Source organism: Lepisma saccharinum, chromosome 5, assembly GCF_977018435.1.
Source record: "Lepisma saccharinum chromosome 5, izLepSacc3.1, whole genome shotgun sequence".
Lineage (NCBI taxonomy): Eukaryota > Metazoa > Arthropoda > Insecta > Zygentoma > Lepismatidae > Lepisma > Lepisma saccharinum.
In genome coordinates, this window is record NC_139233.1 from 29,103,647 (window position 1) to 29,225,542 (window position 121,896).

Consider the following 121,896-nt stretch of genomic DNA (forward strand, 5'->3'; position numbering starts at 1 on the left):
GCCTTATTTCCACACCACATCCAAATCAATCCATGGTATATAGTATACCGAGCTTCAGATATCTACAAACAGATCAACTGAAAGCTGTGCAACAATTGGATCCAGCTTACGTAATTTTTCACAAGCATAGCCAGCTGGTTAAAAGATTTTTTGGTGGAGGCCCTTCACACCTTCCTTTTCATGGGGGGGGCCCTGGGACAATTGTCCCATTGCCCATAGGTTAATCTGGCCCTGTATGCATAACTATACACTAAACTATCAAACTATACTTAACCCTCAAACTAAAACCTACAGTCTAGCTGGACCCAAGTACGCTGTACTCAAGGAAGCATAGCTAGATTAGGCAAAGTGAGTGAGCCTTACCTCCAGAGTCACATCAATAAATACAATGTGGACAGAGTATCGGTCATTGTAATTTACTGTTTGCATTTGATATTTGTATGTTAAGTAAGAGTGGGTAAAACTACCTATCTATAATTTATATTTTGGTTAGGGTCCCACTTTTATCATCCTTTTGGACAGCTTTCGAAAAACTATTTAAAAGACTAATATAGTTGTTGAATTGTTTTCGTTCATAATTTAACTTTTGAAAATTTTAACTTGATACGTTACATTTTTCTGTGAGCTGGTGGTATGTCTTCGACATGATGTGAAAAATGTTCAATTGATGGTATTGAGTCCAAGACTGGTCTTGATCTTGTCTTGCTTTTGAAGATTGAGGCAAGCATTTTTGAGGTGAGATGAGAATGAGATGCCATCAACAGAGAGAAGTCTGAGATTGAGACTTCAGCCCAGGATGCTAAATATATGCAATTAGGTTTGATTCAAATATACTTTACTAAGGATAATATCGACAACACACACTCTCTTTCAAGAGATCAATAACACATCTACACCAATAGCAATATTTGCTTAATAAAAGTAAAGGAAGAATGCAAGGCATCTAATCTAATCTAATTGATGTATATTAATAAATAGCAATAACTAAACAAACTATTTCAACTATTACATAAAACTATTTCAACTATTTTGTAATTTAATGACATCTTTAACAAGTTAGTAAAGGAATTAGTTTGCTCTTTTATAAACATCTGCTATAAAGGAATTAATTTGTTACTTTTATAGACAGTATATTTCCCATTGCAGATAAGGTTTAGCATAGTGTGGGGGCAAAAGTGGCAAAAAGTGAAGGGGGGAAACCACCCCTCACCTTCCTAATCGCCACCACTGCACGTATTACAAATTATCAGAAGTGACATACACGAGGCATGTTAAAATTATGACAATAATAATTTTAAAGCAAATATGATATAATATAAAGAAACATTAAAAACAAAATTGTTGATGCTCAACAAAGAAAAAAATAATGTTTTATCGAAACTTGTTTCATCTTTTATTCGTAGATTAAGTTGAAGTTTTTTTTTCACCCCCATAGAGCTGAGTATTCTTGTAATGCAAAAGTCCTCAATGCAATAATGGCATACAGATGGCTGAGCTTTTCATGATGTACACTAGATTTGTAGAAGTTGTTAATGTGTCAATACCCGAACTGTTCCAAACTCCCTTCTCAGGAACAAACCAGGACAACAATAATTTGCCACTGGAAGAATATCCAGATTAATCATTTTATCAGAGTTGTAGTAACTCGTTTGAAAATTCCTTGTGAATGTCATTTAGATGTAATAATTAAAAGTTTGACTGTTGCAACATACACTGGTTATTAAAATCAAAATTTACTTTGTTTGATGTTACTTGGAAATGTTTCTTTGTTATTATGTTTTATAATAATTTATATTATATGGTGTAACAGTAAAATATAGTTTATTAGCCAAATATGCTACCATGCAGACACCCATGCTCTCTTGTCTATTTCTGGATTGAACATTTCTTCTTGTACTGCGTAGGGGTCAAGTAAGACAAATTTTCACAATTTGAAATTATCACATTCCTGCAGCAATCTGTGACAGTCCTCAATCCTTTATAATATTTACTGCAAAATACTTTGACTAAAATTAAATGTATTTGTGAAAGACACGACACGTATGTCATAGCTAGACCTCGGATTTTTAGGTTCTAGAAAGTGCGCTTTCAGGTTCCTAAAATAGGTTCGAAAAACCCTAAAATAGGATCTAAAAATCCTAAAATAGGTCTTAAAAATCTTGTTAGGCTCAAGAAATCTTGAAGTAGGTTAAAAAAACTTAAAATAGTTCAAAATTCCTCAAAAATGCTGATTAGATATAGTCGCAGGCAATGATAATGGGACACCTATATCCTGAAATATGCACTATCTTGCATAACACTATGTGTGTTGCCTAACCCTATGGCAATGGCAGAACTTACCATTCTTCGCCGTAAATCTCTTTTCATGTTATCCACAGTCATACTCTGCAATTTTGTCTGTAAGAATCATCTTGTATGCTGAAAATATTATTTCAACAAAAACATAGTCAGTGGTGCAAACATCAATGCTGAAATGTTAGTTTGCAAGGCGTGCGTGCCACAATATACCAAAGTGACGCAAAAGTGAGCAAGACCACGCAGATTAGACTACTTTGGGCTATACAGGTAACAGTGACACCAGACATTTTGCTTTGTGTAGAGCTTTGAAAAATCCCCATGGACTTGGAGGAAGGGAAATCAACAGAGAAAATGTTTCAAACATGTTTGTCATTGAATTTTTTCATAACCAAGCAAAGCAAATTCCTCTGTGTGACATAAAATCCTTGTAAAACCTTTAAAAATATATAAAAACCTAAAAAAAAGGGCTTCATTTAGGTGCATAAACCTAAAATAGGTTGTAAAAGCAAAATAGTTTTTTTTAGGCACTATAAAACTTCCGTCAGTCGTTGCGTTTGTTAACGGAACGCTGACATTACTTATTATTTCTTACATAGCTGCAAAGGAAAAAATAGGTAAAATACCTAAGATCCGAGGTCTAGTCATAGCAGTGCACATTTGCATAAAAAAATATAATACTAAATATCATGCCAGTTGTAATTTTGGGTATTCTAAATGGCCCTCCACTTCTAAATTTGTAATTAACTTGATACTGGACCAGTTAAATTATAGCTATGTAATACTGTTTCGTACTTTAATGTGTTTATAAATTAATAATAAACACAATTATCTAGTAGGCTATTTATTGGACACTCCGCAAGAAACTACTCTACATGTCGGTCACGATGATGTCACTAATGTTGCCAGGACACATTTCTGTTTCATCATTATAAACCCCCATATTTTATCTCCCCCCTTTTACAAACATGATAATTAATTATACATCAGTTACATAGTCTTTCAAGAATTTTGGTTCCTTTATAAGTCTACCTGAACTAGTGTATACACTTCCATTACTTCCAGACCGTACATCAGAAGTAATGTTAGGTACATTTGGATTAGTTACATTGACAGTTTCATCATTTACATTCTCCGTGCTACAATGATTTAACTTTGAGCTTTGATCAAGTTTACCATTGACATAATTTCATTTTTTCTCATTACTTGTTTTCTGTTCTAACAATTGTTCATTTGTTTTATTTTCCTGAAGGTGAACACGATTTCTACGAACTACCTTACCATTCTGTTTCTGTACAATATATGATCTTGGGCTGTAATCTACAGATAATATTTTTCCTAACTCCCAAATATTTCTATCAAGATTACTGATCATTATATTATCACCTTGGTTAAGAGGTTTTAATGATTATGAGTCACTAATGTTGCCAGAACATATTTCTGTTTCATCATTATAAAGCCCATATGTTACAAATATAGTACTGGAGAAATAGCAAGTAATTGGCCATAGACACTATGCATAATTAATTCAACTGTTGAATTGAAAGTAGTTTATTATAAAGGTTGTCTAATCAAAGAATTATGCATCTGAAAAGTAAAAACAGAGGCCAATTTAAAGCCTGGATTGGCATCTTATAAAGATTCATTTCTGTACAATATCCTTTCCAAGTTCTGTAACTCCGTAAATACACATTTCTTTGTTCCTAAGAGAAAAACTTAAGTTCACAGTAATTAATTTCATTTTTAAAATAGCAAGACAAATTTAAGCAAGTACATTGGTTTCATGCCACAAATCGTAAACATTTTTGAGATTATGAAAGTCACGAGTTACATATTTCAACATCAAATAGTATGCTATTAATGCATTAATAAATTTATTGAACTTTCAGCTGCAACAATTCCTAACAAATGTTCTTTGTATGTTCGAGAAACACATATGTGGTTTGGGGGACCAATTTTTAAGTTTCTTAATTTGATCATACAAGTACATTCCAGGGCTTCCATTAATATCCTGATCTGGAAGCTGGCATTGAGCAATCAGTGTGTAGTTAAGACCTATCTTGGTCTTTTGGACTCCTCCTTCCACCAACATTTTAAACACTTTGAGTTGAGCTGGATTTGGATTGGTTGTTAGGAAGTTTCCAGTAAATGCAACTCCGATGCTCACATTGTTATAGCGAAATGAGTGAGTGCCAATTCTGTTCCATCCTGTTCCCTCATACACTCGACCGTCTCCTCCGATCATGAAATTATATGCAATGTCACTATATTGCAGACTCATGTGGTCCCTTTGGATGTATTTGAATAATTCTGTGCACTTTTTTAAACTACAACATTCCTCAGATGCTGTGTGGTGCATGATCACATAAGGTACAGGGTGCGACAGATTGTAGCTTTCCGTGGGGTCATCAGCCAACCATAGTTTCCGTGTCACGAACCAGTCTTCAGGTACTTCTGTTGCTGGAAAGAAAGTGGAACAAATTTTTATTATTATTTATCATTACACTGCAAACATTTGGTAAAATTAGAAAACACATGTCCTGAGAGAAATAACATATTTCTTCAAACCCAAGATGCTTTTTTTTTATGTTGAAAATTTAGATTCACTCGGATCCAAATGAATCGTTGTTTTAAGTCCAATTTATGCCTAGAAAAGGCTAGTTGGGACTGGACCTATATTTTAAAGTGGGATCCAAACCACTGTGTCATGTGCCTCCACCAGGTATCAAACCCGGGACACCTTGATTACAAGACGACAACGTTTTATCACCATATCATCATGGAGGCCTCATACTTGGCTTTGAGTATATGTCAATTTCAATATACAAGTTTTTTTCCTCTATGTTTTAGTGAAATACCGATATTGGTAAAAATCACCCTTAACAAAATGTTTTTCCCCTAAATTTGTTGTCAAAAGAATAAACATTTCACAACAAGGAGTCAGTCCATTTTTAGCAGTGAAGTATGCACGGAAAACAAACAAATAGTTTATTCTTGTGCTCTTTGCAGTAAGTTAGTTGAGCCGGCTTTTGTAAAGTGCACAGTAAACAAGCATTAAAAATGGACAAACAGAAGCGTCACTCATATGATGCAGTATTTAAACATAAATTTATTTTGTGTGCTGATGAATTTGGCAACTGTCAAGCTGGTCAAAGATTTACTGTAAGTGAAGTGTCGTTGGGGAAGTAAACAACAGTGGTTCTTTACTACAGTATTCTCTGAAAAAGTACCATATGTACATATACCTGTGCACCTTAAATTGGAAGTTCTTTTTTTCTCAAAAGATGAAGCAATAAATAAGGTGCATGTTATATTAAATGGTGTCTTGGATTCCAAGAAATATGGTAACTTTCTTTAGGAAATGCAAATAAAAATATAAACTCTGTAACATGGTCATATTTAAAGGAAGAGTTCTTCAATTTTATTCATATTCTCAAGAAAGAAAATGCACAGATATATTTTGATATGTAATTTTAAAAAATTGAAACAAAAAAATACTTGTAATTAATGTAAAATTGTATTTTAGGAGTTACCATAATCAGTACACATAATAATGTAACTAAACCAGTTTACCATTAGAAAGAAGAAATACATACAGTAATTATTATTAATATTACGTGTATGTAAATTGTACTACCTTCAGACTACTGAAAGCTAACTCCTTGTATTATTTCTCAATACAGGGTGTCCACAAATGAAGTATACAAATTTTGATTGTAATAGAAATAAAACTACAAGAAAGAATCAAGAAGTTATATTTCTACAGTGTATACCAACTGTAGAAGTTATATATAACATGGTCTGTAGACCTCCATATGCCCTCTGTTGGATGCAGGGACGATAGTTAGTCAATAATCTAGTTCTACCTATGTATGCTGCAAGATGTCTTGTGTTACCTGTTGAAATGCTTCAGCAATGCATGTTCAAGTGTCCATTGTTGACACCACCTTTGTCTTGTATATGGTGTCCTTGATGAAGCCTTACAGAAAGAACTCATATGGAGTAATATCAGGGGAACTGGGTGCCCATTCAATCAGAATGCCACATCCAATCCAACATCCCGGGAAATGTTGGTTTAAACATGCTCTGACCTGCCGAGACCAGTGGTTGACACATTGTCCTGTTCTTAAATGATGATGGAAACATTCTGAATTTGTGGAATTAAAAATTTGTTGCAACACTTATATACCTGTACCCTATATACACTTCAAATCAATTCCTGTATCTTTAAACATCGTAACTCACTGACCAATGCTCTTTCACGTCAGTGGCTGTCTATTGTACAATATTTTGAAATTTTCTGCACTGTATATAGCCATTTTATTTTTATTATGCTAGCCATCCTAAGCTTTTAGCATGGTAGGGGTTGCCTTGCGGAGGTTCAGCGCAGACTTTGCACGAAACGGAACTAGAGGGGAGCTGAGTGGCTCTGGCCCGTGGTTTCTTCTTCTCACTAAGAGAATTTGCCACTCTACGCTTATGAACATCTCAGTTATTGTTTATTTTGTATATTACAGGGGGTTCACTGCACATTTGCGCTATACAGCCAACCGCGCCTGGGGATTATTCTTCCCAAACTAACATTATATCATCGGTGAACACAAGAATAATTGGCAATTTACCAGCCCCGGACACTAAAACTAACAGTAAAGCTGTAATGTAAAACCAATCTTGTCTTTCTTTTGCTCTTTATCAAAGAGAATAAAAATTAGTAAACGAAATTTGAGCAGAGAATGAAAACTTACCAGTCTCTTGCTTCTATATCAGGCAATTGACTTCAGTATAGTGATATTCTGATGTGACTTTGCTTTTGATATATATATATACTTTCGGCAAATTATTTCTAATAATAAATTATTATTATTTATTTGTTCAGGACAGGATATATTTCCCAATTATATTGAACACAATACACTGTGAATAAATAAGAGAGAAGAGAAAAAAAGAATACATGAAAGTAGGGATGTGACGAAGCTGAAAATTTACCAATGCCGATGTACTCACCGATAATTTTTGGAACCGATACTGATGCCGATATTTAACCGATTCCGATACATAAGATTATTAAACAGAAATAGGATGTTATTTTCTGCATGACAAAATAAATTTGCTATGTACATTTCTATTGCATAGCATATGTATATACATATATATATTCTCAAGAGATGTGAATGTACATTTGCATCTACAAAACGTTATGTGAACCTAGAGATTTAACATTAGTACACAAGCAGTTCTTTGAAATGCAAAATGAATTCCATGTTCTGCTAGATTCAACTTCAGAAATATGAGATTTGGAAGCACTTCAGGAAGTAACCTACTTCTTCTCTTATCGCAAATCTGTTCAGCAACACTGAACACTCAATCACTGAATACTGATGCAGCAGGTATGCTCGCAATAATTTTATTACAAAAGCTCTACAATAATGACGAATCATAAACAAATTTTCAATAAATCTTAGAAAACTAGAATATAAAACTTATTAGAAGGTAAAACTCTAGTATAATCTGTACCGGTTTAAATATCGGATTTTTGCCGATTCCGATGCCGATATGTCAATTTTGGCCGATTTTCATACATCTGTAATTGGCTTCGGCACATCCCTACATGAAAGTATGAGCATCTATGTACACAATATTTACATCAATTTATGAACTTATTGTTGTGGATTATCTATCCCTTGGCATGGAGGAAAATCCAAACCCATCACTTCACTTTCCAGAAAGAAACTGCCATCAACTGTTGTTCTAAGAAATTTATTCCCTTGTCGCATTCCTTGTGCCGAAACACGCCTGTTGAAACCCAATTATCCAAGTCGGGACAAACAAAAGTCCAAGGTTGGAAAGAAGAAGGGGGATTAGCCCAGGTATTTGAATTTCCTGGAATATGTTTTGTACTATGTCTGAGACACGTCCATCACTTTCATGGGCGATGACCTTTTTGACTGCGGGAGGTCTGTAAAGAGAGAGATGTCCACAAACACAAACGAAAGTGGAAGGATTACTCACAGCTGCATCGTTGGCTTTCGGGATCTCATTGGGGTTATTGTTACATGAGACCGCATCTGTACAAACAAAGCCTGGTAGACTTCGAAGAGAACTAAACAGATGCAGTGAACTCCTGTGGAGATAATTTTACGTTACGCTTGATTTTGCAAGTTACTTGACCGTGAGTCTTATCTGCATACAGATCTTTGTATTATGCACTTGCTGTTCATGGAAATTTGAGTACAGGTTCATTTAGCAAATGCACAACTATATATATATATATTTTTTTCAACACTAAAGGTAAGTTGGAAAAGGTGAACGAACCTTTGAAAGAGAACAAATTTTGGTTTTGGCCGTGCTTCTAGCGAATCAAAAACAACGGCATCGGCTAGTATTGGTGCAAAAATATATCAACCAATACTTACCGATACCCCTGGTATCAGTTCAGTCCTAAAAATAATGTGGATTTCTTTTTTGAAAATGCATGGGAAAGGCAGGTAAATAATAAATGAAATTGTTCACACTAGGGGTAGCTGAAAACTAGGAGAAAATCCTCCATAAGAAGAAAACTGGCTTTGTCAAGAATTTGAAGAATGTTCTTGGGAACATACAATGCAATCTTTTAAAATATCTGTGTCAAAGTCTATGTACGTGCTTCTATGTATAGCTGGTGTCAAATTAGCTAACAGGTAAATTGTTCATCACTAAGAACATTCACAATTTTGATGCAATGAAAGTAAAGCATTAACAAAGCAAAGGATAATGTCTGCTGTACCATCAATATGAATCATTACTTTAGAAACATGCTGTACATAATGCAGTTCCTGTAAGTCCCTCTAATGGTGAAGGTGAGGCCATCAAACTTGTGACTCTATAGCTAAATGAACCATGCAGAAATTAAGAGTTCACCCTGGCCGTTCTAAACATACCACTAACAGTTGTTGGCCATGGATTTTGCTTCTGCAAGTCTTACAAGCTGTAAAAATTCCTCTGCAATGAATACATACTTAAGTTAACAGCAGAGTTCAAGTGCTTCCAGCAATGAAAAGTTCTTTTAAATAAGGGCTATTGGATTCATTTTTAGGTAATAGTTTTACAGAGTGAATCTATCGCTACAAGCTCAGTATTCCTCACAACTACTGTGTTATTGTTGTTATTATTATTTATCTTAATAGTGCATATGGAACTGACTGTTCAAGGAATGTGGGAAAAGAGAAAGAGCACTAGGACTGAAGATTACAATTAAGCCATACAATGTTTCATTTACAACAATATTAATACGAATAATATGATGCCCTATATAGTAAAGAAAACTATATAAAATCTACATAAAAGGAAAACTAAATGATTTGAAAAAAACACATGAGTACATAGAATGTTCTATAGTGGCAAGGTAATATAAAGAAAATTAGGATGTTACATCATTCAAAACAAGATGCAAGTGCAAGAATTCTAGGTGTGGATGTGAGTGCATGTGAAAAATGACTGTTCAAGAAATGTGGAGAGGGAGCACCGAAAACTGTATTAACTGTGAATTAGAATTCATATAAGTTTGAATGTAGAAGCGAGCAGAAGTCTCCATAGCTTTCCATGAAAATTTATACATGTGTATCTTTATCTTAGAAAATTTTGATGACCCTCTCCACCCCCTGCAGAATCTAAGCACTTTTATACGCAACTCGGTGATCTGACATCAGTAATGTCCACTCTGTCTTTGAGGGTGCTCACAGCGTCAAAATGATTTAAGATTGAAAAATAAGGGTATCCTTCCTAAAAAATGGCAACATGAAACCAACTCTGATTACAAGATAGATCATTTCCATGAATAGAAAAAATAATAATCTTCCATGATTACACAATATTACTTCTAATTATGATTACAACCTTAGTGGGGGTTATTTATTAACAACACTGTTCAGTAATAAATTTACAAATCAAATGTTACTAGAACAAACACGAAACAACGTTAACAATTATACCAGCAATTACTTTATTTTTTATTGCCCTGCTGAATTTTCATGACTTCAGTAAACCACAAATGAAGAAGTAAAGTAGCATTATTTCTGGTGACCTAGATAGCTGAAGATATCTAGAGCAGTATTGTCAATGGTCTAGGAATTTTAAATAAATTCAATTCCAGTCCAGGAGAGAAAATCAGCAAGCGTAAATGGGTTCTGAATCGTAAAGAACGTTTTCATCTGTAAAGTATTTCAATTCGGTCCATGAACCTTTTTTCGGACTGAATTTCAATACTGTTCAGGAACCTTTTTTCAGTGAAACAATATGCAATTTTGACCAAATTTAAATTGTGCGAGAAAAAAGATTTCGGTCCTGCAATGGAACCCAATAGAACTCATTAGAATTTATGGGTTCTTATACCTTTAACAACCCTGATCTAGAGATTACTCTTGTCATCAACAGAATCTGTACCATGTTGCTCAATCTCCAACTGTTGGAGATGTGGATAAAGCATTTTCCCTACTTACCATCTCATCACAGATGGCTCCAAGTTTGAGTCCCGGTGTGGGCAAGTGATTTTGTTTGAGTGTGCCTTCATCAATTTAATACAATCATCATTCACCCTCAAAGTTTTTATTTTCCTGAACAGGCAGAGCAGCAAAATAAAATAATAAAAATACAAATATATTAATATTTAAATACTCTGGTCTGTCAAGGAAATGTAGGTAAGTAGATAATTATTCATAAGCAAAATAGAAAATTCAAGTAAATTTGTCTATTAACTGACAGTTGAACTCTATGTATGACTGTGATGTTTTCTTCTTGTTGATATTGTAACAGTGTGCATAGATGAATTCATTAATTCATGGTGATGAAATGTCTCAATTGAAGAAGAATCACAGTAAGTACACAACTATTAGCTGAATTATCATGGCTGTGATTACATGGATTTGTAGAATGTTATGCATAGTTATTCCAAAGTACCATCACCAAGTTGATTCACACTGTTTTAAACAATGAAAACTTCAAGAATTGCAAAAAAAATTCCAAAAATGCTGCTCTCAACTCTGCATTCAGCATCCAGAAAAGCTAGTTCTTAAATCATGTAGGATGCAAGAGAAAATGAATAAAAATAGTCATGGATACTTTGCCAAGCAATACTTGTGCATTCCACTGTACAAAGAGTACCTTCGTAGACAGGTGAGCTGTAGCAAACATTATTTTTCCAGTACAGTAGGCCTACAATTGGGTTTCAGCACATTTCAGTTCACAGTATAAGATTGCTGAAAATAGTAGAATTTGTACAGTAGTTATGAAATTTCCAATTGATTTTATAATTGAAAACAATTGGTTCCAATAAATACAAACAATTCAATACAATTCATGATTTGGAAATTGGCTTGCATTTCCATTTGATTTAGTAGAGATTCAGATTGGATACAATTCATTCTGATACCTTTAACGAGCATCCAATTGAATCCAATTCATTCCAGTTGAAACATATTCAAACAAATTGAAATTTCAATTGGAACCAATAGACATTTCCAGCTGGGTGGGGGAGGCAGAATATCCAAAGGACCAAAAATCAGTGAAAAGAACCTAAACATTCGTTCTAGCTAAGTGTTGACCACTTCTGGTTTAAATATGAGAATGCATCAACACCCTGCAAACCACATATTGTACCACACTCAGTTAAAAGAAATTACCGTATTTACTAAAAAAATTGTAATAAACACTGACCATTACAAAGAATCTTTAATACAACAAAAGAATACATAAGAGACCTTGTTCCCTTTAGAGTTTGAGTTTGCTTTTAAGTCCACTTTATCCACAGAAAGGATAATCAGAACTGGACCCGCAGTTTAAAGTGGGATCTGAACCAATATCTGCCTCCACAATGTATCGAACCTGAGACTCCTCAAATTAAAAGGTGACAACGTTGCCACTGCACTATAAGGGAGGCCCCTTGTCCTCTTTACATAGAGCAATTATCTCTAGCCTACATCATCTTAATTTTGTCCTCAAAGTATATATTTTCAGCATTGAAATGGCTTAACATCCTGTTCGTGTTGAAATTTTTTGTTGACACTGTAAACACAATAAATCATATTTTTTTCTGAGGACTTTTATTTAATTATTTAGACCAAAATTACATTTGTAAATGCAAAATACTATTAATTATAATGTCCATTATAATCAAAATGTTTTTAATACATTGAAATGTTTCTATTTTTAAAACCGTCAAGTGCAGCTTTTTTTAACAGTGATTTCGTTCCTTTGAGAAAGAGTTATATTTTGAAAACATGTCCGAGGTTCAGGAAGCCATTGATCCATTTTGCTAATGCTATTATATAAATACAACCCTGGACTTCCATATGGATCATTATTATTTACTTGGCAATGGCCAAGTATAGTGTAGTTGACATCAAGTTTTCCTTTGCGAACACCATCATCAATCAACTTATTGAAGACCAACATTTGTGCCCTGTTAGGGGAGATCATTAAGTAATTGCCAGCAAAGCCAATCCCAATACTTTTTAAATTCCAGCTTCTTGTGTGCGCTCCTATGTTGTCCCAACCTCGTCCTTCATACACCCGTGCATCACCTCCAATCATGAAATTGTATCCGATGTCACTCCAATTCCGTTGATTTCCCATGTGCAGGTTCTGGATGTAGACGAAGAGTTTGATGCAGTCTTGTACATTGCAGCATTCTTCAGTCGCCGTGTGGTGTACCATCACGTACGGTATGGGGAGCTTCAATTTATTTGTCTCCGTAGCATTTTTTGCTAGCCACAATTTTCGTGTCATGAACCAGTCTTTTGGTACGGTTGTTACTGCAATGAACAAATTAAAGTATGAAATTTGGAGAAAATATTGGAATGACTAAAGTGCATGCAGTTCTTTTCATATGTAACCACAGCTATGACAATAATATTTACAATGCACCTTGCTCTGTTTTGACCATGGGTACAGATTTAAATCAGTGTTCCCAAACTATTATATATACAGGGCAATAACTGCTTGAGTGATAGGGTGCAGTACATTATACTTACACTAAAAATTTACCTTGAAACAAAATCAGGCCCTTATAAGTACTAAAAATCATGATGGGACATATTTGGCCTTCTTGCCATAGCTTGAGTCATCCTCATGTGTTTTATTTATCTATCTGTACCTTTGTTATTTAGCAAAGGTAAAGATATTCATATTTCTGCCATTTTTGTTTGCTCATTCCGAGGATGAGAATGAATGGTAATGAGATTGGTGTTGATATTTTAAGTCCTTTATGCACAGTAAGGCTAATCGGGACTGGACATAAACCACTAGGTGCCTCCAATGGGTATCGAACCTGGGATGCCTTGTGCCATCTGGGAGGCTTGAATGGTAATGAGATGAAATGCCACTGGATGTGGTGTGAAAAATGACCATATTTAATTCCAAATGCAGTTTTACCCTCTAGCTTCATTGAAGGATTATTATTGCTGTTGAACCATCATCTAGAAAAGGGGTTCCCAAACCTTTTTCGTTTCACGGCACCCTTATAGTGTTTCAATATTTTTCCACGGTGCCCAAATCAGAATGTAGCCCTATCTAACACTTGCAATGCTCTGATAGTGTGGTAAGGTTGCTTGCCTTAAGTTAAAAAAATTAACACATTTTTCAAATTCAGTAAAATTTTATATGTAAGAAGTACTAAATAAGCATATATGTGAATTGTGATCGGATAGTAACATGGGTTTTAACAGTTTTTATATGAGTTTTAAGGGATTTTAATATGTGGGAATGGTCCTGTTTTAGTCATTTGTTTTCCTAGCATTCAACCTGTCCATGTAAAAACATATCTTTTCCAAATGACGAAGCTTTGTGGATTTCCATAAAGCTGACTTCTTGACCTGAAGATGGGGGCAGTTGCCACCGCAACATTGTCTTTGACAAGTATATACTCACTGTACATAAGTAAATAACAAATTTTCATTTTATGCTTTTATATGCCTTTGATTTGAGTCTGATTGAAAAAGTGGCGATCTTTTTGTTCTGCCACCAGAATACAATACTCTGCACATCAACAATATTGAGAAATGTTTTGGTGTGAGTGAAATACTGAAATAAAGTATAGTTTAAATATGCTTACGATTGCCTTAGCTTTGTCTCTGACAACAAAGGAAAATTTAGCATACTATGATTTTGTTAGTAAATATACACATGGGACAGGTTATTATAAAACAGTAGAAAATAAGATTTGAAAATTTTTAATTCAACAATATTTCTGTTAGACATCCATTTTGGCTCTTATATAAAATGAATAGGTGCGGCAAACTGCGAGTGTAACAGCAGATGATTGCGGTAGTCGGTGGTAATGAATCAGCTGACGCAGAGTGATACATCAAATCGATGAGACGGTTTGTTTCCAGAAGGTCTCAGGGTTGGTGATTTACACTTTAGTCTCTCCCACACATACACAGTATGCCAGAACCCTGGGTTTGAATCCTGGTCAAACCTGCAATGTTCACTTAAATTTCTACGTAATGTGTATGTATACATTTAATCTCAAATGTGTCACCTTAGAATTATAAAATCAGCTGAAAAAAATTAAAGGATCACATGACACATGTTCAAAAATAAAATATTTTCCTTTTCTGTTGATTTGTTACAGTGCTACAAGCTCACAAAGAAAGACACTATCAGATAAAAAAAAAATATGTGCAAGGAAAATTATGCAATTTTAGGAACCAAAAATGGTAGAAACTATGGCTTCCTTTATTTGCAAGCTTCTTCAAAGTACGTTGTTTGATTTTCAATTTTTAAAATTCTAAATTTTATTTCGAAAAGGTGAAGAACCACAGGACATGAATTATGCTGGAATAATAGAATATGCAAGCTCAACTAGCTATCAATAATGCCATTTCTGCACTAACATTATGTAGATAGTGAAAAAAATATTAAAAATCCATTTTAACCTTTTTTTTTTAGAAATCATGTTCTGAGAAACTAGGATGACCAGACACACACATTCAAAAAAGAGGACAGAGCAGGCGAAAAAGGAGGACAAAGTCATAAAAAAGAGGACACCGCAAAAAATGGCTACACATTTGCCATTACTCATAATTTAATGAATATACAAAAATCTGACCAACATTTCGCTCACAGATGCTTTTCAGAAGATCTCTTTCAATAACTTCATCTTACCTTTAAGCAAAGAAAGCAATCTCCTAATCTGTTATTTAACAAATGACAAAGAATATCTACAATATGAAGCACAGAATTTTACTCCTTTTCTAATTATTGGATATTAGACTGAAATATCTCCACAAGTGAATGCAAATGTAACAAGTAAGATTCGCTTAACTTATTTCGCAAAGCCAAATTAAAATTTTAGGTAGTTTAGATTGGGTAGAGAAATATGATTTCAATGCCACGAACATTTCTAGCACTCTTTCAACAGCAGGGAAAAGTGGCAACCACCTTACACTTTACCCCATATTAGTTTCTTCCATCCTTTAAAACTGAATATTTTCTTGCAAGATCATTGTCGAATTTTCACTTTCGCTTCGTTAATTCATGAAAGTAAATATTACTTAATAATCAAAATTCTCCCTACGCATTTCTGTATCGCATATGTATTACTCGAAAAGGAACTGGCCGACCTCTGTGGTGGAGTGGTTAGCACAACGCCATAAGCCTCGGTTTCGAACCCCGGCCTGGGCATGGGTGTCCTTCATCAAAATCATCATATCATCGCTCATACACATCTTCGCGATTAGCCAAAAGTGGCAGAAAAGCTAAGTAAAATAAACCAAATCAATCAATCGAAAAGGAACTGCACTGACTACATGCGTTCCAGCAGTCTCAGCGCTTAATAAAATGTGCGGCAATTTGCCGATTTGCCTTTTTTATTCCTTTGTAGTAAACCATAGGCTTTCATGTTTAAACTTTAAAGTTCGTTTCATGGAGGTTCTATTCCGAAAACACATTTTTATAGTGCCTATTTTGCTTAATCGTGCCAAAAAATGGATATTCTGCAATTTTTGCATACTTCAGCTTTTTCTTACGTGCATTTGGCTTTCCCTATATTGAAAGATGTAAGGATTTGTTGATGTTGTACTGACTGAAATCTGGAATTCGCCAGATGGTCTGAATTGTAACATTGTTTTAAATATTTTTTTTTGTTACAATGGTGCAAATTGTTTTTTCATCATTTGTTCAAATTCGCAGCATCGAATAGTTAGGGCACAAGCTGTTTTTGTGAGAATTACTTTAACAGACGATTCCCCGCTAATGTGAATTTCGATCAAAAGAGTATTATAATATGTTAATCGCTAGCTCACTTTTATGTATTAACTGAAGTGTTAATGCAGTATAACTGTGCATTGTAAGAAGAAAATTTAAAGAAGTTCACATCCATTGCCTATTTTAATGTCTTTTTTTAATTTTAGGGTGCCTTTTAAGTGCCTATTTTCGTGCCTTTTCTTAGTTTATGGGGCTTTTTAAGTGCCTATTTTCATCATTTTGGTGCCTACTTGACTGCCTATTTCAGAGGTTTTCAGTGCCTTAAATACGCGCCCTAATAATGACTCAGTCGGGAAAGTGATCTTATTGAGCTCCCAGATGCTAGGTGAGCATTGCTCGAATATTTAATGTGCCCCAAATGAAGCATTCTGTATGCAGCACATTTACTATGGTCAGTGCTATACTCTTCCCAAAAAAGGAGGACATTTACCGATTTCTAAAAAATCCGCCCGGACGCCGGACAGATACCTAAAAAGGAGGACATGTCCGGATAAAAGAGGACGTCTGGTCACCCTATGAGAAACGCCCATCCCAAAATTTCTGAAAATTGTACAATATATATAGTCTTTGGTTACTGTACTCGCAGGAGATACAATCAGACAGGGCAAAAAAAATTGTGTTTAACTGGGGAGAAATCTTTTAATAATGTCCTCCATATTCCAAAATATTCCAGGGCATAATCTCTGATGCTCAACAGGTTTCCTGATAAGCAGCAGTTAAAAACAGTGTTATGGAATATAGAGGACGTTAAAAGATTTCTTGCGGGTTACACACAAAAATATTACACAGTCTGATTGCACCTTCTGCAAGTACAGTAACCAATAGCTATATTGTACAATTTTCAGAAATTTTGAGATGGTTGCTTTTGAAAAAACAATTTCTAAAAAAAAGGTCAAAATGGATTTTTAATTTTTTTACAAAGAATTTTCTACATTACGTTAGAAGTTAGTGCAGAAATGGAATTCATTGCTAATAGTTAGTCCAGCTTCCATATTCTATTATCAAATCAAAACTCATGTCCTGTTGTTTTTACCTTTTTTAATATATATAAAAAGTAAAAGAGGAGAGAGGAAACACTCACCGGACACAGGAAAAAAATCAAATTTTCGTGATGGTATGTCACATCTTCAGGAGTAGAGAGACGTTGTAGTACTTGGTGAGAAGAAGTGTCCTGCAGTGTCACCCAATATCACCCCCACCTCAACAAAATCAGACACACTCTACGTTCCCTCCTTCCCATCCTGCACAGTGATCCTGACACCAGAAATATCTTCCCCGACAAGCCCAGAGTTGTTTTCAAACACCCTCTCAATCTCCAAAACATTCTGGTCCACCACAATCCACCTACTCACAATCAACTCGCACCTGCCCACAAATGCAACCACCCAAGTGCAAAACCTGCCCCATATTTGTCACTTCCCGCACCTTCCAGATCCACACTGCCACCGGCAAATTCACCCTCTACCCCAAAGGAACCTGCTACAGCTCTAACCTAATTTATATCCTCACGTGCAACATCTGTGGGAGCTTCTACCTGGGGGAAACATCCACAGCCCTGAACCTCCGCATCAACAACCACCGCTCCTCTACCCAAAAGCTGGACTTTGCTGTTGCCATTCACACCAATCACCACAATATTCCTTTTAATGACTGCTTCCAGGTAGTGATCGCCACTCCTTGCCCCAATCCACCAACACCTCAATACGTAGCAGATGGGAGAGGGCCTACATATCGACCATGAATACAACCACACCCCGAGGCCTGAACAAGGCCACCCAGTAATGCCCCTCATCCCCTATCCTCACCCCCACCACTCACAGTTTTCGACAAGCCTGGCGAAAGAACCATCTATATAATTTTTTTTTGTGGCACTGTCAACACTTTTTTTTCGGGACCTGGCAACACTGCAGGTCATGCTTACTCTTCCTTCTTCTCACCAAGTACTACAATGTCTCTCTACTCCTGAAGATGTGACATACCATCACGAAAATTTGAATTTTTTTCTGTGTCTGGTGAGTGTTTCCTCTCTCCTCTTTCACTTTTTATTTAGCCCTTGTGGCCCTCCTTCCTTTTATTCTATATACAGGGTGTTTGAAAAAGAACTCCCTAGTTTTAAGTATAAATTTAATAGGGAAAGTAATGAAAACTTACATCAATGAGTACATATCAAGAAAGAGGATTCCTTCAAGTTTTGTTCAATGTTAGGACACCTCAACGTGGGATCCATTTGTTGCCCTGCACACGTCGAGACGATATTCCACTTCTAGCCACGTATTCACCAACATTTCAGGTGTAACTGTCCCAACTGCAGCGACGATTCTTTCCCGTAAATGATTGATGTCTCTGATCCTAGCACTGTACACAACATTTTTTATGTGGCCTAAAAAGAAAAAGTCCAGTGGGGTCCCAAGGTATTGGGCCAGCCCTGCCTATCCACCTTCCTGGAAAGCGAGTGTTAAGAACCGCACACACCTGTTTAATGTAATGAGGTGGGGCGCCATCTTGTTGGAAAAACATAAGCCCCTTTTCCGCCTCAATATCGTCCATTTGGGGAAAGACGTACTCTGTCAACATGTCATGGTAAACATCCCCGTTTATTGTTTTTTCTACAAAAATGAAAGGACCAACCACACGATCTTCCATCAAACTGCACCAGAAAAGTCAACAGCAAACTCATACCTTTGTATTTTATCAGTAGATTTCACTTCATGTAACAGTTGCAATTTGTAGGCACGCAACTTTAGTCTTTTACGAACAACATCATACACTGTACCTTTAGGCACTCCTAATTGTAGACTACATCTGGCCAATGACTTCTTCGGGCTCCGAACACACGAAACACGGATCTGTTCAACAACATCTTCGGAAGTTCTTGGTCTACCTGGTGACTTACCTTTTAAAACACTACCGGTTTTCTTGAAAGACTTTAGCCAATGACGGATAGTTTTTGCTGTAGGTGGTTCACCACCACACTGACGTCTAAAATTACGTTGCACTGTTATAACTGACTCAGTTTTCACAAACCAAATAACACACTGCACTTTCTGTTGCGGAGTACACATTGTTGCTGAGTTGCTCTGCACTACACGAACGCCGGAACTGAACTGAGGGAACAAAGGAAAAAACACAGCACTGGTGCCGTCTCAAGGTCAAGCAGACCTACCAACTGCAAGGGTGCCAAACTTGGAGAGTTTATGAATCAAACACCACAAACTAGAATACTGTATGTCACTTTGTACAGATTCTAGGACACATTAAAACTAGGGAGTTCTTTTTCAAACACGCTGTATATATATTAAAACCAATTCTGCCTGATTTTTGACATACACACTTTTGCTCGCAACCTCCAATGGAAACATTTCTGGGCCAAAAACCCCTCACTCCAAACTGCTACAAATGAAACCCACCCAAACCTCCTTCAATTTAGCCCCCTCTCCTCCCAAGTTCCTCCCCCCTGTCCACCAACCACCCCTTGGAAAGGTACATTACTGCCATCATTTCCACCACCTCTGACAGCTCATATATCCTCCAGAACCAACCTAACCTCAACCCTTCCCAACAAAAAGCTCTCTGAGATCTCCGCAACAACCACAACATCAAAATCCTCCCAGCTGACAAGGGGTTCACCACAGTGGTCTTGAACTCTCAAGATTACCTGGCGGAAGTCACCCGCCACCTACAAATCCACCACAGTTGACCTATCCTCCGAACACCTCAAAAAATTCAGGTCTTCATCCACACCTGCGGCCTGCTTGAAGGCTTGACAGCTCCCACCACAGCCATGTTAATTCCTGAGAATCCCCGTACCCCCACCTTCTATCTATTGCCCAAAATCCGCATACCTGGCAACCCTAATAGACCCATTGTGTCCAGCTACAACTCGTCCACAGAAAGAATCTCAGCCTTTGTTGACTCCCATCTCCAGCCTCTTATGAAAGCTCTGCCCTCCTACCTCCATGACACCAACCACTTCCTCCATAAAATCAGCACCCTTCCACCATTGCCACCAAACACCATCCTTGCCACCATCGACGTCACTTCCCTCTACACCAACATACCCCACACCCATGGCCTCCGCTCCAGAATTCTAACTCAATAGCAGATCTAAACCTCACAACCCCAGCACTAACTTCCTGACCCACTTAGCCCACCTTGTAACATGTAACAATTTCACCTTCGAAAACCAACATTTCCTACAGATCCGAGGTACATCCATGGGCACCAGAATGGCCACATCCTATGCAAACCTCTTCATGAGCAAACGTGAGTAAGAGTTCTTGGATACCCAACCCCTCCTCTGGCTCCGCTTCATCGATGACACATTCATGGTCTGGACAAATGGAGAACCTTCCTTATCAGCTTTCCTGGACCAGCTTAATCACTTCCATTCCATAAAATTCACCTGCACGCACTCCTCCAACCAGATCACCTTCCTGGATGTGGACGTGCACATTGAGGGAGGACACCTGACTACCTCTATCCACATAAAACCCACCAACCATATGCAATACCACACCAAAAAAGCCATTCCATTCTCTCTGGCCCTCAGGGGATAGCGACTGAACACTTCACCCACCTCCCGCCACAATTATAACGTCAGTCTACACCAAGCCTTGGTCAACTGTGGATATCCCTCAGTCCTGGTCACGAAACAAATATCGCGAGCTGCCTCACACACCACTACCACCAAGAAACCTCCTGCCACCAACCCACCTGCACTCATCACCCAATATCATCCCCACCTCAACAAAATCAGGCACACACTACACTCTTTTCTCCCCATTCTCCACAGTGATCCTGAAACCAGAAACATATTTCCTGACAAGCCCAGAGTAGTTTTCAAACGCCCCCCGTCCCCAACCTCCAAAACATCCTGGTCCACAACACTCCTTCACCACACAACCAACACCCCCCTGCCCACAAATGCAACCACCCTAGGTGCAAAACCTGCCACATCCTCATTACCTCTCACACCCTCCAGGTGCACACGGCCACTGGCAAATTTACCCTCCATCCCAAAGGGACCTGCCATGCCTCAAACATGATCTACATCCTCACCTGCAACATCTGTGGTGATTTATACCTGGGGGAAACATCAATGGCTCTCAACCTCAGCATCAATAACCACCGCTCCTCCACCCACAACCTGGACTTCACTGTTGCCGTCCACACCAACCACCACAACATCCGTTTCAACGACTGCTTCCGGGTAGAGATCATCCATCTCCTACCCCAACCAGCCAACACCTCTGTTCGCAAAAGATGGGAGAGGGCCTATATATTGGCCAAGAGTGCAACCACTCCAACTGGCCTAAACAAGGACACCCAGTAATGACCGCACCTCACTCCACCTTCCCTCCCAAGCCATTCCATCCCTCCCAAACCATCCCACGCACTCACAGTTTTTGACGAAACAGTGCTTTTTTCGTTCTACGCACCGCTTCTTCTTCGATGGGGACCTGGCAACTCTGCAGGGCCCCAACTTCCGGTTCCGTCTCACACCGACGATGCTATAAGTTAGCGAAAATTTTGAATTTTTCCACTGTCCGGTGAGTGTTTCCTTTCTCCTTCTTTGATTTTTATTTAGCCCTTTTGGCCCTCCTTACTTTTATCCTATATACCTATACATATATATAATTTTGAAAAGAAATCAAATTTTTGTATTTTTATTTTTCGAGTTGAAGGATTTATAAATATGTTCCTTAATAAGGTTTTGGAAGTACTTTGAACAAGCTTTCAAATAAAGGAATCCTTAATTTTTAGTTTCTGAATTTCTGTGGTTTGAAAATTGGGTCAAATTTTTTATCAAATTGAGTCTTTCTTTGTGAGCTTTTAACACTGTAACAAATCGACAGAAAAGGAAAATATTTTATTTTTGGACATGTCATGTGGTCCAGCAAAATTTGCGATAGCACCTTCATGATCTGATATGGAATCACTCGTTCAATGTAGTCTACATTTTGCTTTCCAATTTGAAGGCAAAACATTTTGGTATAAAAGACAAATAGTTACAACTTTAGAACTGATGGTTGGTATTAACACTCACATTAATTGACCATTTTCTGTTTTTGTTATGTGTAATTCAAGTGACTTGATTGCTTAATTAGTCAATGAAACAAGGGAGAGATCGTATTTTTAGATATTTAGGTGGAGATTATTGCCCATCATCACTTACTCCTACGTAAACTGTTCATTTTCAACATTTCTGGGGTGGGATAAAGCCTATAAATTATTCCCATACAAATTTATTAAACAATTATTTATGCTTAAGTGGGTAATTTTCAAATACCGAATCTCTTCCGCAATGAGTAATTTTAAAAATTATAGTTGCTCATCACTCTCAAAGTGCAACTTGTATACTCAAACTACAGGGAGGTTATTTCAGTCGTTCACCGTCAGACCGTCGGCCGTCGAGCGCCTCCTTCATGCAACAGTTCCCGGCAAATTGACTTACAGGAAGCCCGTAACAGAAACCGCTTGCTTTGTAATGTTTCCACTTTTCACAATTACAGTTACAATTACAATTGAAATAAGCACGTACCTTGTCGCAAGGATGCTGGAAAAGGTGTCCTCCCAAATACAAATATTTCTGGCACCTTATTTCTGACATCTAAACCTAGATTAGACATCGCTACTTTATCCTCAGTTGTCGCGACAGCGCCGGCAGCTTATCGGGGGTCGGGGGAGTTGTCAGCCGCGAGAAGGCGCTTCATACTGAACAAACGCGACACCTGTCGCCAGTGATGCCAACCGTAGGGACATGTCCCTACGCATAGGGACTTTCACTATATTTCGCCCGCGTAGGGACAGATTTTACCAAATAAGGGAAAACGTAGGGACTTTTTTCAATCTTGGAAAACAACATTTTATTGTGCAAAGGTGCAAAGCTTACTCGCCAGTCAGTTGCACTTTCTTCGTGCTCGGTTTGGAATGAATGGATTAGTTTATCTGGATACTTTAGCGAGGAGGAGAAAAAAGAACTAACCAACAAATCTCCATCAGAATTTTGAAACATGTTATCGGTTACCAAGAACTTTCAAGGCAAGTTATTTTTTGAAAACATTTTCACTCTCGCGAAAATAGTGCTAACATTGCCACATTCTAACGCGGAAACGGAAAGAATATTTTCAATGTTAAGTGATACAAAAACAAAAAAAAAGATAAATAAAATGGGACCAGAATTGTTTAAGACTGAAGGAAATACAGCATCACCAACCAACATCTATCTCTTGGCAGCAGCAGCATGTATGACTTCAAATAACATAATCAACAGTAAACGACTCAACGTTATTCATTAGGGGTGTGCGGGATCCCGAAAAGTCAGGACCGGGATCGGGAAAAAAAATTCCCGTCCCGATACCGACTTCGGGAAATGACTTCCCGACTTTTCGGGATCCCAAACAGTCGGGAAATAGCTACCGAATGGTCACTTTAAGAAGTCGTTAATTTTCGACGTTTTCTGCATTGTAAGTTTCTGTAACTTATCGGAAATTGTAAGTTTTTAATCTAGAAATGCCAAAACAATCACTTAAAGTGAAAAGCAAATTTTTTCGTCCCGACCCAAAAAATTCTGTCCCGCACACTCTAATTATTCATTAAGGCAAGAATTTACAATACCGGACCATTCTGTAATTTCTATGCTACGTCTTATACTCACGAAATAATTAGTCGTGATGATTTATCTCAAGTTAACATGTTGGGGTGAGGTAAAAAAATTGGGTCATTAACGTGTATAAGTTGTAAAATAAGCTTTTTCATTCTCGCAATGATTCTCAGTATACAAGTATGGTAGCCATATTTGTTGATATGAACAATTGACGACGTTCGCAATTAGTTACGCTGTCTACAGCGTTGCCACACTGTTGATTTCATACTTGGAGAGCATGGATCGTGTAAGAATGGCGGAAGAGAACAGTAAAAATGTTGTTAATGTTGTACAGATTGTTAGGTGGAGTGTGCAGGAGGATGGCCGTGGGCTAATTAATAAACTTATGGATTTCGGTATATTGCCGAAAGAAGGTGCTTACATGTGACAGCGACAATCACGATGTAGAAGAACATGTGGAGTGTGGACTGATTTGATTACAGGTAAGTTTGGTAATAGTGCATCGATCGTAAAAGTGCAGAATACGAAAATGGCGTCTTCGATGATGAACGTTTGCCGTTAAAGTGCTACGAAAATAAGATTTTTTTTTATCGGTTCGTAATCACAATTAACCCAAAACTATTCACGTATAGCCCCACTGACCATTCTCGGTAAGTTTAGGTTAAGTTAGGTTAGGCAAGGCAAACATAGTTAAAAATTTGGGGTCGAAAAACCATGCACAGGTAGCCCCACAAACGTTTGACGAATAGCCCCACGAACCATTCAGGTAAGGTTAGGTTAGGATAGGATAGACAAACATAGTTAAAATTTGGGGTCGTAGTAATATCAGGAATGTATATTTAGTTTTTAAGTATTGGAAACACAAAATCTTCCAGTAAACAATGAGCAATCGTGCCGATCGCGGACCACTCAATTTCACTTATTTTGCAATTTCTACACGTGACCCCCAAATTTTAACTTCAAATTCGTGATTAGGAGGCCTCAATTAGTGAGTATGCGAAATATTACAAAAATCAGGGAGGGGTCCTGTATTGTAAATTCGCTCCTTCATTAATTGTGGAAGCACCGAGCAGAAAGATTTGGTAAGTAAATGTGTATATTTTATCTTCTGTTTTGCATGCTCATGAGGTGTTGTTTTTTTTAGTCGCTTTACTTGGCGTAGGGACATTTGGTCAGTTGTAGGGACATTGCCGAAAAATGGTTAGCAACACTGTCGGCTACCAGACGTAGTGAGTGTACCGTACCCTCATGCACACTTCTGTTTGCGTTTATCAGTACGCGTGTTTTTTATACTGTTTTATTCATTTATTCAGTGCTAGTGCTTTATTGTGTGTTAATTGTTATTCATTCATTAGTTATGCCGCTAAACAAATATAGTCTTGAACAAAGAGTTTTTATGTACGATAATTACGTGAAAACGAATTCTTGCAGAAAAGTGGTCAGGCAATTACGAGAGACAGGATCTCTTGAACCTAAGAAACGTGTTGTATTGCTGTTGAAACATCTCTTATAACACAGGAGGTTAGTGATCATCATTATTATTACTTTTAAATATCATTTTACGCTTTCGGTTTGCTTTATTTGCCGGGATGCTCTCTTCCATTTCTGTCATACTGAGGATAAGATAGCGATGTCTAATCCAAGATTAGATGTCAGAAATAAGGTGCCAGGAATATTTGTATTTGGGAATACACCTTTTCCAGCATCCTTGCGACAAGGTACGTGCTTATTTCAATTGTAATTGTAACTGTAATTGTGAAAAGTGGAAACATTACAAAGCAAGCGGTTTCTGTTACGGGCTTCCTGTAAGTCAATTTGCCGGGAACTGTTGCATGAAGGAGGCGCTCGACGGCCGACGGTCTGACGGTGAACGACTGAAATAACCTCCCTGTAGATAGAAGACTCCTTTTGCTGCCTTGAGCCATTGTAAAATGCAAGACTTCAAACAGCAGCAACCCTGGGTTTGAATCCCAGCTTGACATGTGTATTCTTTGCAAGTGTCCCTTGATCAATTTCATTATATCATCGTCCCTCATCCTTGCGATTAGTCAAAAGCGACATAAAGAACCTAATTCATTCACTCAATCAAGAAAAATGTTCATGCAGCTTCAAGCACAGATTATATACTATATTATATCCAAGTGAAAGATAAACACAGCTAGCAGAGTGCCAAAGTGGAAGCAGTCTCCATCTTGATGTGATTATGGCAAGTTAAATACTCTGGAGATTCTGAAGAGTGACATCTCATGGTGGAAATTTTAACTAACTCAATATAAAAAGAAGAATATTCATACACAGGAGGACCAAAGAAGATAATGTCGAGGACAGATATAAGCATTGAATCCATTGTAGATAACAAGTGGGCATGACTGATATATCCGTCATACCTAATAAATTGTTAAAATTCAGCTTGAAAACCAGGAATTGTACTTGAATGTTTATGCAAGTCATGTAGCAGCAACCCTGTGCCACTTTAAACTGCAACAATTACTACTCAGAACAGAAGAGGCTTGTACAGTGGAATGTATAAGTATTACAAAGCTAATTGGCCATCATTATGTTCATTGGATTTGTTTTACACAATACAAATGTCAAGAAATGAAACATAATGCCAAACAAGCTGCTGACAACTTTAGCATCACCATACATAAAAAGCCAATCCTTAAAAACATGAATTCATGAGAAAAATTAATGAAAATTGTTATGGACAATTTACCAAGCAATACATGTGCAGTACAACCCAGAATTGCTGATGAACAAGGACATCTTTAGGGAGTGTCCAGACCCCCCCCCCCAAAGGCTTACCAACTACTGAAATTAAATAATGAAAATATATACTTTTTAAGGTTATTCATTTCCACCAAATTTATTCGAAGGCAAGCATTATAAGGTTGTGAAGGGCAGTATTAAAGAAGATTTATGCACACTGCTACTGTACTTGTAATATAATACATAAAATATTAACCAGGAACTTTACTTTTTGTCTAATGGATCCTTTTTTGTTATTCAATAAATATTCGATTCTATATCTATTTGACATTAATTTCCTAGCCAGGACAGTTTATTTTACACAATTTTTTTGCGATATTAACTACATCTAAGGTAGATAATGAATACGTGCCATTATATCTCTCTTCTTATACAGACTTTTTACCTATTCACGTAAAAATAACAATACATTACTATTTAATTTGCATATTTAATGTAATTAATTTAATGTGATTATTTTAATTTAATCACTTATTATTATTACTTCAGAGACTTGGTTCTCCGCTCCCCAAATATATTTCTAGATATGTGCCTGCTGATGAACAATGTTCTTACTATTTTTTGCATGTACAGTCATGGATACTTCTGGGTTGTAATGATTCCATTTACTTACAATGGGTTCACAACAATCCAAAATTGTCTGTGACTGTATACAAGTGGACCAAAGCTTCGCGAATGGCCTGAGTGGGACTTGAACTCTGAGCCAGATTTGGTGCTTACCACTAGGCGGTAGACTGATGACATCACAACGAAAAGTTTCTTGTTCAGATCCTGGCATGGGCTTGAATGTGTGAATATTCCTTTTCATAATTAAATTCAAAGATATTTGATACAGATCATGCATATCACAATTTTAATATGAGTTTCTTCAAATCCTACAACAAACTTATACAGATTTCTTTTGTTCTGATGGTGTCATGAGCAGGTATCTCCTTTATTGATTATTTTATTTCATTGATTGATTGATTTGCTTTATATTACTTTGTTTTTGTGCCACTTTTAGCTGATTTGTGAAGACTGGGATGAGTAATGATATGATGAAATTGATGAACGTATACTTGCAAACATCCATGTCTAGGCTGGGATTTGAACCCGGGATCCCTTACACAGTAGCACGATGTGCTAATAACTTCACCATGGGGGCCGACGATTATTTCATTTGAATTCTTGAACTTCAAAAGTAGTAAAACAAAATGTGTGAAGGTCTTGGACTACTTGGGGGCAATATGTTTTATTTATTTTAGCATCCATTTCATTTTGTAAGAGGTTTTCAATATGTCACATAACTACACTGGACATGCAGTACAACTTAATACTGGGTGTCCCAGTTAAAAGTAGCCCAGCTCAAAGACATTTGTTTATGAGGCAAATGACTGCTATATTGCACCAGTAAAATGGAATAGTCCATTGTAACGTGAACTGTGCTACATAATGAAGGTCATCAGTGCATACACTTCATTTCTTTTCATGATCCCTGGCATGTATCTATTGATTGGAGATGGTCTACTTTTAACTGGGACACCCTGTACATATGTCAATACATTAGAACACAATGTATAAAACATAACAATCAACACATTGTTCTGTGCCCAGTCAACACTCAAGCTGGTTAAGCACAGTTAGCAGCCACTCAACCTACCCATGTGTAACATCTATAATAATACACATCTGGATATAAAATAAGCATGCTAAATTCCATATATAGATATTTATTCACATTTAGAATATTTACATTGTTACACTTTGTTTAGACATTATGTTATGTATTTACGTGATAAACAAACGAAACCCAAAGCCTGTTTTCATTAATAGTTGCTTAGCTTACTACTATGGTGTGCATACATTATATAATAATGCAAATTGTCTAAAATTACACATTAAACGCACAAAATGAACAATGATTATCTCACTGATTATATGCACACACACAGGTCCGTACCCAGGGGAGAGGGCCATGCCCCCCCCCCTTGAGCCATTTTTATGTAGATTATTTTTTTGTCATAATCTCTCTTGCTATAAAATGCTTGCCACGCGACATATTTGCAAAAAATGATTTTGGGCACCAATTTTCAAAGATGGCAGCCAAATCTGGGATAGTACTGTGGTGCAAAATTACTATGTTGTTAAGAATCATTTTAGGAAGATAATAAAATTTGTTCCAGCTTTCTCTTTTTTTCCCTTATTGGACCCCCTTGATGACTGGCCTATTAATTCATTCGTTCATCAGTCATTCATCCTTATCTAGTTGAATTGTTGTTTTAAGTCCACTTTATGCACAGAAAGGCAAATCGGGACTGAACCTACAGTTTAAAGTGAGATCTGAACCACTATGTGCCTCCACCAGATATCAAACTCGGGACTTCTTGATTACAAGGTAATGACACAACCAATGCGCCATCGGAGAGGCCCATATTGATTCTTCATTATTGTAGGGAGTAAAGTAAAGAAGCAGAAAATTAATGAAAATGAAAAAGAAGAAAATCACGAACATGAAGATGGAATATAAAAGTGTATTAATAAAAATATATCAAGTATTAATACGAAGAAAAAAAATTGCACATTTTGGGTAATGAAGATACACAAACATTTATGTACAACATTTTGTAACATAAGTCCTGTTCACATCTGGAAAACACGTACGAGGTTCTGGAACCCAGTGTTTCATGTTACGTATTTGATCATACAAATACAAGCCTGGACTTCCAGCAATATTTTGTCCAGGAATCTGACAGTGAGCGATTAGTTTGTAATCAACAGCAATCTTTCCCTGTTGCAATCCAACCTCAAGCAACTTCATAAACACCAGCACTTGTGCTCTATTTGGGGCAATTGTTAGGTAGTTTCCTGCAAAAGCTATACCAACACTTTTGTTATTCCAAGAATATGTGTGGGCACCTTGATTATTCCATCCCTGTCCTTCGTACACTCTTGCATCGCCTCCGATCATGAAATTGTACCCTATATCACCCCAGCCACGTGGGTGCTCCATGTGCAAGTCCTGAATGTACAAGAAATCTTCCGTGCAACTTTTCAAATTGCAACATTCTCCTAATGCTGTGTGTATCACGATTACGTATGGTACAGGGAGTGCCAATTTAGTTACCCCTGTTGCATTCTTAGCCAACCACACTTTTCTTGTCACAAACCAATCATCTGGCACAGTTGTTGCTGCAAAATATGAATAAGTAAAAGAAAAATAATGGAAAATGTACTTCAATACAAGAGACATTTTATAAATTTATAATGTGTGTACTTTTAAGAAGAGCTAACCGAGAGGATGTTACAATCCCCTCCCTCACTATCCAGAGAACCCCTAGAAACCAAGGTTCTCCAATTTTATGACCCTCTTGATGACATAATTCTGAAATTTGTTATGGGGAACATTCCATTAATATCATAGAATCTTCAAATTACAATTACGAAAAAGTAATTTTGCCTGTAGTATTATATGGATATGAAGCATAGTCTCATACACTAAAAGAGAAATATAAATTTAATTTTTGAAATCCACTGTATAAAATATTCATCTCCTAATGTTATTAGAGCAATGACTTTAGCATCCTTTTCACTTTTACAATAGGTCCTCCATTTGTCACATAGTTTATATACTGTACATTAGTATTGGGTACATACCTAGGTATGTATAAACAGTTTTAGAACACAATGCAAAAATCACAATGATCAGCACTCGTAATCAACAGTAGACACTGTGCTCCAAGACCGCCTGCAAGACCTTTTCACAAGATGAAGGGGGGGCAGGGGGCAGCAGTGTTTAAAGTGGGGTGCTGCTTTCTCCCAGTTAAGAGAATTCTCAGAAAAAATCTCCAACACTAGGATAATTTGCATAGGCACTTAATCTGCTGTCTTTCATGGCACCTCTCATCTGTGATTTCATGCTACAATTTCAAAATTTGAATTATATTAAGTGAATATGTAAACCATTATGCCTTGAAAATTCAAAATTACCCAATTGCCTTCATCCATACCTTCTACATCTGCTTTATCATGGATTTGGCTGGATTTTATTCTAAGGATTTAATTTTGAGATGTTAAGTATTCTTTCCAGAAATCTCAGTGGAAGGGGGGAAGTGCCCTCCTGGCTCCCTCTGTGGGCACCCTTGCTATGCTCGGTAAAAAATTACACAAGTGTAGCTAGCAAATGGTTACTCAGTTTATCCATCTGGATATTAAATTATGTATGTAAAAGACTCAGATTACTATGGAGTACTTAAGATATACTTATAATAATACAAATCTACAAACAACACATAATAAATACAAACTGAAGAATAATCTCATCTGGAACTTTTAGTTCAGTTATTACACACAATCGCGCAGTATGCCATTTCATTTGCCATTAATTTTGTAGCTTTTAAATACTTTATTCTTATTTTTCCCTTGCTTTTCTGCCACTTTTGGATAACCATGATGATTAGGCTACATGAAACTGATAGAGGAACATGAAGAAACACTCATGCCATCACCTGAACCGGGAACATTCAGTTGGCAAGGATGGTAAAGACTGAATTGATCTTGCCCAGGATAGTGATAAATGGAAGTATTGTGATGTGGTAATACAAGGGTCACTATTTATATTTTGAGCCTAACAATGAAGAAACAGGAATTTGGCATTGAAAACTGCTTTATTGTTTTTCGAAGTATTCTCCTTTATGGTCAATACACTTTTGCATTCGTTCGAACCATTTGTCAAAGCAGTTTTTCCAATCTTCTTGAGACACCTCCATAATATAGTTTTTGAACGCATCAACGGCATCTTCCGCCGACGAAAATCGTTGTCCACGCAATTTATTCTTGACATTCGGGAACAAGAAGAAGTCATTGGGTGCCAAATCAGGACTGTACGGCGGATGACCCATCAATTCGATTTTTTGACTGTTCATAAAGTCGGTTGTTAGACGAGATGTGTGACAGCTGGCATTGTCTTGATGAAGAATGATCCGACGGCGTTTGTTTGTTTTCCGTATTTGACCGAAGACCTCTGGCAAACAAATTGTTGTGTACCATTCAGAGTTGACCGTTCTACGTTCCTCTAAAGGCACAGTTACCACATGACCAGTTTTCCCAAAAGAACAGGCGACCATTTGTTTCGATGTGCTTCGAGCGCGAACAACTTTTGTTGGATTGGGTTCATCTTGAAACACCCATACAGTCGACTGCTGTTTACGTTCCGGCTCATATGCATATATCCATGATTCGTCACCTGTTACAATCTTATATACATCTTTTGAAGCACCACGATTGTATTTATTGAGCATTTGTTTGCACCAATTGACACGAGCGTCTTTTTGAGTTTTTGTCAAATTGTGTGGGATCCAACGAGAACATATCTTTCTCACAGCTAAATGATCATGTAATATTTTATATATGCTGGTAGAACTAATGCCTATGGTTGCCTCAATCTCACAGTATGTCACATGACGATCTTGCAGTAGCCTATTAGGTTTTGCACAGCATCAATGTTTTCTTGAACAACTACTGATTTTGGACGACATTCACAAATCTCGTCGGTGAGCGAATGGCGGCCACGATTAAATTCGTTATACCAGCGTTTCACAGTGGCAAAGGATGGGGCTTCATCGCCAAATGTGGAAGTAAGTTGATCGATGCACTCTTGTCTTGATAATCCACGTCGAAAATCGTAAAAAATCATCGCACGAAAATGTTCACGAGTTAATTCCATTTTATTGTTGTCGCGCAATCTCCAAGGCAACATAAACAACACAAATGAAGCTATTGACAAAACATTTGAAGTACGTTATGGTCAATAATGCCAGACGATTCCGTGCAAACGTCAAATCGCGCCTAACTTCAATCAGTGTTGCCAAGGCTCAAAATATAAATAGTGACCCTCGTATACCCATATGGGTTTAGAAATGCCACAGTTATTGAGACGATATCCATTCAGTGTCTGTGCACATATGGAACTCTGTGTGGTAGATGCTTGCTTCAACCTGGCAATTGAGGGAAATTTTTCACATTCCTTTTTTCATGGTTCTTTTTCTTCCACTTTTGGCTATTTGCGACAAAGCATGCAAATTAGCAAGTGTAGTCCACGTAGCACATATACACATTTAAACAAACATTTAATTTAGTCCTCTTTCTTGATTCCCCTTATGTTTACAGTTAGCAAGCACATGCAGAAGACAAAAACAACTGAAGCGCTGAAAGAAGAAAATTTACAAATAGCAAAAACACTGTAATCTTAACAGAATCTGCAAGTACATAAATATTACATTAGCTCCTGCACAAATAAGCAGTGTAAAATTATTTAAATATACCAAATGAATATAATTGGGTAATTGAGGGTTATGTACAACAATGACTCCTTAGGCAATGGAAGCATATACAGGGTGACCAATTTTTTTTTCATTCCAAAATTTACTTATTGATCCAGCCAGAAACATTATGATGAAGATTTATTTCCTTCAGTTAACTGGAGTTTCTGAATTTTATTGTTGCTCAGTAATCGTTTTTTCATGGTTCCAAGTGAACATAACTTTAGATCAAATTTAAAGAATTACTAATACTCCGCTGGAACTTCAACTCAGAACCTTTGGTGCAAGATCATGGGTTAAATGCTGAATTTTTGTCTGGTAGTGGAACTCCCCTATTTCCAATCTACATTGAGTGGTACGTGTATTGAAGGGGGGGGGCAGTGGGTCCAACCCCCTCCCCCCTTAGTAAAATTACCAGATTACCTGTTCTATCCTCTATGCGCAGAGACTTGTTCGTAAAAATTTCTTCAGACTTATTTGTTCTGATAAATTACAAGCGTATAGAATGGTATAGGGATGGGAAAGAAATTAATTCTACACACCAGATGGGATTGCAAAGCAAATGTCTGCAATTTCCTGAAAGTTTCAGAATTTCTCTGGAAAATACCCAGAAGCTCCTGACATTTCACAAATTCTATAATGCCACCTGTAATTTCTGCCCGAAGCAGCTGCTTGTGAACTTTAGCACGAATATTATAAATTCATTAGAAGTTCCCGATATGTTTGTTATCATTCAAGATTTAAGCATTCCTCAGGTTCTAATGTTTTGATAATTTCTAATTTCCCAACTGTTACTGTTTGATAATCCCGAAAGTTGATAAACTATTTTCCAAACTCTAGATCGAAATGGGAAACTTGTCCCTATTGGAGATTGTAATTGCATCTGGGTTAGTTTCAGCTATTATTACTTCTACTCTCTCTGGGTTGAGTGGGTGTGGATTTAGAAAAAAAAATAGTTGGTGAAGAATATGATGGTGCTGATGTAATGGGTGGAAGAATGAAGGGGGTGAGATAGATCGATAATTTCAGAGAAGTGTCCAAAAGCAATTTTTGTACATTGTTCAGTACATATTTTAACCCTGGCTATTGCCAATTTCTGTGGATTTTCTATGACACTTGGACTGTCAATTCAGTTATAATTTTTTTCCCTGGAGTCTTCTCAAAGGAGCAGCCCCCCATCGTTAGCACATCCTGGGTTCCAAGTTTGAAATCCGGAATGAGCATGGGCATTTGAGGGTGTCCATTCATCAATTTCATCATGTCATCATTCATCCCGATCTTCGGAAATTAGCAGAAAGTGACAAAGAAAGCGAATTAAAATAATGCAAATAAATCAATCAATCTTCTCAAAGTAATTTGGTTGTAAAAAATGCAGTGCAAGATGGCTAGGGAAGTTCTGTAACTTTCTCAAGTTGTTTGACACAAGATGGACAGAAAAGTATCAATATTCAGTAGAGTGACTTGTGAAGTCGTGTACCAGGTGTATAAGCTTAAATCTGCTGTCTGCTCATAGATGGCATTAGTGAGTGTATGAAGCTACCATGGGCACGCCATACCTGGTGTTTGTATGAGTTGGACATCTGCCAACACGAATCAGCTGGAGAGATGCCAAAACACATGCAAAATCTTGCTTGCCAGACAAAAAAGAAAGTCTTTCCTGCATCGGATTGTGACTGGCGATGAAAAGTGGATATATTTCGAGAATCCTAAATGCAAGAAATCATGGGTTGATCCCGGCCAACCATCAACATCTTCCTTGAGACCAAATCACTTTGGCTGGAAGACGATGCTGTGTGTTTGGTGGGATCAACAGGGTATCGTCTACTTTGAGCTGTTGAAACCTGGTGAAACTGTCACTGCCCACCGCTACCACCAACAACTGATCAAATTGCACCGTGCTCTGTGTGACAAAAGGCCGGATTATCAACAAAGACATGACAAGCTGATTTTCCTCCACGACAACACCCCATCGCACACATCAAGACTGGTCCAAAACTACTTGGAGAGACGCAACTGGGAGGTGCTACCCCATCCCACGTATTCACCAGACCTGGCCCCTTCCAACTACCACCTGTTTTCGTTGATGGGCCACGCCCTCGATGAGCAGCACTTCGATTCATATGCAGACGTTCGAAAATGGCTTGATGAGTGGTTTGCCTCGAAAGAGAACGACTTTTTTTTTGGCGTGGTATCCACAAATTGCCCGAAAGGTGGTAAAATGTGTAGCTCGCGAGGGCAAGTACTTTGAATAAATTTCTTGTTTCTTTCTATGAACAAACCATGTGTTTTTCTGACTACAAAACAGCAGATTTAAGCTTATACCCCTGGTACACTAATAGAACTTTACTGATGTCCATTCTTGGACCATTTTGTAGTAGAAATGAACCCAAGTTTCTCTGAACACAGTCAACACATTGAAAAATTGCAACAACTTATTCCAATATGAAATGCCTATTCCTCATTCATTGGAACAGTGTGTCAAAATGTTGGATGGCCTGGTTGATATTTTTTACATTTTCAAATCTGAATGAAAAATGTGGCAAACAGTAATTGAAAAGACATGTACTGCATTGTAGGCAGTAGAAAATTGTGAGAAGCTCTCGTAATGCACAAATTGTTGGTGATCTTGGCTACACTGACAGTTTCATCTTCAACACCCGAGAGGATATGTTTAACATTAAGGAGGTTGAAATAATGTCCTCTCAATTCAACGGGAGATTCTCGACTAATGGACCCTGCACTGTTAAGTGTGAATACATACGAATATTATATTATTATAACACCGATGATGTTATTTTCAATTTTGTAGCAAGGAGGAAAAGATTAATTCTAACATTGTAATTATTTTTTAAAGAGAAGCTGGGATTAGCTTTATCAAAGCATTTTCTGCTCATTTTCTGTGGAAAAGTTTGAAGTTCATAGATAGACTTAATTTAATAAATGTGTGACCTTTTATGTGGTGGCAGAGTGAATTTTGATAGCCAGATCATACCTAGAGATGCTATACGTCCCGGATTTTCAGGAACAATCCCGGAATGGTATAATTTGTCCCAGTGACCCAAATAGCTTCTTCGGGATGCACAAATTTCCTGGAATCGGGTGGGAAAGAAGAAATGAGTAAGACTAGGGAAAGAGGGGTAATAGCATGCAGCGGGCAATTGCACGCATGCATGAGCACGCAGTTTTCAAATAAAGTTCCCACATAATGTGGATGTAAATGACAATTATGTTGTACATTCATACAACTTTATCAGGTCCAGCCTCCCCCGCTGCTCCCTAACAAGCTACCAGTCAGTAGTGTCCTGGATTTTCACTTGTGAAATATACGAACCCTAATTGAACCAAAAGTTGAACACCCCCTCCCCCCATGAGCTATATATACGCCCATGAGTGGAACCCTGAATTTATGTTTTTCAGAATCAAGAACAAAAATTTTTAAAATGTGTGATTCAGGAACACAAAATTGGGATTCCACTGTATATTTCTATATGTTACATTTTAGTGGAAATTCACTGATCTGCCATTATTAATGCTCAAGGTTATTATTATTCATAGTAGGACATTGTAATAATGAAGAAATATGACACCTGAAATCATCCTTGTAGGGAGATTTCAGACTGAAGCTACAAGCAATACATGTTGCTTGGAGATGAACCCTCAAAATGACATGACAAGCTGCATGCATAACTTGTCACTTGTACATTCCTCAGACTGGCCCATTTCCATGTCACATTGGTCTGTTGTTCATCCATGAGCAGTGAATGCTTTTTTACAGACTGAAGGGTTTATTGATTTATTTTACTTCAATTTTCTGCCAGTTTGGCCTAATCGCAAAGATGGAATGAGTGATGAGGTGATGAAATTGGTGAAGCAGCACTTGCAAAGATATATATATATATATTTAAATTGGTGAAAGATCTTGTTTTACAAACCAAAACATTATCTTTCTTTACAAGGATTATGGCTGGAAGGTGTGGATGGGAACTGCAAGGCTGTCAAAAATTTGGGTGGGTCACATCTTTTAAAAAATTCACTTACGTAATCACATTGTTGTCATGTGATCGAAACAAAGATTTCTAAACCAACAAAAGGAAAGTAAAAATTAAAAATTATAAACTAATTATACTCTGTCCTGATCATCTCTGGAGCAAGTGAACAAAAACAAGTCTCTGCGTAAGAAGTGATGCAAGATGGCGCACCAATGAACACGTGAGAGGAAACGGGACTGCATGGAGGGGGAAGGGGAAGTGACTGCAGTTACACGTTTCAGATAAAATGTTGCAACTAACCTGCATCATTGAAGTGAAATTCTTTCATTTCAGACATCGAGGCCTCCAAGCTTTGGTTCTGGTGCCCAGTGCTTCCATTGTTTAATTATATTAAATAGATTATTCCCAGGACTCTCGGTACCCGTCAGTTGCCTGTGACCATAGAGCTTGTAGTGTTCCGCAACTTTCCCTCTTTCCGCAGCGATTTTGATCAAGCTCAGAGTAATGTTAAGTTGAAGCTCTGTTGCATTGATTTTGTTATAATCTCCAATAAATGCAATTCCAAGGCTTTTTGAGTCATATTTGGGTGTATGCTGACCAACAGTGTCCCATCCTCTTCCCTCGTAAAGTCTACCATCGCCTCCTACTAAGAAATTGTACGAAATATCTTCGAAATCTCTCCGATTTATTTGTAAATTCTGAATCCTGCGCACCTCATCTATGCAGGCACTCGTATCCATGCACGAAGTCATTGCTGTGTGAATTATGATCACCAAAGGAATTGGATGCTGTATCGCTTTTACTTCACGTGGTGGTTGGGCATACCATCTTGAACGAGGAACGAACCATGTCTGATTATGCAACACTGCAAAAACAGGGATTAGCCACTTAGAATTTTGATGAAAATCTAATCTATTCTAAGAATTCATTAAAGCAAGAGTTTTTAATATGTTGTTTTATTTTCTTACTCCCAGGTCTCCCTGTTCTTCTTCAGGGAATTCCAGAAATTAAAACATTGGAGCTTGATTAAAAATTCAAGTTTTCTTTTCAGTTTTTTTCTTTTTACATAACTGTTACAATTTTTATTAAATAATTTTATGTTGTTTAAAGAATATTACAAATGACAGATATACTGTAACTGAAAAAGAGCATATTTTTTAGAAACTTTGTTATTAATTATATTTTTGTGATATTCTGATCGTAAGGTGACGACAAGCTATCCTAGATTGTGCAATTTTTAAAAATATAGTAAAGAGAGGCATTGTCATAAAATGTGATTGCACTTGCAGAAATGACAATGGTAGGAATACAAGTGACTAACAAATACATTTACATTTGCAAGAAAGATTTTTTTACATTTAATATACTTCTTTGACTCTGTTCTTATTTAATTAGATTAAATATTAATTAGCTGTTGAAATATTGTTATATTTAACAAAACATTACTCCAGTCATTAACATAGATGTGTATTATTAATTTATTTTTAAAAATTAAAATGAAATTACATCATATCTACATTTAGACAGTAAACAGAGGTCGTAAGTTGACACAATAAAAATGTCAATCACACTAAGTGTGACCTCAGGTGGGTTTTTTTTTCTAACAATGTCCCTGGATAGACTGGCTCTGGGGATTAACTGGCCTTTAAGCAGTGGGTACTTAGAGGAATCCTGGAGGAAGGAAAGACAACTGGAAGATGGTGCTGGCCATATCACTGCTGCCATGGCCAAGATCAAGAGACTTTTCAGGACATGATCTCTCTCAGTCTTCAGGGAGTTGTTATTATTAGAATTAGTGTGAGAGTTTGCAAATTTATATCGATATCATGGAGCCTTGAGCACTAGTAAATAATCATCCTTTGTAAAATACTGTAGTGATCACTGTTTTGCATCTCAACCACTGTAGGTGCGTAAAAAACAGTCCAGCTTGAAGATCACCCCCACATCCCGAGATGTCTTCTGAAAGTCCGAATAAAAAACATAATGGGAGAGGATTGAATGTAAGGTACCTGAACCCAATATGGCCTAGTACCCAATATGGCTTATTTGCTGTTTCCGAGTAGTTAAAAGATTAATACATCATATGATAATATGTCATTTAGACTGTCTGAATGATACGATTGAAACTGTTGGCTGTATCTATAGTGCAGTAACTTGAGGACAAAGAAGCAAAATAGCTGGACCTCATGACTGAGTTCTACATAATCTAATATTGCATACAGAAGTTATTAATTACTACCAGTGGCGGCTGGCCAAGTGCAACAAGTGCAGATGTTTTCACCTAATTTTCAAATTAATATTGACATTTTTCATTGCTTGTTAAATTAAACTATTTCCCAGCAGAACACACACGATAATACTCAAATAATACGCCGCTCGGTGCTACGCACATGAAGAGTTCGTCGTAGCATAAACAAACCAAGAGCAGACGCCACCAGGTTGTGGAAGACTTTAGCCAGTTGTCATGGCAACGATGACGTCACCTAGCGTTGGAATTGAACGGGTGTCGCCATCTAGGTGCAGCAGTTCTCTTGTCGACAGAAAACACTGCATCCAGTGGTTGTGGCAAAATCGTTGCGTTCTCGCAAGTTCTTGTTTCGCGTTTCCTATCGTGTGTTGTGTTCATGTGTTGAGCTGTGGTTTATACAATGAACCCAGTAAATGACTTAGTGTGTAATTTGTTGCAGACACCATTTTCCAGATGGACGGAAGAAGACAAAAAATAAGTTTTAAATTGTGGGGGGGCCCCACTGACACTTACTATTTGTTTTTCATTGCCTATAAATGTACTTCTTCACCTGTTATTTTAGGCACTCTCACAAAGAAAATACAACTGCCTAGGACAAGACACAAACATGGAATCTTTAGTGGCAAGATTGAGTGTTGACCACTCACTGTATGGGGTCAGCAAAGTGGTAAAAGAATCTTCCATTGAACATGATCAAGATCAAGACTATCATGGTAGTTTAATTTTTGTTGAAGTTTCAGCATCTTTGATGACCTGCCTTCGAGTTATTAATATTAGACTTTTATTCCTATTCTTGCTGTGTATAAATTCTTGATGGGTTCCTTTTTCACACAACTGTCATGTTACTAAGTAATTTTCCCCTATGATACATGGCGAGATTATTAAGTGACACATATACGAGGGCCATACTGAAAGTAATGCAAAAGTGGTCATAACCTCTTTATTAACTGATGGAGATCATTCAAATTTCACGTGTAGTTGGAGTGACTCTTCCTCTATATGAACCAACTACTCAACATAGTTTCCATTTAAAGCGATGCATTTGCAACATCGCTGTACAGTGGATGGGAGACCACAGACCAGCCCATTTTGCCGATCACCTGATTTGTTGCCAAAGAGGTGTGTGGTCGCACATTGTCATGGTGAATGTGGATCGTTCAGATTATTGTGCAGTCTCTTCCTCCTAATGGCTTCTCTAAGCTTATGGAGTGTCTCAATGTACCCCTCGCTGTTGATGGTACAGCCGCATTCCAGGAAATCAAGGAGAATGACGTGCAATCAACTCATCCACTCGGTGACGATTCGTGTCAGTGGTTGCAGTTAATGGTCTCCCACTGCACGGTTTGTCTTCAATGCTGGTTTCCCCTTCTGTAAACTTCTTCATCCACCTCTGCACATTGCTCTTGTCAATGGGGTCATCTCCGTACACATTATGTAGCCTTCTGTGGATGTCGGACAGTGCATACCAGACTTTTTTAAAGAGGATTCTAGAGTTGGGCATTTACCTCCTGCAGACCTTCGAAAATTCATAGTTAGCAATGATCTTCAAACAATCTACAAAGAAGTAACACAACTTATCAAGTTGGTCTTGACATTTCCTGTTACAACAGCTTCCTCCGAAAGAAGTATGAGCACCCTCAAGAGAATAAAAAATTATCTCCGTAATTCAATGAAAAATGAAAGACTAAGTTCTCTTAGTACAATAGCCATTGAAAAAAATTGGTTAAAGAACTTTCTATTGATCAAGGCTTCAAGAAAAGAGTAATTGATACTTTTGTGACCAACAAGAATCAATGCATGGACCTGCTGTATAAAAAAAATATAAGGTAAGCAGATTTTTCGCCTACCCAGTATTTACGCCTTAGCTTCTCTGGCTATATAAGGAAAATACTACTTCCTGTGCATTTGTTTGAGGGGCAGTACCATAGTCAGATATATACAGGTGAGTAACTATTTTTCTAAGGGTGGGCAATTGTGTCCACTATATACACCATAAATACTGATTACATTTGCCAAAAAAAACATGTCCATTGGATTGTGCAAAGGGTTTTTTTTTGTGAATTTTCTTGAACCTGATTGACAATTTTTTGTTAAAAAAATATTTAATTCGGTGATAAGTTAGCCAAACCAAAGTTTTGTGTAATATTCAACAGTATATAACAGAAATTCTGTACAATTTTCTACAGATAATCAGTGGCAACCTATACAACAGCTGGATACAATATTTCTCTGTCAATGTTTTTTTTTCATGATAAATTCTTGTAAATTGGTTAAGTTTTTGATGGACATTTGGCTGACCTCAGAAATTACAGTTTATAAAGTGTCCATCAATTTGCAGAACCATGGTGATCATTTTTAAATTCTGAAAAATTAAACTAGTTTAGAAGTCATCTACAAGTCTCCTTGTTTTTCTCTCCCTCCCCCCTTTTTTTTAGTGCATTCACTATTATCTACATATTTGAAATAAGCTTATTTTGCACATACACAGACAACAGAATAACACTGCCTCTATTAAGGAGTGTACAATATTTCCACCAAGGGTTCCAGATTTGAATCCTTGTCTAGGCATGGGTGTAATTCATGACTTCATCAAGTAATTCATCACTCACATCTAATCATCATTCATCCTCATAGCAAAAAGTGGAAGCAAAATTACACTAACTAAAAATACAAATGTGATCCACAAAGCTTCTTTGGAATGTTCTAGTAGGAATTTGTAATTGATGTTAATTTTTCACAAACAAACACATACTCAACAAAACAAACGGCCAAAGGGCCAGAGAAACCTTAATGCATGATATTATTTTGAGAGAAGTTAATTCTACAGTCCCTTAAGTTGAGAAGAAGTTATTCTAAGTCAGCTGCGTATTAGACACAGGCGTCTCATACATGGCCATTTGCTGCAAGTTCTGGACCCTCCAATGTGTCGTGTCTGTAATGTCATTTTAAATATTCGACATATTCTTATTGAATGCTTTTGCTTTCCTCAGGCAGACTTTTAATCTTCCCAGTTGTTCATCATCCCAGTTTGGAAATGACAACAGTGTTTTAACATAACAAATGTTTTTAGATTTATGAGAAGAGAGAGTCTCTTCCACCATCTGTGAGGAAGTTTTTAGTATATTATTACCTTTTTAATGTGTTATGTTTGTCCTGTGCAGTCCCTTTAAAACCTTACACATTCACCTTTTTCCAAGGGGCTTTTTACACATCTTTTTTTTTTTTTTTTAACTCTAGGTAAGAATTTTAGACAAGGGACTATTTTCCCATATACATTGAAGGGTCCAAAATGGTCATTATGTGCCAGAGCATCGAACAATTGTAATTCGTTCACACATTCATTAACTCTACAGTGATTAATTACAGATTTTGAATTCAAAAAATTCTCTTCTCTGTTAAATTATTATTTTTACACATGTCAGAATGGACATAATAGCAGGCAATGGGGGCACTGTTCCAAGGTCCAGTGTTACACATGACCAGGGCTCGAAAAATCCCCTTCGCCAGGTTGCCATGGTAACTAAAAATTTCAGCCTGGCGACTGTCATCTTATGCTGCAATGTGTACGAAATTTTGATGTTTCTAAGTTCAAATTGCAGTACAGTGTAAGTTAGCAAATGATTATTTTTTTTAAAATCAACACTGTGAACATTTCAGAGTGTATTCTTACTCTTTGTCCCCCAACACCCAATTTCCTGTTTTCTCGAATGATTTAGCAATGTTTTGAATACCGTGATGCTCAGCTTGTTATACAGTGTTTTTCAAACATTGCACAACCCAAACTTTGAAAATGTATATCATGAAAACCATGAGATATTTACACCGGGTTTTCTGCATTATGAAGTCTCATCCATTGAGTTATTTTTCAATGTTTAAAATTATCAGTTTTCTCCATACAGAAAATTTAGATAAATTAATAATTGGTGGAAGGCTTTGTTAATTTTTTTCCAGAAATGCAGTTTTGAATGAGAAAAATGCATAAGAAATTATTGAAGGGTCATAATTAGATGATTGTTGCCATATCAATCTGTCATTTGCGACCAATATTGGTATTGTGCAACATTTGATGGATTTTTTTATTGGCGATTTTATGGGTTGAGTGAATAAGTGTCATTTTTGGGACATATATGGCAATGTTAGCAGGTCGAAATATTGTCAACAGATGCATGCCACATGTGCCTAAGTATTGGCTATACATTTACGTGAAAAATCATAAACCAAGATTTTGTGCTGAAATTGGACTCTTGAGAGAATCCTAATCTGCCTCTGGATACACTGAATTCTCTTCACTCACTTTCGACGCTACTATGCCTGTTCTTTTAATTGATTCAGCATGGCATATTCTTTGGAGCAGCTCGTGTGCATTGCTGAAGAGTATTTTACTACTCATTCTTACACTCATGTGCAAGAGGTTTTCCAAGAAAAATCCCCTGCTTCTGCTGTACCTCACAAAGCAACTGTTTTACAACTAGTCAAACACCAACAAATGATCCCACAAATTGTTAAGAGTTGGTATTATTATTGAAGATTAGGCACACACAGAAGATGTACTACGTAGAAATTTTCATCAAAAAACGCAGGCTCGACCAGGACTCGAACCTGGGTCTCTGGCATACCGTATGATTTCTCTAACCACTGAGCTGGACTGGCTTCGCCTGATTTCTCACTGTTGCTGTTTTACCTGTGTGGAATCGTCTCTGCCAGTGCTCCCGCAACGGGATCTGTTTAGTGTTACCAGACGTCCGTTTTTTCCTGGACATGTCCTACATTTTAGTCTTAGGTCCCACATCCGGGAGGAATTTGAAAAATATCACAAATGTCCTACATTTTGAGCATCACATAATATAAATTAGTAAAATATGTGCTTCAGTTGAGCAAACAGAAATCATGGAAGCTACAACCTTGGTGACAATGAAGTTCGACCAGAAAGGAATACGTGATTAAATGCACAGAGGCATAGGCAGTGGAATGGGTGACCCGCAGAAGTGACGCATGTGTGTAAGAGCAGGCGTGTGAGCAGGCAAGAATCGTGATCCCAGAATGTTGCACCCAAGGTCACGTAAAGAACAAAGACGGGGAACTATACGCGTGACATTGAACTTCGACAAGGCGCCAGACCCATACGGAGAAATTCCAGATACTGGCACATTCGACGGAAGCATGACGTCACGGACACGATAAGGGAGTCCGCCGTATATAAGCGCATGCTGTGCACCGAGGAACGGCAGTGCATCATCACCATGGCCAGGGCCAAACCTATTGACAACACTGTGAGGAGAAGAGTGGTGGAGTTGCAACGGGATGGACTCAGTGAACGGGAAATAGGGCGCCAACTGAACTTACACTAAGTCAACCGTCCACTGCATCATCAAACACCACCAAAATACGGGTACTACAGAGCCAGGTAAGGCCCCCGGTCGAAAACGCCTGCTGAGCGTGCGTGACCTACGGATATTTAGGCGCTATATCCAGACCAACAATCATGTTTCTGTGACCGAATTACGACTGTGGACTCGAGAACGCTTTCACATTGAAGTGTCAACCAGAACCATTCGCCGTTACCTACAGCGATGCGGTTACCGAGTGTACAAGGCGAAACGTAAACCCTTCCTTTCCATGTTGAACAAAGGCAATCGACTACGGTGGGCACGAATGTACCGGGGATGGACATTTCGGCATTGGAACAGAGTTTTGTGGACGGACGAATCCATTTTCAATGTTGTGTACGGGAAAATACGGAAAACAGTCATTTGTCGGAAGGAGGAACAGAATGAAGCAAAATGTTATGCACGTTGGGTACAGAAACCTGCGTCAGTGATGGTATGGGGATGCATGACGGCATCTGGGGTTGGCCCACTACACGTCTGTGAGGGCATTGTGAATGCACACGCCTATACACGCATACTGGAGCGGCATCTTCCCACAGTGCGAAGGCACCTGTTCCACAGGCGGCATCTCATCTTTCAACACGACAATGCCAGGCCTCATACAGCGTGGCTGACAAGAGAATGGTTGACTCGCCATCACGTGCAAACTCTGCCATGGCCACCATCAAGTCCCGACCTCTCGCCCATTAAGAATGTGTGGCGTGTTCTTAAGCGACGTGTGCAACAGAGGGGACCCACGACAGTGGCTGCTCTTATCGCCTGCCTGCAGGAGGAATGGCACCGCATCGATGTGGAATACCTTGAACGACTCGTCCGCAGCATGCACCGACGCATTGCCACAGTTATTCGCCGACGGGGCGGCGTCACACCATGGTAAACAGGATCCCCTCTAACAGTGGTCGAACTTCAATGTCACGTGTAGATGGACGAAAATGTTTTATTTTGTGTGGACACCATACATTGCTGCGTTGCAGCGGAAATTTATGTTTTCCTTTGTTCCATGTAGCCTGCTGAATAAAATATGTTCAGTATATGCATGTGTTCTCCTTCTTTCACAACGCACTCCTATATTTGTGACTGGTCGAACTTCATTGTCACTAAGGTTGTACAAGCCTACAGACTGCACTCCCAAACTCAATTGTGAAGTTTATTTTAATTTAGTTAGTACCCAAAATGAAAATAAAGGTTTCTGCTAGAACACTGGACCACATTCTTATGTTGTCACTGTTCAGTGCATGAGTGGAATTTCTTGCCTTGGGGTTTATACTGATGGAACAAGGTGTTTCCCAGTTTTATTCAATATTTTGATTGTAAATCAGGGGTTATAGAGAACAAAGTTATTGAACTAAAAGCTATCCTAGAAGAAATTTATGGAACCATTCCAAGTTATGGTAGTTCCTGTAAATTTTATTTGCAATTCCTGCTCAATGAGAGAGTACTTTCATTACCATCAGCACAACGGAGTCAGGAGAGAAATAACATTTTCAATAAGTCTGTAAAATGTTTGGTACTGGGGTTCAGCATAATTTGAAAGAGTTTTACTGTTCCATCTATCATAAATCAGGGTGGCTACTCAACTGGGAATTCCTTGAATTCCAGGAATTATGCGTGAATTATTGGCTTTAGGAATTATGTGTGAATTCTATGCAAATTTTTCTCCGTAGACATGAAAATTGGTAACATTTATTAATCCCAATCCCATTGAATTTATACATATTTATTAATGCCCCGAGGCAAGTTTTTCACAGTTTAGCCTTTATTTTTATCGAGGAAGGAAAAGAAAAAAGAGCTGGCTGGAAAATAAACCCAATTCTCTCAAAACGTTTGATTTGTTAGTGTCCTTTGCAGAACAATCTATCTGACAGATGCAAGATATCTTGAGGTTGATTAGGTAAATTAGTGTAAAATTCTTGTACAATTAACAATTTTCTGTAACATTTGTGATTTGTATTTCTAGGTGTATTTCTAGTCTGAGTATGTGAAATGGCAAATGTAATCTCCGCACCTTAAATTATATATATAAACTGTATAATTGAATTAAATTAGATTTTTTGGATAAATTGGAACCACACATACCCTTTATATTGCTAATATATTTGTGTGTGTCTATGGGTGGGTAGTGGGAGGCGGTAATACTTAAGGTTGAAACAGAGAAAACATCTTCTTGTACCCTTGAATTTTTCGAAAGTTAGTTTTAAAAACCGAGAATTATACTTGAATTTTATCAAGATCCCAGAGTAGCCACCCTGAAAATATATTTTGATTAAATTTTATAAAAATTGGCTCCTTTGAAAAGTGTCAGTTAAATCAAGTACGAGGGCAAATCAGTAAGTCTGTTCCACGATTTTTTTGCAGAGGATTGGATAATCACACCAAGGTCAACTTTTGGGTACTGAAAATGTCATCCGACCCGAGGTCATAATGAGTGATTTTGTAATGTTCCTTTGTCTCTTGCACAGATGGCAGCAGTGACAAACATGGCTACCCGCCTGACATCGTCGACTGTCAAGGAGCAGAGTTCCGTGGTGTGGTTCTTCTGGGCTGAAGGCAAGACACTGATGGAGATTCACGCGAGGATGAAGCTGGTGTATGGGGACGATGTCCTGTGCTGCAAAGCCATTGGGAATTGATGTCAGTGGTTCAAGGCCGGTCGCACGCGGGCTCACCTGTTCGCAAGAAATTTCGCATGAACCAGTCTGCCTGCAAGTTGATGGTTACTGTCTTCTGGGACATGTTGGGGGTACTCCTGGTGGATTTCATGCCTGCTGCTGGAACAATCAATGCAATGTCTTACACTGCCACGCTTACCAAGCTATGCCATGCCTTGTGTGACAAGCAACAGTGTGACCACGTCTGCCTCCACACGTCGCCATGGTGGTCAAGGAAAAAATCGCTCGGTACGGCTGGGAAATCATGGAACATCCACCATGCAGTCCAGATCTGGTACCCTCTGATTATTACCTCTTCGGTCCTATGAAGAAGGCATTGTCTGGCCAGCACTTCTCGTCTGATCGTGAAGTGGAACGTGCTGTGCGGCAGTGGTTGCAGCAGCAGCCGACGACTTTCTATGCCACTGGCATATCCAAATTGGTGTCACGGTAGGAAAAATGCATTGCCGTCTGTGGTGGATATGTAGAAAAATAGTAACGAACTGCTACTCCTGCACACCTATTGTCGTCTTGTTTGACAAATAAATTGCTATGAAAAAAAATCGTGGAACCGAATTATTGATTTGCCCTCGTAGTAAGAAGTGTATTGTGTAGTACTGATTGCAAGTTTGGAAATTTTGCATTTAAGAATTAATTAAGAAATATTTTTTTTAAAAAAAAAAGCTGAAAATTTTAAATTACTTTCTAATGTTCTGGAAATATGTGTTATTTATTGTGAATGTTGTGTGTCCTACATTTTGAGTTAAAAAGTCCTACATTTTGGGACATTATGCCCTACATTTCCCTCATTGCGATCTGGTAACCCTAGATCTGTTGCCTTTGAAAAACAGTAGACTTCGACATTGCCTGGATCCTCCCAGCGTACAGATGTTAATCCATTTTTCGCTGAAAATTTCTAAGTAGTACATTTCCTGTGTGTGCCTGATCTTCAATAATTAACATCTCTATGCTGGGAGGAACCAGGCAACGTCAAAGTCTACTGTGTTTCAATGGCAACAGATCCCGTTGCGGTAGCACTGGCAGAGAAGATTCCATGCAGGTAAAATAGCGACAGCAAAAAATCAGGCAAGGCCAGGCCGGCTCAGTAGCTCAGTGGTTAGAGCAATGGCACGGTATGTCAGAGACCCGTGTTCGAGTCCTGGTCGAACTTGCATTTTTCGCTGAAAATTTCTACGTTGGTATATATTGTTGAAAATCAATTCACAGATGTTTTCAGCAAATTAACAGTACTTTTTAAAATAATGTCATTGCTTTTATTTGGATACATGCTAACATAAATTTATTTACCCAGTGTACATGATTAATTTAGTGCAGAAAACCTGGTGTAAATACCGCTTACGGTTTTCATGATATACATTTTCAAAGTTTGGATTGTGCAAATTTTGAAACACTCTGTAGTATGCACAATTGCTAGTAGATAGTTTCCTGGCGCCTGATTTTCAGAGCTGGCACCTAGCTTTGAAGAAAATGTTTCGAGCACTGCACATGATCCATACAAATGTATTGCATATTAATGACCATACATTATATTTAACACATATTCCATTTTTGACAAACATAAAATGTGATTCATGTTCCTCGGAATATAAGACACTTATCTGTGAAACTGGATTTTATGATGTTCTATTAATTTTGGTAGTCAATGCCACATCATAAAAACCAATTTCAAGAATTAAGTGAGTAACTTCTTTTCAGTACATTAATAAAATATGAGGTTACACAAAAATGCTACATTATAACATACATAAATTTGACTTAATTTAAATTGCTGAGAAATATCCTAGTATGAACAGTGATAGGATTCAATAAAAGTATATGCATTGTGTCAACTTAGTTATAGAAACAAAGCTTTCTTGTGTATTATCCCATTAAAAAGATGAATTTTCTTTCTGTCACTATATTTGGGGAGAATAACCATGAACTTTTTGTTGTGGAGGACAGTGTTATTAGAAATGTAATTTTTATTTTGTGTAGTATACACGTGTAGTAATTTGAGATTTTATTTACTATCATAACACCAAATTTTTATGTATGGTTTATGAACAAAAAAAGTGCTCAATTTGTGCTAGAATATCAGCTTTTATTCATCATAAATACACATGTCAAATAATGATTATCCTATCTCTTGAATTCATCTGAACAATCTTGTTACAGGCAACATGCAGATTATACTTAAAAGTTCCGACTGATACAAATCATTCAAAAAAACTAATTTGGCAAAATCCATCGAGCAAATATATCAATAAATAAATGAACACATCACAGCTAGCCTCACAAAATAACATTAACAGGAACTAACAAAACACTTCGTTGATCAGAGAGCAATTATGGAATCACGGCTAGAATGTTTTGTTGATCAAACACCTCCACTTCGAGGTTCTGATGCCCAGTGGGGCCATGTCCTTATGATATTGTATAATTTTTGCCCTGGACTATTTGCTATTATAAGTTGCCGATGCCCATATAGTTTATATTCTACAGCAATTTTTCCTCGCTCTACTGCTAAGCGAATTAGGCTCCTAGTCGCATTAAGCTGAAGTTCACTTGGTTCAATAACATCATAATTACCTATGAATGCAATTCCCACACTTCTACTATTGTATCTGTATGTGTGCGCACCCACTCTGTCCCAGGTTGCACCTTCATAAATTCTCCCGTCGCCACCAACCAGAAAATTATATGCAATGTCGAAGAAATCTCGCTCGCGTATATGCAGATTCTGCATGTACCTCACCTCATCCACACAGCTCTCCTTATTCGAGCACGTCTCCATTGCCGTGTGGCAAATTATGACCAAAGGTATTGGGTGCATGATAGGTGTGACATCCTTGGGATCTTGGGCATGCCATTCTTCACGAGACACGAACCAACTCTGGTTGTGAAGAACTGGAAATATAGGGCAGGGGTTATGCAATCAGTTTCAGTTGATTCTGATTACATCAATTCTATGAAATTTTCACTTCATATGCCAATAAGTACATGAACACAACAGGATTTTTTTTTTGTAAGGGTCTGGTCAGTTTGTTGATTGACTATACACACACACACATGGAAAAAATAATGATAAATCGTAATATCCTTGAGGGGAATCAATATATGTCATTTCTATACACATTTCAAATTCCAGTTTATGAATCCACAAATTACATAGTAATTCTATTAGGGATGCGAAATTTTGGCTGATACTGATAAAGTACCAGTATAGAATTTACCGATATTCTACCAATTGGATATAAAATTCCAAATGGTCCTGAAAGAACCTGAATAGTTCATTCACCTCCTTATTAAATGTTTGTTTCCAGGTGACTGCAGTGCATAAGTAGTTGCATATTTAGACGTTTAGTTCCTTTAAAAAGTTATGTATGGAGATTATGTATAAAAATTATAACAAAATGGCAGAATTTTGCACTACATTATAAGATATTTATAGATATATCGGGTCGGTAAAATAATCTGTAACTTTACCGATACACTGATATGTCTTTATCAGCTGATACCAATAGTGTGCTGATTAATCTCTCCCATCCCTAAATTCTATGTTGTTGTAAATGACTCATCTCAAACAAGTAAAGTATTTGAAAGTTAAGGAGAAACATGTGTCAAAGTTTGTCACATGACATGTCATGCAAAAGCCTCAGCTTAGAATGTGGAAAATTAAAACAGCCCATTTATGTGATTTCCTGTGAAATTCAAATTCTGCATTTTACACTCTACTTGTTGAATAGGGGGGATCGAAAAAAGTAAATTTTTTATGATGCTTTTGGGGTAGAGCGGAAAAGTTGCCTCTGTACATAAGTAACTTCTGTTCAAAATTTCACCACCCTAGGATAATGTCTTCTGTTCTGGCAAGGGACGTGAAATTTCAAAAATTTAGTAAAATCGGCAATTTTTTTTTTATTTTTGAATTTTTTTTTCAAATTTCACAGCACTTTGCGGTAGTGTGCAAAAGTTGCACCTATGTATGGTTAATTACAGTGCAAAATTTGGCGCCCCACGGACAATATGTTCTGTTCTGGCAAGCAGCCTGAAATTACCCAAAAATCGACAAATACACTGTTTTTTCATTATTTAACTAACATTTATTAAACATAAACCAGAATTGTCATACACTCGCGTACTATTAGATATAAGAATTAAGAAATAAGTATTCAAAATTAAAAGTACGAAAATGTGTGTTTTGTAGGTAATAATAATGTAAAATATGTGTCTTTAGGTTTTGTACTGTCTCTTGCACCTAAATTCAGGCATGGCCTTTCTCGATTTCAGAGTGAGAGTTCGGACATTGACAATGATCATTTAACAGGTCTTTACTTCGTTGGTCGACGTGACAAAACATTGTCAACAGAAAAGGAGGATGATAAATACTATCAAAGAACAATTGTAGAGGAACACTATTCCTTGGTGAAACAACCAGGATCTAGCTACGTTGGTCATGTTACACCAGCTTCAGGATCAAGTCTGGCCATTGCTGAAGTGCCCGGAGGTTTAAACCATATTCTTGTTCTAGGGTGTGATGGAACGGTCGTAAATACTGGAGTTCACAATGGGGTACTGCGTCGTCTTGAACTGAAGATCGGGATAGCTGTGCAATGGGCTGTTTGTCAACTACATTTCAACGAATTGCCTCTCCGCCACTTGTTCGAGTCCCTCGATGATCCCACCTCCGGACCCAATTCCTACACTGGTTGCATTGGAAAATCTTTGAAGGCATGTGAGCTGCTTCCAGTGGTAACATTTGAGCCAGTTAACTGCACCTTGCCATCAGATGATATATCCACTTTGAGTAAGGACCAGAAGTATCTGAGGGATATTGCTCTCGCCGTTAGCTCAGGCATGTGTCCTCCAGGTCTTGCTAAGCGCGATCCAGGTCCCCTAAACATGTCCCGCTGGTTGACAACAGCCAACAGGATATTAAGACTGTATGTTTCCACCACGGAACCATCAGACAACTTACGTACCATAGTAAAGTTCGTTATCAGGGTGTATGTGCCATCTTGGTTCCGCATCAAAATCCATCATTCAATTAAGGATGGAGCTCGGCATCTTTACCATTTCATTCAGTCATCTAGATACTTGGATCAAGTTAACCGCAACGTCATCGACCCAGTGATTTCTCGGAATGCTTACTTCGCATCTCGAGAAAACATTCTGCTCGCGATGCTGACTGATAAGAGAACACATATCAGAGCCCTTGGCATTCGAAGAGTCATAAAAGCACGAGAATCATGTGAGACGGTTGGACACGTTGGGATTAGAAAGTTCGATATTCCAAAAATAAACTTCGAAGCAAACGACTATATCGAACTAATTGACTGGTCGTCCAGCGAAGTAACTCCATCACCAATACTCGATGATGTGACTACAGAAGATTTGAAAAGTATGCTGAAAGAACCAATACCAATTGACTGGACTTTTACAAAGTTCCCATGCCACACACAAGCTGTGGAGAGAACAGTAAAATTTGTTACGGAGGCCTCAAAGAAAGTGTGTGGTCATAAAAAGCGGGATGGATTTATTCGCTGCACTCTGAAATCGAGAAAGGCCATGCCTGAATTTAGGTGCAAGAGACAGTACAAAACCTAAAGACACATATTTTACATTATTATTACCTACAAAACACACATTTGCGTACTTTTAATTTTGAATACTTATTTCTTAATTCTTATATCTAATAGTATGCGAGTGTATGACAATTCTGGTTGATGTTTAATAAATGTTAGTTAAATGAAAAAACAGTGTATTTGTCGATTTTTGGGTAATTTCAGGCCCCTTGCCAGAACAGAACATATTGTCCGTGGGGCGCCAAATTTTGCACTGTAATTAACCATACATAGGTGCAACTTTTGCACACTACCGCAAAGTGCTGTGAAATTTGAAAAAAAAATTCAAAAATAAAAAAAAAATTGCCGATTTTACTAAATTTTTGAAATTTCACGTCCCTTGCCAGAACAGAAGACATTATCCTAGGGTGGTGAAATTTTGAACAGAAGTTACTTATGTATAGAGGCAACTTTTCCGCTCTACCGCAAAAGCATCATAAAAAATTTGCTTTTTTCGATACCCCCTATTGTTGAACCATCACATTGCAAATCAATTCTAAACAATTTTTTTCATTGTTCCACTTTATGTTTCAAAGCTGATCGATTTTGCCATTGGAAGTTGTCAGATAGGTGGCAAAATCAATCATGTTTCAAAACTTAATATACAGGGTGAGTCAAAAGTCCCTGACCAACCCTTATAAAATGAATGGGAGTATAGATTGCAGCAATTGGTCATGGTAGTAATATGTTAGGCCTAGGGGGAAACTTTTTGGTGCATGTCATGACAACCTCCGCCATCTTGGATTCAACTTCACTTCTTTAAATGGGAAGGGGGGGCATGCAGAGTATGGTTTTGGGCTAGAATTTTACCAGGAATTCGGTCGTGAAGTCAGATTTATGAAAACTTTAATGATAAGGAAGTTATGGACATATGAAAGTTACACAATGTGTTCAATATTCTTCTTGTACTATGCACATCTTGAGACGTTTCTCCCATGCTATGTGGACATGGAGCATATCTCAGGTGTGATTTGTGCACAGGCATCCAGTATCCGTTGCTCCAAGTTACGCACATCCCGAATATTTTCGGTATACACGATTGACTTCAAATGACCCCACAGGTAAAAATCGAGTGGGTCAAATCTGGTGATTGGGGAGGCCATTCCACTGGCCCACATTGACCAATCCATCGACCGGGGAACTGGAGGTCCAGATAGTGCCGAACCTGTCACCCATAATGAGGTGGTGCCCCATCCTGCTGAAAATATGAGGGGAAGCTGCCATCCTCCATACAAACTGACGGGAAAATGTGTTCTTGTAACAACTGCGAGTAGCCCTCATTTAAATTGTCATGAATGAAGAATGGGCCAATGATACGAGTCCCCCAGATCCTGGCCCACACCATAACCTTCCCAGCAATAACCATATTGCTTGGATCTCTCCACAACAGGTTCTCGGAGGAACAATACCGCATGTTCGGTTTATTCACTTCCCCATTCATATAAAAATTTGCTTCATCACAATGCAGAATATGCAGTGCAAAGTGTGGGTCCTGGCAAATTTGCTCCACAGCCCATTCACAAAACTGCATTCTCCTATCCGGGTCATCCTCAGAGAGATGGTACTGCAGCTTGTATGGGTACCACTTAACCATCTTTAACACCCTACAAATGGAACTCTCACTGACACCACATTGCACAGACATTCGATGTGTGCTGCGCTGCGGAGACTTGACAAACGATGTTAGCACTGCAGTAGCTGTTTCGCCGTCAGTGGCAGTTCTGGGCCTACCAGATCGTGTCTTGTCCTGGACCGCTCTCTTTGAACCTGGTCAGCAATTGGGACACTGTAAAGTGCGACACTGGGTTCCATTGAGGGTTCCGTTCATTGAGATCACGAGCTACAGCACGGAAACTTCCCCCCCCCCCTCAATCTTGATGATCTGGATTTGTTCATCGTTGGTCAATGACATGGTTCAGCACCTGCAAATGATATGTAATTACCACTTTCATATGTTCATAACTTCCTTATCATTAAAGTTTTCATAAATCTGACTTCGCCACTGAATTCCTGGTGAAATTCTAACCCAAAACCATACCCCACATGCCCCCCTTCCCATTTAAAGAAATGAAGTTGGATCCAAGATGGCGGATGTTGTCATGACATGCACCAAAAGGTTTTCCCCTATCAATAAAACAATCAAAATCAATTTTCATAGGGAAATAAACTAACCCCCTTCAAAACACTTAGTTTGGATAACACCTGCATACACATGTAAAAATATACATTTGAACTACAAACATGAGCATGTAATATACTGAATGCTGGCCAGCATCACATTTACAAGACAACTAAAAGGAACAAATATGGAGCCACAATGATGAAAGAATATTAATTTCTTTGTTCTATCGTGGTACAAAAACTCATATAATGCTGACAAATCTTCATAAACAGCAATTTCAGAGCCTTGTAGATGCATGTAACATACTGATTGGTAACAGCAGTAAAGAAAGCATCGACACTATACAATCAGCATCCCACAAACCTTAGACAAAGGGCAGAGAGTCATCAAAAATGACTGATTCCAAGTAAAACAAATAAGCAGTGGTCAGAAGTAGCGTGCTACTGTAGCTAACTACAAAATTTGTAGCTGTAGCAAAGCTACAAAATACCTGTAGTTGTAGCAAATATTTCGCTACAGCTACATTTCTTCTCATCATTTTGAGTTAAATTTTGAGTGTGGCAACAGCATAAAGAAAAAATCAAAAATAACGCTTACTTTTGCAGGAAGTTCATAAAGACAAAGTCTATTACATGGAAATACAGATAATCTAGATTATTAATATAAGTGCTCATGCATGACTCAACAGCACTATTGGTTGTACAAGTGGACTACTGAAATCTGGAATCGATGTTCTATCGACTGAGCTTCACTACGATACAATATAAGGAGTAGTGGCATATCCTGGATTTTCATAAAGGGCATGCTGTACACAAATTTTTTAAAACATATATATTATGGGATGGGGGATAACATTATACGTATTCAATAGTTGATGATTTGCACATTAACATTACTAAATATTGCATAATGTATAAAGTAATGAAATATGGATAATAAAGTTCAAAACTCACCAGGTTTGATGTCTGATGTGAAAGTCTTCATAAAATTATAAAATCACTTGATATTTATAAACAGTTTATATTTACATTGGAGATTCACACTTTAGGTTTGTTTGGATTATGCAAATAACATTAAAGTAGAGGCCTAAATTACAATCAGATATTCAGGAACAAAAAAACCAGACTTAATTAAAATAATTTAAATTTAAATTCTGCTCTTCTGTTTTGAGTGGTAAATTCCCTTATAACATCTTCGTAAAATGAGGGCAATGCTTTAATTTTCAGAAGCAGCTTTTTTTCAATGGATAATATACCAAGCACACTTAATCTTTCTTGTGATTGGATTGCTCTAATATAATGCTGAAAAAGATTGCTACACTGATGCAGTTGAAGCTGGTATTGACAAAATAAGTATAGCTAACTTATAAGTTTCACTCATAATGTTATGAATATTGTTCATGTTCATATATGGTACTAGTTCATGTACAGGTTTATTTTCAAACTCGGGGGAAGAATAGAGAGCAATAAACTCATTCTTTAGCTTTACAAAGTCAAATAATAATAATAATCCTGTATCACATCCTTTGTTTCATTTTCATTCATTTTTTAAAAAATATTTCGGGAAAATACTGCACTAAGCCATGTTGGATCTTTGAAAGAGGCCCATAAATAAAAATAAACCAAAATTTAAACTAAATGTGCATTGCACTGTACTTTGGGGGGGGGGGGGGCTGACAGACGTACAATAGTAGTTGCTTTGTGTTTTTGTTACGTTCTTAATCCAATGGATCATTACTCATTTTTAATTTCAGCAAAAGATTACATATTACTTTGAACCCTTGCTCTTCTTGACAACATAAAAATGTAGACATTTTAAGAATTTCGAATTTCAATTGTAATATAATTAAGCCTTGTTTCCATATTAAAAAACAAAGTTTAGTTCATCGTCTGAGGAAGACCCTGATACAGGGTTGAAACGTTACTTTTTAAGTGTTTTTATATCTTAATAAACTGCCTTGGTCAGCAACTTAGTGTTTTTTTAGAATTTCAAAAAAGTAAAGTAGCCATTGTCGAAGAACATCAAATCAAAAATTGCCTCTTGGTATAAATTATGTTACACTTCTTTAACCCACGAAAAATCTGTGACTTTGTTGATACAAAAAGCATGCGAGAAATAAATGGATATTATCCAAGTTAATATTTATGTAAGTTTTTGTAATTAAGTATAATAGTTTGATGAAGAGTGTATTGTGTATTTCTATAAAGTTGTTTTGTGTGCGTGAGTGTAAAAATAAGATACTTTTCTGCAATTACATTTGCTTGAGAGTGCAACTAATGGAAGCCATTTAAAGCATGTACAAAATTTAAAGCGTTTCTGGACTGAAAATGGAAATGCACCAAGAAAAACCTGAAAGTGTGCTTCTAGCACAAATAAAGCCAAGGCCTAAGAGGCATAAAACCCAAAACTAATACTTCATCAATTGAAAATCCTTCTTATGGTGGACTTCCAACCACTGAAACATCTCAATTGCAAAATACAGCAAAATGAAGCATTCTTGAAAGCAATTTGAGTGATTCAAACATTGATCAGGACCCTCAGTTCAAAGGTTATCATTAGAGGCATGCATATTTCGTTTTTGACGAAAAAACGAAATTTGAAAAAACACATTGTAGTATTAATTTTTCATATTTTTGAAAGGTGTGAGATGCATTTTGTGACCATGTTTTGTCACGAAATAATGCGAAATGAACTGCAAAAAGCGAAATTAACTCTTAAACACGAAATTCAGGGTTTATTCACCGATGCGACACCTTCTGAGGTCTGAATTATCCTGAGAGTTATGCAATTCCCGGAAATTTTTTTAATTCTGCTGTTAATATTGGAGAAGCAAAAATGGACCCTTTTACACAGAAATAAACTTAATACTCTTATAACTACATAAACGTGCTATTAGAAGTGAAATGTTAATTCTGTGGAATAAGTGTAGTTTTTAAATCAAATTTAGGATTATATTCACAATTTTAAAACCAAAATGTCTTTTTATATACCACTTTTCATCCAATTTTTCACCGCTATAACACCGATATTTCATTTTATTTACCGCTTTTGAACACGAAATTGACTTCGTTTTTGTTCCGAAATTTTGCTTTTTTATTTACCAAAAATATGTGCCTCTAGTTATCATCATCCCAAACATGCAAGCATGCCTAAAAACAATGAGGACAGGACAGATTGGACTATCTTCAATCCACTCTAGCTTCTGGAAACTGAAAACCTTGAGAATTCCAATGGAAATTTCAGAAATTAACCAAAAGCAGGATATAACCAAACCTGCCACAGTACAGAAGCTGCCACAAGTTTACCTTTTTGACCTCACAAGTCCGAAAATGTTGCCAACATCTAAAAGAAAAGCCAACGGTCAAACATACGCCATCTAATGTCACAATACAATGTACATGCATGGAAGACTTCAAGTATCTGCAAACTTATTGTGATGTACATAGCATTCAGATGGCTCACGGCCTATTGAAGCAAGGCAGACCACATAAGGTAGTGCCTCGAAGACTTCCTATTGACACACTGATAAACCCAATAAATGCAGAACTGTCGGATCTGAGCTACCATACAAAATGAGTTATCCAGGTGTTCAAGAAAGGCGACGAAAAAGTGAAGATCCCAGTGCCATTATTCTAATAGTCATCACGTGCACAGGGGATTGGAAATCAATAGAACATCTCACCAACCTCAAATACTATATCAAGATGGAACCCTATCATTCTGGCTCAGTCCTACAATGTTACAGATGTACAGCTAACCCACGATGTGTCAAGTGCTCTGAGGAACACTTCACAACAGAATGCCAGAAGAAAGGACCTCAACATGCACCAAAATGGCAAACTGCAAACAGGAACATCCATCAATTTACCAGGGTTGTAGAGTAATCAAAGCAATGAAAGCAGAAGGTTCCATCAATCAACATCATCACAGTGACATCGAGAAAATAAAGTAGCAAGACGACTTATCCCTGATAACCAATTGGGGAAAACACACAAGCCACCAGAATGAGCGGAATTTGAACAGCTACAACCAAGGATCATACAAGATTAAATCCAATGGATCAGGAGGGGGGAGATCAATCTACATCCACTCATCATCTGAAGGACAACCCATAAAATGAAAAAAATGCCAACACAGAGCAGCCATGATGACAAAGCACCAAAACATTATGCAGGACAACTCCAACGCCAAAAACAAACATACCAATGCAGCAACCAAATAGCAGACCCAAGTCACCAGACAGATGCTCATACTGTGGATCATGATTTGATGTCATTGATTAACTTCCTACCATCAACCATCACATGTATTCCAGAAATACCTGCAAATATTGAAGCGAGGACTATGTAAAATAGCAGCCACTACTTCTTAATTGACTGCTGCTTCATCACTCGCTATAATAGGGCAACATCAACAACCAGGTCAATCACAGCAGGAGTTCCACATGACTGGCTCTATATTGTCACCACTTCTTTATGCTTTATACACAGCTGATATGCCATTCAACAGACATACATCACTAGCAGTTTATGTCGATGACACAGCAGTATTTACATCAAGCACCAATTTTTTTTTTATTATTGTGAAACTCTTATAGAACGTTACCTCCAACTATTTGAAGAATGGACGACAAAATGGTATATTTGCATCAACACAGCGAAGAGCAAAGCGGTCCTTTTTACAAGAAGAAGGCCTTGATTTCAATCAAATTTGAGTCTGCACGGTAGATGCATACCAAATGAAAACAGAGTGCACTACCTTGGACTTCTCCTGGGCAAGAGTCGAACTTTCAGGGACCAATCATGGATATTGCTGACTGAAGAAACAGGCACATAGGATACAAATATCCAGTACTACGAGCCCAGTCAACATCTTTGGTGTACAAAATGTAAAACATCTACCTGATTCTACTCTGCATATTATTAACATATGCATGTCTTGAATGGATGAATAGTGTGCCAAGTTACCTGGCCCATCTACAAACTATGCAGAACAAGACGCTATGCATCGTAATAGCAGCTGACCACTATACTCCAGTCTAGATAGATTGCAGTCTGTTAAAAAAACAAGAAACAGGATCTAAAATGCAAATTTTTATTCAAATTATCATGCCAAATATACTGATATTTTGCGATAAAAGTTATTTTAAGTCATCCTTTGTTTATTTTTTTAGGAGTCTGAATGATTTGTGCACATATATGGATCTGCTGGAAATTGAAAGAATTTTTGCTGCTCAGCTGGTTTACAATCTTTCACATGGCAACGAGTTATTTCCACAAATCGTACAGTTGACAAACACGAAACAAATAATTGGGACATGGACAAACACAAGCAAATACAATCATGTTAGAACAAACACGATAACAAACAGACGAATAGGCAGCAATATGAAGATTTTTTCAGCACGTAAATCAGGACTTTAGTTTCGCTCCAAGCACAATGTTTGAGCATCACTAGCCACACTACAAAAGACCGTAACAAAAGCAGCTTAGACAAAGGCTCTCTTTCCGCGCACACTGCTCTAGCAATCTTCCATTCTGATGTCACCGTGGAATGCTTTCATTGTTACACTAAATGATTAATTTGTTAGGTTAGGCATGTTAGGTTTAGTTCTATTAGTAAAAATAATACATTTGCAGGGTATTTATGCTAAGAGAACCAAACCTAAATGACCGAACCTAACAATGTAGTCATGCTGCATCTGATGACAGAACATGAAGTTGGTAGTCCGTTGTGCGGTAAAAGAGGCCCTAGATCAAAAGATAGATGTGCCTCCAATGCCATCTAGGGTGCCAGTAGAGAAGCATCCTGCCAAATAACTTGTACCAACGGTTAGATGTCGCTAAGATTGCAAAACTATGAGTTTGACCCCGTCAGTCCCATGTTCGATACCTGGTGGAGGCACATGGCACAGTGGTTTGCACCCCACTTTGAACTGTAGGTCCAGTCCCAATTAGCCTTTCTGTGCATAAAATGAACTTAAAACAACAATTCAACTACTTTAACTAAACAATAATAACTGAAAACTGCTTTATAATAGTCTTCTACAACCACGTCAAGTCACATGAAACAAGTCAGAAATTGAAATTAACAAAAGAACTAGTTCACAGTTCAAAATCAAAACAGGGATCTGACAGTAGTTGTGTGATTGTCAATGTCCATAGTGTTTAATGGTTAAGAAGTAGAGTAATAAAAGACCAGAAGAGGGAATCAGGAATAAGGATATTCAATTCAAGAGGGAAAGGGGGTAGTGGTGGCATAGAGTAGATTAGGTCCCATTGAGGTGGTTTGGACATATGAAGGGAGAGTGATAGAAAGATTGCGTAAGCATAAACTGCACAGGATTGAAACACAATGGACAGGAATATTGGAAGAACATAGAAAGATAGAATGGCTTATCTTTTATACTGACCTAGCCAGAGTTTGGAAACAGTGGAGAATATTGTTGATGTTATGTACAGCATGTCCGAAAAAGAACTCCTGGGTTTCAAGTGCAAGTACAGTAGAACGTCGTTTATCCGCATTAATTGGGACCAAAGGTTATGCGGATAATGATTTTTGCAGATATCAAACATGTGTTTATTTAACAAAGAAAAGCACGTACAGTACAGGTTTATTTTAACATACAGTACACAGTACTACATATGTATACATGTATAAGAAAACAAAAGACATGAGAAAATGAGAAAACACTCGTTGAATCTTGCATTTCTTGAGTGTGTGGATAACTGACGTTGCGGATAAACGATGTTCTACTGTATATTATTTTTCTTGCAGCATATAATGGTCCTTTGAGAGTAATCGTGAAGCAGTAAGCAAGTTTTACTACACACATTCCTCACCAGATAGCAGCGTCACATAATTGTACAGACTAAGCTGTTCATAGAAGCAGTGCAACCGATTCCCAGGAACTGGATAGCCAGAGCAGCTCTCATTGGCCACCATGATGCCCCAATTTGATGGCAATATCCCCCCTCCCACTGCCCTTTGGCACTAAATAAAAGATAATGTGTATGACCCTGCACCAAAGAATAACCACAGCCATAGATGAATCTTGCTGTGTGGTTTTTAACGCACATAACTGTAAAATGGAAAATATATGTGTAAAAGTTTATATGCTTGTAAATGTTTTAAAACAAGGTTGCCTTTTGCCTAGTAGCCAGGAATTCTAACATTGTTTTCCCTCAACTGATTTCTGGTTTGAAATTTTAATGAAAGGGCCAGTGGGAGGAGCTAGGCTGGTTTTCATGGAAGTATAAATACCCAGTTCTGACTTGTTCGGGACAGAGTCAAACAGAAGCGTGATAAACTATGGGGGCAGCTTAGTGCTATGGTAAATAGTGCACTCATAGTGCAAAGTCTGGAAGAGTGCAATCTTCTGTAATGGAGCAAAAGGTAACCTGGAGCATTTTTTTACTGGAGATGTAATGAAATAATGTGTATATAGAGAAGGGAAGGTGTGTAAATAAATTGTATATAAAATATATCTCCATGAGATATCATTGAGTGAGCCCTATAGGTCGTAGGTGCATGCTAGGTACTAGGAACGTAAAGTGGTTTTGGAATCAGTTGGCTGTTAGAAACCCCTAGACTTCGAGAAGACAGCCGATTCAGGTTACATAAAGTTGTAGGAATATGTAAAACTGCCCAACAATATCATTTAGATATGTTTACCCAACATAAACTGACAAATAGAATTGGCTTGATGTATTTAGGGCTGTAAATGGTGTACACATTCAATTACACTAAAGGTAACATAACCTTGAACATTGTACTTCCATAAAATATGTTACATACACACATGGTTCAGAAGTAATAAAATAACTTCAATCCAAAACTCAGCAGTTCTTTTTTGGACACCTTGTATTATATCTTGATGTGGAGGTTGAGTAAGGTTAAGTAAAGCCAACTATCCTCTAACTAGAAAAACAGGCTTTCAGACACAAATGTGGGGAAAATATTAAAAGGGACCAGCTTTAGAATTCAATTATCAGGTACTTACGTTCTTCAGATATATCATCATAGGCTTGGTTCCTGAAGTATATGCCCAGAAATGTAGCTATAATAATGAGAATAATGGCACATCCAATGCCAATAGCTATCTTAATTGACTTTTTTCTTTTTTTGAGCAAGGCTTGATCACCTTTTAGGAATGAACCTACAAGTAAGAGAAAAAGAAGTTACGAATTTCATTAAAAGCTTTTAAGACACTATTAGTCTATAACAAATTCTAGAAGAAATTCATTCATTTAGGAAAATGCATTAAGTTTATTAAAAACAATATTAACTAATGATATGCACCGGAATGTTCATTCAAACTCTAAATTCATCACATTTCAATCATTATTTCTAGGATGCCCCAAGATATGTGTTCAGGACACAATTATCCCAGTTTTTAACTAAAGTGATCGCTGTAATATTTGGTGAGCAATTATATTTTATCACTGTCAGTAGCAGAAGAATGACAACATTATAATTGTATTGATTCAATGACCATCAATGACCTCTATCAATTGTGTTGTGAAAATACAATTGTAATGCAGTTCACATCTTGTGCTACTGACATTGACCCATAACAGAACATCTCTTGCATACAGGTATCGGTCACATATTAACAATTGTAACAATTTTAAAGTTTCTATTACTTTTTTTTATACATAATGTACATTTTTCTTTTTCAAATATTAAAGATTCATCTTACTGATTTTCTGTAGTCTTGTGTGGTTTTACAGCTGCTGCACTGAACACATTGAACAGTAAGAATAATCACAGTAGCACTAAATAATTTCAATATTTCGCTAACTGAATACTGTTTTGTCACATCTCCACCTTTCATCTGAGATGAGTTGATGACGTTATTTTGTTCCATACATGTTAATGCATCACATTCTGAAATGACATATCTGGTTGTCAGGTGGCGTGAATTATCAACGATAGCAAAATGTTTATGAAAATCTTGTAGTGTAAATAAATACATTAAATAAAAAGGGGGAGAACCCCCAAAGTAAGCCACCTGCCTCCTCCCGCATAAATTCGAGGGTATGCGCTTAGTGTCCTGGTACCTTTAACTAAACCAGGACGTCAGTTTCCTGAATTTAAACGGTTCCCCTGCTTTTTTATCCTCTTGCTTTTCGTCTTTATTTTCAATTTCCATACATAAAACACAAATAGAAATACAATAAGAACATAAAATAGATGGAGTTTCTATACATAGCTACATTTAGTAATTTGGAGTTTGTATTATGACCAGAACAAGTTTTGCAATTTTTTTTGTTTTATTTACTGAGCATTAGTATGATTGGTAATTAATTAAACTTATTAGAGTTATAGATTTATTTGAGTAAGTTTATAGGTTCGTTTTAGTTATCTTGTAGTTAGTAGGGAATGCTATGTATAGGAGGGACAACCATTCTGGTGTCCAGAATGATTTTAGGCTTGAGGGGGGAGTGTATGAGGGTGAGGGTTTATATTAGGATGACATTAAGAGTCACATTAAGAGATGGCTTGGATTAGTCTGCATGGATGCAAATTTCCAGATCAGGTTTTATTGTTATGTGTGGCGAGAATTTGCTATTTAAAAAAGAAGTTGAGTCCATACTGAGTACTGAGCTAGTTCATTAATTTAGTGTATATCGATTCCGAATAAACCCTTCCTGTAAAAGGTTTGGTAGTTTCTTACTTATCTCGCCGTTGTTGCAGTTATGTGTTGGGGGCACACGCCCAATAAGATACCAGCATCAGCATTCCATGTCAACTAGGTTTTCGACATGAAGCTGACACTGCATTCCATGCTAGCGCAGTGGCCGTGCGAGGCTGCAAGTAGGGGCTGCTACGAGATCTCAGAATGAAGTATCAGCTGAAGAATTTAACATGAATTATTAATACAGGGTACTGAGTTTTGATAGCATACTAATTGTATGGAAACTGTAATTGTTAGATATGTAATAATTACATATGACACAAAATACATAATATACGCGAATGGTGATATGCAGACTTGATTATAATAATAATAAAAACAACAACAAAAGAAGGAAAGAAAGAAAAAACCTGGATTTTTTGGAAAAATTGGATTATATTAATTAATAATAAGTGTATGTTCATGGTTGTGACCAGACTTTCATTGTAAACTATTTAATTCAATATAAGTTTGTTTATGTTTTCAAAATTTTCTTTCATATCAGGCCTCTAGGGTGCCTACTGGATTCCAGCAGATTCCAAGTTTAGTAATTTTCAAGTTAAAATTTCAGAAAGTTTATGGTCCCTCATCATTGTTTATTATTACCTTAGGAGTTTAACTTCCAAAACTTAAAGAAACTTTAGTTAATACAGGGTTTTGCTATTATTCTTTTACAATTTTTTATTGTCATTATTATTATGCTATTTTTTCCCTAGAGGCTGTTCATGATTTTTTTAGGTCAATTCTTCATCTTTGATGACTTCTCTCTGGGTAACCTTCATGGCTCTCCCCAGGCTGAATGGGCAGACATAACCCTCTCCTGGTGGCGGCTCCTAGTCTTCCAGCCCTCTGGATGGTGTGACATCCCTGTTAAGAATGTTCTACTGTATCCAGGGGTGGAAGTTATATCTTGTAGTGTATTCCAAATCCACATAAGTAAAGTCAAACTTTAATCAACTCTCCTGAGAAGTTAATGCTGGTGGACATACGACCAAATAGTATTCAGCCAGTGATGTGGTAAACTCTTACAAGCTATACTAGGTGTATTCTGAATGATATTTGTGTAATGATTGAACGTTTACTCATACTATTTCACTTTGTAAGCACATACTTGAGTAATGCCCATATTGTACACTGGTCAAAAAAATTAGGAGAGCAAGCTAGAAACTGCATAAATGTCCCAGAAAGTGGTGCAACAGTGATATATTTGCATGTGTTGGGCTTTCCAGATACAGTTATGTTACGAACAGTTACAGTTACTGTAGAGCCCAAAATGGTGTTTATGCAAGTGGCACATGACACAGCACACTACAGATGAGTATACCACGGGGGAATAAGTTCATTCAAAGAGTGATGTTCACAACAGGAACTGACCTCTAGTAATGTGTGTGGTCTCCTGAAATGCTAACACTGCTGCACACCTGTTTAGCATGGAATCAATAAGATTAGCGATAAGTTCTTGAGGAGCTTTCGCCACTCCTCCAGGACATCCATTTGCAGCTGTTGAAGAGTTGCAGGAGGTCCCCGCCTAAATGATGTGCATATTCCAGGGCTTCCCAGACATGTTCAATTGGACTAAGGTCTGGGGAACATGAGGGCTCCAACATCCTCTCGATGCCCTACTCCTGAAGCATGTCACTCACCATCCACACTTGATTGGGGCAGGCGTTATTGTCCGTTAAAATGAACGATTCACTAATTTCTGCAGCCAGAGCCAGTACCATTCCAAATGACATGGAGGTCGGTATGTTAGCCATTGGTGCTCCTGCTCGCACCATAATTCCACAGCTGCCATACTGGAATACATCATGCACATTAGGTGGACAATGAAGGATTCTACATTCTCTCCAGATCAGCATGCGTCTATTCTCTGACTGCAGACTAAAGCACAGCCTATCAGAGAAGATAACTTGACTCCACTCGACATGCCCCCAATCACTGTGTTCTGCTGCCCTATTTCTATGATTGCGATGATGATGTGCAGTCAAAGGGACACAAATAACTGCCCTTCGTGCATAGAGGGCACCTTGCCATAGTCGGTAGTGAATGATTTGGGTTGTTACCCTGGGTGCTGTTGCCGTGACATGCACATAACAGTCAGCGGCGTGCATTCAGGATACGCAAGGTACGCACTGCGTACCCACAACACAGTAAGAAAAAATAAACATTTTTTCGTCTTCCCCGAACATGAAAATTCAACAATTATCGCTCCGAAAGCAGTTCCACTGCAAGAAATTCTGATTTCCGCACGAACACGCTGCTGCCTTCCTGAAGGCAGTCCCGAATGATCCCGATTGTGACTTCGGCACCCACCCGATCCACGTTCCTGCCGATTTCCGCAGAAAGACGCTGTTTCTTCTGCTTGGTACCCTAGAAATTCAGAAGGTAACCCCATTGGCTCATATCAGCCCCGACCACGTGTTTGGGTCTGCCCGCGCCTACCCTCTCTCCCACTTCTTTCCCGGTTCTAAGCATCGAGGGTACCCAAGATTTTGACAGCGTATGCAGTGTTGACAGTAGTCAACATACTTTTTTCTGAAATGCTTAGCTTACTAGCATTTAGCAGCCACGCGTAGATAGATCACTGTTGGGTTGCAATAAAAATACATTATAAAAAGTGATACAGGAATCAGACAGGAGGGCAAGAATATGTAGTGGTGGAAGATCATATTTAATATATGCGTAAACTATCACATATAAAATATTTATGTGAGGTTAAAGTTACACTAGCAAGTTTTTTTTTTTTTCGTATAGAAAGGTGAGGACCAGAATGGACTGTCACTGTGTTAAGGGGAAAATATGTGAATAATGTGCAAGTTTCGCACAATTCTCAGAGTATGAGAGTATCTGTTTATCTCCTTTCGGGATCAACATTTCCTTTGAGTTTCATAGCATGGGTTGTTGATTGTTGACCCAACGATATGAATGAATGATAAAAGAAAAACATAATAAAACACAATGCTTACAATGGGATTAGAATGAGCCCCCCTCCCGCCAGACATTGCAAAGTGCTGTACGGTAGTTTAGCTTTTGAAGTGTTCTGGGGTGCATGCTGACGTATTTTCTACTTGTCCTTAATTATCTCCCTTCTACAAAATACTTTGTCGACTGGCAACTCCGATTCATTTGTCCACAAGAACGCGCAGTTTTCGGGCATAGCGGGACTGGACACAACGTACCGTGGGAGGTTGACTTTTGCTTTCTTCTGTCGTGTGAAATTTGCAGCGAGTGTTTCGTTCATATTATTTACATTACAGGATCTCTATTGTTTGTCGGTGCTGTGAAGTGATAAAATAGGGGGACCGGGAGTTATTGATGACATTCTGGAGAAGGGATTTTCAGAATTTACGAAAAAAGTGTAAACAATCCGAAATGGAAGGTCTGTTCCTGAGTTGGAAGAATTGTTTCAGGCAGGAGTTGTGAAGGATGGTAAGCAGTATATTGGGCATTTTGATTTTTGAGAAGAAGAAAAAATATCTCTACAGAGTGATTGACTGAGTAGAAAAACAGTGAAACTTTATTGCTGGCCTTATTCGCTGGTTTCCTCTGCAAAAGGTGCTGTGAAATAGTAGAGGATACTGAGATTTACCAAATTTATTACATGAAATGTGAAAGGACGGAAAATGATTGTGCCATTTCCTTCCCATTCAATGTTCATCGCACTGCATGAAGGAAATAATCAAAGTTGAATTGTTGGACTCTACGTAGCTACTATCAGAATATATTTGCAAATATAAAATATCATACATATATTTTACCTCATCACATTTGGATATTGATACAAGGATGAGAAATTTCCCATTATAAAATTGTAGAAAAAAGTTATTTTCTGAATAACATGATGGCCGGGGGGGGGGGGGTTCTGGCCCCCATAATTCATTTCGGTTGGCCCATGTTGTGTACCCTAGTTTAAATGTCACCGCACGCCACTGATAACAGTACATACCGGTCACCCCTTGGTGTAGTTACCCATGGATGCCCTTGTCCTGGTCTCTGTCGCACATTTCCTGAAACAAGTCCACGGGTATGTCCACGGAAATGACACTTCCAACACACCAAGCGCTCCTGTTACTTGCCTTTGCATCTGTTCTGCTTCCATCCTTCTAAAGGCTTTAAATGCAATACATTCTTGTAAATCATCCTGTGGTGGCATTGTTCATATTGAATAGTCCACTACAGAAGCCCACACACTCTCTCTTACAGTATGCACTACTGGGGTGTTCATGTGGCTGGTTCGTTCCGCGTCTAATCACCTTTTCTGAGTCATGCCTCATGAAGCTGCTGCTGCCCACACTCCAGTGTGGATTGTTACAGCAATGACCATCGAGGGCAAATAAATCATAGTTGCACAGTTTGCTTGGTTGTGTATGCAGTTTGTCTTGGTCCCCAATTTTTTTTTGACCTGTGTATTTTTTAGATCAATGAGAGTAGTAGAGTTGAAATCTTGACATGTCATATGTTACCATGTTATGGCACCATGTCCATGTACTGTTGTGAAAACATTAGTCCTTGCATGCAATTAAACTAACCTAATAAATGGAAGGTCTTGCACCATGGCCGTATGGTCTAAGGAGTCATGCTTTGGGCTCCGGCTACGGGTGCGTGCAAGTTCAAGTCTCCTGGGGAAGCATAACAACTTTTCTCCCGAGATTTCGGCCTGTGTATGGGACAGTAGGCCACCCACTACCATGACGAAATTGGGGAGCTACAAATGAGTAGTGTAATCCAGTCATGAAAACCTACAACAAGGACTGGGGGTTCATCGTGCTGACCACATGTCAACCCTTAACTGGTTGGATGGTCTTCTACCTTGGGTGAATGAGTGAGTAGCAGGAGTGAGGCTGGCAGTTGGTAGGTAGGCACGGGCCCTTAGTGGGTTGTTGTGCCATGGGTTAATAAATGGAAGTATCCTTTTTTGCCCTGGAGAACGGTCACCTGAAATAAGCCATGCAAGCCATAGATTGTAAACCTTATAAAGCTTAGCCCATTGAGATGATTCTTTAGTATATAATTTACCAGGAAACAGGCCAGGATTTATGTACATATTTGGAAGCCAGAAAAGGAACAAAAACTCGAAAAGGGCGGGGGGGGGGCATGCAGGCTTACATTGCAAACACTTGCTACTGACTTATTATGCAAGAAACAAAGACAACACTTATTTACACACACATACAAGACGTCAGGTGTTTATCCATAATTTTCCAGGGGAGGTAAGGGTAAATTTCGAGACAAAATGACCATAAATTGGGCCTTTGTGAAAAGTTTTTGAGGAGCGTTGATGAAATTTTGAGAGGTGGTGGGGATCTATTGATAAACCACTACAAGACGTGATTGCAAATTTCATTACAATCAAGGCACATTTTCCCCCTTAAAAGTGTTGTCAGTTCAAAAAACATTGCTTCAATTTGAAGTTATCATGTTCATGATATAATTAACATATATTATTGTGGCAGAAATGAAATTATATGTGTGAAATATATAATTTTTGATTGACTCTCATTTTCAAGGGAGGGTGCTCTCCCCTTGCCTCCCATCTTGATGTCCATACTAATACTTGTAACAAATTGTATGTATTTCAAAAAAAAAGTTGGAACTTGGGGAGATATTTGGTATACTGGGTTGTTTACAACTTTATTGTTTGTTGATCTGCCATGAGCTGCCCCCGCTCCCTTACAAAGGGGAACCTAACTATATCACAAATACTTTGAAGTAATACTTCATATTTTCATCCCTAAAACATTTGTACACTGCCCCTTCTTAGGCGTTTACTAAGTATTTTCCATCTGGGGGAGGGGATAAGTATAAATGGCCATAAATTGAGTCTTTGGGGAAGATCTTAGGGGGTTGTTGAGGACATTTTTTGGGTATTGGGGGGAGGATTGGGCATGGATAAATCACGCTCTCCTCCCCATGCTAACTGTCCAGGGGGGGATACCCCTAATGAAGTATGGAGTGGTGATATTACCTATATTAACCCCAACTGTACAATGGACTGAAAAATCAAGACAAAATATTTAATAAATTTGTTTCCTATAAGTACAGTGCCTTGAATAATGTAGTGTGGAAAACGGACGGTTTTGGCCTCTCTGGCAGGTTCCACTCAAAGTGATACCGCTAGAGGCGCTGATGTCGGTACAGGTGCATGGCATTCGACTACTTATAATGGAAGTAAATGGAGTTTTTGCAGCAACGTCTGATTCTTTTCCTTGTAACATTTCTTTGTATCAGAAAATTGTTATGATATTTGGTAGAGTAGTCGCGAAAATATTAAAGAACATTCTGAACCGTCGATCATGACCTGTCCTTGAGTTTTTTATTAACAATACGGAAGAAAACATAGGTATGGATTGTTACTCGTAACTCGTAATATGACAATTGCCGCGAGAATTAATATTGTGTATGCATTATCATGAAAGGTTCATTAATATTGTCATTGTCACAAACATTATTTTTATGGAAATTCACAGACAATACTCGTTTATTTTTCAAAGATCTGCTTTACATCCACTCGCGTGTTGTCTAACTTACCGCCCAAAAACTCGCAAGCGTGAAATATGACACTTTTCGTTTCCCGCTTACTGGAAAAATGCAAACAACGCGTTGGTTGAGTTATATTTTCACCATGTCTCGAAGATATGATCGCCACTGTTTTGTGCCTGGTTGTTCTAGTGGATATCGTTCAAGTAAAGAAAAGGGTATTTGTATATTTAGTGTTCCCAAACAAAAAGATAAATTTTATTAGCATACAAAAATAAACTTGTGTACACAATCCAACGTTTGACGTCCAGCTTCAGATTGCGATGTTGCTGCTCGTGTTGCCTTGCACATAAAACGTATTTATGTTACTTTTCTGTGTAAATTAATGCCATTTCGTGACTGCAAATCACTCCACAAATATAACTCTTTCCATCAATTCACTTACCGCCTTTGAAGACAAACTAATCTACACAATATATTCCAAAAACTAACTAAGCCGCATTACTTTCATAACAAAATTAGCATCTGTACGGATCGCACTGCCATCTATGTTGTCATCGTCTCGGGAACCAGTTTCTTGGGTCGTTTTCCACACTACGTTATTCAAGGCGCTGTACTATAAGTATCACAATGCTGATAACACAGTGTCGTGTGCCTGACTCGAAGAGAAAAGAAGGCCACCTTGAGGAGGAGAGAGGGGAGGGGGTTACAGGCACGTTTGAGGTAAGTGGGTGCCACGTTGTTGGAAAGAAAATAGCGGGAACTTTTTTCTGGGGGCAGTCATCTTAAATATCATACATAAATGTATTTTTGGGCTAAAATAACATATTTATCTATTAGTTTTACTTGTTTATATGCAAATTGGAGCAGACTGGTCGACCGGTATGGAGAGGGAATGCCTGTCCCTTACATTCAATGTGGATAATGGAACAGTCCCCACACCTATTGTTTCATAAATACACATTTTGATTGTGGCTAACGAAGTCTTGTCACGTTGCCTTGTGGAGGGACATTGGTTTAGATTTTGTAGGTTCAATCCCAATATCTGAGTAGAAAATGGACTTAAACTTTACTTTTATAAAACTATACAGGGAACCCTGCAATAAGTAATTTGTTTCAATTGTTGTTTTAAGTCCACTTTAGGTACACAAATACTAATTTGGACTGAACCTAAAGTTTAAAGTTGGATCTGAACCACTGTACCATGTGACTTCATGGACATCGAACCCGTGACCCCTTGACTACAAGGCGACGACGTTACCACTACGCCATCGGGGAGGCCCATGCAATAATGAGAACGCCGTACAGTCACCGTCCTTTACATTGGAATGTAGTCAATAGCTAACAACACACTGCCTGCCATGTGGGTACTTAAAAGTTACAAGTGAAGATAACGAGACGCTTGATAAGGCGAGGTCGAGGGAACGACCAATTACAACGAAGACATTTTCAGCCGGCACTTCCTTTTAGATTTACAACAGGCACGATAGCACGCTTCGGTTGGTTGTCTCGCACACATACCAAGAAACTTGACTTGCTTGATAAAGCATACAAGGTTGACAACAAAAGACGAGACTGCCGAGAGGACGAATCTACAAGCGGCATGGGAATACACTGCATTACTGCATTAAAAAAAGTACAAAATTTTGTACTTCGGAACATCTCTGATTAACTGATAATTTTCGCAAGTATCTCTGATTAACTGATAATTTTCGCAAGTCTAGGTTTGCGAGAGATTCACTTTATTATGCTCAGTCAGATGGATCAATCGGTACTAGACCTACAGTTTAAAATGTGCCTCCATCTGGTATCGAACTTTGGACTCCTCGATTACAAGGCGACAGCATTAGCCCCTATGCTATCGGGAAGGCCCTATTTCCAAAAGCATGCTCACTAGTCCTATATTTCTTTCGGACGTTACTTGCCTTTATACATCGTTGATTTATGACAAATAATACCCTTTTAGATAGTCTGGTCATTGTTACGAGACTAAGCAAAAAGCAAGGTTTAGAATATAACCGTTATCACCTTGAATCGCTGCCACAAACACTGCAAGTGCAATGCTTTATCAGCTACGTTTACAACACGTTCTGAAACGCTTGCCGGAATCATGGCAGCGGGCGTGATTTCGCGCAATGAACTGTAGGGGAAGTTGTTCGCTGAATATCATCCATTGTTCATTACCATGTTCATGCACTTTTGTTTCAATTCTCGAAGCTCTCATTGAATAAAACAAACTCCAAACAAGATAGTGGCAATGTCTGCACCAGCATACGTAAAGCTTCCATTCCTTAAAATTACGTAGGATGCAAGAGAAAAATTAATGAAAATAATCATGGACAATTTGCCGAACAATACTTGTGCATTCCACTGTACTATAAGGTCGATCAACCCCGGGGAAATGTTCATTCATTTTATGTAATAAACAAAAAGTTTATCTTTATGACAGGTGATAAAAAGTAAATCAGTACTCCACCTGAATCACTGAACAAGCTTGAACTTAACGAAAATATTGTTTTCGTTTTGGCAAGTTATTTAGCAAATATTTTATTTCTCACTCTGCTGGTAATAGTACTCACGTCCATTTTTTAAAAAAATTGGAAACTGGAAAAATCTGAACGTTTTCGGTGTTTTGATTAAATGATTACGAAATTTTAAAATACGTATATTCTCGATATTAATTCATAATGTCAATTTAAAAATAATACTTCGACGTGGAGTTATATTTCTAAAGCTCTTGTAATATTGTTTTAGTAAACATTTATGGATTCTGAACGGCGTAATAATTATACTCAATATACAAAAACCTACTACATAACAACACATTGTAAATTATTCAATAGAACAAAAAAAAAGTAAAGTTCTCCCCTGTGCATAGCACCACGCCATGAAGGCGTATAGGGGTGTGGGGGTAACGCCCCACACTTTCTTGATCCGGTCGGTGAGTGGGGGTGATGTGATCAGCATCACGCCCCTGACCGCCTTTACCCCCCCCCCCAGGGTTTCCCCCAGGTACCCATGTTATTCGACGCTGGGTGGGCGTTCGAATAAGGCCAAATCCAGAACTCTGACAAACAGGAGACGAGCTTTGTGTAGAAGACATTGAGAGACAAATTGTTTGGCTACGGATTCTGTGCTGGTTTGCAGTGGCTCTCGAATATTGATTGATTGTATTGTTGTTTTAAGTCCACTTTATGCACAGAAAGGCTAATCGGGACTGGGCCTACAGTTTAAAGTGGGATCCGAACCACTGTTCTATGTGCCTCCACCGGGTATCGTATCGAACCCAGGATACCCTGATTAGAAGGCGACGACGTTACACTCGAATATTGAAAAAGGGAGGCTAAACAAATACATTTTCGTACACCCAACAAAGAAGCCCGGTTCGTCCAGGAGTCCGATAAAGACCATACCACATGCAGAGAACAAATATTTGTTAAGGTACTTGTCCCCATATTAGGGGAAGGTCATGTACGTAAATTGGGATGGGAAGTCGAATCAATTGAAATTAAGAAACATTTCATGCAAGGTTAAGATTTTTTGTAAAAAAAATCCTAAAAAAAAATAAAATGAATTGAGTTGAATTGAATTGAATCGTTGTTTTAAGTCCATTTTATGCACAGTTAGGCTAACCGGGACTGGACCCTCAGTTTAAAGTGGGATCCGAACCACTGTGCAATGTGCCTTCACCAGGAAAAGAGAAAATGATTATTCAAGTATGTAACAGAAAGTTCGTTAATTATTGATTGATTTAGTTTATTATATTTCGCTCTTCTGCCACTTTTAGCTAATGTAGATGACGAGGATGAGTGATATGATGAATCTGATGAAGGGACACGCACAAAGAACACCCAAGCCCAAGACGAATTCGTAGCAGGCTGTACTAACAACTCCGCCACGGAGTTTGGCCTGACTTAATTAGAATTCGATCAGAACAATGAGAGTCAAAATTGCATTAGATCGAAAAACTAAACTGAGTTATAGAATTCATGAACCAGACTAGAGTTTATCTTTTCATATTCTATCAATTCAAGTAATGAATGGTTTCCTGATTTTTTTTTAAAAAAAAAATCCAATGATATTTTCTTGTAAGGTTACACAAGATAAACTTTATGACAAATTTTCCCCTAATCAAATATTTTTCTTGAACATTGTGTTCTAAAGTTAATAACAAAATTTAATAACCATGCATTTCGGTATATTAAATGTGCGAAATGTAAACAAGTAAAGAAAACAGTTGCCTTGGATTTTCATTTTTGTAGTGACTCGAGCAGAAATTTCTCCAATATTATAACAATAATAAATTGACATTAAATATTAATTTATAAAACTTGTATTATTTCATTTTATTTTTTGGTCTGACCAACCCTTTAAAAAAAAATCTGGGGATGGGTACAGATACCTCGAATCCTGACGATGATGCATCATATCCTTCACACTCTCTCGAACTTTGCCCAAAACCGTGAAAGCACATTACGAAGACTCTGCGGGTCAAAAATGTTGAGTAATCAATTAATTAATACATAGGCGTGCCCATTGTTTAAACGGAAGATTCTCGACCTTTGGTGTTGAGGAAACCAATGATTATTGTATTTCATGTGGGCGAGTCCTGTACGGCAGATTGCGAGAAGTCGATGTATCTGAAAGGGTTGACGTCATGGAAGTTGTGTTGCAGGGGAGGTTCAAGATACAATTTTTACCCGGGGAGGTGGATTTTTGGCGCTCCTCTACTTTCCACGGTCCTCCAAACATTATCATATTACGGTATTTAAAAATACTTTAAGTGTTACTGTTAAAGAACACGATTATTGCAGTTAGTTATGTGTTTATTTAATACCTACATAATGACATCAAAATAACAGTAATGTCTTAGCTTAAATTGCTACACGATATTACAATATACAACACTGCATAATGTTATGCAGCAGTAACTTCATTCCCTCTTAAAACTGTACGTCCAGTCCCATTAGCATTTATATATATAAAGTGAACGTAAAAATAAGTTCAAACAAACAGCCTCGCTTACGTAATCAGAAACAAGGACAGTCGCCCGGCCCTTAAGCCGCCCCTGTTGTGTTACTATAAAACTAACATTCGCGAACACCTAGGTATTTTTTAGATTTTGTTTTGCCTGTCACTGTCAAGGGTTAAAAAAAGATGAAAAAAGGTCAGCGTTAAATGGCTCTTGATTACAATTTTTATGCCCCCATTCCCCCTCCCACTCATAGTTAAACGTACTCTGTGGAAATTCCAAGACCCTCTACTTCGTTTTTTCGTTTGCAATTTGTCATTACTCTTCTACTATAATGGCACAGATTTTCTTCCGTGAATCGCATACGTCATCGAGGCATTCGCATCACGTGACCGACAACGTCAATTCCGTCGAATATTGACGGTCATTCGAATTGTATTAGCTAACAAAGAACTGTATATTGTGAATAGTGGTTTTCTTTACTCGTCCACCTCCCCCCTTCTTTCTCTCTCCCCAAGTATGTTGCTGACAAAATCGAGGAATACATGAACCCTTGCTATCAAGTTCAAGGCATAGCAGATAATGTTAATTTTAAAAGTTCTAATTGCGATTTTAACTATACTGTAGCAGGAGCTAAAAAGAAAAGGAAAAAAAAAAAAACTCGTAGCATTATGAGACAGCATGACCTTGGGATAGCAGGCCTTGAGAACGGAAAAACAGAAGCTTTCCAACGTGTTTAGCACAGTGGCGCATCCATAGGGGTTTTTGGTTCGAATCCCGGCTTGGAATGGATGTTTGCGAGTGTCCATTCATAAATTTCATCATATCTTCACTCATCCCCATCTTTGCAAATTAGCCAAAAGTGGCACAAAAGCGAAGTAAAATAAATATCAAATCAATAATAACAATAATAATGTTATAATAATAACATTACTATTAGCATTATTATTAAAATTATTATTATTATTGGTACGTTTATCCTGGTACTTGCCCACCAAACAAAAATTCGTGGTTGTGCCTCTGGTTTTGCGTCTGCAAAAAAATGCGTTCTTTTCTGGAAATAATTGACGAGTACATTCTTGGGATTGTAATGTATTTCTCACAAACAACGATGAAATCGAAGAGAACGTTAAGTGTTGCAAGAGATTTTTACACTATAGAAAATAAAAATTAAAAACTCAAACATTCTCAGTTTTTCAAGTCTGCCAAATTTTGCAATTTCGCTCGCAATGAAACGGCACCAAGTTTTCAAAAATAAATTAATTCATTGTCAACAATGCCAACAGAGTTAGGTACTCAATAAAATAACGCGTTACATTTACCGTTACTATGCCATGCAATAATGACATTAACTGGTTATACAACTATCACATCCATTATTTCTTGTGAATATTAACAAAGCCTCTTTCATCCTAGAAAATAAATCCTCTAGTTCCGAATTTATCGCGGTAAGGCGAGTAAATTAACATGATTTGCTTTCAGCGCCTTAATGTTGTAAAAGATGATAAGCAAGGGGTGATGATGTTTGTGTGTGTGTGGTGAGATGCATTGGTTACCTAAAGTCCAGTTCGCCCACCCTACCAAAATGTAATTTTGTAAAATTATTGAACGAGATGAAAGCAGTTAATCTGGACGCTGTAAAACAGGGACCTGTAACGTAACCCAACTTGTAACGCTGTCAAGTTACGAACGGAACTATCGATATGCGTTACAATGGCATTGGCGTTCCACACAGTACCGGACAGATTGGACCTACTTACAACCTGGGTAAATTAGGCGTACCGTTACTCAACGACCCATTCGCTTCAGGTACTGAGTGGAACGGGTCTCGGATGGAACGGGTACGATCGTACCCGTACATACTGTACCTGAACGGTGGCTACCGGGTACGAAATGGAACCACAAGTTGGTAACCTGTACTGAAGCACTATGACCAGCGCTTGTTATTAAAATACCGGTACGTGGACAGAAATGGATGAAGCGGGTAACATTTGTAACAGGAACTTACAGTACGTATCATAACAGTTTACTGTCAATCAAAATTCCACAGCAGAAAATGGAATACCGATAAATATACACTTCTTTGTTTAAAATATTATTATCATAACTTTAGAAAAAAGTAATTCGTGATCTTTCTGGATTTTATTTATCCGAAAAATATGTATAAATGCTATCTAGTTTATCTTTCATTAATTTGTTAATAATGGTATCAGCTATGCAAAAATTTTGAAGACCGTCACTCTGGCAAACTATTAACAATAGAAACAATTAGTTTCAACAAGCTCATGCATATTATACTAATTACAACGACCTGCGCAGAAGGTCGATATTCGTCATTCAGGCAACCTGTTACTAGGAGGCATGTGCAGTAGGCCCCATTACTTTTAAAATAGGTAGAGAAGTGAAATTGAGTTTGAAGGTAAATTATGCTAATTAGAGCACGGCAAATCAACATGATTGTGGAAAATCGGAAGTTGATGGACGCCATATTGAAAAATGTTACTTCTTAAGATATAGAAGTGAAACTCGGTTCAACGGTAGCTTATACTAATTAAAGCATGGCAAATAAACATGATTGTGGAAAACCGGAAGTCGATGGACGCCATATTGAAAAATTTTACCTTTTAAGATATAGAAGTGAAATTCGGTTTGATGGTAGCTTATGTGAATTAGAGCATGGCAAATCAACGTGATTCCGGAAAACCGGAAGTTGGTGGACGCCATATTGAAAAACGTTACTTCTTAAGATAGAGAAGTGAAATTCGGCTTGAAGGTAGCTGATGGGAATTAGAGCATGGCAAATCAACATGATTGTGGAAAACCGGAAGTTGATGGACGCCATATTGAAAAATGTTACTTCTTAAGATATAGAAGTGAAATTCGGTTTGAAGGTAGCTTATGGGAATTAGAGCATGGCAAATCAACGTGATTCCGGAAAACCGGAAGTTAATGGACGCCATATTGAAAAATGTTACTTCTTATGATAGAGAAGTGAAATTCGGTTTGGTGGTAGATCTTGCTAATTAGTGCATGTTAAATCAACATGATTGTGGAAAACCGGATGTTGATGGACGCCATATTGAAAAATGTTACTTCTTAAGATAGAGAAGTGAAATTCGGCTTGAAGGTAGCTTATGGGAATTAGAGCATGGCAAATCAACGTGATTCCGGAAAACCGGAAGTTGGTGGACGCCATATTGAAAAATGTTACTTCTTAAGATAGAGAAGTGAAATTCGGCTTGAAGGTAGCTGATGGGAATTAGAGCATGGCAAATCAACATGATTGTGGAAAACCGGAAGTTGATGGACGCCATATTGAAAAACGTTACTTCTTAAGATAGAGAAGTGAAATTCGGCTTGAAGGTAGCTTATGGGAATTAGAGCATGGCAAATCAACATGATTGTGGAAAACCGGAAGTTGATGGACGCCATATTGAAATACGTTAATTCTTAAGGTGGAGGAGTGAAATTCGGTTTGATGGTAGCTTATGGGAATTAGAGCCTGGCAAATCAACATAATTCTGGAAAACCTGATGTTGATGGATGTCATATTTAAAAACGTTATTTCTTCAAATAGAGGACTAAAATTCGGTTTTATGATATTATGGATATTACTGCATTTGAAATCAACATGATTAGGGAAAACCGAATGTTAACGGAAAAAAATGACTTCAATATTCCTCTTTCCTTTGGTGGTTGCTGCTGTTAATTAGAACATGGTGAATTTATATGATATTATAAAACCGAAAGTCGATAGACGGCATAATGAAAAATGCATTTTATTAAGATGAAGAAGTGAAATTCGGTTAGATTATTGCGCTTGCTAATTCGAACATGGACAATGCATATGCTGTCTGTAAAACTGGAAGGTGATAGACGCCATGTTGAAAAAGAAATACATTTGAGTGTCGATTTAGTTTTTATTTATTAAAAATTAAATATGAATTCCATCAAACTCAGGTTTTCCAGAATCATGTTCATTTGTCATGCTCTAATTCCCATAAGTTAGTACCATTAAACCGAATTTCACTCGTATATCTTAAGAAATAGCATTTTTCAATATGGCGTTCATCAACTTCCGGTTTTCTACAATCATGTTGATTTAACATGCACTAATTAGCAAGATCTACCACCAAACCGAATTTCACTTCTCTATCTTAAGAAGTAACGTTTTTCAATATGGCGTCCATGAACTTCCGGTTTTCCACAATCATGTTGATTTGCCATACACGAATTAGCATATGCTACCGTCAAACCGAATTTCACATGTCTTTCTTTAAAAGTAACATTTTTCAATATGGCGTCCATCAACTTCCGCGTTTCCACAATCATGTTGATTTGTTATGGTCTAATTCCCATAAGCTACCACCAAATCGAATTTCACTTCTCTATCTTAAGAAGTAACGTTTTTCAATATGGCGTCCATGAACTTCCAGTTTTCCACAATCATGTCAATTTGCCATGCTCTAATTCACATAAGCTACCGTCAAACCGAATTTCACTTCTCTATCTTAAGAAGTAACATTTTTCAATATGGTGTCCATCAACTTCCGGTTTTCCACAATCATGTTGATTTAGCATGCACTAATTAGCAAGATCTACCACCAAACCGAATTTCACTTCTCTATCATAAGAAGTAACATTTTTCAATATGGCGTCCACCAACTTCCGGTTTTCCGCAATCATGTTGATTTGCCATACACGAATTAGCATATGCTACCACCAAATCGAATTTCACTTCTCTATCTTAAGAAGTAACGTTTTTCAATATGGCGTCCATCAACTTCCGGTTTTCCACAATCATGTTGATTTAACATGCACTAATTAGCAAGATCTACTACCAAACCGAATTTCACTTCTCTATCTTAAGAAGTGACATTTTTCAATATGGCGTCTAATTTCTAGTTTTACCAAAATCATTTTGATTGGCAATGCCAGGTCAACCCGAATTTCAGATCTGTAACTTAGATGGTAACATTTCTCAATATGGCGTACATTAACTTTCCCTTTTTTCCACATGTATTATTAGTTAGTAATATTCTAATTACATAAACTATCATCATGTCGAACTTTCAGTATCTTGCTTGAAAATATTTTTTTTAAATATGTTCACCTTGCACCCAATATTACGTGTATTGGTTATATAAAAGTAACATTATTAATAACAAATCTCACGATTCCATATTTATTTATATATATACAATTTATATTTTATTGCCTACAACCTCAATTAATATTAGTTCTTATCGATTTTTCAAGAATTCAACAATGAAAGTTTTAAAATGAAGAGTTACGTGACATATATTTTCTGATCCATTCAATACCCATTTGATTTGTTGAAAATAGGTTTTGTTACAATTGTACCCGATCCTAAAGTTCAGATATACCCATCATGAATTTGTACCGGTATGATTCTAAGGAGAGGTACGTACCGTAACGGAACCGGCATTCAGATAAGGAACAAGTTCCATGCTTTCTGGTACGGGTATTTTAACGTTCCACTCTGTGTACCCAAAGCTGTCGTCCCCGAAGCACTCTCGGGTACGAACGGAACGGTATAGCAGAAGCGTTACTGTTCGCCTTACCAAGAGTTTCTGGTATTTTCCTTGGAACGGTCCACAGCACTTGGGCCGGTACGCGGTACCCGGTACGGAAATAACGCGGAACGGTGACAAATACCAATGAATTGCGTTACGTTACAGGTCCCTGCTGTAAAATAAATTTGATTTAAAAATAGAAGTAGTCTACAATAATACTGTAATTTTTAATAATTTGCAATTCCATACGAGGGTCACTATTTATATTTTGAGCCTAACAATGAAATGAAAAAACAGGAATTTGGCATTGAAAATCGTTGTCCACGCAATTTATTCTTGACATTCGGGAACAAGAAGAAGTCATTAGGTGCCAAATCAGGACTGTACGGCGGATGACCCATCAATTCGATTTTTTGACTGTTCATAAAGTCGGTTGTTAGACGAGATGTGTGACAGCTGGCATTGTCTTGATGAAGAATGATCCGACGGCGTTTGTTTGTTTTCCGTATTTGACCGAAGACCTCTGGCAAACAAATTGTTGTGTACCATTCAGAGTTGACCGTTCTACGTTCCTCTAAAGGCACAGTTGCCACATGACTAGTTTTCCCGAAAAAACAGGCGACCATTTGTTTCGATGTGCTTCGAGCGCGAACAACTTTTGTTGAATTGGGTTCATCTTGAAACACCCATACAGTCGACTGCTCTTTACGTTCCGGCTCATATGCATATATCCATGATTCGTCACCGGTTACAATCTTATATACGTCTTTTGAAGCACCACGATTGTATTTATTGAGCATTTGTTTGAACCAATTGACGCGAGCGTCTCTTTGAGTTTTTGTCAAATTGTGTGGGATCCAACGAGAACGTACCTTTCTCACAGCTAAATGATCATGTAATATTTTATATATGCTGGTGGAACTAATGCCTATGGTTGCCTCAATCTCACAGTATGTCACATGACGATCTTGCAGTATTAGGTTTTGCACAGCATCAATGTTTTCTTGAACAACAACTGATTTTGGACGACCTTCGCGAATCTCGTCGGTGAGCGAATGGCGGCCACGATTAAATTCGTTATACCAGCGTTTCACAGTGGCAAAGGATGGGGCTTCATCGCCAAATGTGGAAGTAAGTTGATCGATGCACTCTCGTCTTGATAATCCACGTCGAAAATCGTAAAAAATCATCGCACGAAAATGTTCGAGTTAATTCCATTTTATTGTTGTCGCGCAATCTCCAAGGCAACATAAACAACACAAATGAAGCTATTGACAAAACATTTGAAGTACGTTATGGTCAATAATGCCAGACGATTCCGTGCAAACGTCAAATCGCGCCTAACTTCAATCAGTGTTGCCAAGGCTCAAAATATAAATAGTGACCCTCGTACTTTAGTTAGTTTTAGTATCTTTTCCATATTTCTCTGTGACACACAGCTTTAATTAGTTAATTATAATTTGTAATTATTCATAGAGTTAGATCTATATCATGTGAAAAGTAATCGAACCCAGAATGTAATTAGAATGTAATACATTGTCAATGCAATATTTGAATTTATACGATTTGTTTTTACTCCAAGCTTCCTATTGTATGATAAATTCTTATTTGGATCACGTAATAGGCTAACAATGCGAATATCAACTTCAGCAGCCATCAGACAGTTTGGTGCCACCACAGTCTCTACGTGTTTTTGCGAATGTATTTTAAGTACAGTGGGTTGCATAAGTATTGTTCGGCAAATTGTCCATGATTATTTTCATTTAACTTTTTTCTTGCATTCTACGTGTTTTTAAGGAGTGTGCCTTTACGTATGACGCTGCAGAGGTTATGAGCAGCTTGTGTGGTGCTTTGTTGCAATTCTTCGAGGCTCTTCTTGCATAAAACAAAGAGAATAAACATGGTGATGGGACAATTTGCTTGGTAATACTTATGTTTTCCACTCTATAGGCTACTAAGCAGGTGGCAGGGAAGGGTTTCACATTCAGTCGCAGCTTTAAATACTAAGAACTCGGAAAGCACAGAAATAGGAAATCCAATTAGAATATTTGTATGTTGGTTAACAAACAAACATACACGCAACGTGGATCATCTGCAATCTGCAGCAGTGCGTAACCTCACTGACCCAAGTCAAGGACATTTAAGCACACAAAAAAAGAGAGAGAGAGAACGTGTGACGTAACAAGAAAACTCCCATGATTCATAGCACTATCTTATGCACGTGCCGGCTTTCATGGCCAGGCCAAGAGGTGGACGAGTCAATCACTCACTCAAACCAGCGGCGATGCGTTTTGTTGGTGACAAGGGCATATTTAGGGGGTCCAAGGGGTCCGGAACCCCCGAAAGACTTATTAAGTACTAAAATTAAATAATGAAATAAAATAATTACAATTATATAATCCAAATATACTTGTTGTTTAATCGAGGGTTATTTATTTCTTATTGAAAGGCAAGGATTATATTGGGATCATACGACTTTGAATGACTTTAATTACTACTTATAATAATATGCATAAAATATTACCAGGAACTTTACATTTCGTCAACTGGATCTAACAACCTTTTTTGATATTCAATAAATATCCAATTCTTTATCTATTCGACATTAATTTCCTTACCAGGGCTTTAATTTTTTTTTACAAATGTTGCCGACCTTAACTATACGTAGATAGATAATGAATACATGCTGTTATATTACTATCTTTATACCATTTTGTAACCTATTCATGTAATAAAATATATTAATTTGAATATTTTAATTAATATAATTATAATTATTTTAATTTAAACATTATTGTTGTTCTTCTTCTTATTATTATTATTTGGAGACATTTGGTTTGGAACCCCCCGGAATATATTTCCAGATACGCGCCTGGTTGGTGGATGTTATAATTCCCATGTTGGCTCAGCTTTCTCTCCGAAACACGCAAGATATGAGAAAATATGGGAAACTGTAGCACTGGCCACAAAAATGGCCTCTTTGGGTCATAGCACACTTGCTAAATTCTTTCGCACGCACGCTCTACTGGCCAGGAGAATACAAAAGTAAAAATATCACAACAAATATAATAATAGATAATAGCATGACAAATTATTGAGTGGGCTCGGGCCCCACGAGCCCATATAAGTTGATGCCACTGATGTATTGAATTCGGTTGTTTTTTCCTGGTTCGTGTTAGCGTCAAAGTCACGACTAAACCAGGCGGATACTTACAGCTTTTTGACGATCTGGTAATATGAATTTTGTAATCATGTGATTTATAGATTTATATTAAGAGTGGTGTATCAAACACTCAAAAATTAATAAAGCAGAAAGCTGTAAAACATGGTGGCGTCTTTGCCTCTAGTAAGCATGGGACATGTTTTTTTTCTGAATCAGCTTTTTCAATAATTCATAGCTTATTTTTCTCGAACCTTCACATAATTTCATCCAAGATTTAGGGGGAGTGGTAGGCCCCTATTGGTCGGCGACCCACAGGTTAAGAACCAATAATATATTTCCCCTAAACGCCAACAATTTGCAACCAGGGATGCAGTTACCAGAGAAGGGGAATTCTGCACACATGGTCATCCGCAGGATTTTTTCCAGGGAGGGGCAAGCAAGGTAATATTTTTCAGGGAAGGCGGCAAAGGAGGCATATTTTCCTCCATAATAGTGATGTCCCCTCAAAAATCACTGTTTCAGTCTGAAATTCATGTTCCTTCAACGCCCTTGTAATAATTAACAACATAAATTACTGTGACAAATGAAATTATGTGTGAAATATATAGTTTTTAGGTGGACATTCGTTTTCCAGGGGGAGCGTGGCCCCCTCAAGTCCCCCTTCCAGCCGTTTATGCCTGCATACAATTCCATTGTGGGTTTATCAGCTCAGTACTGCCATCGTGTTTTCTTGTCCCCAACCGATATTGCACTTTCAATGGCATAATGTAATTGCCGCTGCCGCTTCGCAGGGCTCATGTCATGAAATTCACGCAAATGCTACTGGTTCACGACACAACATATGCAAGAATCACGTTCACAGAACGATCAGAAAAGAACTAATGGTCAAGTAGCAATCATAATTTAACCTGGGTTTAACTACTATAATTATGCTGTGTGTGTGTGTGTGTGTGTGTGAGAGAGAGAGAGAGAGAGAGAGAGAGAGAGAGAAAGAAAGAAGGAATGCACCAGCTGTGCACTGTAACGTACAGTCACAGACACTTCTGGGTTGTAACAATCCCATTGAAAGTCAGCGTGGTCGGTACAACCCAAAAGTGCCCGTGACTGTACAACGAGGAAGAGTTGCCATTCGGAATTTTACAGGGCGTGAGATTGCAGTTGGCACAGCTCCAAGACTCAGTTGCGACATCATGCGGATATCTTTTGAATGACGATACGTGCACAGAGCCCGGAACTGTAGCCGCTATGGAATAAACCAGACGCCCACGCCTTAGCTCTGTTATATTTATTTTTTGAACGTTGCAAATTGCTACTGAACAGTCAGTGGGAACCTAGGACAAGATGTGGTGTAAATTGTTTGCTTATCAAAGGAGGATAACCCCCTCTCTCTTGGGAAAACCTCCTCGATACGTGCAATTCTTTATGCAAAAGAACTTGGTTTAAGGTTGGCAGCGTCTGGGTCTCGTCTCAGTAGTGCTTGAACTGGAGATTCTTAGCTGGGGGCGGGATTTTTTTTGCAGGGACAGCGCTACAGGGGTGGGGGCAGGTCTCAGTCCACCCTGTAAGCCCCCTGGATTTTTGTAACACGGCGGATGCATTTCGATCGAAAACTTAAAAAGTAGAAGTTTACATTTTCCATTATAACTTACATTGGGGCCAGTACAACGTTCAAGTGTACATTTTGTAGTTCGGTTAGATCGCAAGGCATCACGATGTGTTGTAAAATCAAAGGGGGCAGCTACAGATATGCCTGGATAACAGTGGCCACTGATCATTTATTTGATACCAAGTAATTGGCCAGTCGAGTCGCCAAACTTGCTACGAAATCTGCTGCCTGTCTGGTAGGTGGACGTATTCAGTGGCTGTGAGCCTCACGGTGAGGTTGTTCTTTGATTGTTGGCATACACTGCTAAATGTGTACAATTATTAGTCTCTATAAATCATATCACTATATTTCGGAATAGGTCTAACATGTGTGACAAATTAGTTTTATGTGAATAAGTTCAAAATCTAAAGAAGCGTTATGTTTATTTTCTTTTTGTTAGTTCCTCATTCGAGTGTTAGCGATGTTTTCTCATTGGTTTCATCGTTATATCTAACCTTATAGCTGCAAATATTCGAGGGGGAGAAATACGATCATAAATAATCAAAGAGTACACCAACTACCTAATTCTTAAATGCTAAGAATGGTAAAGATTAAAATTGAGCTCCCAGCCCTTGTAGTCTAGCGATAAACCTGATATCAAGAGGTCTAGGCTTCGATCCTAGGTAGAGGTAACATGTCATTAAGTGGTTCGGATTTGACTAGAAACTGTACTTCTCTTCCCGATTAGCCCCTGTGTATAGCCTATAGTGAACCTTAATATAAATTCGAATCAACTAATCATTGCAATACGGTGCGAAAATCAGCTCGATTGGGCAATTTTATTGCCCACAGCCCTACATGTTAATTATCATTTGTGACGTTAGAAAATAATTTATGCAGTACCATCATATGGTATCCGTGCAGCAGAATCAATCTTTGATCCAATTCTGATCAGTATCTATACATAATATATTCTGAAATAAAATTACAATCTTCAGGAGTTATTTTCACTAATCAAAATGCCCAGTGTAAGAGCTGAAACTAGGCATTACTTCTATGTCAATGTATTGGTCTCCTAGTGGAGGTGAATTTGTAGTGAGAATATGTTTGTTCCTTGAGAGTGGCACTTCCTAAGTGAACGGTATTTCTCACATCCTCCCCATTTTTAGCCCTAAGTTCTGATTTCCAGTTGTTGAACACGAAAACGTAAGATATTTCATCATGGCAGAGAAAATAGTAACACATTTTCTATTCAAGGGTGGTGTCGTCCTTGCTGTTGTGATTTGGACAGTTTAGACTTATAGCACACTATGAGGCAGCACCTCCTTGCAATGGTTGAAACATTCAAAACTGCCTTTTACGAACTTTATAAGCTTTGTGTTTTTGAAATGGGCATACCCCCATCAACGGCTGCTTGCGGCAAATAGTGTTTCCTTCGTAATGGAATTTGCAATCAGAGGTTGAGTGCTCCATATATTTTCTCTCTTTGAGAAAGAGCTTGCAAAATCTTTGGATTTAAACAAGGTTGTAGCTGCTCATAACAGACGTATCTTATCGTAGTTTCTTGCTGTGGTTCATATTCTCATTAGCAAAAAAGTACTCAAACTCTTTACATAGAAATAGTTTTACGTGTACATTTAACGTATATCCGGCCTCCCCGATGGCGCAGTGGTGCGTCGTCGCCTTGTAATCAAGGGGTCCCGGGTTCGATACCCGGTGGAGGCACACAGTGGTTCGGATCTCACTTTAAACTGTAGGTGCAGTCCCGATTAGCCCTACTGTGCATAAAGGGGCTTAAAAAGCCGAATCAATCAATCATTAACGTATATCCAGATATTTGTAGTTTGATGGTTTATTTTGTACTGTTCATATGAATAGTAATTAGTAAGTCTGTGATATTATTCCACTCAATAATGGCCTTTGGAAGAGAAAACAATATAATTATTGCATTTTATTTTATATGAAAGATTTGTGCCTAAAAGTACTTTTGTGTATAATGGAACAAAATGCAGTGATTTATCTTTGGATCTGACTAAAATATGTCACTGATAAATTATACCGTAGAAAAGTGTTACTTAAATACATTTTACCCAGTATAAGTTAGCCCTACGATAGTGCGACACTACCACTGCCCCATCGGGGAACAAATGTTGAGTCACATGCAATGGCAAGTAGTGATAAAATAACAACATTTGCAAGAATAATATCAACTGGTTCATTCATTATGGCGAGTATTTGGTTCAAGATATTGCCTAAATTTGGCTTTCGTTCGATGCTAAAACGTAACGAAATCAACCAAAAAAGGTAACTTAATTTCATTACTAATTACTGCCTGGAGTAACTAATTTAATTACTAATTTTAAAAATTAAATGGTTATAGTTACAATTACTCGAAAAAGTAACTGTTACTTTAATTAGTTACTTCTAAACACCGTAAACGACAGATGATTGACCAAACAATGATTCTACGGCTCCAATGGCTTCGTGGCATGTTACGCTAGCCACTCCACCACAGAAAAAAAAATCAGGTTGAAAGTATAATACGTATAACTGAAAAACCAACATGTAGACACCACCAACATTTTACGTATAGTTTTTTGCAGGAAAAAAGAGCATGTAATTCAACAAAGGTCGAGTAACAATAAGAACAATCGTAAAACCAATATTTGGTACTAAACTTTGGTTCGGAAATGTAAACACTTGCTTATATTCTGTGATAAATCTATTGGTCGTTGCACCAAGTTTGTGTGTTTAGTTTCGAAAGTCTTATCGCACATGAAGATTTCAGCTGATGTCAAAGGCCTCGCCAACATGCACTATTTCATCCTCCACCACAGCATAAGTCTGCCAAACATTCATTACTTACATAGGTTATTCATTTCAGTTGTATTTGGTTTAGCAATTGATGGGCAAGTTATCAAATCGACAATTCTCGCAAAGAGACTTTGTGAAACAAATGTATTTGCTGTTGAAAAAGAAATCTTAATAATGTTTGTTTTAGTATCCTACAAACCTTTAGTCTATAAACAGGCAGCGTGGTTATTACAACAAGAAAAATCTACGTTAGTTTTGTTTCAATACGTATTGTTACTTTGCTGTATCTACTCGAACATTAAGTCGAGACTCGGGACAGGTGATGAGGCATTTGACTGTTACGCGGGAACTCGGGTGTGATTCCCGCCAAATGAGTAGGCTCTTATCAACGGGAACCAGGAAATGGTCTTATTTAGAAAGGCAGTGGCGATGAAAAATGTCAATAAGAGTTGAAATTACTACTTTCAGCCGACATTATTGTTAAACAATCTGATAAACAACGTTTTTTCCTGTGCTTGTATGAATGGAAGCAGCAAGAAAACGGTTTTACGAAAATGATAACATATATTACATTCCTAGGAGGGAACAACAAGCAGCTAAACAACAACTTATATGAATGAAGCGATAACTGCGCCATCCACATTGTCAAGGTGAAGGCAAGGCAAGCATTTGCAGCTGAACGAAAATATTTGAAGGGAAAGTTTTTTACATTGCACTTGCAGAGAGGGGGTTTAGGTTTCTGAGAAACGTCTGTCGCCTTTGCTTGATCTTCCTTTAAATGTTTTCAGCTGATAGCAACTGTGATAATCCTAGGATTGCCGCACAAATGCTCTTTGTTCTTCTACTCTTTGTCTTCGCTATCATCTGCTTCTTTCTTTCAAATGCAAACACGCAATTCGCGATTAAAATTAACCGATATGCCATCTGGTGGGATTTTCAGGAAGTACTCTAAGTAGGATATGTTGTGTTGAAGTCGTTTAAAGCATGGGGAATATGCGAGAGATTAAGGTCTACTGTTCAGGTTTTTTTTTTGCTCTAAATCGTTTAATGGGTCAGAACAAATTAAAAGTTTTCATGTGTTTCCACCCCCTGGAATAAACAAAATGGAATTTGTTAATAAATCAGGGAAATCGTAATTGACAGAAGATTGGTATGGCAAGGAAATGACGAAGAATGCACGAGTCTGCTTACTTTATTTTTTTAGAAGTAAATATATATTACCATGAAAGTAAAGTTTTAAATTGTACTTTATAAATAAAGTTTTTTTTTTCCTTCGAAAAATCATGAAGCGTCTTACCCAATGCGTCCATGTATTACCGGTATTACGTATGTGTGAAATTTGGAACAGGTGCAAGTCGATTAAGAGAGAAGATGAAAATAGTTTGAGAATGAATTAATGTCAAATGTAACCAGAAAAAAAGTGGGCATGCTAATGTTACTGTTTCATTCAGTACGATGTCCTTTTTCAGTGAGTATAGCCTGGTCATGAAATCGTGAATATTATTATTAAACCAGCCTTTCTCTTTCGAGAAAGAACTGCAACGATATGCTTGCAATTTTCTCATGTCACAGCTTTTCAAGTACAGGCCAATCTCAATTCCATTATTTTCAAATAATTTTCGAGAACCCCAGTTACAACATGACGTGCAGATGATACAGCACTGCTTTGGACAACCAGTGCGTATACATAGTTTCGTCTGCATTTCTCGTGTTATTTTTGCTTATCATAATTAAAAGCTTCGTTCTCAGTACAGCTTCACGTTTGTTAGAGTACCTGGAATTCACATCGTATTCGCAATATTTAAAAATGATGCGTAATTTAAACGTTTTCTACCATACCAGTCATGACAACAAGCTGCTATTTTGTACTACTGCTGAATGTAAACAAAGATTTATCCTACTTTGAGCGGCCATATTGGAAGCGACACTAGCGCTCAGGTGGTAATTTTAATCGCGAATAGCAGCACTATATCCAGTATGTATCACTCGAGTTTAGAAGCAAAGTTCATTTTGAGGAGTGGCCTATCCTAGTGTGCGTGGCCTAGCATGCCCATAAATTTTAATGTTAACCAGAAAACAAACAAATATTGTAAATTCTGCCATAAAAGTTACTAACTTTCCTATTCTACATCCAATGTAAGAACGAATCCATATCAACAAATACTTGTGGGGTCGTCGAATTTGTTGCATGGGTCGTCCGGAAACTGAAATCTCCCACGGCTCTGACTGTGAGCCAAGTGGTACAGTATTGATTGGCATATTTAAATATGAATTATTAAGTCCACTTTATGCACATACTATAGGCTAATCGGGACTGGATCTACGGCTTAAAGTTGAATCCGAACCCCTGTGAAATGTGCCTCTACCGGTATCAAACCAGGGGCCCCTTGATTACAAAGCGAGGACCACGCCATCGGGGAGGCTCTGCTCCATGAATATTTTAATTAATTTTCTTCTTTCATCCTGTGTGTATTTAAGGACTATATTTTTTTGTATCCTGGTGCAAACGTTTTCATCAGCTTGCTTGACGTTTTGTTTCAATTCTAGAAGCTTTCACATTACGTAAAACAAAGAGAATAAACATTTTGGTGACATGCAATATCAATTCTTCTAGCCCAGTGCTGAGAATTTGATCGAGCCTTGGGGCTAGCTGGGAGATGATCCTATGGTGTAATACTGACAGTGAGACAGCTTGGGGATGTTTTGCAAATTTCTCTCTAGCTGGGAGATACCATCTCCCCCTCTCACTTCGAACACTGTTCTAGATCCGTCACCACGCGAGGGTGGTTGGTATTTCAAATATACGTGCCAGGAAATGAAAATTTAAGAATTCTTATAGATTTTTACATAATCTCAAATACAATGATTCTAGTGCCAAAAAAGAGCCAATTTAAACCGTGTTTGGAATAAGCTGTCACTGTTCCCGAGCTCACAGAACTTTCACCTTTCTAGCAGAAACCACGTGGCATTGTCGCTATTTATTGGAAGAACAGCCAGAGAGCAAATAAGCTACAAGGAATGTACAAATGATAAAGTAAGGAATCAGTAGGAAGTGGCAACACCACGTACGGTCAACGAAGTTAGTAATAAGTTGTGTTTTATACAGAGTATATTGATACACTTGTATGCTGAATTGTATCTTCTGCAAATATGGTGTATAAAGAAACAAACTGCCGGGGTACTAAGCGAGGCGAGTGTACGTTAAGTGTTGATTCTCTGCTTCCCATTCGCTACTGTCCGTCTAGCAGATATTTTCCTCGTTTATGATTGGCACAGAAGAAACCGTCGGGCGATCGCTACCACAGGAAAGGTGACAGGTTGGAACAAACACGGTTTAGTCACAAGGCAAGTATTTTATGGTCGTCCCTGAGATTTCTTGGGCATATCTTCGGAAATAACATTTCAAAGTACGTTAATCTGCGCATGCACATCATGTCTATTCGTACAGCTTTTGAGTGCGGCATTAATAAAGCGAGTTTTTCCCTGTTAGGCGACAAAGCGAATTTGTATTTTCCCCATCTCTTTCTAGGGAGATTTCTTTTCCCCCCAGAGGATTTAGTGAGATTTTCATTATTGGGATAAAAGGCGAAATGACTTTTAAACTGCAAAAATTTCCCTCATTACAGCCAACCAATACTTGCACACAAATAAGGGTAGAGTTAAGAAGTTTTCACTGTTACAACGTAAAAAGCTGGACACTATGTGGCGATTGTTACACAAGAAAAATGCAGAAAAGGCCACTACGATTAGTTCTTAATTCGTTGTCGGTGCAACATAATACGAAAAAGGTATAATATTCCGAAACATTCCTTGGCCTCTGCTGTAGCTTTCCGGTCTCAATCATTCACTCAAATACAATGAATATCGCTCAACTTTGTAATGACAGTTGTCACGTTCTGGATGCGCCCCTTTGCTTAATGAATACCATGACGCAACCTTCGCGCACGACCCAGATGGCTGGCTAACTGCATACAGCACCAAAGAAGTTTTCCTCTCCTTGGCTTTTGGTGCACTCGCGAACTTGTCCTTGAAGTATAAGTTGTTGCGTGACAACTCATTTTTCTCAAGATAATTGGCGCTGAACAAACGCAGTGGTTGCGATACGTATACAAGTTTCGCTACAGCTGATCCGGGTGAGATCCTTGTTAGTTCGTATACAAAATGCATTCTCTCTTCGTGTTCAAAATGCAAGTTAATAATATCCTTATTCAACACAAGGCTGCTATTTTCACCACACGATAAACGTTAAGTCCAGAAGGCACGAATCTAGAAATATACATCGAGGGGATCCGAACCAAATTGTCTCAATAATAATAATAATAATAATGAGATATTTCTTTCTTTCCATTTTTTAAAATTTATTTATTTCAGATTACAGTTTTTTGCATTTTTTCCATATTAATGTACTGTACATCAACTTGCATATTTCTTTTTTACGTTGTCTGCATTATATATAAGCTATTGATACAAATAACTCTTACTATTCTGATTTCTTTCCAACCTTTCTTTCTTTCCTTCCTTCCTTTCACCATATTTTTCTCATTATTATTATTATTATTATTATTATTAAATTAAAATAACGTTAATTAAATATGCAAATTAAAATTGTATTATTACACGAGTAGTTAAAACGTCGGCATGTAGAGATATACCAGCACGTATTCATTATCTAGCTTACGTGTAGGATTTATGCATATTTTGGCGATCGTAACAACTGCCCTGGCTAGGAAATTATTGCCAAATAGGTAGAGAATTGAATAATATTTATTGAATAACAAAAGGAATGTTCGATCCAGTAGACGAAAAATAAAGTTCCTGATTAATATTTTATGCAAAATATTATAAATGTGCTTTGATACTGCCCTTCAAAATCGTATGATCCCCATACAATCCTTGCCTTTCCAACAAGTTCGGCGGAAAAAATCAGGGTTGTTAAAGATCCAGTAATTTTAAATAAATTCAATTCCGGTCCAGGAGAGAAAATCAAAAAGCGTAAATGGGTTCTGGACCGTAAAGAACTTTTTTATCTGTAAAGTACTTCAATTCGGTCCAGGAACCTTTTTTCCAGATCAATTTAAATAAGGTCCAATAACCTTTTTTTCCGGATGAATTTAAATCCGGTCCAAGTCCCGTATTGACATGAAACAATACGCTACTTGGACCGAATTTAAATTGTGCGAGAAAAAAATTTGGTCTTGTTGCGTAACCCAATAAAACCCATTAGAATTTATGGATTCCTGGAACTTTAACAACCCTGTAATTTTATATTATATGAAGTATATTATATGGCCGCGGTGGCTCAGTCGGTAACGCGTCTGACTACCATGCTCAAGGGCCCGAGTTCGATCCCCGGCCGGTTCAAATCCGGGAACTTTTCTAACGTTGGAAGCGGCCCCGGCGCCCACCCAGCGTCGAATAACATGGGTACCTGGGGGAAACCCTGGGGGGTAAAGGCGGTCAGGGGCGTGATGCTGATCACATCACGACCGGATCAAGAAAGTGTGGGGCGTTACCCCCATACCCCCTATACGCCTTCATGGCGTGGTGCTATGCACAGGGCAGCACTTTACCTTTTTTTATGAAGTAAAAGCATATCGTAGGTCCCCGCACTCATTGCGCCATGCCATGAAGCCACTAATTCTCGGTCATTTTTATGTGATGTGAACAGCAAACTGGTCCGGCCGCATTTACCTCCCCTAGCTGAACCCTAGAGCCGCTTTATACGGTCCAGGAACCTTTTTCCCGAATCAATTTAAATACGGCCCAGGAACCTTTTCTTTTCGGATCAATATAAATATGGTACAGGAACCTTTTTTCTAGGTCAATTTAAATACGGTACAGGGTTCTGCGGATTCCGGACGTCCTTGAAGTCCAGTACTCTGACAGTTGCAAATTTAGGGCAAAAATGGCAATTACCAACACTTCATCGACAATTGAAAAAAAAAAGTTGAAAATTAGGCTAATATGTAGCCACATTCTACGTCGAGAAACTTTGTTACTAATGAACAGGATCCCCGACCCCATTTTTATCAAATAACGTGGGGAAGAGCTTGCTGCTTTTGCTTGTTTAGATTGTATGGAACTCGTCATTCAGCAACACGTCCTAGTTTTATCTGGTTCTTTGAAGTCATAAGTTGCTTCCACATATAAAAATATACCTGGAATTACCAACGTAGGTTCGTGTGTAGGTTAGCGAAGCCTTCGAACAGTGCTGACTAGTTCGGATAACGATTGTGCATGCATCCAATATGTGAATTACTTTTTTTTTCCTTTTTGCTTTTGGAAACGGTGGTGCCATCTAGTGTTAGATTCAAATATAAATCGGAAAATGTACTATATTTGGCGCGGATACTGAGCTCCCATTCCTGTACAAAAATGAAAAATAATAACGAATTTAAAAACTACATAATGTCATCCATTTCGTCACACCATTGTAGCTACTGAATTGGTACAAATCACAATGTTAGCATTTTACACAGATATGTTAATCTACATGCCAGTATTCTCTCACAACGAACAACAGTTTGGCCAAAAATTATTCATTTATTTTTTAAACAAATACTCAATTTTATGACGATTTTGACCATTGGGACAATTTAGGGGGGGGGGCAGTTCCCACCAACTTTTTTGTCACTTTTGCTCCCGTACTATGCTAAACCTCATGTACCAAAGGAAAGTAAACTGTCCTTGCACCCAGTGGCGTGCCCAAGGGGGGTTTGTTGGGTTCATAACGTTAAAGGCAGGAAAATATGGCAAAATGAGGGCTGATTACTTTAAAAAAGTATCTATAACCCCTCCCTTTCCAAAATCCTGGGCACGTCACTGCTTGCACCCCTTAGTTTTGGCACCTCCCCCCAGAAGCAGAAGGTGCAGTTCTCGCCAGCAAGTGGCGTGTCGTCTACGGGTTGTTGATGTTGTCAAACGTGCGTTTAATGTAAGCATGGTAAGTGATTACTTTTGCACGAGTCTCCACTCGCCGTACAAAATACTTGAGCTCTTCGTGTCGGTTATCTTCCCCCCCCCCCCCGTGTCAACCAGGGGTAAATTTGTTTAGGTTTGAAATCTCCAAATCAATGGTTTTCTTGCAGTTGTATCATTAAGGCATTCAATATTATGAAATAACTATGTCCCTATTCTGGGCAAGAACAATTCAATATGCAAATAGCGCTTCACAAAATGAGAATTTTTGTCAACAAGGTTTTTCCGAGAAAGGGCATTTACTGGGGGGCTCAAGCAGAATCTAGGACAATTGCGATGAAGCTCAAATCACGGACAATTGCGACGATTTTGACGGTGAAGGTCATTTTACAAAATTATGGTAGGACAATTGCTACTATAGTGCGTCTCAACCTTAAAAGTCAGTATGGGTTAAATGGAGCGTGGCGTTGCCAGATCAACAAACGGAGGCGCATCGAGTCGTTGTTAATCGCTAATGATTGCGACAAATTTACTTCCTTAATATCGTATAGGAAATCTTCAAAATCTATGTATTTGATGCATTTTCGGAAAAACTATAGTTACCTCAAGATTTGCATGTAAAAGTGTATATTTCGACGTAACTATTTACTATTTTACATTTGCATTATATGTTTAATACACGCAACTATTGATACTTCTTTCGTTGAATGTTGTATCCTTTACATAAACAGAATTAAAAAATTCAAAACAAACATTAAGATATATTTTTTACGGAAAATAAAGTATTCTGTATATAAGACGTTCAGAACACTCTAACATCAGCAGTTGTCTTAACCGCCTTTCTGATATTCATTGACTTTAAAAAGCGATTTAAAATGCCCATAACTATTATGCGTTCTTTACCTCGAAGTTTACCAATACTGCGTCTATTTCCAGCTTCTCTATCCATTATTAAACTAAATATGTAACTTACATGCAATCCACAATTATCACACAGCACACTACACTTCAGTTGCACCTGCCTGCAACTGAATTGTAACCTCGTTTGGGGAAAGGTTTAATATCCGGTTCTGGGGGGTTAGCACCCTCTAGCCCATACGTAACTACGCCTATGCTACAAAATCGTCTGTCATATACCAGTATCCTTATAGAAAAGGTGTATGACCTCACTTATTGCATTTTCCCTACTTTTAAGCATGCTCTTGTAACGGAATGTCCCGACTTGGGTTTTCCCGGTGATCATGTCTTCCGTTTTCTTACTTCTTTTTGTCCCTCATGTAGACCTCTTCAATACGACCTTGACATTCTGCATCTAGTCCTTGATGAACTTGGTCTATTCAGCTTTCAGTCCACACCATTTACACTTCTTTTCAAGCCACCTCGTTGTTGTCCTCAATAGTGTACAGTCACGGACACTGCCGGCTTGTAATGAATACATTGACTTACAATGGAATCGTTACAAGCCGGCAGTGTCCGTGACTGTACATGATACGCACATTAGGAATTGTACAGTGGGTGGGATCCATAAGTACTACCAACAGGGACGTAGCTAGGTTGATCAGTTTGGGGGGGCCCAAACGTAAGATTTTTTTCTATCAAACTATTTATACACCATATAGGCCTATACTGTATACATACATTATACTATATGTATGTATGTGTGTGTGTGTGTGTATATAGTGTTGGAAGGAAAAGGAGCAAGGGCCTCCTCGGTGGCGCATGGTAGCATCGTCGCCATGTAATCAAGGGGTTCCGGGTTCGATACCCGATGGATGCTCATAGTGGTTCGGATCCCACTTTACACTGTAGAATAAGTCCCGATTAGCCTTACTGTGTATAAAGTAAACTCAATCAATTAATAAATTGGAAAGGAACATCATTTTCTTCTGTAGCCCCCAACAGTCTACGGATATACTCTTGCGAAATCCACAGCCATTATTCGGGAAACTAAATGCAGAATGAACTTATTAGCTTAATGGCTGATACACCAAGAACAATGTTATTAGTCTTCAGATTTGTAAATTTGCTGGAAGAAAATTGAGAAGTATATAAAACTTTTTCGTAGTTTTAGATATAAAGTGCAGGAACCAGGTTTACAAGTATTGACAACAGTGCAAATATGAAATGTGTGCGTAATGAGTTCAAGCTAGGCATCTCATGTATACAGTTTCTACCGGAATCGAATCCGGTATCTCTTAGTTCAAGACGACCGCGTTAAGCACGATTCTATAGGGCGGACCCGAGTCTTCTATGGCATCTGATTGTTCACTTGGAGAATGATGACGATTAAGAAATTTTATGCACACGTCTAATTTCTTAAAATTAATCTTATTTGTGTGTGGAAAACTGAATATATGATGCCACTGGATAAAACAAAGTTCCCACATGCTCAAATGATTACGCTCTCGTCTTTGGTTTGGCAGGTTCAACAACCTGAACTGGTTCGATTCCCGAAGGAGACACATAGTTGTTCGGATCTCACTTTAAACTGTAGGTCCAGTCTCGATTAGCCTTACTGTGCATAAAGTGGACTTAAAACACCAGTTCAATTAATTTATCTATCAATCTAAAGGTTCAAGGTACGATCCCTGGTGGTCAGGCCGGTAGCCAGAATTTGATTTTGAAAGGGGCTTATCCCTTATCGGCAGCCGCCATCTAAAGACGAAAAGGTTGTGTGGTGAATCGGGACTTGTATATCCCGTTTCGCCACATTCTTCGGCCCACCCTGTATAGAGGAATTAGACCGATGCGCGAGATTGTCAGTTCGCGGAGAAACTTCGTTTGTTTTCAAAGAAACGCGCATGGCGGCGACTAGACTGCCACCTAGCGAGCTTCTCGTAGTTCAAGTTTTCCTTGTTGGGCAACCCAGTGTTCTCTCTGGGCCGATTCCGATAACAACAACTCCAGCAACCGTGTTCCACGACGTGATAGCAGGCTGGGTCAAAGTGGCGTGACTCAGCTCTTTATCTTCCGATACACCTGAGAGCTTTGACTAGCACGTGGAATCCTTGCAACACGGAGTTAAGTATTATTACAAGAATGGTTTAGTTATCGGGTTACTTTACTAGACATTTTTTTTTTGAATCATTCATCTTTTTTTTATGTAAAGTTTTTTTTTGTTTGGCGAAACATTCTAACTTCATTTTTTTTTTTTAATAATTGCCCCGAGTCTAATTCCTCCAAAGTAAGATGTAGTCAAAAGAAGGATGCAAGTGATAGTGGCAATCCAAAGAAAAAAAAGAATCTATGACGTGGATCGTCATTGTAAAAAAAAAAAAAAGGGCGTTGTGAAAATCTGTTAAGAAAAAGGGGGGGTAATTGGTAACTGTTCTTTTCTGGAGAGAAACGAGTTTTAAATGAAAATACATTGTTAATACTGTTGTAACTAATCAAATAACTGTGCCACTTGTTAAGCAAAAATAAAAGGTATTTGTTGAGAAATTATCTAACTTTACTTTCATGTAATTACGCAAAGCGCGGGGCGCTTTTTAAGATAAGTCCACCCCTCTTTCAACATAACTTCTTGTGTAGCAGATTTATTATATTTTCTTTTTGGCAAAGGGTCATAAAAAGGGGGGGGAGTCGTATTTTTTTTGATTGCTCATATACATGTCAGTTCGTCGGGAGTGGGACTAGACGAGCCCGCTATAAAACTCCCGACCAGCTGGCGGTATATGGAAGATATTGGAGCGACGCACTACTTAACACCAAAAAAAGGTAAAACTGGGATTAGTAATTTTGACTTGTGCCCATTTTGATGGTTAGGTCCTTTTGGTTTTCTCCCTACAGCACCGAAGCCACCCGAGGTTGAAAAACTTAATATATATATATATATATTGTAAGTATATTCTTTTGTGGAGGGTGTGTTATTTCTTTGTTTTACAGGGAGATAGCCAGGCAAAAAAAGCACGTACTTCCAAAAAAATAAATAATGGCTTGTGACGGATTGTTCCAAACAACACCGAAAGCGAGCAAGACGTCACAGTTGGATGGAGGAGTAAATGTGCTGAAAATGAATTTCTTGGTATATTACAACTTACCATATACAAGATGTTTAATCCTGTTAATGAAGTAAATTTAATTACTACTACACATTATTAAAATCAGATATTTGTAGGATTTCGGGAAAGGACTGCAGCCCCCGAGACCCTTCCCTGGGTATGTGCCTGCTTGTATTAGTTCCAAACTTTCTGTGCTGTTCTAACATCGTGAGGACAATTTGGGAAGTACTAGAAAGCCATATGGAAGCAAATTCTGCTCTCGAAACAATTAACTCGATGTGATGACCACGTGCAACCGAAAAAAAGAACTTTTCGCAGGCCTTGTCCCTCAACATTAATTTTACTGTTTAATTTTAAGTTTTCCTCGGCCTCCTCGATGACGCAGTGGTAGCGTCGCCGCCTTGTAATCAAGGGGTCCAGGGTTTGATACCCGGTGGACGCACATAGTGGTTCGGATCCCCGATTAGCCTTACTGTGCATACAGTGGACTTAAAACACGAACTCGATAATTGGAAGGTTTTAGAAGAACTAAATATGGCTTTTTATGCATCGTTCAACTTTGCTTCTTTTCACCCTACTTTTATAGTTTTTCTTCCTAAGAATTCTACTGAGCATAACACGCTACGAAACCAGAGGTCCAAGGTTCGGACATTGGACAGGTATGGTTGTATCATGTCTGTCCCATCGCCATTCCTTCGGCTCATCATTCATCCTCATCGTCCCATTTAACCCATGAGGTAGAAATATATAAATGATTGATTTGGTTTATTTTACTTCGCTTTTATGACACTTTTTGGCTAATCGTGAAGATGATGAAAATGAGTTATGTGAAATTGAAGAACATACACGCCCAGTCCGGGATTCGAACCCAGGACCCCTGGCATCGTAATGCACCTTTTTAACCACTGCACAACAAATAGAAACAGAAAATGCTTGATAAGTTATTTGCTTCTCCATGACTCATGATTATATTATAAGTATTATTCGCTGTATAACTAGGGATTAATTATATTTGTATGTCTAGTCAACCTAACCACCTAAGCAGCAACAGCTTCCGCATTTGCAGGTGGAAGGTAAATGAAGAAAAATCACAGAAAGTCAGAAAGATATACAAATTTTGTAACATAATACTTATAGAGCATGCAGACGACTGTAAAAACAATTGCTACATACCTAGTTTCCTTCTTTAATTGAAACGTGGTTTATTCTTCATTATACATGAGATCAACCACCCTGGGAATCGAACCCAGGATCTTGTGTGGTAGTCAGACTCTATTTTAGAATGCCAATATGTTGGATATTTGGTCATCAGTCGATCCTGATCCATTGTTTCCAGAGGTAGACAATCTAGCAGCTTCTCATTCGACATTTCACTCGCGATGTAGGAAAACGAGATCACAAACACGTCGCGATTCTATCTTCTCGCGTTTACAGAAGTTTACCACCGCTCGGACCACAAATCCTACTTCAAACTATCTGACATATCAATTGTCCACCAAATCAACAGATGAAGCGACCGCTTCGATGTTTCTCCGAATTTTCAAAAAGTGGCATTTCCCCAACTTTGCAGAGCAGGTCATTAGCGCAGAAGGGTTGAGCGCATGTGAGAAGTACCGCTATTTCATTCATTCCCGCGTCGAAAAGGAGACAAGCAATAGAATTCTGTTATTGGAATTTGAAACGCATGGAGATATCTTTTCTGAACCATAAAATAATTAACCCAGAAAGTTCTAGCCACCCGTAGCTAAATCTTCCTGTTTGATGTCGTCCTTTCGGCGCCCATGGTGCCAGTGCAGGGCCAGATGAAGGGAAAGTGCGGGTTTTGGGGGATCCTGGTTCTGGTGTGCAGCAGGGAGGAAAAGTGCATTTTCAATAGGTCTCAGACTTCCCTGACCGGGGCGGACCACAAAACCATTAACTGCATCCCCTCCCAGTACATCTGTTTGTGTTCAACAAGCAAGAAACAGTGAAATAAGATAGAAATGCTTTGCTTGGGTTCGTGCTACTGAAAATTGAAGAAGTGTTTCAAACTCCAAGCAAAATTTACTGAAGAATTATTTTGCAATATTTGTCATCAAAGTAAAATTTCCGGCAAATACACAACAGTTTCCCGGGGCCACGTGGACGTTTGCCGGGGCCAGTGCCCCCACGTGCCCCCCCTCTAACGACGTCCCTGAACCAAGCAAGTTGTCCATCACCATGTTCATGCACTTTACTTTGCTCAGTGTGTCAAGAAATGAAACAAAACACCAAACAAGCTGCAGAAGTTCGTAAAAATCTATTACTTAACGGCCATGGACAATTTGCCGAAAAATACATGTGAATCCCACTGTACAGAGATTAAGTGACGGAGACCCTATCATAAGTGTAACTTTTGAATAACTTTGAAATTGGAGCTTAACTTTGGGGGGGGGGGCAGAATAAAAAAGTTTTTAAGTCCATAAAAAATCATCCAGGACTATTTTGATAAATGTTACATTTGCAAAAATCATAAAAATTACTAGTTACTTTGCTCCTCACCTTCAAGGAGATTAACAAAAGCGACATTAACTTGTAAATTTTCATGAACCTGAACATTTTGGGAGGGCAAGTGCACCCTCTGCTCCCACCAAGTTACGCCTATGGACGTTATAATGTATGAAATTTGAAAATCAAAATTACTTAATCAGGAATACCGAGCAGTTATCTACGCGATTATTTACAGATAGGCCATGCATTCTGCTTCACGTAATTGAAAAGTTAATATGTGGCAACTGTGAACTTGTGCACCGTGGTTGCACACATTCACAATAAAATATTGGTTTTCGAGGGTTTGTGGCAACGCTATATATTTCGAGACAGGCATTTACAACTCTAGACGAATTTGAATTGTTGATTTAAGTCCACTTTATGCTAACCGGGACTGGGCCTACAGTTTAAAGTGGGATCCAAACCACTATGTGCCTCCACACAATTCTAGACGAGATAGAGAAAGAGAGCAATGGGGTACAACGCCCAACAAAATTTCTGGTTCATAAAAATTTACAAGTTGAGGGTATTTTGTTTGTATACCTCCTGAGAGACAAAGTTCATGTACATCGCGATGTATTGAAGAACGCCGTACATTTCTGGGAGCACAGCGGGCAGGGTTACATTTACAATACAAGCAGCTGATTGCATCACGCACGCTCCCTTCGCTCGTTTAGGGTTGAAAAATCGACGACAGCGCTAGAAGATTTTTCACTTTTGGGTAGAGAAGTACGCAAAGCATCCTTCCACCATAGGCGGCAATCGTATTTCAAAACGGGGGGGGGGGTCCACACCATCTCCTAAATGTGTTCACAGTGACCCAATTTATATCGATTTTGGCTCTAAATGTATCCTTGCACCCACGTGAATACCAACTTACACCCTGTAGGTAGAAAATTGTGGATTAACCCCTGCCTCTCGCATCACTCGGTAGAATTCCATTTGCGTGGAAAGTGAAGCTGCTGTACCCTTGAAAACCCATAACAGGTATGCAGTATTTCCTTGAACGCTAAGACAATACCTGAAGTGAAGATTATGATAATTGCTGGATGAATGTGCATGTAAAAAATGTTGTACGACGAACAGAATTTTGGGTGTGAGAAACTCCACTCCGTTAAACCTTGATGACTTATTTTCGCATCAGTGCTCAGCAGAAGTGACCTTCCGTTTATGAACACTATGAAGGTCTTTTCAAGGGAAAACTCAACGCTCACTGAAGGTACTGTGAGGAAGCTTTAGCTATCCAGGGGTGGCCAAACTTGCTAGGAACAAAAAACTCCAGACCAGGAGTTTGTTCCAGAATTTTCAATTGAGGGGACGGGGTTTGAAGACATGGAGTCCACAGATTTTTTTTCAATGGGATCAAACCATTGATAGAACTGGAAACAGTAGGCTACTCTCAGGAAATTCCTGGAATTCTGCGTGAAATTTTCTCCGTAGACGTGAAAAATTGGAACTTTTATTAATCCTAATCCCAATGAATTTATACATATTTATAAATGCCCTAAGGCAAGTTTTTCACAGATCAGCTTCAGATTTATCAATGGCAAGTAAGTTGGGTGTAAAATAAAACAGAATTCTCCCAATCAGTTTATTATTATTATTATTTTGTATGTGTATTCTTTGCAGAACAATCTATCTGACAGATGAAAGATTATTCCAAGATATCTTGAACTTCATTAGTTAAATTTGAGTTTAAAATCTTTAACAATGAACAATTTTTCGTAGATTAGTATATCCCGTAACATCTGTGACTTGCGTTTATAGTAGATGTATTTCGAGGCGGAGTATGTGAAATGGCAAATGCAAAATATTTGAATTGTATTAGAACTTTTGGATACATTGAAATCACACAGAGCCAGAGGCGTGGCGTGAATGTAACCGGTGTTACCGCAGGTAACAGCAAAATGTAAAGAATTAAAAAGTTGTTTCAATAAAATGACAACATTGTTAAATACGTTAACCAATAGTGTTGCCGTCGAGTAGATATTGCACAGGACTTTTTTTTTCTGCAGCCGACAGAAACTAAGAGGGAGGCCGGTTCCGCTACCCCGAAGAGGTAACAAGAGGAGAAGGCGCCAATGCAAGGGATGAGCGGGGAAAGACTTTGGAGTAATGTGTGCTACGGGGTTATTCAAATGCCCATTTATGGGCCCAGTTACCGGTCAGACCTGCCGGACACAGGTCAGTGTTGTCACATTGGATTGATAGAAAAGAGCTAAATCCCGTCTAAAATGAGGATACGGTTTATGTGAAGCAACTAGAGGTAGACTGAAAAGCAAAGGGTGGATTTTGCTACAACTGAGACCAGTTAGGTAACAGACGAAAATATAGTTTCTTGGTGCGATTCGTGATTTGGACAAACCATGCTCCAAATTACTAAGTTGGCAACAGTAGTACGCACAGCTGGGCTTCCCTTCCACATTAACTGTCGCTGGAGAAGCGGAGCTGTCGTTTGCTTACCACACAAACGTCAAACTGGCTCGAGAAAAGTGTGTTCTTCTTCTTCCCCTTGGCACCTCATTGCAAAGAAACAGATACAGATGAAGAATTGACAAGGGTCGACCACTATTCATTGAAATTTCGCGGTAACTGTCTCATGAGTGGTAGTTCCTTCTAGGTGTGTGTCTGGGAAAATCACTAAGCAGATTGCAAAAAAAGAACAAAAAATCTAGATCGAAGACATGTTTTTTTCGGGGGGGGTGATAACGTCTAGCAGGCATAATTGTCGTACTGATAGCCGGTAACACTTTTAAAAAAGTCGCCACGCCACTGACACAGGCCCTTTATAATGTTAATATACAGTAGCTGTGTGTGTATAGATGGTGAGAGACGGTAACACGTAAGGTTGAAGTAGAGAAAACATCTGCTTGTACTCTTGAATTTTTTGGTTAATTTCGCCTTGGAAACCGGGAATTACACTTGAATTTTACAATATCATGGACATAAGAGTGGCCACCTCGAGCAGAAATAACCAGGAGCGACTCAAGATAAAATTTTCACCCGGGCGAGTTGGGAGAGTCGGCAGACCGGTTCGACCCCCTTCCCGCACACACACACCTCCTGACGAGGATGGGTGTGTGTGTGGACCAATCACTGTGCTGTTTGAGAGCTGAAAACGAACAACTATTGTGCAAAAGTTTTAGCATTAGGCCAACATTGCGTAGTTCGCCGACCTCCGTGGTAAAGTCGTTATCATAGCGCGCTACGACATCAGGTGTCCCGCAGTAGCGAAGCGTAGTCTTACGAAGGAGGCAAGCAATGTTTCAGTACAACAAAACATGTAGTACAACGACATGCCGAGGGGAAAGATTCAAGGTTTATAGCCTCATTTACCCAGTCGCTGGATTTGTCAAAATATCGTAATAAAGTGACTGTACTAAAAATAAACCGTATGATCCGCAAACGTCACATTTACTTTTTAAAAAAAATCCAGGTAACGTTATTCATATGATATTAAACGTTTTGCATATGCGAACTTTCCGCATACGACTAAAGGGAGACGGAATTTCTTACTTACTTATTAGTACCTTTATTTGTTCATTATTATTTAATATGGTCAAACGGTGACCAAACCGATTTAGATAAAAAAAAATGGGAATCATTTGTTTATTTTACGCTGCATGATGAAATTTAGTATTTTTGGGCACCCTAAAAACCGCATTGGAGTAACTTAAACACTAAATAAAAAGTTAAACACAAACAATAAAAAATTCATTTCAAAGCAAAGAAACACATGCATAGACGATGTACTCACCACAATAAATTTCAAACTCTTGGTCCATTGGATGCCACCCTTTGGAAATGTCGCACAAAGCCCCTTGGGCTAACTTGTTTTTAAGTCCGGTAAATGCGGTGTTGGTATCTCTCTCGAGCTAAACGAAGCAATTTTCAATTGCTCAATAATACACCCGCACTTCACATCAACCGTTCCTAAATACGCGTTCATTCCGATAAATTTACAGCACAAAACACGAAGCAACAAACACTCACACTATCCCACGCGCTTTCCACAACTGCAAGCATCCACACAAGATCACTTTGAAAATCTCTGAAACAACAGAAAGTGATACCAACCTATTTCCTTAATTTTTTTATCCGTCACAAAAGATATATCAGTTTGGAGATAAAAATTACGCGGAGGAATCAGAATCATTTCAGCAGAACGAGTATGTACATTAATATTTAAGTAATAAAGTGTCATTCAATGGCGTGCCCGGGGCGAAGGGGGGGTGGATGGTAGACATAACCCCCTTTTGGCCCAGTATATCTAAGAAAAAACGTCAAAGGAAGGAAAAGATGACAAAATGGGGACCGTAAAAAGACCCTGGGAACACCACTTGCGTCATAATAATAGAACTTAAAACATATTCGGGCCTCCCCGATGGCGCAGTGGTAGTGTCGTCGCCTTGTAATCAAGGGGTTCTGGGTTCGATACCCGGTGGAGGCACAAGTGTTTCAGATCCCATTTTAAACTGTAGGTCCAGTCCCGATTAGCCTTACTGTGCATGAAGTGGACTTAAAACAACAAATCAATCAATCAATCATTAAAACATATTCTTGTGCTCATAATATGCAGAATGTATACGATTTACTTCTATGCCATGTACAAATATCAGTAGATAGTTCTTTCTCAGATAGCTTTATTTTCACCCCAAGTTTTATTCAAAAGCAGTCAATTTATTGATTGTAAAATTTGTGAAAGAGCTCACTTGAATTACTGCGTAAATAATTTGGCAGTTGCAAACACTGGTAGCGGTCAACACTTCTGGCGTAATTTGAGCTGGACCGACCAGGAAGCAGGGTGCAGGACCAAGGTCCGTCCAATCTTCCCTACCTCCCTGAGAAAACTCTTCACGGAGGTGCAGAATTCCACTGCGCCAACTCCCAATGTCAACTTTTTTTACGCGTTTTACATTTCGCGAAATCTAAAATAATTTGTAATATAATATGATATATATGGAATTTAGAACAGTGATAATAACTTATTTTAGTTATTTTATGACTAACAATTATTATTATATTTGCGATCTTGTTTACGTGTTCATGAAGACAAATATTCGTTACTAGTTTTTGCTGGCAACGTACCCATAGATGAATCCTTCTGCTTTCGGTTGAACTCGGCTATTTTCGGGAATCACGCAAGCTCGGAAAGCACAGCTTTTTGTAAAAGCTTTGTGGACGGGTTCCACCAGAATTTCACGCTTCGCCATGTGACTCCTTCGGAGGCCTTATTTTCCCGCAGAAGGGCTGCAAGCATTGAGGCTGGTGCTTGCTACAGAGCTGCTGGGGGAGTTTGCGGCCGCATTTTTTCGCGAAATCGAGTGCGATGGAAACTAAATACGGTTAGAACATTAAGTACATTAAATGATATTCGAATTATGCAAGCAGTGCTTGCATTGCTTGTACTATATCTTCGCCTCTGGTGTCCCGGGTTCGAATCCCGGACTGGGCATGGCTCTGTGAGTGTCCCTTCATCAATTTTATCATAACTCATCCTTATCTTCGCGATTAGCAGAAGCGCAGTAAAATAAACCAAATCAGCCAATCAAGCCATGCATATTTTGAATATTAAAAATGATTAATGATTAATTTAGATGAAAATGACTTGTAAACGAAATTTTCTGTTCAAAGTTCAATACTTAAACACTAAAAATGTTTTCTTTTTAAAGTTAAATATTATAATTCGCCCTGAGGTCGACAAACCAGGGTTGTTAAAAGTCCAGGAATTTTAAATAAATTCAATTCCGGTCAAGGAGAGAAATCAGCAAGCATAAATGGGTTCTGGACCGTTAAGAACCTTTTTATCTGTAAAGTATTCGGTCCAGAAACCTTTTTTCTGCATGAATTTAAATAAGGCTCAGGAACTTTCTTTCCAGGATCAATTTAATACGGTCCAGGGTACTTTTTTCCCGGATCAATTTAATACGGTCCAGGAACCTCTTTTCCGGGTGAATTTAAATACGATCCAGGAACCTCTTAAAATACAGAACCTTTTCTCCCGGATCAATTTAAATACGGTCCTGGAACCTTTTTCCAATGTAACAATACGCAACTTGGACCGAATTTAAATTGTGCGAGATAAAAGATTCCGGTCCTGTTGCGGAACCAAATAGACCTAGACCTTGAAAAACCCTGCGTCAAACCAGCCTCAGCTTTAGGAGAACTGCGATACCTCACTCGACAACAAATTCTAGCAGATCTAAACTAGGGTGCAAGTCGAAAAATGAAGGAAACTGCTGCATATGGAGGGATCACTTCTTTCTCGGACAGCAGCTGCTGGTTGAGTCAGCTTTAACAAGGAGCAAGCTTTTTTCTATATTCCTTTTTTGCTAAGTGGGAGCTAAAAGGAAGTGGAGTTTGCACTGCGGAGTTGATAAGGAAGGAAATCTGATCACCACCGGACGTGAAGAAGGCCCAGACATTCGTAACTTCCTCAATTCTTCTTAATCTTTCTGCCCATCGCAACCGCAGTACAGGACGACTTTCAACTGTATTAGTGTAGTGTGCGTGAGAGAAATACTTTGCCAAAAACACTAAAATCACTTCGTCATGGTTTTTGTAAACTATTATTTCATCTTCATGCGTTCATGTGTGTATGAAAAAAAAAGTTTTTTTTTTTTTTTTACCAGGGGCATGTCCAGGGGAAAAATACTACTTTTTTGTTAGTCAATTTTCAAAACCGTATAAGGTAGAGTCTAATCCAAGGTTAAAAAAATCGCTGCGTTGGAGGACGTCCTACCAACGAGAGGCTTGCCCCAGGATTTTGGAAAGGGGGAGGGGTTAAGTAACTTTTTTTACTAGTCAGCCCTCGTTTTGTCATATTTTCCTGCCTTCGACGTTCCTTCTTTTAAAAATACGTGGCCAAAGTTTAGGGGTTATGATTTAATAATGTTTAAACATTTTTAAAACATTAAATTTAATATTTAAAATTTATTTTAAAACATTTTTATTGTTATATTATACACACATACACACACACACACACACACACACATATATATATATATATATATATTGCAAAGTTTATTTTTTAATTGTTTTAAAATATATTTTAAATATTAAATTTAATGTTTAAACATTTTTAAATATTTTTTTTTCAACAAGTATTTCTTAAAAACTTGCCCTTCCCTCCAAAAAAAGCGAGACCCCAAGTTACTCCCCTTTCCTACATACCCATTATTTCACGATTTGGCTAATTTGGTAAACAACATAGTCCCTTTACAAAGGAATGGAATTTACATTGCAATATTCCCGTGTCATATGGTCTTACCTAGTGTATAATATTTGTTTATACATGTCAAAAACTAAGATCCCATTGCGACCCCATAACAAAACTTCTAAGACTTGATGTTGAAATATGTATGTTTCTACGTGCATTTTTTAAAAATTTTCAAAATATAGGTTTTGGAAAAATTCGATTTTCAAAAAAAGTTTGAATGACCTTGCAATGAAACAAAATTGAAAAGTAGTCATGTGATATATCTAATTAAATCTCATAGCAAAAGCAACAATTTGGTTCTTATCCCAACCTTCTACGTCAATTCTAGCTTGATTTATGAGTTTTTTTTGTAATTGCATGTCTGCCGAAAATTGTGCTTTTTTGCATATTTCAGAGGGTTCTAACGGGAGAACTAGAACTACAACAGATGCAAATCTGCAATTTTCCTACCTTAGGGTAGTACTTCATGACAATTAAGTATGAATACAATTCGAGATGGTCAGGTGTTTTTCATTGGTTCACTTGAAATGGAATGACCGACCCTATTATAAACTCATAGTACATAAACATATGAAAATTATATATAAAAAATACATTTCAAGTTAACTAATTTTTCATACTTTAGTATTAGTATTTCAAAGGTATTTCACGTGAGGTTTGAGATCCCTTCGCTACACCAGGTCAGTGGCGTGCTCAAGGGTGGGATGGGAATCATAACCCCCTTTGGCCCAGTATTCATAAAAAAAAAAAGTACGTTCAAGGCAGGAACAGATGGCAAAATGAGAACTGACTACTGAAAAAATATAATATTTAACCACACCCCTCCTTTCGAAAAGCCTGCGTATACCACTGTGCCAGGTCCTTGTTTCTTAGTTCCCCGATGGGAGCCTCCAGTATCGCTCAACATTAGTAGTAAATGTTGACCTGCTACGTCACACAGTTTCATGGCTCTTCCTGGATGCAGAGTTGAGATATAGCAACATTACAGCTGATAACAGTTGAAAATCACATTGCGTTTGCTGTGAAAATAGTAGAGCATAATGTGTTGTTGAATACGGCGCCACTGTTCATGGATTATGAATCTGATTATGGAAAGTTTATGTGGCAAGTTAGTCACTCCCACCACGCAACGGCCTAGACTACGAGACATTCATCCATCGGAATGCAGATTCAATCACCGACCCGTTCGAAGGTTGTCCATACTGAGCTCATAGATAATTTTTTTGCAAGCACGAGAAGCATGAAACATTTAAGGAAGATTACCAAGGGGAATGTACATATTTTGTTGTTTTCGTGGACCACTGATCGCATATATAGGTATCAAAGGCCTCCCGGTAGCATAGTGGTAACGTCGTCGTCAAAAGGGCACCGGAATTCGATACTCGGTGGTGGCACATCGTGCTTCGGATCCCACTTCAACACTGTAGGTCCAGTCCAGATTAGCCTATCTGTGCACAAAGTGGACTTAAAAACTCAAATTCAACTGTAGATTGTAGGCAGCTACTATGTATGCACTGTATTTTGCTCTCATCACTAGAAGGCGTAATCATCGATCTTTTACAAAACCGGATAAGCGTTTGGTCGTGTATTCGTGACGATTTAATAACTTTGTGTCTTTCTGATAGCAAGGTAGCGAAGGCATAAAAGATGACGTACAGTGGGATCCATGAGTATTACCGTGCAAATTGTCCATCACCACGTTCGTGCACTTTATTTGACCCAATAAGAGCTTCAAGAATGAAAAGAAAACTCAAAACGAGCTGTTGTCAACTTCTGCACCAGCATACATAAAAATCAATATAACGAAAATAGTCATGGACAATTTGCACGGTAATACTCGTGGATTCCACTGTACAATGTCTCAATTTTCTGTAATGGTGATAATACAGATAAAGCGCGATGCGAAATTGTTACCCGAGCTTCATTATAGTTTATTAGTGACAACATCGTTGCCAGCCCTTAACTTTCTCGAAGATATCCAGTTGAGAAATATGGGTTGTGCAAAGGAAAGTTGCATTAGTGGAACATGACAGTACTTCACTATCGCGGTAGAACCATGTGCAATTTATTTGGTTGCATTCATTTCAATTCCCTGAACGTGTGTATACATTTCTGTAAACTCGCCAGATATTAAATAATTCCAGTTATGCTTTTTTCACAACTACTAACAAGATTACACTACAATGGTGTGTGTAACTATTATCAAGCAAATTGCCCATCACCGTGTTTATTCTATTTGTTTCACACAATGAGAGTTTCAAGAATTTAAACGAAAAGCCAAACAAGCTGTTGGCCACTTCTGTACCAGAATACATAAAAATAACATTCCTTAAAACATGTAGAATGTAAAAGAAAAATTCATGAAGATAATCGTAGACAATTTGCCGAGCAACACTTGTGCACGCCACTGTACAGTTAATACTGTGTATTGATCTTACTTTAATATGAGATAGAAAGACGGTGACAGTGGTGCACATTGTCTTGTAGTGCATTGCATAAATAACTCCGGGCAAATTGTCCATTGTTATTCCTTTCTAAGCTTGCATCGTACGTGTTTTAAGCAATGAGATTTTTCTGACTGTCGTGCAGATGCTGTTGAATGATTCGTTGGTGTTTTGTTTCAAGTTCCGAACCTCGCCTTAAGCAAAGCATAGTGAATGAACACCGCGATGGGCAATTTTCCTGATATTATTTGTAAATCTCACTTATTGACCTTGTAATGGGATGGTGCAAGAACGAGGAAAAGAAATCAAGAAAGATTAAAACGTTGGGATAGTGTCGGAGAAAGGATTCTAAGAGCGAGAGAGGGAAGAAATGGGTGAAATTAAAAACCAAAATGAAAAGTATGAGACAAAGAGGAGAATAAGAAAATGAATAAATACGAACATTATAAACGACGACTGAAAACCGTGTAACGGGCAGACAATCAAGCACACGTGTGATGTCAGGAGAACGACTATTTTGATCGAGCACCGAAAAGCATAATCGTCATATCATGGCAATCGCAGCATTTGTAGGTTTTATTTAAATAAAAAATGAAAACTAAGTTCTGTTATTCTGGTATTTGGTAGTTCAAAATAGGCCTATTATATTTGCAATTTTATTTACGCGTGACCGCAAAATCTTTAATAATAATAATAAAACGGCAAAAAGAAAAGGGGATTGTGTACGGGATGAAATATTTAATTTCTAAACATTTCATGAAAGTCTGTAGCTTTTACTTTTTCATCAACAAAATCTTCCTTTCTGTAAAAATACTTCAAAATATTTTTTTTAAAAACAAATAAACTTAAATCTTGATTTCACGAATCGTACAGAAATACATAGAAATCAAAGAAGGCAGACAATACACAAAGCTTCTGCGCAGAATAAACAACAAACATTACGTAATTGCTCTGAATGAACTTCCAAGCAAACAATCAGAAAAGCATGAAGATACATTGACCAAATCAAACTGCTAATTGCTTTAAGCTTTGCGTGACGTATTCAACACACAGCAAGTAAAATTTTAAATATATGAGACTTCATGCTCAGCCTATCATCGTGGTTCGAGCAAACATTTTCCCACTTACCACTTTCCGATGCTTGAAATAAGTGTTCAACACTTAAAAGAGTCCTGCAAATCCACAATTTTCAACAAGAAAATCCTCCCCATGGGAACGAAAGAAAAACACTGCGATCTACAATACGCGGTCAAGTCTCGCTATATAATTCCGATAACATGCAATGAGAAAATAAAACTGTCTCCTCGATAACATAGTGATTCGCATGCCGTCCAGTCCCGATTTACCTATCCGAGCATTAAGTGAACTTTAAAAAATCAAACATGATCTGTTAGAATGAAACATTTCTCACGCAGAATTGCAAAGGACACAAGAAGCAGGCTACAGGGTCCCCTCAAAAAAGATATGCGTACATGAAAAAAAAAATCATTCTCGCATGCAGAGGCGATTCAATAATAATAATGTTAATGATTATTAAAATAATAACAATTATTATTATTCTGAAGAATTTTACGTTTATCCTGGTATTTGCCCCCCCCCAGACAAAAAATTGTGGTTGCGCCTCTGAATGTATGGCCATGTTTAAGAAAAGAGGGAGGCGTAACCCTCCTCGCCCTTTAGTAAATTTTTCGACATGTCACTGTTGACACGTGAAAAAATTACGAACAATTCCTCCTGAAAACATACAAGGAATATCTACGAACAAGGAAAACACGAGCAGCTGTCTGAATCTATTACAAACCACTTCTCAAATATGAGTACGTCTGGTTAGCAGCCAATTTAAACCAAATCAGGCCCGTAGCTAGAGGGGGGGCAGGGGGGCAACTGCCCCCCCTGAGAGCCTGCTTTGCCCCCCCTGTGAAAAATACAGAACACATTCCTACCTGGAATTCTCACAAATCTTTACAATTATATCATGTGTTACTCTAACAACATAACAAAGGCACTTATTGATTTTGTGATTTATTAGGGTGTATGGGATTCCGTATAATGTCGTATCAGAATTGGGGGAAAAAATTCTCTTCCAAATTCAGACTTCGGGTAATGATTTCGCAATTTTCAGTATCTAGAACAGTTGTGACATTTTGAGTAGTCTTGTATTAAAGGTAACCTAATGTGTTCGGATGTTTTTCTTGAATGTGTTGCCCTGAACTTGTAACTGCTTACATTTTTATTTCCAAAGTCTACCTTTTGGTAATAGTGATTCATGTGGTAGAGAGAGGGAGTGGATATTTGATTTTTGTTACTTAGCGTTGCTTTTCTGCCTCATCTAGCTTATCGCAACAATGAGTGATGACGTGAAATTGATGAAGACACACTCATATACAGTGCCGCAACTACAGGGGACAGGGGGCATTGTCCCCTCCCCCCGACATTGGACGGAAGTCCATTCAAGGGGAAGCAAACATTGAAGTAAAAAAACAAGACTAGGAGAATCTAAGAATAGCAGGACAATTGGATACTCATGATGGAATTAGTTTTTACGTGTTCCTTGCATTTTTCTTTCAAATTTTATACAAATAAAAATACATTTCGTAAAATTTTCTTGCTCGCTTCGCTCGCAATATCTGCTTTTCTTATAGAACAAGTTCAGAGCCATAAATAGCTGTGGGGCGACGGGACTCGGCCCTGGCAGCCAAACGATACATATGGAAAAAAAGAAATCTTAAAGAGAATACCATGGCGCCCCGCCCTATTAAAACAATTTCTTTCTATGAAACTTAGTATGAAATATTAATGATGACACTGTAATCCAAGAAGTCATTGATCAATCGAGGGATTCCTATTTGTTTGTCAGGTGTCAAAACGTGTATTTCAAATAGCAATATAATACTGAACAATTCACACAATATTTTGCAAAGTGGTTAACGTAACCAGTAGGCAAACATTGTCTGTAGTGATGCAAGAGTCTCCCCTTTGAAGGAAATAGTCCGTGGTGAACTAATGTGAATTAATGTTTTAGCAAGTACAAAAATGTATTACAATTTTTTTACAGAATTCATCAAAGTGTAGATAATATGTAACAATTATTATTTAATTAATTCGATTCTTCTTGCATAACACAACACAATGGTGTTGTTGGATTCTCCTTAGATTCCTTTGTGCGTAAAGATCTTGCATACTGGAAACTAGAGGAAATCATTATGAAGCATGATTTATAAAGGGCTCCCTTAATCAGTTCTGCAGAGAGGCCCAAAGCTGTTGGTACATATTAATCATCTATTAACATTATCGACCTGTAAATATCAAGTAGATACAGTCTCTATTAGCCTATTTATGTTAAACTTTATATTCTTTGGCAATCTGGAAAAGTCATTATCGTAATATTGCTATTTGATGTTGCTCGAAGTTTTTTTTTGTTCGTTGCAGTTTCAAGATATCATCCCTTTTCTGTTACTATCTATTTTGAGGGAGGGGGCAAGTGCTTCTATGTACCCTGCCAATGCTACACAATATATTAAAAATTTGCCCCCTCTAGGATTGACTTCGCCCCCCCTACAAAGAATTCCTGGCTACGGGCCTGAACCAAATGAAACAGACAAAGGAGTTTAAATGCATATTATTATATTCTACGGTTGTGAGATCATTTGGGAGGGGGAGTCCAGGGTCAAAATAATAAATTAGGCACTTGTATCAATTTTCGGGTAGTGAGAATAAGTTGATGAGGTATCACTTAAAATAATAGATTAGCCTAAAAAAAGATTGCACAGTGTGCAATTCCTACCTTCAGTGAACCTCTCCACAGAGCCTCCCTGGAATTCCAGACGTTCAGGCACTGTAGTAGGACTCACGGGGTTAACATGGTTCACCACAGTTATTGGCGCAGTGTAAATATTTCCGAGATACACTTCACTAGAATTCTGAATAGTGACATCTCCATATTGTATGGATTTATCACCGTGAAGACCACTCACTTGATTATCATGTGGCACAACGTTTTGAACGATATATTCGTCCTCGTCACTTTCTTCCGTTTCATCTTCGTGTTCAACTTTGACAATTTTGTTATTATCGCCACTTTCGCTCTCAGCCATGTATCACACGCGCGCAAAACACAATTAGGGCATTCTGCACGAATCTCGAATAAGAAGCACAGAGTGCAAGAACTGCACAGTACGAGCGGAGTTACATTCTATACTCTCCGGCGGTAGGTAGCGCACTAGCGGCAAGTGAAGGAAAACCCAGTCGAGTCAACTCAACAGCACAGCAAGGCATTCGACCTTGGCCAATCCGTGTAGTCACTACTCAGACTCAGTCGCAGCGGAAGAAATGTTACGTCCATTAGTCAATCGTTTATTATGAGCAGTATAGTTGCTGGAGGGCGTAAACAGAGCAAATGCATATTTGTTTCATGTACCTCTTCACTGCGGTCACTGTGCGTAGCGAATATGCTTTACTAAATGAGACGAGAAAATCAGATACATGAAATTTTATCGGGAGAGAGAGTTCAGAGATCAACTAGCCCGCTTCCTTTATAATCGCGTACCAGGAAACGACTATAAAACTTGCAGCAAGTAAAGAATATAAAAATACATTTGGTACAGACGACACGAAGGGGTGTACACAAAGGCGGACGCTCTCGGACAGTGCACGCCCAACAGACAAAACAACGCAACTGCATTTTTGAGTAATGTTTATGTATATAAATAAATAAACGTGACTGTTCTCTGCCTCCTCACTAACTTATCTCGTAGTGTTGTTACCGATGAAATAGTAAATATTGATATTTTAATACTGTGTGAAACTATTACAACATGTTGCGAAAGCGGATGGTTTTCATTATGGGCAAAAACTGTGCAAAACGTAATATGTGATAAAATAAAATGTTTTCTAAAGTGAGGAAAATGAAGCACAATATGCGAGAATGTGATGGGGAACGTTTGCTTGAGCAGATAGGGGTGGGGATGAATGACTGAATTAATTGAGCTAGATTATTAGTGGCTTTTCTGCCACTTTTGGTTAATCGCTAACCGAGGATGAGTTAAACTGATGGGAATTCGAACCCGGAACCCCTGGCGTCGTAGCGCGCTGTGCTTACCACTCCGCCATGGAGGTGGGATGGGGGGGGATGCTTTACGTAATTTTTCTTAGTGGAGGATATCATCCATCCGCATCCCCCTCCACTTCGACCACTGGTACTTAGCTACTGGTGTCGTGCAACACACAGTATCTCGGATCAGTCAACCTATTCAGCAAAAAAGTTTCCAATCTTGTAGCATGAATATGCCAGACAGTACTATGTTATAACAGAACGATTGCGTAACGATTTTATGGTAGTACATGCGAAAGGCAATCCTGGAAGCAACGTATTACTACAATTTACCTTTACGATAACGAACCAAGGACGTCTGAAAGTGCGGGAATGCACAATCATCACGTGATTGTTCCTTGTGACCCAACAGCACTGGCAGCTGGCACTTATTTCTTCGTAGGGTTTAACAGTTACTAGATAGTTATAAAAATTAATGTTACAATAACTTGTTGTAACAAATATAACCTAATATTTGAAAAACAGGTAGTGAGTACATATTAATTAAAGAAACTATCAGACTCAAGCCACCAAACCGTACTAATTTGTAAGCACAGATTTGCAAAACTTTCAATCCATTACATATGGTGACAAATGAAAAAATAGTACCTGGATTGCTGTGTTTCTTTTTACCTTCAATTAACACGTTTAATTTCGGTGTTCATTTAAGTGAAACTAAAAATTACATATAAAAATGATTCACAATAATTGGGAAGTGGCTAAAATGAGCTAGATTACCAATGCTTCTACATAGTACAGTGCATTCCCCAAAATAGCGCCAGAAAAAATGGAGGATGTCACATTTAATATACAACTAAATACCATGAAAAAATGCAATTTGGGCGAAAAGAACATCTACGTATAATTTGTTCGTATTTGCTGGAAGCTATAGGGGAAGGGGGGAAGGTCGACCGAGAGGGCTTCCAGCCCACTTCCCCTCTGGCGCGGTCATTTCGTCAGAAGAGGAGAGGAATTCTCCCCATCCCATTAAAATAATACCATCCTGGTTACAAAAACTCTCACAGTAACACCAAACATAATACTTGTAATGGCTAAACTTTTTAACCACTCACTGTCTCTTTCTCAAATATCATAAATAGGTTTCTTTTTCTGTGTCAAATATGTGTAAAGTGTGAGTGTATTTACTGCAAGTAAGGCCGGATTTACAGCTCTCCACCCTTAGTCCAATGTGGAGATGCCGCTCTTTCGAGACTATTTTCTGTGAATGTTTCATGGACTGTATGGATCTAGTTTGCTATAATTTGTACTGGGATAACCGCGACTACGAACTTCCTTGGACATTCCTAATACAGCCCAGAATTGTCACTTTCTGCCAGGTTCCCAGATCTGCAGGAAAGATCTGCCAATTCCAGTCCACGCGATGAAAGATTTTAATAAACCTGCAAATTTTGGTGCCAGATGGGTAGAGTGGGGTGGGGGACGATCGCTTGATTTTAAACTTCAAAGGGGGTGATCGCTATTTATGTTTATATTTATTGACTATTGTAAGTTAGTTTCAAATGTGTTTGCCCTCCTCCTAATCCGTACCAAAAATGTCCTTTTGCACTTCTCCAGATTCTGTTTAAGAACAGGAGGAATAGTTTGCGTCCAGCCAGACGCGAGGACTCAAAAGTCAAAACTGCTCCTCCGTCACCGACTTTTCCCCGCGGTGACCTGGGGCACTTTTGTCACTTTTGGCTAATTTGCGAAGATGGGGATGAGTGATGACATGATGAAATTGACGAATGGACACTCACAAACATCCATGACAGGGCCGGGATTTGAAACCACCCCTGGCGTGGTAGCGCGATGTGCTAACCACTCCGCCACGGCGGCTGGCTGGGGAAAAAGAGGTATGTGTGCTGGATGGTTGTAGGAAAGGGAGAAATCTTAGCATTACGGATATGGAAGTATTATTTTATTTGTTCTCTGGGAAATATCAAACTTCGGATGGCGCAGAAAAACACATGAACGGAAAGATGATAGGTGGAAACTTCCTTTGGATTTGCAGTAACTTGAAGTTCTTGGTTTTTTTTCCTCCATAAGGAGTGCATGCAATTCTGAAAATTCTTATTCATCATATTTTTTCAAACATCGTATATGGCTCAATAATCAACTTTAAAAAACGCTTCCACTTGCAAAATAGGGAGAAATGCGGGATCGTCATTCTTCGCCTTAACTACCCAAGGAAAGGGAATAATAATACGAAATGTCAAGAGCTTGGCAACCAAAGCTAGCCTACTGATAAGTAGGGTGGTGTTTTTTGTTCGTTTCATAGTGTTTCTAGTTCAAAAACGCATTTTTATTGTGCCTATAAATGCCTATTTCGAGGGTGCAACGTCCCACCACACTCTAAACACTTCAATTAGGAGGACGGCAAAAGTCTACCCATAAATGCTAACTTCTTACCAGTCGTTGAACACAGATTCTAGATATCTCAGGGCTTGCTGGGTAAAACGTGAACAACAGCTTTATATATATATATATATGTTTATTATAAACTTATCGTAAGAAAGTCTGTTAGCACACTAGTCTTTAACCTTTATCACTCAAGTGCATTTACATTTACCATACACGTGCATTCACCACTTCTGGATTCAAAAGTGGGAAAGGGACCATTCAATTTATTCCTCGCAGTGAGGCGCCAGGGGGAGTATAGGGACCTAATTTTATTTAGGGCGCTGTTCTCTGCTGACGTCACGGGCTCCCCTGCAAGAGAAAGTAGTATGTGCGCGGTGCCCCCAACCAAAGCTAGGAACTGGCCGTAGCCAGCCGGCACCTCCGACAAGCGGGCGCAGGGTAAAGGATTTAAGGATGCCGCGACACCCCCGGCGTTAGCTAGGAATCGGCAAGCCGACCGGTGTCTCCTGAAAAAGGGCGGCAGGTTAGGAAGGAGGTCTAGGTGCTCCTAGACAAGCCAGGCAGGTAGAACCTGGCACCTAGACCGGGTAGTTAGGTTGCTGCTAGGCTCTTCTTCTTCTTTCTTCCTCCTTCCTTCCTTCTGAGATGGCTGCTAGGCTTCTGGCTGGATGGCCGGTTTTTCCCAAGATGTTTGCCAGTTGACATCCGGGAGCCAACTGAGCTCCGGCCTCGCTGCGCTGGGTTTTATACTCGCGATGGCGCATGGGTGGAGAAAATTTTAACTACAAGTACGCGTTGCTAACTCATTTTTTTACATATTGCAACCTTCGTACTGAGAAATATCAAGGTTTTGACATTGAGAAATCACTAGTGAGAAAATCACTAGATGCACGTGACAATATAAACTAAAACTGTGTGCATTCAGATAATACAATTAATAATGAGCCTCGCAGGACTCTGCTATTCTAAACAACACGTTGAACGATGTAAATGACAATAATTGATAACATTAAAAAGAATATAGCGACCACGCAGGGTCTAATAATGAGTGAAGCTCGTAAACGTAGAGGTGGAACCGTTAACGTTTACTGAATACATTTAAACTAAAAGCGTACGCCTCGCAGGGACATTCCGCTTAACTCTTTCATCCGATTAAAAAGAATATAGCGACCACGCAGGGTCTAATAATGAGTGAATGGCGACCAAGCAGGGTCGTTACATATGCCCCTTCCTCGGGCGAAAATTTTGAAGAAATTTAAGTCTTACAATTTATGAAAAATTTTCATGAAACATTTAAAATTCAATATGACGGTAATAAGAGTATGTTTCTTCTACACATTAGTCACTAGGTCATCTTCTTCCCCTACCACTTCTCTTCTTCGCTCCGATGAACACCTGTAGAGGCGAAGGTTGTCGAAGTTGACTCGGTCGATGGGTTGCCTGGTCCTGGGGTGAACTAACATTGCTGTGTTGTTCCGAAGATCAGTGGCTAAATAAGGTCCAATATACACCTCGAAGAGCTTAGCTATTGTTCTATTCTTCCTCGAACTAAGTTTATGATTTCGAACAAGAACCAAGTCGTCTTCGTGCAGCTCGAGCGCATGGTCTTAAGTCTTAAATTTGCGTTTGATATTTCTAGAGCGCTCTTTGGACTTGGCTTGAAATAGCTTTTGGTTCCAGTTGGAGATTTGCGGGTCTACTTCGTTGATAGGCCGGTTGAAATGATCAAGGACTTCGTTAGGCATGAATACACGGATTAATGACCCAAGAATAATACATTGTAATATCTGACACAGAATGTAGAACAAAGTAACTAGTCAGCTGATAACCAATACACTCACAAATAGATACCGTGATGGTCGGATAATGTTCCAAGTCTTCCACAGATATAGTTCATTCTCCAGAAC

The 121,896-nt window shown here is 38.2% G+C and overlaps 1 protein-coding gene across 9 annotated transcripts; it reads right to left on the reverse strand.

The window, feature by feature from the left end:
• Window positions 1-2,949: 2,949 nt before the first annotated feature.
• On the reverse strand, window positions 2,950-116,956 carry LOC145987735 (peptidoglycan-recognition protein SB1-like). 9 transcript variants are annotated; one of them, XM_083122388.1, is made up of 4 exons: window positions 116,324-116,956; window positions 63,222-63,377; window positions 37,494-38,058; window positions 12,962-13,079 (listed from the first exon to the last, which is right to left on the reverse strand). In XM_083122388.1, exons 1-3 carry the CDS (start codon window positions 116,631-116,633, stop codon window positions 37,523-37,525), a joined length of 1,002 nt encoding a protein of 333 aa, XP_082978514.1. In that variant the 5' UTR covers window positions 116,634-116,956; the 3' UTR covers window positions 12,962-13,079; window positions 37,494-37,522. The 9 variants fall into 9 exon arrangements, with proteins under 9 accessions (XP_082978512.1, XP_082978510.1, XP_082978514.1 ...); XM_083122392.1 differs by lacking the exon at window positions 37,494-38,058 and adding an exon at window positions 50,232-50,383 and having other exon boundaries at window positions 13,062-13,079; window positions 116,324-116,934; XM_083122391.1 differs by lacking the exons at window positions 12,962-13,079; window positions 37,494-38,058 and adding exons at window positions 29,913-30,076; window positions 50,232-50,383 and having other exon boundaries at window positions 116,324-116,936.
• Between the last annotated feature and the right edge of the window lie 4,940 nt (window positions 116,957-121,896).

Coding starts and splice junctions, on each gene's coding strand:
- LOC145987735 (XM_083122384.1), bottom strand. CDS start 116,633: ATGGCTGAGAGCGAAAGTGGCGATAATAACAAAATTGTCAAAGTTGAA. Junction 63,378..116,323: donor TGTGGAGAGGTTCACTGAAG/GTAGGAATTGCA, acceptor TCTTACTTGTAG/GTTCATTCCTAAAAGGTGAT. Junction 13,080..63,221: donor TGATGATATATCTGAAGAAC/GTAAGTACCTGA, acceptor TGTTCATTGCAG/TAACAACCGTACCAAAAGAC.